Raw genomic sequence first — 141986 nt, 5'->3', positions numbered from 1 at the left:
AGAAAACTTCCTCCAAATAAATCAAATAGACAAACCAAAAGGAAATATAGGTGAGGATTAATAAGAAAATTAGACTGTTAGTTTAGGAGATCTAACATCCAAATAACTAGAGTCCCAGAAAAAGAATAGAGAAGATGGAGAGAAAGAAATAGTCAAAGAAATAATGTACTAAAAATTTCCAGAACTGAAGAATATCCTTTTGCTGAGCTTTCCATGTGCTCAGCCCAAGAAAAATCAAGATCCTGGTAAAAAGGCACATAATACGAAATTTCAGAACAGAGGGAAGAGGAGATCCTGTGAATTTCCAGAAAGGACAAAAATACAGCAGGTTTCCTTAAAAAATCAAGAGCAAGAGTGGATTCAGACCTTTTAATAGTGACACTGAAAGTTAAAAAACAAGAGAAAAACACTTTTAAATGTATCAGGGAATTCTGTATTCAGCCAAACTGGTAAGGACGGGTGTAGAATGAAGACATTGGATGCCTTTGCTGGATTGCATTGGGCAGTAGTTTCCCTGGGATGTTGGTGGCTGTTTACCTGTGAGTTTATGTCTTTCCTTTTAGGCATTGCCCTTGTCTGGTTATGGCGTTGAGGTTATGTCAACCTCCTAAAATAAGAGTGTATTTTCCTATTTTCAAAGACAATGTATATAAGATTGAGTTTATCTACTCATTTAACTTTTCCATCTGTTTGAAAATGTTCACTATAAGGTGAGAGGAGAATAACTAGAGCAAAGGGGAACATCTGAGTCCTCACTCAACCCAAAGGAATCTGTGGTTTCAGGTTTGCAACCAGTCAAGGCCATTATTACTATTTCATGACGCAAAACTTTGGACCTGGCGTCCATGTGGAAAAGGGGTCAAAGTTCACATTTTAATTCAGACATCATTTATACACACAGGAAAATTGCCAAAAGAAACTTGATCAAAAGGAACTTGCCTAACTTAAAAACACACAGTACAGCTTTCTCAGTCCTGAGCTGCTCTAACTACTCCACTCCCCACCCCCATGGCCCTCGGAGGGGACTACATTTTCAGTAAAGGGGTTATCAGCTATTCTTACAGTGTCTAAAATACACCTTGAGCCTCGCCTAAGCTTTTCAAGCATTAAATGAATGCAGGCCCTTTAGAATACTATAAACATTTATTTTGCAATATTTAAAATGTTTTTAAAAGTATAAAGAATAATATGAGAAACGTCTCTGTATCCATACCCAGTTAAAATAATAAAACTTCAGATATCATTAGAACCTGTTTCACATCACAGGCCTCCCCGCCAGGCTAAAATTAGACTAAAATTCAGTTTACTTACACTGATACTCTGTATGGTTCTACTATTTCTGTCTGTATTCCTAAGCAAAATGTAGTATTACATTGTATATTTTAAATTTTAGAAACATTATCATGCTCTAAGTATTCTTCTGTAACTTATTTTTTCACTAAATATTATAATCTTGCATCAAAATCCTTCATTTTTTTCCAGATATATAAGTATTTGGCATGAAAATATCCCAATTTATTTATTTGTTCTCCTGTTATTAGATGTTTCCTTTTTATTTATTTTTTTGCTCTTGCAAACACTATTACCATAACTTTCTGTTATGTCTCCTGTACATATGTGCAGAAGGAGTTTTTCTGGGGAACGCACTGGTCTTTGAACTTTTTGGCTTATATGCTTCTTAAGATAATGTTGGAAAAATTATGTATCTCTTTCTACATTTTTAAGCTGACATCTACAATTTTTATAATTTTAAATATTAATTTGAACCATGTGAATTTGCTTATTTGTTGGTTAAAAATGGTTGCATACCAATGATTCATATGGTTCAAACCAATAGCTGCAAAGAATGTCATTATTGTAAATATCATTTAAAAATAAAACTGTTATTTTGCTTTTCAAGATGTATCCAAGAGAATCTAAATAGCATGGTAACTTCATACTTGATATTATCCACTTTAAAAATATTCAAATAAACTCTTCCTTGATAGACCAAAATTTTAAATTGTTATTTTTTCCCATGTATCTTATATTTCCATTCCTTTTAGTTCATAAAACCTCTTTTAACACTTTTTTATTTGAAGTCTTCTCTTGTTTTTTCAATCCTATTTTTCTTTAGTAAAAACATTGTATATTTATAAATTGAAATACTCATGTTTTAAAGTTTCTTACGATAGTAAGACTCTTAAAATTTTCTTCTGCTTTGAGTTATGACAACAATTATTAGTATACATTTGAACAAAGCAACACAAATGTAACTTACATTTTGATAATTAGCATATATAAAAAGTGAGATTTGATTGGAAAGGCAGCAGAGTAGGCTTGATGGGGCTCTTTTGTTATCACTTACCAACAGATGAATGGTACTTATTTACTTGGATAAAGCAGGACTCTATTCTTATTTTCTATTATAGGTGTGAACTTTGAGCAACTTGCTCTTGTGACTGAATAGATGGGAAGAGGAGCTTTTTAAAGACTAGAATTTCTAGTCTATGAACCTTCCCCAAGTTAGATCAAATTCATCAAAACTCATGTAATGATCTATCACAGAAAATTGTTTTTAATGTTGCATCAGTTGACAGTTTGATTTGATTCCCACCCAATTTTGTTGACAACAAAAATTTGGAAATTACTTGACTTAGAAAAGCATTTGTTGCTGAAACATTTGGGCTATTTTCTTGTTCATCTTTCAAGAAGTATATCAAAAAGTCTTTATTAAGATTTTCAAATTATAATGAAATATCTCTTTCATGCAGAGATATCATTTAAAACTCAATATATTCAGAAAGATTCTGGGAAATGAAAATATTGTTAATTTCATTACATCTTACAACTTGAATACATCCTATAGAATAGAAAATTATTTTCTGTTATCATATACTTCAATTATATTTGTGTCAAAATGTTGGATGTACTAATTTAGCTCAGTTGGCTTATGGAAAACATCCTCTATATAACCTAATTGGCAAATTGGTCTTTAAAATTATTTTAAATTAAGTTTATTGGGGTAATATTGGTATATGTACCCCATGTTCATTGCACTGTAACCAAAGCAGGTCCAGCTGTCTGCCACTATGAAAGCCAATAATAAAGAGGCAGGTGCTGATGTAAAGGAAAGTGGTTTATTTTCAGGTGACAGCCACCTGGAAGATGGAGGACTTATATGGGATACAAAGCCCATCTTCTGGGAAGATTGAAGATGCACATTTCAAAGCCCATCTCCCCATCTCAGTGGAGGCAGAGGTGTTAATAAGGAGGGAGAGGAGAACAGGACAAAGAGATCAAGGGAGGAGGTTGAAAAGTTCTCTGCGTGCAGACGAGCACAGTCCATTGTGATAAGGCAAGTGATGGTCCAGTCTGTGTCAGCCTAGTTTAGTCGTCCTGGCTTTACATCACCCTGGTTCCACCGTTGAAGGTCAGCAAATCTCCTGAAGATGGGAAACCTGAAGATCAGAGTTTGTATCTTTTGAAGTTAGTTCCTAGGATCCTTATACAAACATGGTATTCACCTACAAGCTGCATATTAGTCAGATTCAGCACTTTCAGAAACAATGTCAAAGGAATGGTGGGGTGGGTTACAATTTCCCACTGTTATAATTTTCCACTGTTACAAATCCCCACTGTCAATTTTCCTTTCATTTCTATGGAAGTTAAATGGCTATAGCGAAAACATTTCAGAAAACTAGAAAAATATCAGGATACAGTCTAGTTCATAGGTGAAAAATAAAATTGTACAGACAATTAATTGAATTAGAGCTTGATTTCTGTAACTGTGTATAATAGATTCTATTAAAACACAAATTTCTCCCCCGAAGATTATCCTCATTTTATCAAAGAGCCAAATCAAGACCCATTCATTTATTGCATTAAGTCCAGTTTTAATTTGGTCTAATTATTTGCATAAACACAACAGGAATAACGATTGCTCATAAAAGTTTTCTTACATATGCTTTACTGGAATGTTACAAGTAATTTTCAGATTTAACTTTAATTAGTGCTGCAGGGCAAAGAATCCAAGCCGCACAGTTACCATCAGGATTTGCCTGCAATACCTACAGGTTTGGGCATACCTCAAGTTCTCAAGGTTCCCAAAACATCTTGAGGTTCTTCCTTGCTATCTCCCAGGAAGAAAACCTTCTCTTCTTACCTGGAAAGGCTTCTATGAACCATGTATATAAGCAAGGTACCAGGCCATTTTTCTAAGGGGCTTCTATTGTCTCCAAAGTCAGTCTTTATTCCTTAAAGCTTTTGGCTGACATCCAAAGTCCAGGCATGTCTCTTTCGGACATGACATTCCAGTCAAAGCCTTGGTTAATAAAACCACAATTGGAAATTGGAAGAAATCGGATTCCTATTGGATTCATGCAAACAAACATATTGCCATGAAAATAATAATACTTACTCATTAAGAGTTTTTAAATTCTGGAGAGATCAAGTGGGGAGAAAAATATAAATGCTCCAGTATTGTTACAATTTACCAAATTGCTCTAAGAAAATAAACGTTTTTAAAATTCGGCAATATTTTGAACAAAGTCATAAGAATAATAATCTTCAGTTCATTCAGCCCCATAAGCAATTCTTGTTTATCCTAATTATTTGCCAGTATTTCTAGGAACCCAGTCATTCCCCAGAATCCCACAAAATCCACATCAATTTCAAAGGTATGACCTGAAAATTTATTCTCAGAAACTCGTATTTTAGATTGTCAGAATATGCAACATTTTTTGCAATGCATTGAAGTACAACAATGACTGCCTCTAAATGACAAAAATAATTCTTAAAATGATGTGGTTATAGATCTCATTACAACACAATTGACAAAGGAATTTGCTTTTTTCTAACAACATTTTTAAAATAACAATCAGAATTACAAATAAAAGCATATCAGGCTGAGAAATCAATTAATTTGTTCCCCACTGCCGACTGTGCCTGGGGTTTCTGTTGGGAAATTACCGTTGGTTTTGGAAAATCAAAGGGTGCTTTCAGCATTTTCATTTATCATTCACTCTGCTTCACTATCTACATGCTTTTCTTTTTCTTTCTTATTTTTTTCCCATTTCCATTTCCCTTTTTGAGACTTTCTCCTCCAAAGTCTTTTCTTCCCTGTAATATGTATGTCTCTTTCCTTTCTCCTTTCTCACCTTCTTTCACGTCCTCAGTTCCTTCTCTTTTTGCCTCTTCTCTCTACACAATCGTTCTCAGCCTGCACAGGCCTCTTTGACTTACACAGACCCTCTGCAGCCTACACAGGCCCGCTTAGTTTGCCCTTGTAACTCATCCAGAAATAAGCAGCTTTAGAACAACCCGCTTTCAAATCAATTTTCTTCAAAATATATTGCCATAATTTACACTTTTTATGACCAAAACCATATAGCTTCCCCAACTTAATTAGAATTTTCAATTTTTAGTGATAACGAAAAGTAAGTAATTAACATTTTTTAGATTGACAAATTTATAAATACATTTTATAACTTTCAGAAAGTTTCCCCCACCCTCATTGGTAAATACATTTACATTTTTAAGAGACATAATAGAGATAACATGATCTTTTTCGTAAACCCAGGCAAAAACAAACATTTTATGTTAATAGCTTTAAAAGACATCAGTTTAACTTAAATCATTTATTTACCTAGGATGCCTGAGGGCTGGAATCTGCATCTTTTGAAGCTAGTTCCTAGGACTCTTATACAAACACGTGGTTCATCTGCAAGCTACATATTAGTCAGAGTCAGCACTTACAGAAACAGTGGTTCATCTGCAAGCTACATATTAGTCAGAGTCAGCACTTACAGAAACAGTGTCAAAGGAAGGGTGGGCTGGGTTACAATTTCCCACTGATACAATTCTCCGCAGTCACAGCATCATTATTGAAAATAGCCAAGACATGGAAATGAATGAAGTGTCCTTTGGTGGATGATTGGATAAAGAAGATGTGGTGGAATACAACTCAGACATAAAAACATGAAGTATTACCATTTGCGACAACATAGATGAACCTTGAAGGTATCATGCAAAGTGAAGTAAGTCAGGTGTACGATTTCACTCGTATGTGGGATATAAAACAAGAAGCAACAAGCAAACAAACAAATGAAGTTAGTCTTTATTGTCAAACTAATCATCCAAATCAAATTTAATTTTGTTTAAAAAACAGTCTGATTTCAATTTTCCAGTTTGAATGGCTATGTTGGTTTGCAATCCCTGTAACAACCATCTCACTTCTAAATTTGTGTAATTGAAGTACCAGAGCTCATGTAACTCACATAAGTTGATCCTGTGTCAGCACACACGACTTTTAAAAGATATTAAGTATAATTCCCTTGACTTCATAATATTTTTCATGTGTGGTAATGTTAGATAGGTCAAGGGTCTCAAGGTCTGGGAAGTTCTAAATGTTATTTCTTGCTAAATATCAATATGTAGCATAGTATTTTGTAGACACAGCTGTAAACTGGATGAGCTGAGGGGAACTCAGTGGGGAGAAAGTAGCCAACTGCAAAGAAGAAATCAACATGAAATTGACCAAATAGTGTATATAAGCAATAGCTAAGCCTCCCTTTGGGGAGACAGAACTCTGGATGTGAATCTCCAGTGTTCTTTCCTCGCTGGGTAAGTAAGTAACTAAGTAGATAAAACTACTTTGGGACAAACGTGTTTCATTTTTTGAGTAGAGCACCCCCAGCGGCAAACCCCTTGGGTTCGGTAACAATAGGTCATATTGTTTACGTACAATTATTAATTCCCGCCCCACGTTTGCAATCCTTCCGGTAGACAAGAGTACATTTCCCCATCCTATTGACTTTGGACTTGGCCATGGGGCTTGCTTTGGCTAGTAGAAGGTGAGAGATGTAAAGAAGGCTGTATCTGAGCAGAAGCTTTCGAGGTCCTGCGAGGTCCCACCAGCCCTCTTGGTGCAGCTCTACAGCGGGGAACAGCGGTGACCGAGGGCGTTCACTTCCCCAGTCTGGGTCTGGGAATGAGAGAGCACAGTGAAGCAGACCCACAGTCCTGAAGGAGGAGAGTGTGAGCTGCCCACAGGCTACCCAGGGCCAGGAGCAGAGTTGCAAAACCACAGACTCCCGGTGGACTTGCGGCTGGGAATAAATATTTGTTGTAACAAGCCTAACCTAGTGAACGCTGACCAATACTCTCTTTGAATAGCAACACCCAATACTCTGAGCAAATCAAGCACTGATTCTGTAGCAGCCAAAGCTTGTTTACAAATAAAATAGTGTTCCCAGGTTAAAGTGTGGAAACAAGTGTCAACAGTCTTGTGACCAGTTGTTGGAGCAGATCGCTCTGTAGAAATACTCACACATCCTGTCTAAATACACACAGAGACTCAAAGTCTAAGAAGTTCATTCTCAGCTGCATTCCTATGACTGTCAAAATTTCAGCAATAATACCATTTTCTTTGCTATAATATCAGCCATAAAATATGAACTGGGAGGGACTGGGTTCATCAGTCTAAAGTATATTTTTATTTATGTCCACTTTAAAATGATTTTTAAATTTTAGCATAGTCTGATTTATAATGAGTGGCAAAAATAGTAGAGAGAATTCCCATATACCAGGTCTCCAGATTGCTCAGAAGCAGCATTCCACATAACCACGGAGCATTATTAAAAACTGGAAATTGACATCAGTACAATACTACCAGATCAACTACAGACTTTATCTGGATTTAATGATTTTACATGCACAGCTTGTGTATGTGTGTCTGTAATTCTATGAAATGTTATCACATGTATGTATTAGTGTATCCATCACCACAATTAGGGTAGAAAACTGCTCATTCACAGTTTTATAATCACATCCTCTCCCAACTCCAACTCCTGGCAACCATTGGTCTGTTCTGTCTCTCTCTTGATTTTTTCACTTGCAAATGTTATAGAAATGGAATAAAACCAAAAATAACTGCTGAGTAGTATTCTGCTGTTTGTTTATTTCCTTACCTGTTGAAGGACGTGAATTGTCTCTACCATGGGGCTATTATAAGTAAAATTGCTATGAACATTGACATAAAGGTTTTAGGGAACATAAGTTTTCATTTCTCTAGGATAGGATAAAAGCCCAGGAGTATGATGATGTGTTTATATGGTAAATGTTAAGTTTATCTTTATAAGAGACTGTGAAACTGGTTTTCAGAGTGCCTGGACTATTTTCAGTTCTTACCAGCAATGTATGAGAGATCCAATAGCAACTCATCAGTACTTTGTCAGTATTTTTTATTTTGACCATTCTAGTAGATCTGCATACATACTGCAATTTATGATAAAAGCTGCTAATCAATGTCTTCCCCCCTCTTCATTCCCTCTATGGAGTGCCATGGTGTTTGCTATGAAATAGATTTAATTGAAAAAATGTACTTGGCATTCTACATCCATTCAGCATCAACAATGTATCAGCTGTGAATATTTTTAAGAGTAATCCATGATTTTTTTTTAGTCTTCGCATTATTGGGGATAAGGTTTCCAAAGCTGACTTTGATGACCTTGTGAAATGTTAAGCTTACTTAAAATTTTTTTTAATATTCTTAGTCATTTTCATAAAAAAATTAATGGGTGTAAGCCATCCTGAAAGAGAAGAACAAAGCTGGAGTCATCATGTTCCCTGATTTCAAATTTATTACAAATCTATGGTAACCAAAAACATCATGGTACTGGCATAAAAACAGACACATAGATCAATGTAACAGAATAGAGAACCCAGAAATAAACCCATGTATATGTGGCCAATTACTATATGACAAAAGAGGTAAGAATATACAGTAGGGGAAAGGACAGTCTCTTCAATAAGTTGTGTTGGGGAAACTAGACAGCCACATGAAAAAAAAATGAAACTGGGCCACTTCTTACATCATACACATAAATTAACTCAAAATGGATTAAAGCACCAGCGTGTTGCAAGATTTTTAAAATAAGCAATATCTGACTTTTTAGTCAGGGATACTGACCTCTTTTCCCTTAGACTGTCAAATTAAAAAATGACAACAGCCAACACAACAATAGCTGTCTGGTGTGAGTGAATCAAAATGACCTTATTTTTTCTGTCAGATCAGCAAACAATGTAATACATTTTTTGGTGTGCTGCAGAATTTTAGTAATTATTTTCTGTGTTCCATGAGGTAAAAATGGTTGAAAATCCTGGATTAAAGACTTGAAAGTCAGGCCTGAAATCATAAAGCTCCAGAGTAAAATAAAGATGAGAAGCTCCATGATATTGATCTTGGTAATGATATTTTTGGACTTGGCAATGATATTTTTGGACTTGATTTTTGTTGCAAGGGCAACAAAAGCAAAAATAAACAAATGGGACTACATCAAACTACATCAAAGCTTCTACACAGCAAAGGAAAACATCAAGCGAACAGGCAACCAAACTGAAGGAGAGAAGATATTTGCAAATCACGTTTCTGATACAGGGTTAATATCCAAAATAAAGAACTCATACAACTCAACAACCACAACAACAACCCCCTCCCCAAACAATCCAGTTTAAAAGATGGGCAGAAGATTTGAATAGACATTTTCCAAAAGAGACATATAGGTGGCCCACAGGCATATGAAAAGATGTTCAGTGTCATTAATCATCAGGCAAATGCTAATCAAAACCACAATGAGATAACGCTGCACACCTGTCAGAGTGGCTATTATCACAAAAACAGGAAAAAACAAGTATGAGAGAGGATGTAGAGAAAAAGGTACCCTTATGTACTGTTGGTAGGAACACTGGGTGAAGCAAAAGTAGGTTTAGAGTTGTTCATATGGAAAATAATACAATGATTTAGAAATAGTAATACACGAATGAATTCTGTGTTTCACGTACTCACAACTGGAAACTTACTTTTTTTTTTTTTAATCCTTACCTGAGAATATGTTTAGAGAGGAAGGGGGAGAGAGAGGGACATCCATATGAGAGAAGAACATTGATCAGCTGCCTCCCATATGTGCCCACCTGGGGACCAAATCTGCAACCTAAGCATGAGCCACAGCAGGGAATCAAACCCACAACCCCCTGGTGCACAAGACAGTGTTCCAAACAACTGAGCCATTCTGTGAGGGCTGTAAACTTACTTTTGCCCCACCTTGTATAAATTGATGTAGCCACTACAGAGATTTCTCAAAAAATTAAAAATAGAACTATCATATGATCTGGTAATTTCACCTCTGGGTACTTATCTGAAGAAACTGAACACTAATTTAAAAAGATATATGCACCCTTAGGTTCACTGCGGCATTATTTACAATGCCAGGATATGGAAACAACGTAAGTGTTCATCAAAGGTAAGTAGATAAAGAACAAAATCTTGCCATCTGTGATGGATGGACCTTGGGGGTATTATGCTAAGTAAAATAGTCAGGCAGAAGAAGACGAGTACCACGTGATCTTGTAACCAAAAGCAGGTCCAGCTGCCTGCTCCTGGGTAAGTCAATGCTTGGGAGGCAGGTGCCGAGGTAAAGGAAAGTGGTTTATTTTCAGGTGGCAGCCACCTGGAAGATGGGGGACGCCCATCTTCCTGGGAAAATGGGGAACTCATGTCTCTAAACCTATCCCCACCTTTCAGTGGAGGCAGATGCTTTTATAAAGAGGGAGGGGGAACAGAACAGAGATCAAGGGAGGGGGTTGAAAAGTTCTCCACATGCAGACGAGCACAGTCCAATGTGATAAGGCAAGTGATGGTCCGGTGTGCGTCATCCTGGTTTAGTCACCTGGCTTTGCATCACCCTGACTCCACGGCTAAGGTCAGCAAATCTCCTGGAGCTGGGATGCCTGGAAGTCAGAGTCTGTCTCTTTTGAAGTTAGTTCCTAGGATTCTTATACAAACATGCTGCTCATCTACAGGCTACATATTAGGCAAAGTCACCATTTACAGAAACAATGTCAAAAGAATCCTGGGGTGGGTTACAATTCCCCACTATTACAATTACCTAGTGTTATAATCTCACTTAAATGTGAAATTAAAAAAAGAGAGAACTCATAGAATAGATTAATGTTAGCTAGAGGCAGGGGTGGGAGGGTGGGTGAAATGTGTGACGGAGGTCAAAAGTCACACACTTCCAATCATAACGTGAATAAGTCAAGGGAATGTAATATGCAGCATGGTGATTATTGTAAATAATACTGAGTCGTGTATTTGAAAGTTGCTAAGATCTTGTAAGTTCTCATCACAAGAAAAAAATGTTTGTAACTATAGTTAGTGATAGATGATAATGAGACTTATTGTGCCATTTTGCAATGTACACAAATATAGAATCATTATACTGTACACCTGAAACTAATATGTTATATGCAATTATATTTCAGTAAAAAATAATTTTTAGACGCTATTTTGTAAATTAATGTTTTCGCTTAATAGATGATTTCATAAATCAATGACTTTGCTGGAGAGATGGCATATCAAACTCAGCACAGCATCAAAATATAAAGTTTTGCTTTAAACTCTGATTTGGTTGTATTTGAATTTTGTGGGGTTAAAAACCTTTTCTATATTTGCATCATGTCTGGAGTCTATTTTGTTGAAAAATGGCATCTGCCACCTTACCGTATCCAAGAGAATTCTCATTTCTATTTTCTTCAATGCCTCCATTTTCTATTTATTAGAAATGCATGGGTAGGCTGGTAAATTTTCAAAAACGTAAATTGTACACAATGACAATAATTTGGGCCAGGAAGCAACACCTGCATATTGAAAGATCAAATTGATAAAACATACCTAATGCAAGTATATCAGACCAAAAGTAGACTCTTACTACTTCGGTTTTAAGATGAAAATTCTATACATTATTCACATGGAGATGAGAATTGCATCACACGATTACATACTATGCATCATTATAACTAATTATTCTAAAATAATTATGTTATGTCCCTATTTTTACTTAGGGAATTATTTATTTTTAGGTTCAAGAACTACATTCTAGTGTGTGGGTTCATATTTTGAGAAATGTTATTTTTAAAACCTGAGAAATAAAAAAAATAGAATACATCCTGATGACAGGTTACTAAAAGCAGCCAGATCGAGATAAAATGGTTGGCACCTTATTAATCCACTTTATGATACACTAATCAGTACAAGACACAAATGGACACGCTCTTTTTCATTTCTTCATTGTTATTAGGCCATGTAATAGGAGGCTAAAATGACAAGTTATTTGTGATGTGGGAGTAGGATAAAAGCAGAGCATTTCTTTGGTAAACAAATTTGCATGCATAAATTAAACTCTCATTTCAGCTTCTGGGAATAATGAAATGATTCATGATAAAAAAGCAGAAATAACTTTATTACTTATTGTGATCAAACTTTTCTTATGTGTTTAACATATTTAGTGAAAGAAAAATATTTCTACTGCTAAAAACTAATTCGTCCATCAACTAGTCCATGCAATCTCTTTTGTATTTCAAGTTCCCATGTAAGCATAGGTCTATTTTTAGGCTAGTTATTACAACTTTGTGTATCTTGTATTCTGTGTATCTTGTATTCTGACAGACAATTTCTTTCCACTTTTCCAGAAATGTCTTAACTATTTCTGGCTCCTTGCAAATGCTCGAATTTTAGATTTAGCTTGTTAAATAAAAATTCTTTGGGAACTTTAATTGGGATTGAAAACAACTTGTGATTTGAGGGGAATGAAAATCATTACAATGTGTAGTCTTCTTATCCATGAACTTGGTATAATCTCTCCATTTATTCAGCTTTTGTTGTCCTTGTACTTTAGTTTCTGGTATTCTTGGATTGTCTTAGGATTTTTCCTCAACGATGTTAATATTTTGTTATTCATTGGTGATTTTAACTAGCTTACACTGCCTGGCAAATTTTTACTTAGCCTTGGAGTTTCAGTTTAAAGCCACCTCCTGGCTGAAGGCTTTCCCCGTGGCTCCTGCCACTCAGAATATTTTGCATATATTTGCAAAAGGAAATATTTACTGATAGCTTACTATATGCCAGAGTGTTGTGTTAAGCACTCTCTGAGCATTAACTCATATAATCTACAAAGCAATTTTTTGAAATCAAATTTGGTGTTATTATCTCCACTTTATGAAAAATAAGCCCAGAGAACAGAACTTGGCTAAGGCACACAGTCAGGATGGGGCAGGGCCAGGGCGCAGGCCCAGGCAGTGTGGCTCCAGAGCCCGTGCTCTGACGGCACGACGCTGCCTTTCAAGCAGCTGTATGATTGTACTGAAATGGTTTACATGCATTCATTCACACATCCCAGAGAAACTGTTTTGAATGCACACACTGGATCAGGTACTGTAAAAGGTGCTGGTTAAACATAAGGTGTTAAAGAAAACAGACATTAAATAAAAATTGCCCCAATAAATATATAGGTACAAATAGTGCTAAGTTCCCTGCAATGGGAGTGGGGGAGGGAAACCTAGGGTTAGATGAGAGAATTACAAAGGGGGAAGGGCATCAGGCAGGCAGGTACAGGGAGAGTCTGGGGGAAAATGTGTTCTTAGGTGGAGGTTTCAGGAAAAGAGAGTCATGAACTTGATTTAGGTAAGATGTGTTGAGTTTTAGGGCCTGAAGCCCCATCAGGTTAAAAAAAATGATGCAGGACAAAAATAACATAATCATACCAATAGACGCTGAAAAAGCATTTGATAAAATTCAACATCCGTTTATGATAAAAATACTCAGCAAAGTGGGAATAGAGGAAGCATACCTCAACATAATAAAGGTCATATTTGAGAAACCAACAGCCACCATCATACTCAACGGGCACAAACTAAAAGCTTTCCCCTTTAGATCAGGAACAAGACAACGGTGTCCATTTTTACCACTCTTATTCAACTTAGCACTGGAAGTCCTAGCCACAGCAATCAGACAAGATAAAGAAATAAAAGGCATCCAGACTGAAAAGGAGGAGGTAAAACTGTCATTGTTTGCAGACAACATGAGAGTGTGCATGGAAAACCCTATGTCTCCACCAAAAACCTACTCAACCGAATAAGTGAATTCGGCAAAAGAGCAGGATACAAAGTCAATATTCAGAAATCAATCACATTTTTGCACACCAAAATGTAATATCAGAAAGAGAAACCAGGAAAAAATCCCATTTACTATAGCAACAGAAAAATAAAATACCTAGGAATAAACTCAACCGAGGAGGTAAAAGACCTGTACTTGGAAAACTATAGAATAGTGAAGAAAGAAATTAAGAAAGGTATAAATAAATGGAAGCATATACTGTGTTCATGGATTGGAAGAATTAACATCATTAAAGTGTCCATACTACCCAAAGCAATCTAAAGATTCAATGCAATTCTTATTAAATACTAATGGCATATTTCACAGATCTAGAACAAATATTTCAAAAAATTATATGGAACCAAAAAAGACCCTGAAGAGCCTCAGCGGAACCAAAAAAGACCCCAAATAGCCTCAGCAATCATGAGAAAGAAGAACAATGTAGGAGGGATCACAGTACCTGATATCAAACTATATTACAAGGCCACTGTAATCAAACCAGTCTGGTAATGGCATCAACAGATGCGTAGACCAATGGAACAGAATAGAGAACCCACAAATAAACTTATGTCTCTATGGTCAATTAATATTTGACAAAGAGGGCATAAGTATATAATGGAGTAAAAAGAGCTTCTTCAATAAATGGTGTTGGGAGAACTAGTCTGGCACATGCAAAAAAATGAAACCAGGCCACCAACTTACACCACACACAAAAATAAACTCAAGATGGATAAAAGATTTAAATATAAACCATGACACAATGAAAGTCCTAGAGGAAAACATAGGCAGTAAAATTTCAGATATCCTACATAGCAGTATTTTTGCCAATATATCTTTTAGGGCAAGGGAAATAAAGAAAAAAAATAAACAAATGGGACTACATCAAATTAAACAGCTAAACATTCTGCAAGGCTAAAGAAACCATCATCAAAGTGAGAAGGGAACCCCGATCATATAGGAGAACATATTTGCCAATGATACATCAGACAACGGTTTAATCTCCAATACATATAAAGAGCTCATCTGACTCAACACCAGGAAACAAACAATCCAAATTTAAAAAATGGGCAGAGGACCTGAATAGACACTTCTCCAAGGAGGACATACAGATGGCCAACAGACATATGAAAAGATGCTCAACATCACTAGCCATCAGAGAGATGCAAATCAAAATCACAAGGAGATATCACCTCACACCCGTCAGAATGGCCATCATTAATAAACCAACAAACAACAAGTGCTAGTGCAGATGTGGAGAAAAGGGAACCCTAGTGCATTGCTGGTGGGAATGCAGACTGGTGCAGCCACTGTGTAAAATAGTATGGAATTTCCTCAAAAAACAAAATGAAACTGACTGCCTTTTGACCCAGAGATTGCACTGCTGGGAATATACCCTAAGAACACTGCAACACCAACTCAGAAGAACTTATGCAACCCAATGTTCATAGCAGCGTTATTTACAATAGCCAAGTGCTGGAAACAGTCTAAGTGCCCATCAGTAAATGAGTGGATCAAAAAGCTATGGTACATCTATACAATGGAATACTATACAGCAGAAAGAAGGAAGGAACTTCTACCTTCCACAACAGCATGGATGGAATTGGAGAATATTATGCTAAGTGAAATAAGCCAGTCAGAGAAAGACAAATATGCTATGATCTCACCTGTAAGAGAAACCTAATGAATAAAAATAAACTAACAAACAAAACAGAATCAGAGGCATGGAAACATGGGACAGACTGACAGTGACCAGAGGGGAGGAGAGAGGCATAATAGGGGAAAGAAGGGGAAGGGACTAGTCAAAGAATATGCATAAATGACCCATAGACATGGACAACAGGGTGGGGACTGACTGTGGGAGCGGGGGTGGGGGGAATAGCCTGGGCAGAGGAGGGCAAAGGGGGAAAAATGGGACAACTGCAACAGAATAGTAATACATTTTTTTTTTTAAGAATGGAAATATGGAGATCTGGGGCTCCAGCATCATGGCTGGATTGAAGTTAGGGTGGTAATTATTAAGGCGTCAACTGTGGTTAAACCTCTGGCAGGCTTAAGACTCCCCAAAAGGAAGCTGCAGAATGAGAAGACAGGCAGGCAGAGAAGGAGAAAGAAGGAAAGGAGAAAGCGATAGACAGGTGGCGGTGTCTGCATCCCTGTATTTCCAGCACCCAAAGCAGGGCTTAGCACAGAATAGGTGCTCAGTACTTGTTGGCAGGTGGCCAAATGAATGAATGGCCCTTTAGTGCAGCCTTGGTGAAGTCCGTTCCTTGCTGGACCTGTTTTCCTCAGTAGAATGGCAGTGGCAGCCTTGGTCAGGAGGGCAGAGGCTGTTGTTGGGGATCCGTCCGCCCCCCAAGGGGAGCACCCATCATTCTGATGTCCACCAAAGTCCTTGCGCACGTCGGCGGGCGGGCTGCGCGGGTGTTCTCGGAGTGCTGAAAGCGCTCAGCCCGCGGAGGGCCGGAGCTTTGCCTCCTCCGCGAGCGCGGTGGAGCGAGCGCCCGGACTCGCTGAGTAGAGGGCGCGCGCTGGAAGAGGTCCAGTTGCCCAGAGAAACGCGGACGCTTCGGGGAGGCCAGGGAGACGCGGAAAAGGGAGGCCTGTTGTGTGGAGGCGAGGGGCAGGGTCATCACTTCTGCTAGAGACCCCTTCCGAGGGGTGGGTGCGAAGGACGGAAAGAATGACGTGAAAAGGAGCGAGAGACCGAGAAGATTTAGCGAGACCCCAAGAGATACGGGGACATTCATCTGGGACGCCTGCAGGGCGCAGAAAGGGCAGGTGAGGACGGACAAGGGGGGCCACACGGCAAAGCTGGCGGAATGAATGGCCGATCACATCCCGCTTGGCAGCCCTGGGGAGCGTCTCTGTCCAGGGCAGCACTGGAAAGACTTGGAGAGTTGCCGGGGCCCGGGCCGCTCCTGGAGGGCGGGTCCGAAGCGCTGGAGTCCGCAGGAGCCTCCATCCGCCGCCGGGTGGCAGAGTTGGGGGCAGGCGGGCCCCAACGACCCCGCGGGGTGGCCACGCCCCCGGGCCTGGCGGAGGCCCCACCGTGGGGGGCGGAGTTGCCGCCACCCCCCCAACCCCCGGGGACTGTGGCCCCTTCTTAAGCCCGCGGAGCCTCTGGCTGCCCCACACACGCCTCTCCCGCCCATCTCCCTCCAGCACGATGGCTTCGGCACTGAGCTATGTCAGCAAGTTCAAGTCCTTCGTGATCTTGTTCATCACCCCGATACTGCTGCTGCCACTCATCATTCTGGTGCCCGCCAAGGTCAGTTGCATCTCCCGACTGTCCCGCGGTCTCCAAGCGCCCGGGCCCCTGCAATGGGCTCTGAACCCGGGGCACAGTTGGAGTGCGTGGATTTCTGGGTGGGCACAGCTTCCCTAGGGGTTGCAACTCGGGGGCTACTGGTATCAGATGGGAGGTGTCCTGTAAAGAATTCCGAGGAGCATGGAAGCACCGGGCACACCAGCCTAGGGGTTCACAGATCCCGTGACACAAGAACAGTGTCAACAAGCACAAAAACCTAGACGTTAGCACAGATCCTAGCCACATAGCCCACCCATAGGTTCACCCCGGGACGCAGAAGCAGAATCTCCCGAGGGCATAACCTCATTCCCTCCCCACCCCCACCCCGCCATTCCAACTGTAGCCTGGCCGCTGACAGGGAGCCTGGGAGCTTGTCCTTCCTTCTCTCTCCTTCTCTCCCTTTAGTGAATGAGGACTTCCCAGCTGTAGGTGGCTTCCCGGGTCAGTCAGGGACCGAAGTGGACCCTGAGTGCTGTCTTCTCCATTCTCTGGCCCTCTTTGAGCCTCCGTTTCCCTGTTTATGATCCACATTTCTTTCCAACTCTGAATCCCTGGAGGTCACAGCTGAGTCAAAATCCTTCCCCCACCTGAAAGGAAGGTCAGGGTTGGTCCGCTTTGCTCGCTGCCCACTGTGGCTGTGGTAGGAGGCGGACATGTTCCCAGAGCTCACGCCTTGGGTGGCACAACCCAGGGCTGCAGGGAAGCTGCGTCCCATGCCCTGGCCTCCTTGCGCTCCTGGGAGGGAGGCAGAGAATGAATGGCCTTGGTCGCAGGGCGAGGGTGGTGCTGGGAGCCCTGGCCCAGACTGCGCTGGGCTGTGCGAAGCCTGTTTGGCAGAGGCCCGAGCCCTTTGAAGCCTTTTGTGGCTGCTGGCTGCTCCTTCCTCATTCCCTCTTTCAGCCCTTTCACTCTCAGCCCAGACAGGAAACCCCCAGCTGCCCGTCCCTCCCAGGCAGGTTTGGGAAACAGAGGAGTTCTTTAGGGATATTCTGGGGGCAATACCGGAGGGCTGGGGGTGTAGTGGGGTATCTATCAGGAAGCTGACTCTGCAAGGGAACTGACTTCCTCCACTCACAGCTCCTTGCGATTTTAGAGAAAACCCCTTCGTTTTCTGGGCCATGGTGTTCTTGTCTGTAGAGTGGAGCAAGGTGGCTTGGTTCTGACACTTCAGGGCTTTGGGTGCTCAAAGGGATTATGCTGGTTCCTAGGATGGGGGAGGAGAGGCTGAGAGGAGCCCATGAGCTGGCTGAGCACAGGCCCAGGATGGGCCTGGACAGCAGATCCAACTGCCATGGCCTTTCAGTTGCCATACCAACTGCGAGCAGCCACATTTCCTCTGTAGAAAGAGATTTGGGGCTGTTACCATCTGTGGGAGGCAGCCAGGCAGGAGAGCTGTGATTTCAGTTCTGCTGGCAGGGACTGACGTTTCCTGGAATAATTATACAGCTTGGGTGAGTGTGACTGAGACCCCTCTCCCAGCCTGCTATACACACACACACACACACACACACACACACACACACACAGCCCTGAACTGGGACCACCTCCCCCCATCCCCCCACTCAGTGTGTACAGTATCATTAACCGGCCTTGGGAGCGAGGATCAGGGAGGGAAGAGGAGACATCTGTGAAAGTCCTTCCCAAGTCTGCCTCCATGTGCTTCCCCTCCCAGCGGGACAGGTGACCGGGAGCCTGGACTTCTCCCCTGGTGTTTTCTCCCTTTGTGCCCCTGTTTAATCACCACCGAAGAGCTCCCGGCCCCTACCCCCCATGGCCACCCCATTGTGCAAGGGAACCCCAAGGTACTGGCATGGAACAGAGCGGCTGGGGAGCCGGCGAGATCTTGGCAGCTCAGTGGGCACTGGCCAAGCGGGGAGGCGACTCCAACGGCTCGCCGCCCTCTGGCCGAGACGGCCGGTCCACTGCAGCCTGCCTTCCTGTCTGCCTCGCCTCCACCTCGCCTCCTGCCTGGCTTCATCTCTGCTCCACTTTTTCTGCCCTCTCTCTAGGTCCTTTAAAAAATTTTTTTTTAATAAAATAGCTTTTTCATAAAATCAATGATGTTTATTGTAAACACTGATTTTATTAAAACTAAAAAATATTCTTTTTTTTAAAGTCTGTAAGGTAGAAAGTAAAAATGAAAATACCCTCAAATCCCATAACTTAACTAATATTTTGATGGCCATCCTTCCAGAAATCAATCACTTCATCTCTTCTTTTTCTTTCCCTCTCTGTACACATACGCACGCGCGCGCAGCATGTTCTCTTACCTACCTTTTTTTTCTATTAAGCAACACGTCATGGACAGCCTTATTTGTTAATAATTATACATGGTTTTATTTATTTGTGCTCTTTTTAAAAAATAAGATGCATGTATTTATTTTTAGAAAGGGGAAAGGAGGGAGAAAGAGAGGCTGAGAGACATCAATGTGTGGTTGCCTCTCATACGCCCACTACTGGGGACCTGGCCCACAACCCAGGCGTGTGCCCTGACTGGAAATCAAACCGGCGACCCTTCAGTCAGCACACAATCCCGGAGCCACACCAGCCAGGGCTATTTGTGCTCTTAACATGTATTTATTGAGCCCTAATATGTTCTGGGTGCTGACTTTTCAATCCACTTTTTAGGACTTTTAAGTGCTTTAAGCACTTTTCCAGCCACATTCCAGCTGCAGGGAAGTGCTCTGAGCTGACCCACAGGGAGCTGGGCTCCTCTCTGCAGGGAGGGGCCATCTCATTCTGTGCAGTAACCACCCCCTCCTCAGACTGGTCTGGCATCGCCCTTCCTGGGCTGTGCCCCCCCCCCCCCCCCGCCCCTCGCCCCACACTGAGGGAGCGCTCTAGATGAGGAGGATCAACTCTGCCTCCGGGATGGGGCATCTCTTGGGCCTCTTGATAGTGGCATGGAGGTGAGGAGCCAGTTAGTTTTGTGTCTTTTTTGTTGGTTATATTTGGTGCCTCCAGGAGCTGTGCTGTGACAATGGGTTAAAGGTGCTGATAACTTTAGATAATAAAAATCCGCCGAGCACTGTGTGCCATACGTTAAAAATGGCTACTCTTAACTCCTCAATGTACAGGTGAGGACACGAAACAGGCCGGGAGAGGGGCCGAGGTTGGGAGGGAGATGAGTATTTTATTGATGACATTGCTGAGGCACTGCTGAGAGCCAGACACGGGCAGACAGTGGATCCTGATCACGTCTGCCTGGGGTCTCCCAGGGCTGCTAACCGCACCGCTGTCCTGCCTTGAGTCCGGTGGCTTCGATCGGCGCTGCTACCTGCTACCTCTGGAGCAGTGGATCTGGCAAAGCCTGGAGACATTTTTGTTTACAACCAGAGAGAGTGTTACTGGCATCTAGCGGGGTGGAGGCCAAGGACATTGCCAAACACCTAAAAACACACAGGATGCCCCACCCCTCAACAAAGGATCGTCCCGCCCAAAGCATCCCTGGTGGAAAGGCGGAGAAACCCTGCATTAGACAGGAGGGAGGTGTCCTGAGGGTCTCATGGGATGCCGAGGGAAGATTAATTTTTCAAGACTGATAACACAATCCAGACAAAGAATTTCTCAGTCTTCATGCACTGTCTCATGGGACTGCCTGCTCTTTGGGGGGTGATAACCAGTGAGCGTGTACAGACACCTTTCGAGTCATGTTGTCGTAGCTTGTGCAGTGCCGGTCCCTTCAGTTGCTGAGCGTCTCCTGGGTGTCAGCCCTGAGCTGGTGCTGAGGCCAGAGTGAATCCATAAATGTGGGCTCTGCCCTCAAGGTGCCCACTGTTTGGTGGCGGTGCTGGAGGTGGGGAGGGCAGGCAGGGAGTTAAGGAAACCAGCAGTGGCAACTCCGTGAATTGCTGGGGCTGCGGGGGGCAGCGGGGGAGACACAGAGCCTGGGGCTCAGACCCAGACAGTTGGGAGGGGATGGGGAAGATGCACCTAAGGAGAAATGCTAAAGCGAGTGAGCACTTGCTCTGCCAAGAAGCTAGGGTGTGTGAGAGAAAGGGGCTCAGGTACCTCGTGTGCGCTGGGGCAGCTGGAACTCAGGGTGCAAGTGGCAGGGAGGTGGTGCTGGGGGGGTCTGCAGGCCCTGCTCCATCGCAGAGGCTCTCCTAAGTCCTGCGGAGGCATTCGCATTTTGCCCTGAAGGCAAAAGAAGGCCTTTAAACGCGGTGATGTGATCTGATTTACGAAAGAGAAAGAGGAAGCTGCGGTGTGGAGGAATGTGCTTGGAAAGGTCCAGGGGAAGATAGTTGCAGCCCCCCAGGCAGGGGGCGATGTGGCCAGAAGAAGGCAGCGACTGCGTGGTTAAGGCGCGAGGAGGAATAAGCCAGAAAATAAAGGGCTAAAAGCTACGGGTCTTGGTGGCTGATACGATCGGCGGGGCTGGAATGAGAGAGGGAGCGGAGTCTGGGTGGTTAATGATGGCTACCAGAAAGGTGCTGATGCAACGTTCAACTGCGAGGGCGGCGGGTATTGCTCCCCACGCTTTGCGAGGGGCTGAGACTGAGGGGCAGCAGCCGCATGCCGAGGCCTCAGGGCTGTCTCTTCAGTTTGCCAGGTGTGCCTACGTCATCATCCTCATGGCCGTTTACTGGTGCACAGAAGTCATCCCTCTGGCCGTCACCTCCCTCATGCCCGCCTTGCTCTTCCCGCTCTTGAGGATTTTGGACTCCAAGCAGGTGAGCAGACCCAGGGAGCCCTGGTGGCCTTCTGCTTCTCCCACGGGCTCCTTCTCGAAGCCCCTCTCTGAGCTACCTGGGCCCCGGGGAACCAGAGAAGCCCACTGTGGGATTTTCTTTTGGCATGGAGACATACCCTTTGACCCTTTACCCCACTCCACACCGTCCCTGGAGTCAACATCCAGTCTGCTCGCCTGTCTCTGGGGGCTTGGGTGGCCCTGGGCCCAAGCAGTATGTGGCCGGGAAGCCACCCTGATGGGGCCTCCCTGCCACCACCTTCCAGGTGTGTGTCCAGTACATGAAGGACACTAATATGCTGTTCCTGGGTGGCCTCATTGTGGCTGTGGCCGTGGAACGCTGGAACCTGCACAAGCGGATCGCCCTGCGCACACTCCTCTGGGTCGGGGCCAAGCCTGCACAGTAATTACACCTTCTCTCCTTTGCCACGGGGCTCCCTGTGGGCGCAGGGTGGGGGAGGAGCTGCAGCACCGACCACATCACCCACACGAAGGGCTGCCCATGGGCTTGGCAGGCAGGTGGACTCCCGGGCGGGGCATGTGACAAGTGTGACCGTCTTAGCTGGGGACACCAGATGCATGGGCAATAGTTGGGGGCCGGTGGTGAGCAGCAGTGGGTAAGGGTTCTCCGGAGCCAGAGGAGACTGGCCAGCAAGGGTCCCTGCACGTTCAGAGGACTTTCTGGAGGAGAGCCTGCAGGTTCCACAGGGAACAAGGGAGCGGAGACTGGATCAAGCCATGCCTGATAGGGCATTTGTGGGGAAAGCAGGCCAGCCAGGGGTGGCTCGGCCGCCCCTCTCAGGAAGCAGGAAGGTCATCCTTCCATAGCTGGCACATCTCTTTGCTCTGTGAAGAAGCTTCTTACCTCATCTTCCCCCACATTACTTAGAACGTCAGCTTCTCCCCCTCTCCAAGATCTCCCCCTACCAGTCACAGGCAGTTTCTGACCATCCCATGGAGCTGATGTAATCAGAATCAGCTGGGTATATGGAGCATCTGCAATGCCTTCGGCATGGCACTAGGAGCTTATTTGTCACCTCATTTAACTCTCGCCGCAACTCAGAGAGTTGGGTATCATTCCCACCACCCACGTCCTATAGATGAGGACTTTGAGAAGGAGAGGGGATAAATGATTGGCTGTGTGATGAAGCCTTGCCTGCCCCCCCTCCAGCCAGTAGGGAACTCAGGATGCACCGTTCTTTTGAGGCACTGTGCTCCCTGAATGATGGCGTGGCCCAGCCCAGCCCTGGGAAGGCAGCGGTTCGTTAGTTCACAGCCAGTCCCTCCTGAGGCGTCCACGTGTCAGGGACTGTGCTGGGCCCTAAGCACACGGAGCCCGGTCCGCCCTCCAGGAGATGATGCCCAGCTCCCTGGGCACCTCAGGCTCCCCTGAGCAGAAAGCTTTGTGATTCTCTGATCTCTGTTACCCTTCCTGGTCTCAGTCCCCTCCAGTGATTGGTTTACAGGATCAAATCAAAAGCCCTTGCATTTTCTAGCAATGCGAGGCCTAGCATTCTTGCTCTCAGGATCCTGTAAGCGGCCAGCTTTTCTCCATCAGCTGGTAGACCTCGTTCTGAGAGTGCCAAAGACCTCTTGTTCCCAAATCTAGGAATTTCTCACATCCTTCCTGTCACCTGGCTTCTCCTCTGAGCTGTCCACGGCACTGCCTGCCCTGGGGGTGACCTTTATGTTGAGGCGCACTTGGTGCCTTGAAGCGTCATGGCGTGGTCTCAGTCAGGAAAACTCGGATCCTCCTTCCAGCCTGGGTCCCAGCCTTGGTTCTCATGGGTCCGCAAAGTCCACCTGCACAGACACCAGCTTGGACCTTGGTGCAGTGCAGCGCCTAGATCCCTGCTTCAGGCGAATGAGTGGCCCTAGGGAGAAGCCTGGCCACCGAGGGGCGTGGCGACCGGGAGCAGCTTTGTCCTACTGAGCTGGCGCTCCCTGAGCATTGTCCATTCCTGGCCCTTGCCAGGGTGCGTGGAAGCCTTGGGGAAGAATCAGACCCTCCCCCGTTCACCCTCCAAGGACAGAGCAGGCAGGGAAACGGGCCCTGCGATTCCAGCCAGTGAGGAGTGTTGGGGGTGGGGAGCAGCTGGAGGAGGGTGTGTTCCCCTGGCCCGGTGTGCACTGGGAGCGAGGCTGCAGGGGAGGGATGTTATTTGACAGGTTTTGAAGGATCATAAGGAATGTTCGAGGCAGGCAGAGGTGGGACAGAAGAGGAAGATGGGTGTTATAAGTGAAGGGAACATGTTTTCTGAATACTATTCAAACTGGTCTATTGCCGGGTGGAGGGGATACAAAGTGTCTGTAGAGAGAAGCAGTGGGGGTGGGGTCAGCCACGAGCGAGGCTCTGCTGTCCCCGGCTCACCCCACCCCTGACGGCTGTGCACAGGAGCAGGGTCTGGGGTGGGTGGGAATCTTCTAGATAGAAGTGGGATGTTGGGGCTTCTTGCACGTAGGTCTGTTCCAGCACACCCTTAGGACATACTAGGGCCAACTCTTCCCACTGGGTTGGCACCACCTGGATGCCTGCGCTGCCTCAGCTGGACAGGAGCTCCTTAGACACGACTGGGCCTGAGAAGGGCCTCCTGGTGCCCTTGCAGCCAGCAGAGAGGGAATCAGTACTGTTTGTGGGAGAGAGGGAGGAGGGAGGAAAGAAGGAAGGAATGGAGGGGGAGAGAGAGGGAGGCACTAAAACTACAGTCCTCTCCTGGGCTCCCCTCCCCCAATCTTGAACTGGCCTCAGCACCTTGGCCTGGACCCCTGGCGTCTCGGCAGGAGGGCCGAACCCCTGTTGCTCCCTAAAGGCTGGGGGCCATGGTGGCGGGGCGATTCTCTGTCTTCCCTCCCTGCCGTTCCTTTGCAGGCTGATGCTGGGCTTCATGGGCATCACGGCCTTTCTCTCCATGTGGATCAGCAACACGGCCACCACAGCCATGATGGTGCCCATCGTGGAGGCCGTGCTGCAGCAGATGGAAGCCACAAGCAGCTCCACCGAGACCAGCCTGGGCGCCCTGGAGCTGGTGGACAAGGGCAAGACCGGCAAGCTCCCAGGTGAGTCCCTGGCCGGGGGCCCTTTTAAACAGGCCTCCGGGGAAATGCTCAGAAAACGCTGTTTTCCTGTTTTAGGGATGTAATTAGCGCATGAAAGTTAAGTCCTTTAGTGTTGCTCATAGGAAGTTCCGACCCCCAGTTCCCGCCAATCACGGAAATCAGTAGGTGTTCATGTGATTCCTCATTTGGGCATCTTTTGAGCACCTACGGGTTACTCCTTACCCTCTGCTCTTCTCACGTATCCTCCGGGAGGCTTCCCCTAAGCCGGTCAGACCTCCCATCCGCTCTCCGCTCCCACAGGTATCGGGGAGGTTGTCCCATGTTGCTGCCCTGCGGCACACTGAGCTCAGGGGAGTCCGATGGTGCCTGTTTCATCCTCCACCTTGTCCGTCCCCCGTCCCCAGGGCTCAGCTCAGGGGAACTCGGGGCCCATTCTCATGGCCCCATTGCCAGGTCCTGGAGCTGCTGAGAAGCAGACACGCCCATACTGCAGACTGAAGGAGCCCAGTGGGGTGGGGTAATGAGGCCACTTGCCCAGTTCCTTAGACCTGGGGGAAGCCACTGGGTGCCATAAGCCAGACCCCAAAGGAGCCCAGACAAGGAAGAGGCGTTACTAGGAGGAAAGGACAGCTACGATGGATTTGGACACCCCCTAGATGGAGGGACCAGCTGGAGCAACAGCAAGGAGGCAGGAAAGAGGGGCTTGTATCTGAAGTTGCTGAATGTGCACTGGGAGTCGAGGAGCCTGAGGGAAGCAGTGGGCAGTGACTGCGGGAGGCAGAGAGGGCCGGACTCCACGCTGGGCCGGAGGCTGAGGAAAACCTGAGGAGGGAGCCAGCAGGGCCAGCCTGTCCCCACCCTCAGGTCAGCGGCTGAGTCAGGAGCAGGGCCTGAGCAGGCGGCCCCCGGGCCCGGCCCTGCTTATGGAAACGTGTTGCTGCAGGGAGACAAGTGCTGTCTGAAGGCTCCAGTCTGGGGCAGCCAGAGAAGTGTAGCAGGAAGAACGTGTGCAAGGCCATGAACCTGTGCGTGTGCTACGCGGCCAGCATCGGAGGCACTGCCACCCTGACCGGGACCGGACCCAACGTGGTGCTCCTGGGCCAGATGCACGAGTGAGTCCCTGGCCATGCCTTCGGGGGACAATAACAGGGTTGGGGCGACTCCCCTCGCTCCTCCCCAGCGGGGCCCTGGAGCGGGGCCCTGGCAGGGGTGGGAGGATGTGCCCCCCGCCATCTGCTGCACCTGCTCGGGACCCCTCGGGGTAGGAGCTGATGCCAGTCCCCAGGCCTGGTTGCCTTCTGTCCTGGGGTGAGTCCTGCTTTTCTTTCTGGGGCTCAGTATTTCCACTCACCCAGGTCATGTGATTGAACTCTGAACTAAAGTCATGGGGAGTGACAGCATAGTCCTAGATGCTGGGTCCTGGTTTAAAACTTGCAGAACATAGACACCCCCATCGATGCTGTCCTTGAAACTGGCCCGCCGACCTGGGTTGCGAATGGTGATGGTCCTATGATACTGGAGATCTGGTGATGGCATAAAGGGTCAGAGGTTAGGTCACTCCCCGCCCCACCAGCTCATTCACTATAGTTCCTCTAATTGCTCTTGAGGCAGCCGGTGTCCCTGTGAGGCCCCAGGTGGACTGCCATGGTGGCCTGGAACTTTCCTTTGCCACAGATGGATGTGGGCCTTGAGGCCCCAGTTCTGTGCAAGGGGTGGGGCTGGACTCACAGAAATGAGAAACCTGGGCCCTGTCTGTGGGATGCTCATGGCCTGCGGAGGGTAGCGGATGCCAGGAGAGTTCTAGGTGGGTCGTGTAAATGCACTCAAGAAGCAAAGTACCAACTGCACTGAGCACAGGGGGAAGGAGCAATGGCGCCGTCCTCTGCAGACAAGAGCCCTAGATGGGAGCTAGGAGGTGGGAAGGACGGGCCTGGAGCCTGGCCGAGCAGATGCTTGAGAGCCAACAAGCAGACTATTCTGGTCCTATGAGTGTTTTCTGTAATGATAGCTTTCAGGTCTCCTTGGAGATCCTGGCTGAGTACAGAAAGCTCTGTCTACTTTCACACCCTTGGGCTAAAGCGAGCCATGCCTGGGGGTGGGAGGCGGAGCCTGGAGTAAAAGTGACCCTTCTCCAGCCCCCGGACCTGTCATCTGGTCCTACCCTGGGAAGCGTTTGAGACCTGTTTTCCTAAGGGGGGCGGGGGCTCACCTTGCAGAAGCCCTCAGGGTGAGGGTTCGGAGGCGTTTGTGGGAGGCCTAATGCTGTTGGCCAAGTTGTGTGTGTACAAAGGTGTATTTTTCTAGAGGGAAGAGACCTATCTATCATGAGATTCTCAGCAGCGTGGGGACTCCCAGGAGGGTCAGCTGGTTACTCTTCAGGCTCGTACTGTGCCAGGCTGTGTTCTGAGGCCCCCACCTGACTGGGGTAACGCCGGGCGGCGGGCTTGGATGGCTGGGCCTCAGTAGGATGAGGCCTCCGCTCCAGGCCACCTCTCAGCGTCCAGCTGCTGCCCGCTCTGCACCCACAGGGCCTGACCTGCTTGCTCTCTGCGGCTCAGCATCTGGTAGAGATGTGGTGTTTCTCCCTTCAGATTGTTTCCTGGCAGCAAAGACACCGTGAACTTCGCCTCTTGGTTTGGATTTGCCTTCCCCAACATGCTGATAATGCTGATGTTCACCTGGTTGTGGCTTCATTATGTTTATGTGGGATTCAAGTAAGTGTGAGCTGCTTCTGGAATAGAGTCTAGTCCGCCATGCCCCTGCAGAGGCGCCGGTGGGCGAGTCCGCAGCGTTCTTCCCGTCTGGCCCTTTTCTCTGGCCCCTCGCCTGCTAGTCTGCCCTCCCATTTTGGCCACTCCAGGCCGCTCACCGTGCCTTTGCACATGCTGTTCCCTCTTCCTGGAATGCCACTCCCTGTCTCCCTACCTTTCAACCTCCTCAGCCTTCTAGGCCAGTTAAAATGCTTCCTCCTTAGGGACACCTTTTCTAAATCCCCCCATCCCCACTCCATCAGAGAAGAACCCCTTGCTTCCTCCTCTGGGCTTCCCTGGGCGCTGCGTAGCCCTGTCTCTCAGTACCTGTAGTCGTGTTCCAGCGCTGCCCTTGACCCCTGACCTGAGCTCCTCTGAGGCCCGCGGTAAGTGCTCTCTGTCCCTGGCACCCATTCCGGCTCCCGGCCCAGGGAGAAAGACCAGCGGGCCGTCAACATGAGTCAAAGCAAGAGAAGGGTATCTTGTCCCTGTGAGCAAATCGATACTGCTGGCGGACTCCCACTTGGCTGCGTGTCTCCATTAGGTGAGGTCACAGCGCACCACCTGACAATGTCCAAGTGACTACTGAATGCCTGCCACGGTCCCAGCGGCGTGCAGAGAGTTCTGCCAAGTTTACCCTCCTCTTCCCAGTACACGGCAAGTTCACCAAGAGCCAGCCTTGAGAGCAGTCGGACTTTGGACACAAACCATGTGTGTGGCTGACAAATACTTTGAAAAAGCTGTTGTGATTTTAACCAGACACAAATTTATCTGTGGAGCGAAGGTGACCCTCTCACACTGGTATGGAAGGTACTTAGCTGTGAGCCAGGTGCTCTGTGCCTTTAAAGCACAGGCAGCTAGAGGCAGAAACGGGGGCCTGTGTAGTCTGAGGGAGGAGCTCTCAGAACCAAGAGGCAAAAGTGCCCACAAAGACCTGTGAGTTATCCAGGGAAAGGAGGCAGTTTTGTAAGTTTTCTCCTAAAGGAGGCACTGTTTTGAAACTTGCTATTAAAAAAATAACTACACGAAGTCACAGCAACAGCATAATAGTATGGCAGGCGCCCCTCCTCCGCCACCCCACGTGCAGGTCTCGCGTGAGGAGGAAGCTGCTCCCACGGGCGCTTGAGGCACAGCCTGGTTTTGAGTGAAACCCTTTGCCCTGCTTTTCACACCTGCTTCAGGACCAAAGTCCTCATGCCCATCCAGCGGGCCTCCAGGGACCTACCCCAAAACTGTTGCAGGCTGCAGGTGGCAATAGTAATAACGACCGACACCTGTCAAGAGCTTTTTATGTGCCAGACACAGTTTTGATCACTCTGCATGGATTAACTGGTCTTCACCTGACAACCTGGGAGGTACGTCCTCTTATTATTCTCAATTTACAGATAAGGCAACCGAGGCACGGAGAGGACAAATGGCCTATGCAGGGCTGCATAACCGGGAAATTGTGGGACTGAGATTTGAACCCAGGGGCTTTGGCTCTGGAGCCTGTGCCCACTGCCCTACATCCGTGTCTCAGTCAGCTCAGCTGCCATCACCAAATGCCACAGGCTGGGCGGCTCCAACAACCGATGTTCATTTCTCCCAGTTCTGGAGGCTGCAAGTTTAAGGTTAAGGTGCCAGCCACTTGGTTCCTGGTGAGAACCCTCATCCTGGCTTGCAGAAGGCCACCACCTCAGTGTGTCCTCACTGGGGGTGTCCTCACATGGAGAGAGAGAGCAAGCGCTGGTTCTTTCCTCTTCTGATAAAGGCACTGCATGACCTCATCTAAACCTAATACCGTCACATTGCGGGGCAGGGTTTCGACATATGAATTGAGGGGAACACAATTCAGACCCTAAGAATCCCCTCTTGGGGAGGCGGAGGGTTGCTGCCTAGGTACAGCCAGGTGTCGGGGGTACCAGTTTCGGCCTCCCCTCAGCCTGCGGTGGGGGCGGGGCCCGGAGCCCTGAGGCCTACCAAGTTCCCCCAGCAGAGCAAACAGAGGGAGCTGGCCTGGCCCCATGACCACAAGGCCACTGCCAGCCTCTAGAGGTGGACACCAGGCTCCTGGGAGCTCACAGCCTGGCGTGGCCTCCGTCAGCGCTTCTGGACCGGCAGGGAGCCTGGAGACGCCTGCAGTCTGCCTGCGGCCGAGCGCGGGGCTGCCCGCATCCACTCGCCCCAGCGTGCGGCTCCAGCCCAGAGGCCTCAGCTCCCAGGCTTGGAGTGTGGTGGGTCAGGGAGGGGGGGCCGCTCACAGGAAACCCTGTTTGGACAGCTTTTAATACTCAGCTTGAGCGACAGGACAGCGGGACACATCTTCCAGGCCAGGCCATGTCCTGCCGTGCACCAGGGCCTGTCTCCATGCCTCTGGGACCACCTCGCCAGAGGCAGAGCAGCACCTGTCTCAGCTGCGGGAAGCATCTCTATAGCGCCTTCCTGTGAATCTCCCATCTGGATGGTCATGGAGAGCAAGGTCAGGGCCACTGCCTTTGGCCTAATCCAGAAGAACTATGTTTTTGGATTTATGGGTGACCTCCTTGGCCACCGACAGCCAAGTGGACCACAGATCCCGCCCCCCCGCCCAGGGCAACCCAGGACTACTGTGGTTCCACTGCTGGCCTGCGCCCCGCTTTCCTATCCAGGCTGACCCCTGGACGAGGAGTGAGGGCTTGTCCGGACCCCTGCCGTGCAGAGGCACTCAGGGACTCAGGTGTCCCTCCGCCTCTCCCCTTGGCTCCATGCCAGCTCCTCCTCATTGTTCCGAAGGCCATTCTACTGTAGAAGGACACCATGTACCCACCCAGCCCCGGGCTCCACAGGCAGACCAGACCCACTTGCCTGTGCCTCATGCCAGTCCAGCGGTCACCGGACAGGACACGATTAACCAGAGATGAGGGTGAAACTGCTTAGCCTAAGAGGCTCCTGAAGAGTTGGCAGCACAAAGGTGGGGGACCAGCATTGGACACCTGCAGCCCCCAGAGGCTACAGTCACGTGATGTCGGGGCAAGTCACCAGCGGCTGGGAGTACCCGAGTTGCCCTTTCTCCTGGAAACCTGAAGCCTCTGGCCTAGCCCTTGAGTCTCGAGAATGACAGTTCTTGGTCAAAACAGACTCCCACACCAGAGGGCCGAGAGGCTACCTCCCACACCAGAAGAGTCATCGCCGTGCTGGATGGCCTAAAGGGCGCCCCTGGCAGGTGACGCTTGGGACACCCAGCCTTGCCCCCTTGTCCAGTGCAGAGATCGCGGCAGGCTGTGCAGATAGGAGACCCCATCACTGCCTCTGGCTTTCCCAGCCCCTGAGCTCCTGACCGCCCTGCGTTCCGTGCTCCAGGCTGTGGCCCCTCACCAGCATGGCCCTTGCAGGCGGTTCACATCCGGCCTTGGCTGCAGAAATTGGTGTCTCGACCCTGGTCCCATCACCTTCTGCCCTCCTCCGAAGCCTGTCTTAGGGCCACGGGGAAGACTCTCCAGGGACATTCCTCTTGGCCGAGCCTGCCTCCTTCAGGCTGACAGGCCGGAACATGTGCATGGACCCCTCAGAGGATTCCTCAAGGCCTGGATCCTGGGCCCCAGGGGCCCCGTTAACCCCACCCCATGGCTGAGGCACCCTCCACGCCTCTTCTAAGAATTCCTCCTCCTTCCTGCCTCCTTATGCCAGCACCCTGCTAGTGGAGGTCCTGCAGGGCACCCTGGGCAGGCCATGTTGGCCAGTGGGCACTGGTCCCTAAGGAACCCCCCCAAGACCAGGGCCTGGGCTGGCTTCTTTCCTGCCATAGTCATGTCTGCTGCTGGCCCCAGGCTCCTGGATCCTGCATCCTACACGTCCAGCTCCTTGGAAGACAAGCACCCACCCTCCTCCTGCCTGACCCAGTCTGCTTGTTCTTTGTGTCTCTTGAGCCACCCTGACGACGATGGGGGCTGACGTCCTGGAACCACTGAAGGTGGCACCAGGCCACCGTGGGAGGAGAAAGACTGGGGGAGCACGTGAGGGAGTCCTGGATCCACCTCAAGCCGGCCCCAGAACCTCTCATGGCCCTTCCCCAGATGGCAGATGACAGGAGCAGCTGGCCTCCAGGCGGCTGGGCACTTGCCAGGTCCCCCAGCCAGTGGCAGCCTCAGTTCTGCTTATTTCCGCCTCCCGTGCTCCTGCCCACCCGTACCCCCTATCCTGCTCTGCCTCCGACCCTCTTGACCATCCCCTCTGTTGTTGCCTCTGTTGCCCCAAGACCTGGTCCAGATGGGCCGCCCACCTGGGCCACCTCAGGCCTCCTCTGGGAGCATCCTTCAGCTCCGGGCTGCTCTGGGGCATGTGCTCAGCGCCCATAACAGACTTCCCCCACCAGGGCCTTGAGGTGCGGTAGGCAGATGACAGTGACGCAGCGGGGAAGGGGCTTGTTCAAGCACGGCCCCTGCCCCGGGCGATGGGCAGCACCATAGGCCTTCCTGCCAGGGTTTGCTGCCCGACACTCAGCTTCCTTCTGACCAGACCCAGAGCCAACCAACCTGCCCTGCGCCCTCTTGTCTTTGCATCCTCTAGTTTAAAAAAGGCCTGGGGCTGCGGGCTGGAGAGAAGTAAAAGCGACAAGGCTGCCTACAAGACCCTGCGTGAGGAGTACAGGAAGCTGGGGCCCTTCTCCTTCGCTGAGGTCAGCGTTCTGCTCTGCTTCATCCTGCTGGTCAGCCTGTGGTTCTTCCGGGAACCTGGCTTCATGCCTGGCTGGTCGTCAATCGCCTGGGTGGAGGAAAAGACAAAGTAAGTCGTTTGCTCTGCGGTACCCTCTTGGGCACTCCTTCTTTCTGTAGGTGAGTTCTGGAATTCTCTGTTGGTTTCCGGACTCATTGTTTTCCTCACCAATCTTCAGGACAAGCCCACAGATACATTCCTGTGGCCCCTACTTCCCCAACAGGCTGAGCAGAAAGTCCTTGGCCAGGCCCAGGCTGTGACTGAGAGAGATTTGTTGGGCTACAGTGGGGGCTCTGGAGCTCTGGTTTCCAATCTCTGTCTGTCATCTTTTTTTCCCTCATCTTTCTTCAGATCCAGGCAAGTCCCTTTGGAGACACAGACCCAGAATCTTCTTTAGGCACAGACTTGGCAGAAGGGGGTGTATGTACTTTCCTGCATAAGATGATATGGTGTCGGCTGGGAGAAAGGCTGAGAAACATGCATATCCGAGAAAAGGCAGGAGGTGTGGGTAGGGAGCTGGCCTCCTATTACTGCTTACTCCACTGAGGACCTCTGTTTGTGGTCCCCTGGTGAACCCGCAATTCTAGGGATTCTGACCGAGAAGGGGTCACGAGGTCCCCCCCGCCCCGGGGAGCAACACAGGATGAGAGGGCAGAGAGCTGCCTGAGGGTTGCCCAGTGCTGGTGGCAGAGCCAGGCCAGGGGTGAGGGAGTCTTGGTTTCCAGCCAGGATTCACTTCTGCTGACCTTGGCCTTCGGGGTTCTAGTTTCCACACCCGGCGGGGCCTGTTTCTTCCTGCAGGGACGTGTAGGGGCGGTCCAGGTTTCTTGTGACTTCCGTTGCGGCTGAATTGGCTCATCCTGTGCACTCTCGCCCCCCTAGGTATGTCTCCGACGCCACCGTGGCCATCTTGGTGGCCGTGTTGCTCTTCATTCTGCCTTCACAGAAGCCCAAGTTCAACTTCTGCAGCCAGACTGAGGAAGGTAAGGCTCCTGTCCTGGCCTCCCATTCATCAGGGTTGGGGCCCTGGGCTTAGGAGGGAGAAAAGCCTACTCTATCGAAGGGGACAGGCGAGATTATAAAATCTGGACAGAGGGCACTTTTCGAGCCTTCCCTGGGTATTCTTTAGTGCAACTTCTCTTTTGCTTTTTAAACATTTGAAATCTTATTACTACTGGGTCTGGCAAAAGGCAGGCCTGCTTGAGTGTAGTTGGTAGGGTGATAATACAGGTGTAATAATTTATAGTTTTAATTTGAACATTTCACCTAAAATGTCATATGGTGTGCTTGAGGGTGATTTTGTTATAAAAGAGTGTGTAATAAAAAAGGGGCGTTACTTGCGCCAGTCTCTGTATTTCAACAGGAACAGAAAAATGTTTCAAATTTCTCATCATGCCATCAGTATTTTTGGGTTTCTCTCTTCCTCCCAGTCTTTACTAATAAGCACATAGATGATATGACTATAATCAAAACATACAATTTGAGTCCTGTTGTTTTATTTCTGTTTTCATGTTTTTGCTTGGGATTACTCTATTAACATTTCCTGCTATTGCTACAGTCTTCAAATTTATCTTCTCTAATAATAGCATTGTATTGCATCAAGAGGCTGTAACCATCCTCTTGTTATGGAACGTTCTGGCTGTTTTGATTTTTCATTATTATAAATTAATGTGTTCATGTATATCGCTTTTTCTCCAACAGCATTTCTTCTTCAGGAGTAATTTCTAGGAACCATCGTTGCTGGGGTATATATATCTTAATGGCTCTTAAATGTGTTGCCACATTACTTTTCAAAAAGACGATACCAATTTATAATGCTACCAGGAGTGCAAAATAGTTTTGCCATATTCTCACCAGCAATGGGTGTAGTAATTATTGTAAATTTTAGCTAATATATAAATATGAGACGGTAGTCATTGTCCTTACAGGCGTTTATTCCCCTTGATTAGATATTTTTTTTGCTTCATAAGGCTGCTCTGGGTTCTTTATGGGTGTGTTTTATTGTTTCTTCTCAGAAAGGAAAACTCCATTCTGTCCCCCTGCGCTGCTGGACTGGAAGGTGACCCAGGAGAAAGTGCCCTGGGGCATCGTGCTGCTTCTGGGGGGCGGATTTGCTCTGGCGAAAGGATGCGAGGTAACTTGTCCCGCTGTGGGCGGCTGCCCAGGGTGCCCCCCGCCCCTCCCCCCTGCACCCCCAGGCTGTTTCTGTGTCGGTGCCCCCCACTAACTGCGCACTTCTTGAGGACAGGGTCTGTCCCTGTACATTGCAGGAAGCCTGCACCGTGAACGGTGCTGGAATAGAGCAAGTGCTCTTTGAGTGACTGCAGAAATGAGTGAATATGACTGACCTCAGGAGAGGCGGAGGATGCTGTGAGGTCTCCTCTGGGATTTGGTAATAAGGATCTGTACCCTGATTCATTCTAGGGAAATCTGCAAGTCCTCATGGAGATTTCCCCCATGACCTTGGGTTCTTCTCCTTGTTGATGTGGTTACTATTTAAAAATTTTTCTCTAGCTGAGTATGTAGCAGTATAAAAGGAGAGGAACAGCTTTTGGGAGAAAAAAAATACCCCTAAAGAGTAACTTTCTTACTTCTCCCCCTTCCCTGATAGGGAAGAAATGAGCCAGAGGGAGGGGTGAGCCAGCTTGGGGCTGCTCTCCTCCGTGCATCCATCCATCTGTCCGTCCATCCAGGAAGAGAATGTAATAGGTAGACTGGGTCTGTTTTGTGATTTTCTTTTCCTGTTTGTGCAGCATCTAGAACAGAGCCTGTTGCATGGCGGGTGCACAAATAGTTTTCAGATGAACAAATCCATCCACCTTGTCACTTCTCTATCCAGTCATCCACCCCCCTATGGTTCATTCATTCACCAGACATCTCTTATATCCTTGTTAGCCCAGACATGGGAACTACAGAGGAGACTGAAATATGGTCCTTATTCTTGAGGACTTCACAGACTAGAGAGCGGGACATATCTGGAAGAGCATTGTGGGAAGAAGTGGCACGTCGGTAAAGGAATAAGTGTGTGGTACCGAGCTGAGGAACAGGAGGTGAGGCTGGCGAGCCTAGCAGGGGCCACTCCACGACGGTCTTGAATTCAAGACAGGGAGTGTGGACTTTATTCTGCAGGCAGTGGACAGCCATTGAACGGTTGAGGCCAGAGAGTGACTCGGTCAGACGTGCACTTGGAGAAAATGACTCTGGTGTCTCGGTGGAAGCCTGGGCAGCGCTGGGGGTGAGGGGGACCCGGTAGACGCTCTGTAGCTTTCATCGACCTCAGCCTCAGAGCGCTGGGCCCCCAACGACCGTTGTCTCCTCCTTGAGACTCCCCCCTCCTCTGGCCCCCAAGGAGCCGTTCTCTCCTGGTTCCCTTCTAACTCTGACTATTCTTGCTCAGCCTCTCTGCTGACTTTTCTTCTATTCTCCCTCAGATATGAGTGTTCCTCCAGGCTCTGTTCTTGGCCTCTTCTCTGTTCACTTTCCTTTTCTCCCCGGAACGATCTCTTCTCAGCCCAAAGCACCAAATCCAGATCCCCCGTTTCTGGCTCAAACTTCTCTCCTCAGTTTCAAGAACTGCGGGAGACTGAGAGGAGACAATGGACATGAGATATTTCGGGTGACTTGGTGACTGATTGGGTGGGAGGAGTGAGGGGGACAGAGGTTCCCCAGGATGACTTCGGTCATCTAGGTTGGCCAGCTGGTAGACGGTGAATCCGTTCCCCGAGCTGGGGAGCCCAGGGGGAGCCGTAGGCTCTGGGCTGGAGAGGACGAATGCCAGTTGGGACATGTTGAGTCTGACATGCTCATGGGACATCCGGGTGGAAGTTTCTAGGAGTATAGATGTTTAAATGTGGATAGTAGACCAGCTGGGCTAGAAGCCCAGATTTTGGAGACAGCAGGATGAGGATGGAGGTTGGAATTATGGGCATGGATGAGATCACCCATGACATATAAGCAGAGAGAGTAAGAAGTAGGGGATGGGCTGAACTCCCTGGAGAAAGATGAGGGTCCCTCCTGGCCCCAGAGGGGCTGTAAGCCTGGAGCCCTTCGGTGACTGCCCTCCTGGTACTTTCCAGGCCTCGGGGCTGTCCAGCTGGATGGGGAAGCAGATGGAGCCCTTAAATGCCGTGCCCCCGGCAGCCATCAGCCTGATCTTGTCCTCGATCGTTGCCACATTCACTGAGTGCACAAGCAACGTGGCCACCACCACCCTCTTCCTGCCCATCCTTGCCTCCATGGTGAGTAACTCTCTGGGTTTTGGGGAGGGGGGGACGCTTAACCATTATTTCATAAGAAGCGCTCAACCCAGGACTGTGTCCGAAGTCCCTAGAGAGGCAGTGAAATCAGGGCCCAGAGCCTGCCCAGGCTTTGGAGACCTGGATCTGGCGCTGGCTCTGACAGGACTCGGGCACCTTGGATGAGCCTGGGCCTGCCCTTGATGCTGTGCTGGTTCTTTTTTTGCATCCCCCCTGGCTGGTCGAAGTGCTAAGCATAAACCAGGTGCTCAAAATTTATTTGTAAATGTAACTGACTGTTTCTCAAGATGGGGACACAGGACCTGCGCCAAGGAGGAGGGGACCAGTGCCAAGGAGGAGGGGACCAGTGCTGGGAGGGAATGACAGAGGGTCTCTGAGAAGGTAGCACAGGTGTGAGGATGTGAAGCAGGGGGACTCCGCTGGCTGGGACCCACCAGGAAGAGGTCTTGGGGAAGGTGGGGCTTGGGAATGGCTGGGGGGAGAGGACGTCCTTGCAGGATGGAGAGCCCAGGTAAAGGAAAGGGGGAACATGGCTGAAGACTCCCAGAAGCCTTGTGCGGTGTGCCCAGGGGCCAGGGATCAGTGTGCTGTGAGGGAGCATGTTGTTGAGCTGGGACTTAAAGTAGAGCTTACAGGAAAATCGGCTATGATCTTGTTGTGCATTTTCTCCTGTCAATCAACACATGGCAGCGCTGATCTCCAAGTGGTACAGGAAGAGCCTGGGGCTTGGAGTCAGAAGACCTGAGTTCAAGTCATGGGATCCTTGAACATGTCACTTGAGTTCTTCCCTCTTACACTTGTGCCCAGGGTCAAGTAGGACGAGGGCTATGAAACCCTCTGTAGACCGCCAAGCGAGCCTGGGAGAGGCTGTGGTGGCCATTCTGGAATCAGAAGACAGATTTACAAAAACCCAAATACAGGATTGCAGTTGGTAAATTTCCATTTGGCTGCCAAGGTGTCCATGTGTATAAAAAGCAAACCCAAGTGGTTTTCTCCTTTCAATCCTAGTGAAGATGACAGTGTTAGGAATAGCAGGGTGGCCCGCCCCAGCTCCCCCTCCCCAGCTCTCCTTCCCCTAAGCAGGCTGCCCGGACATAAGCCAAGGAGCGTCTTTTCATGCTGGGCATGGGGTGGTAAGGCCTTCCCTCCTCCTGCAGAGGTTTGGCTTTGTCACCTCCAGCCCCAGCAGGGAGCCAGCCCCGAAGGCCCCAAGCCAGAAAAACCAAGGCCCTAACCCGAGGGGGTGGCCATGCCTTTCCAAGCCAGCTTTTCTAGAACCAGAAGCCCCAGTAATATTCCTCTCAGTGACCTCCAAGCCCACTCACACTCCTGCCCCAGGACCCCAGCTGTGCCACAGAGCCACATCCACCATGTGTAGTCAAGGCCGGGACAAACGGAGAAATCAGGCAGTAGATGGGTCCCTGATTGGGTCCCCTCTGGTCCTCCCAGGGGCAGTGTGACTTGGAGCAGCCTTTTCAGAGACCCGCTCACTCACAGGAACCCTAACCTGAAACCCGCTCATATGCTCTGACTCAGCTGTTTGTGGCTGGGAATGGGACTTAGGGAGTCCTCAGAGGTGCTGACAAGCATATACAGTTGCCTTGAACACTGCGGGGGTCCGGGGCACAGACTCCCTGCACAGTTGAAAATCCACATGTAACGTGTGGCTCCCGCAGACCTTAAGTGCAGTCCCTCAGCAGCCACGGGGGCTGGTTCCAGGACCGCCCTCAGGTACCAAAGTTGGCGGTTGCTCAAGTCCCTTATATAGAATGGTGTAGAGCCGTGTATACAGCTGACACTCCACATCGTGGGTTCCTGTCTGATCTGTAATTGGTTGACTCTGCAGAAGGGAAACCTGGGGATATGGAGGGCTGACTATACATTTATTTTAAAAAATCCACGTGTAAGCAGACCTGCATAGTTCAAACCCATGTTCAAAGGTTACCTATTATAAAGATGCACTTCACAGAATTATTAATTACAAAATATTTCCATAATAGTAGGGGATTGATGAAATAAGATATATTCATGCAATGTAATATCATCAGGTCAATTTTTAAAAATCAAGAGTCTTGAAGGACATTTAATAAAATGGGAGCATGCATAATTTTTTTAAGTTGAAAATGTAACACATATACCTGGTTTACAAATGTCAAATAATACCATGGAGTATAGACCCTAACCCTCTAGCTTCCTCCTAGAGGTAACTTCTGTTATTAATTTCTTAGGTATCTTTCTGGATGTATTACACACACACACACACACACTTTTTAAACAAATGGTATCATTCTGTGCTCTTGTTCTGCACTTCAGATTTTTAAAAATTTAACTATAGATCTTGGAGATCTTTCCATGTTAGCACTTAAAACCTACTCAGTTCTTCTTTACAGCTGCAAACTAGTCATTGTCTGTATATGCATCTTTTATTTACCCATCCTACTATTGATGGTCATTGAGTCCCTTTCCTGTATGTTTTGCTGTAATAATGTTGCCATGAACATCTTTGCATATGTGTCTGCTCTAATGTGCATGTAAATCAGCATGCTGGATTATTAATTTTTTTAGATCGTTAATTTTGATAGACACTGACAGATATTATGAATTATATTACGGTGTCATTCATTCATTCAACAAATATTTAATGGGTGTCTACTCTGTGCGAGGTACTGTTATATGTGGCTGAATTTTAAGCTGTAGAGTAAAAAAGATGGATATCAAATTCCATATTCAAACTGATCCAAAATGTGTGCCAAACGCATGTGTATATAGATGTGCCTATAGGTGAGAAGATGTGGTCCCTGCCCGCTGGGCCGCCTCGGTGCGCGGCAGGACAGGCAGGTGCGTGCACACATGGGCTGCAGGAGCCCTTCAAGGTTCCGTGCAGTCTAAGTGGCCAGGATGGCCTTTGGCACATGGTAGGTGCCCAGGAATATATGCTGAATGAATTGAGGGGGTTCAGAAAGGGCCCCCCAGGGAGATGGCTCTGAGCTCAGCCTTTGGGATCCGGCAGAGTTATTGCCCAGAGACCTGGCAAAGGGGGAAGGACCCAGAAGGACAAAGGCACAGAGGTGGGAATGCGCACGCCAGCAGGGGGATGCTTTCAGATTGGTGGTCCCCAGGAGCTCTCGTTTTCTGTGTCTGTGACACTGCAGTGCTGTGTTTCCCCCCAGTCACGTTCCATTGGCCTCAACCCGCTGTACGTCATGCTGCCCTGTACCCTGAGTGCGTCCTTTGCCTTCATGTTGCCCGTGGCCACCCCGCCTAACGCCATCGTGTTTGCCTACGGACACCTCAAGGTTTCTGACATGGTAACGCAGCTGCTTTTATTTACTCCTATTGGCCCTGATGCTTTTGTCACCAGGGATGCCCTCTTTACTAATGATGTGTGACGTCCTGTGATTTCAGAATAGCACCCAAAGTCTCGATCGATCCTCGTTATTTGCATTCCTATGCAGCTTTTCTTCTTTTTTGAAATGACCTCACATTTCATACTGTTCTGTCTCCCAAAGCGGAGAGGCGGGTTATAGAGTCTCCCACTTGGAGGTGCCCAAGCAGCCACCAGGGGAGCCCCCGCCGCCGAACCCTGGGAGCGGCAGAGGATGGGGTCCCACGTGGCTGAGATGCACTTCGCAAACTAGCTAGAAGCTGTGAGGACAGTCAAGAGGGACAAGACTGAGGTGGGGGGCGGGGGCGGGTGGGTACTCAGACAGCCAAAGAGATTCACAGAGGTGTCTGCAGACATGAAGCAGGGACAGGGGACGAGACACCGCTGCCTGGGAGCAGAGGATACCTTGGGGACAGATGCAGCGGAGAAGAGACTCTCTTCAGTGCTGCTTTGGCTTTATTGACACTGACAGGAGGAGGAGGGCGGTTCTGAGAGGGGACAGGCCAGGAATGAAGGTCCCTATCTCAGCGCAGCCAGGTGGGAGTTGTCACAGAGCCTCCGCTGGGTATCTTCAGGGATCCCATGGGGCATTCTTGAAAAGAGGGGCTAGTCCGGAAACCGTGGACCACAAACTCAACTCCAGTCCCCAGTAAAAAGCCTACAACTGGGCTTGAAAGCAGTGGTTAGTGAGCTTGAAGAAAGAACTGGCATCAGAAAGAGCCACAGGAGGCTCTCGGGAAGCCAGCAGGTGCTGGTGTGACGGCGAAGGTGCTGGGGGGAGCACGGGACCTAGAGTCAGACCTGGGCTCCCCTGGTAATTGCCTGAGTGGCCTGGGGTGTTGCCTCCTGTCACCTCCCTGAGGCCCAGTTTTCCAAATATTCAAGTAGGCAGAGAACCCGCCACCATGTCTGTTTCCGGGGGATTCTTTGAGCACCGATGTTACTTGCTGGGCGTGAAATTGCTTAGTCTGAGGGTGGGGTGAGCACAGAGCAAGGCCCAGGGACGGGAGGCCCAGCAAACCAGTCCGTGTCCCCTTCTCTAAGAGCACTAGCTCCCAGTGTCCCATTTGCCTCTGTTCTGACACCTCGGCTGACCCCAGGATGCTGACTCTGGCCCTGTTTTTTCCAGGTGAAAACAGGACTAATGGTGAATGTAATTGGAATCTTCTGTGTATTTCTGGCAGTCAACACCTGGGGACGGGTCATATTTGCCCTGGATCATTTCCCTGACTGGGCTAATGTGACACTTATTGAGACTTAGGAAGAACCACGAGACCACGACGCAGGCCCCGCCCACCTGAGGACTCCTGAAACGCCCAGCACACCTTACAGCTGAGCTTTGGGGTTCACACCCGGAAGGGACCCAGTGATGCCCACACCCCGCCGGGTGAAGGCTAGGTAGGCTGGAGGGCAGGTTCGGACGTGAAGGGAGCCTCTCAAGAGGCAGCTGGCACCCTTCTTTCCCGGGGGCCTGCCATCATCTCTGGGACAGGCAGGCTGCACAGGGACCAGGGCTCTGGCTCCTGCCCCAACTCGGCCTTGTGCTGGCCTCACGCTGGGCTCTGATGTCCACTTGCTTGGTCCCAGGGTCCTCTAAATGGGAATCAGATCCCAGCTTAGGAGGTGAAAACACTACCTTCCAGAGCCCACGCCTCTTGCTGCCGGCTGTGGGCCGCCTCAGATCACTCCTGTCACTTGGAAGGGGCAACCCAGCCCAGGGACAGAATGTCTGGTCCTGGGAAGCTTCCCACTGCTGGAGTGAGAGTGGGAGTCAGAGCTTCCTGGAACCACCAGGAGGATAGTGCCACCGCCAAAGGAGGAGGAATTTGAGCGGACGCTTCTGGACAATATCACCCGCGCTACGCCATTGACGAACCAGCTCCCCTCCGTGCCTCACTCCATTCGAACTGAGCATTTAGACCCCTTCGCCAGCTTTCCATCACATCTCCTTCACCTCCTGGGTCCCTTTGTTTTCTGGGCCAATATTCACTGGGGTCCCCTGGCTGGGGCCCTCCTGCACCCCCTTTTCTTACAGGCAGGTCGCCTTGGCTCTTCTGGGAGATGCCCTTCCTGTCACCCCACACAGCTGAGATCACACTCCAAGTACGGGCAGCGATGGCCCCTTTGGGTCACAGTTGGGTATCTAGGCCCTCCCTCACCCGCAGGCCAGAGTGGATGCAGCTGTTAACTTCCAAGAGCAGGGTCCCTGCAGCGTTTCTGCCCGGCCAGGGTTCGCGTGACCCTGGGGAAAGCCTCCCCTTTGCTGACTGGCCTTCGCAGCCGTGCCCTGTACAGTCCCTCAGCATCCACGGGGGCTGGTGACAGAGTGTCACAGAGAATGAGCAGTGCTTGGTGGTCCCTGAGCAGACAGACCCTGCCCATAAGTGAATCTACCTGCAGTTGCTGGAGCAAAGACCCTGAATGGCCATGGGGACCCTCAGAACTCCTGTGAGGGAGACATGAGAGACACTCACCCTCTTTCCCAGCAACCCCATTTTCTTCCCTCCTGCTGCTGCTCTGGAAGGGAGGCAGTATCAGATATACGAGGTCCAGGGATGGCATTTTTCAGGGCCGGAGAAATTAGGGGAACCCAAGGAAACCCCCTCAAGGACTGAGCATGTACCTGGTTCCTTGGGTAGGAAGATTCTTGATCCCCCCCACCCCGCCATCCGCCTCCCATGGGAAGGTGCGCTGAGCTGACTGTCTCTGGCCCTCTGCTGTGTGGGTGGGGTCGGGGGGCAGGCGGATGAACCAACACTCACTGTCCCCCTTCCCGTGGGCCAGGACCCCTGCAGCTGGGGCATCCACTGCTTAGGCTCGTTTGACATTCGCAGCAGCCCTGTGACACAGCCAGGTGTTATCCTTGTTTGTCGTTCAAGAATAACGAGGCTCAGAGAAACCAAGCAAGCCATGCGTCCCATCACACAAGAAGTTGGCGCTGAGATCTTCAGCTTCCATGTCCATTGCTCCTTCCTCTAGTCATTAAGGGCCTTGGCCTTACAAGGCCTGTGGGGGAAAGTGGGCAGCCAAGAACAAGTCCGCCCCAAGGCCCTGCCTGCTCAGGGAAGATCATCAAACCAGAGCCCCTTTCTGCCGCTTCCTCCAAGACGGGCTCAGGACAGTGCTGGAACAGACAGGGCTCATCTTTGCCTGAAGAAGCAAAGTATTTGTTTGGACAGAACCGCATGAAAGTGCCTACCTGCTCTCCCACTGAGGTGAAACTGATCCACCCCCTGTTACTGCTCTCTACACCCCTGAGGACTTGTCTGGCAGCCAGTCTGCGGGCTCCCTGAGGACCTGCCCTGCCCGCTGGGTCCAGTGCCAGCACTGTGACTGACCCAGAGCATGCCACCCTAAGTGTGATCAGTAAATAAACAAGTGATCAATGTGGTCAATGAGATGCACGCCTTGCGGTAGTGGGCAACATCAGTGAAGGCCATCCGAGGCGGGCACTGGAAGATGAGTAGGACTGGCCAGGCCGATGAGGGGGGATGTGGTGAGGTGGGTGGAGGCCTCTACCAGACTCCCCCTGCTTGAGGGTTGACAAGAGAGCTGGATGGGGGCTTGAGGAGGGCGGATCCCACGGCTGAGGAGGCTGATCGAAGGCTGTTTCTATTCAACGCTGCTTGAAGTTGGCTCGAGTTACAGTAAGAGTTATGGCCAGTGCCAAACAGGATTGCTTTTGGCTACAAGTATGAGAAAAACTCAGCCAACGGTGGCTTATACCCTAAGGGCACTTAATGTCTGCTTAACAAGGAGTCTGGAGGTAGAGAGCTGCTGATACTGGCCCAGCATCTCACTTGGGCCACCAAGGACTTGGGCTCCAGCATCCACTCTGCCATCCTAAGGGTACCTTGCCTTTCTTTACTCTCATGCTTGACCCTCATGCTACATACACATCTGTATTGAAGGCAGAAAGAAAGAGGTATGGGGTGGGGGCCTGACCGTGCCTGCTTCATCTTTCCATTTTCTTAGGAAAGCAAAAACTTTCTCAGAAGCCCCCACCGACTTCCCTTTATGTCTTATTGGCCAGAACAAGGTCACGTGCCCATCCTTCAGTCAGTCATTGACAGCTGGTACTTGGAATACCCTGAGACCAATTAGAACCCATCACTTGGGCTTGGGGAACTGGCCTATGTGTCCCGAAATGACAAGATTTCCACCCACTTCAAAATCTGGGTCCTGGCAGGAAAAAAAGGGGGAGCTATTGGAGAGGTGATGAGTAGGATCTGGCGTTGGGACCCTTTCAGAGGGCTGCCCTCACTCCAGCCTGCTTGAGTGACTACCTTTCCATGGAATTTGGTAGAAACATATTCCCAGGGAGGAAGAGAGTACATGGTTGTGTGGTCAAGGGCTTCAGCTCTGCTTCCAGTTCCCAAAGGAGAGGATTCCAGGAGGCCCCCTGGATGGGGAGGCTAGAGTGAGAGTCATGGTTGAGATTGGTCCCGACACCTGACACAAGTCAGTCCTCTCTGGGCCTCAGCTTCTCTCAGGGAGGGGCTGGACTAGAGGACCTGGAAGGGCCTGTCTCCCCTACCCCATCTGATCCTTTATCCGCTTGGGCCAAGTGCAGTCCTGTCCCTGGTCCCCATGCTGTCTCAGCTTGGGGTCTGTTACACGCCTACTCCCTGTCCCCCTCTGGATCTTTTTGCAGAAGAAAGGGACGTTGCTGAAAGCCCTTTCAGACCTTTTCCCCATCCATATTTTGCTTACATCTCGTAAAGGGGTTCTAACCCAAGACCCTTTAGTTCTGGGTCTTGGGTGTAAGGCATCTGGATCAGACATTTGGACTGCTCGCAGCAGTTTTGCCAGGAATCTATGAGGATCCTATGTATTTGAAAGGTCAGGACCCTGGGTTCCTCACCCTGATACCACAGTTGGAATCCTCTCTTGTCCCTCTGAGCTGAGAACTTCCTTTGGAAAAGACCCGGGCCACCTCCCCCGGCAGGACCAGTGAGCAGGGCCTCCCCTGGGACGCGTGGAGTTCTTGCTCCTCCATGTGACTTCTCGAACACTCACAGAAAGAGTGGACAGCGAGGCTCTGGCTCTGGACCCCGAGCAGGGAATCGCGTCAGTAGCACAGAGCGCAGTTCTCAAAGTCAACACGGACATTCTTGTGTCAGGCCCTTGATGGCATATTCCTGTTTGTGGAAAAAGCACCAGCTGCAGCTGCTTGATTAAAAACTATACCATGCGGTCCTGTTCTCAGCTCAGAGCTCTTTCCTCCAGGACTCTCTCCCCCTGGTCCCACAGCCTCTGGCAGGCTTTGTGTCCCACCCCACCACAGAAGCTCTTTTTCACATTAAAAAAAAAATTGCGTCAAGATGGATCTTTCATGGGGTGAGTTTTTGTATTCCTTAAATAAAGCTTACCACTTCAGGCTGAAATCCTTGCCATCAGACATTCAGTTTATTTCCCTCCGTGTCCTAAGCCAGGGCTCACGTTCTGCATTCCCACTTCCCTGCCCCAGGGAATGTCTTCCAGGTGCTTCCTGGATCTGCTTGTCCACACGCCCACCCCCGCCTGAGAGACGGCAGCTGCCTCAGAGACGCAGCCGCCTGTGGCCAGCAGTTCTAGGGCAATGCTGATGTCCTTGCTTCCAGACACCAAGGATAAAGAAATACTAAAATTCAATCTCAGTCAAGAAATTTAAACTAATTTTTATATTTAAAAACCTATGAACACAGTGGAAGAAATTTCAATGTATAAAAACGGTTGAGACATGTCTGCCCACTTCAGAGGCCTCCACCCCTTCCAGAAAGACAGGCACCATCATCCATCCCTCACACGTTCTCCTGGAAATGTAACATACGTGTGAACTTATGTGATGGGTACAGGGCCTCCGTGTTACATATGGGAGCGTATGAGCGCGTCTTCTGTCTTTGTTGCCACTCCCCACTCCTCAATGCTGATAAATTTATTTGGAGATCATTCCATTTCGGGGCACATTAAGTTCGACTAGGGTGTTTTCTTTTTAATTCAATAAGTTTTGTTTTTAAATTGGGGCAAAATGAAATTCAGTGGATCGCACAAATCTTAAGCGTTCAATTCCGTGATGCAGACACGCCATGTCAGTTACACTCCGTTTCCATCTCCTTCCCTCTGAAAGTGCTCCTGCCCCCTCCCGTAATCTGGGGCTTCCCTGGGCAGGCGCTGTTCTTATTTGTTACCATGGGTCTGCTTCCCCCATTAAACTTCATATAAAGGGAATCCTACAGCACATACTCTTTTGTGTCTGATTTATTTTGTTGAGCAAAATGTTTTTGAAATTCATTCCTGTTGTTTTGTGTACCCAGTCATTCCTTTTGTTATTGTTGCTAAGGAGTGTCCCATTGTATGACTATGCCGCAATTTGTTTATTCTGCTTTAATGGATGTTTGGATGGTTCCAGTTTGGGGCTATTATCAATAAAGCTATTATTAAATTCTCTGAACAAGTCTCTTTGTGGTCATATGTTTTCACTGCTCTTGGATTTATGCCTATGAGTAAACCTCAGTCTTTTTAATAGTTGCATAGAATTCCCTCGTACAAAAAGTATATTCTATATAATAAACAAGTTCCCTACTAATGGGCATTTGGGCCATTTACAGTCTTTTGCAAAGACTGTAATAAACATATCTGTGCTTGCATCTTTGTGTACCTATGTGAGGAGAATACTGTCCTAGAACCAAGGCTGGATCAAGGAGTATGTGTATTTAAGTATGGGATACATGTTGCCAAATTGCTTCCCAAAGAGGTAGTGCCAATATAGTCTCGAGAACTGTTCATGAGACCTGACTATCACACACCCTTAGCAACTCTGCAAGAACTTCTCAATTTTTGCTAATCTGCTCATTGAAAAATGCCATCTCATGATTTTCATTTTCTTTAAATTGCAAGTAACATTGAACATTTTTCACATGTTTATAAACCATTTGTGTATCTTTTTTGTAAACTCCCTGTTTGTCTTCTCATTTTTTGAGTTTTTAAAAAGTCTCTTCTTATTCATTTGTAAGAACTCTTTATATATTGAGGAATTAGTCATTTATCTAATTAGGACTCTACCATGCATATTAAGAGCTGGTGAAGCTCATTACTCTTTATTCTTTTTAATTTATTCCCCCTAGCTATTCTCACATATTTTTCCATAAGTATTTCTGAATCAGCCTCTCTAGTTCCAAAGAAAACCTGCTTGGCATTTACCCCTCTGGCTCTCTCTCCTACTACTGTTTCTTTCCCTCTCCAGGGTTCCTTGACCTCATCTCTACTGGCATTTGGACCAAATAATTCTTTTGTGTAGGGAGCAGTTCTGTGCACTGTGGGATATTCAGCAGCATCTTGGCTTCTGTTCACCAGATGCCAATAGCAACCGTGCACCCTCCCAGCCTAGCTGTGACAATGAAAAATGTCGGCAGGCCCTGCCAAGTGTTTGAGACCGACTCACTCTGATCTAGCCACGCTGCCCTCCTTCATGTTCCTGGGGCGGCGGTTTTCAATTGGTGTGCCACGGCACCCAGGTGCGCCGCTCGAATTTTTGAAACACGCAATCTCTGACTATGTAGTCAGGCGCACGGACCTCTTTTCCCTTAGATTGTCAAATAAAAAAGTGACAAGAGCCAACACAAAATGGTACCTAATTTTTCATCAGATTGGCAAAAAATATACTTTTGAGCATGGTGCAGAATTTTCGTAATTAGTTTATGCGCGCCACGAGATGAAAACGGTTCGGAGTCACTGTCCTGGAGCATGCAAAGGATGCGCCTGCCCCCTCCCTCCTTTGGATCTCTGCTCAAATGTTACTTCTCAGCCTATTTTAAACTGTGGTTCCCCCACCGGTCCCACACCCTCTGTAGTGTTCCTGATTTTTCTTTTTTGCACCTTTCATCTTCTAAAAGACTATACACTTTACTCCTTTAGTTCTTTATTTCATTTGTCAGGGATATTTATTTGTTTTGTTATCGCCTGTATCCCCGTGCTTAGAACACACTTGGTACACAGTAGGTGCTCAGTAAATATCGAATGCATGACTGAATAGGAATAGATCTGTGGATTGGTTTAGGTGCGAGATGACAATACTGAATCATCCTACACAATGTGGTGTTTTTCCACATAGTAAAGCTTTCTTTTATGTCCTCCTATATAGTCTTAAAAGTGTCTTACAAATAAGAAATTCTAAATGTTTTTGTAGTGAACGTTTGCTGAGCCTGTTTTTTATTTTTCCCATTAGTGCACTTGGGAAACGAGACTGCCTGCCTCGGGCGGGGGCCGGGCCCCAGCGCCGTCCCTGGCAGGGGGACCCTGGGGCCTGCAGTGGTGCCTGGAGGCCCCCTGCTCCCCATCGCCCGCCCGGGGCTCTTCCTCACAGTCTCCGGGGAGGGCTTTGGCCTTGGCGGACGGTGCCAGCTGGACATCCAGCCCCATCCTTCTCCCTGAGGGGGCTCTGGCCCGGAGAGATGGAAGAGACATTGCTCACTGTGTGGGGCCTCTGTAGAGACCCAAGGGCTCATCTGTGAGCTTTCCTGCAGCGCAGGTGGCGCAAGCCAAGGGTGGCCTTACCTCTCCTGGGCAGCGCCTGTCGGATGGGAGGGACCTGTGATGGGGGCAGTCTGTTCAGAGGAGCAGGGGTCGGAGGAGAGACCTTTCCTTGGCAGGCTCTGAGAGGACAAGGGTAAGAGGTCTCCCTTCCGTGCCTCTGCTTCCTCAGACCCTTGCCGAGGGCCCCCGCTCCCTGCTTTGCACTGCCCTCTGGCCAGGCCCGAACCGTGGGGGAGGTGGGGAGGCCCAGGCATGGGCCTTTGCCTGTGAAATGGGCACAATGACCCTTCCGAGGTTCTGAGCGCTGTGAGCTGGCCCTACCTCAGGCACTTTGTGAAGGGGGCTGTTCTCATTTCGTCAGCTGTGGGTGCTACTCCCCGGGGTCTCCTTTTTGGCAGCACCTATGAGGATGCCTGTCAGAACCACATGAGCCCCAGGCCCATGCCAAGATCACCCTGACTGTGGCCGAGGAAGCCTCCAGAAGGGTCTGAAACTGTGATTTAGTGCACCCCGACCAGGAATGAGACCTCTAGAAGCACTAAGCTCCAAAAAGATTGTGCCGTCCCCTCTTGGATAACATAAAACAAGATATGCCCAGGAAGTGAGACCAGAGACCCCGACTCTTGGTGCAGAAAGTGCTGTAGAGCGTCCTGCCCTACTCTCTGCCCGGGACCTCCGTCAGGAGGCCCCCAGTGGCTCTGCTCAGAGCCCAGAGCTGGGAGACCCGGCAGGCAGGTCGGGGTTTTTGGGAGGCTTGGCCAGGGCCCTGCAGCATGCAGGGAGGCTGAGAGGCAGGCCCCCGGGGGGCTGTGGCAGTGTCCCGTGGTTCGCCACTTCACATTTATAGTTACAGTGCTTCTCAGTTTACTGTCCCTGCGGTGGGAGGCCTGGCTCTCTGGAAACCGCAGCTGTGGCTAGTGGGGTGCCTGCCTGAATGCTGAGCTGGGAGGGAGGCTCCGAAGTCTCCCGGGACACTGCGGCCCAGCCCCCACCTTGGGCGGTCCTGGTCTCTTCCCAGAGCCAGGTTTCAGGCTGGAGGGAGCTGGCAGATATGCAGGGCCCCCTGGTACCCTCACCCCAACTGGCGTCCGTGAGGAGCAAGAGCCTTGCCAGGGCTGCTCCTTCAGCCCCAAGGGGCTCTGGGAAAAGGGAGGGACAGTTGGTGAGAGTGAGTCATGAGTCTAGTGAAGGGGCTTCCAGGCCGGGGCTGGGCCACCTGGAGCTTGATACTCGATCAGCACATGGGAGCTGCTCTCTCCAGTGTGCGTTCCTTACCCCGCAGGGCTGCGCACGCAGTCCCACCGCTGGAGTGGCTGGCCCTGTGCCTTCCCCGCCTCACGGCCTGACTCTCAGCAGACAGCACAGCAGATGTTGTCTCTGCTCGCCCAGGGAGGTGTCTGAGGCTGGGAGAGGTTAGGGAGGTAGGTGAGCTGTCTGAACGCTGGCAGCCTTGGCGGAGCCAGAACCAGAACCGTGAGCTGGACTCCAAAGCCCCGTTCTTGTCACTGTGCCAGGTGGACCCCAATGTTCGTCTCAGCTAGGGAGTGGGGTCCTGCTGGTTTGTCGGAGCCCTGGGCGGAGCAGGGCCTGGCTCCTGGGCACCCAGCATGAATCTGCCCTGCTCTGGCTCAGCTAAGGGACGGCCCAGTCGCAGACCGACTCCCTGCGCTCCCCCACCGGGGCCCCGGGGCCCTGGCTCCGGCCTGCTCTTTTGAAACTCTGGGATTAGAACGGCAGGTCTGGGAGGGAGGGCGGGAGTCTGGGGCCAGGAATGAGACAGGCCTCTGGGGCGTCTGGAAGCTCACACCCTGCAATCGAGGGAAACCCCAGAGAGCAAACAGGGGAGGGGAGGGGATGGGGCAGGTAGGGCCATGATTACTGGGTGGGGTGTGGAGGGGACCCATGGGACCGCGGGCCCACCTTGGGGAGGTGAGGCAGGAGGGCAGATACCTAAAAACGGAGCTGATTCTCACATAAATAGAATACCTATTGGGTGTGTTTCCTTTTTAAAGTTAGGGGTTATTTCAGTTCCCTTCCTCAGCAAACACCCTTGGCATGCCAGTCCGCAGTGGTTTCTGCCTGGTGACACGGGCAGCTGCCTGGCAAACTGGTCATGGTGCCCTTATTCTGGGTCCCTGCAGCAAAGAGCAACTCAGTTCTACATTCACCCACTGCTGCTGGATGCTTGGTCTGTGCCGGGGCGGGGTGGTGGGGGCAGGGATGGGGTCCCAGGGGAGAAGCAGGTCCTGTCCCTGCCCTGCGGGGCATGAAAGGTCCTCCTACACATTGTACAGCACGGGGCAGGGTTCACTCAGCCTGTGCCAGTTGGAAAGGCTTCCCAGGATCTATTCTAAGCGGAGTTTTGAAGGATGCATGTGAGTTTTCCAGACTCTCCTTTTTTCTTGCAACAAACAATAAGCACCTACTATGTGCTGGGCATCAAACTAGTAACAGAGAGACAGGACAGAGGCCTTGCCCTGAGAAGCCTAGGAGAAGAGTCTTGTGAGTGGTGACAACAATGTCTTAAGTGTTAGAAGTGTGTGTAAGATGCATCGAAGGCCAGAAGAAGGGACCGTCCATTCCCTTTGGGGACACAGGAGCCAGGGTCTGCACCGGGCGCTGGCTGGCTTGTCCTGGGATTTGGCTGAGGCAGGGGAGCCCCATTCTGCAGGAGAGTAGTGCTAAGAATAGGTATTGGGATCGGGCTTCCTTAAGCCCAAGTGCTTAGCGTGTTGCCCAGGCCCACAGGACCACCAAGCAGCAGCCAGGAGCAGAGCCGGTGGTTTCAGGCCTGCTGTCTATGTGCTTTGGGGACTTCGGACGACTGGGTTGCAGCTCCCGCTCCACGTACGAGCTGGGTGGCCTTGAGCCCCACACTTCACCTCTCTGAGCTCCATTTGCTTGCGCCTACAGTGGAAACCGTGGTAACAGTAGTCACACATACTTGGCAGGGGAGATGGGAGTAAATGAGATGGCGTACGCACGAGGTCTGCTGCAGCTTATTGGTAAACAGGAGCTGTTCTTTCTCCTCCACAGGCTATCGGGAGGCAGGGCTGGTCGTGGGAGGGCCACGCGGAGCAAGGGGCAGTGGTGCCCAGGTCTGTGAGCAGGGGCCCAACCCCACTCTTGCTCTGTCAGGGTTGTGTTCATGGGGCTGAGAGGTGGTGTCCCCGGTGGGCCCCAGTACTGGGCGGGGCGCCGGCACCGGGCCAGGCCTGCAGGCTCCTTTGTCTTGTTCTCTTTTGAACAAGGCCCCTTGGGGCAATGCCAGCCCATCTGTGGACACTGTGCCCAATAGCCAGGGCTTGGCTCATCAGACCCCGAGACCCCGGCTAGCTGGGGAGAACAGCATTCATGCCTCGTCTAGAGCGCAGAGGCTCTGAGACCAGCTGACTGAGGGAGGCTGGCCCGCTCCAAAGCTGTGGCTTCTCTCAGCTCTCCAGACCCTTGGCTCAGGAGCGCGAAGCTGAAGCATCCCAATTGTTCACAGTGTCAGTGGTCTTATCAAAAGCCCAGTGCTGGCTGGCTTGGCCTTTATGCAGGCTGCCCCGGGAGGGGCTCGGCAAGATGGGCCTTGCGAAAGGCCCGTTACCTGCCAGTGCTCGGCATCCAAAATAGAATCTGGAGCAGCAAAGCCTTTAATTCCATGTGTCCCAACAGCAGGTCGATGTGGGGATAACTATGATCTGACTGGTCTCGAGCTATAATTACGGAGTCAGAATAAAAAATTACAGGCATTGTGTGGGCTTGTTTTAAATATAACGTAATCCATACCGTCCTCTCTCTCATTTGCTAGATTTGAGGTGGAGTCTTTGGCGGTTGGCACAGGTTTTGCCTGACGCGTAGCAGATAAAAATGGCCCTGGCTAAGTGACACAGCAGGAGGCCTCCCTAGCCCCCTCATGCTCCCGACGGCCCGTGGCTCGCGGCCCACAGGCGTCTGGGCAGCCTCTGTGTTGCTCACGTTATCTGCACGTCGCATCTCCCCAGCTGGCCTCCCTGCCTCCACTCCCCCGCCAGTCTGCCAGGAACATCTTTGTAGAACAGTCTTGATGCTGAAGAACCCATAAACGGGGCCCCTCTGTTTACGGGTAAATCCAGACTCCAAGTTCCTTCATCTCTTGGCCCCAAACCACCTCTCGGCATCTATCTGGGGTCAGCGGCTGTAGAACAGAGGTGAGGTGCCGGGGCTCTGGGGTCGGACTGCGCGGGGTCACACTCGGGCTCCCCATGTCAGGAGCTGAGCGTGAGTCTGGGCAGCTCCTCCTCCACGCGCTCTGGCCCCTCCACCACTATGGGGGGCAGTTGGGGGGGTTATGAGGACGGAAGGAGGTAACAGGCCCAGAGCGACCCTGGCTATGTCCCTTTTCCTCACCAAGTGCCAGTTTACCTGTTTAAAAGCATCAATAGTCTCTGTCCTCTCCAGTCAGCAATGCTTTTAAAACGGTACTTGATGTCGTTCGTGTGGGAAGGGGGGCATGCATTCGTTCAACCTTCTGGAAAGCAAAATAGAAATACATATGCAAAGTCTTAAAACATGTTTACACTCTAGGAGTGGGAGTCCACACTGAGGGGAAAATCAAACTGTGCACAAAGATTTATATTTTAAAGGTGTTTACTTCACTGTGTTTTTATGCTCTTGAGAAACTGAAAAAATAAAATGCCCAACATTTAGGTAACAGTAAATATTTATGGTGTGTCCACTCAAAACACTCTTACGCAGTCACTAGAAATGTTTATGAAGAACATTTTATTATGTTGAAAATGCTTGCGATTTAAAGTGAATAAAGCAGATACAAATTACATATACTATATGATATCAATGATTTTTTTTTCTTCTTAATATTTTATGTATTTTCCAAATATTTTAGAATAGGCATGCACTACTTTTTAATAATTTTTAAAAGAGCTGAGTGTTAAAAATGGTATAAATAAAATGAGAGGCCAGAACTTGACCTCTGAGTTTTCCCTTTGGCTTTTAACAACCGGGGCCGGGGTTGGAGAGGTGACAGCAGAGACCCCCTGCCTCAGTGATGGCTGGGTCAGGCCCAGCACCTGGAGGCAGCGATTTGCCAACCACAGGGCACCCCCAGTGCATCTGCAAAGACTTCCCTTGAGCTGGGCTGCCTTTCGGAAGTCTTTCTGAAACCTCCCCAAGTGCCTAGGAACTGTCAATGCCGTTGGAGGTGGGGCAGCTGCCAGCCCTGCGCTGTCCTGGCCACACCACGGATGCTGGCGGCTCTAGCCACCGGGGTCGAGTGGGTGTTCTGCCTGAGAGGTGAGCTCTCCCTGCCACCTCAGGCAGGGGGCAGGAAGAGGGGCCGAGCTGCTGTCATAGCTGTGTGCTCCTCTGCTGTTCGCACGCCTAGACTCTGGGAAGCCCCGCATCCCCAACTGCCAGGAAATGCAGGTCCATGTGGCAGGTCCATTTGTTCTGAGGTTGGAGAGGCTAGAACGCGTCATTGGAGGGGTCACGGAGGGACAGCTTGGTCACTCCCAGCCATTTCTCAGGACGCCAGCCCAGATGAGGCCACCTGGAGAAATAAAAAGTTCTGAAAGAGCCCCTGGGGGAAGGGAGGGCCCCCCATGAGTTCAGTAGGGGAGAGAGGCCTTAAGGCCAGTGGCTGGAGTGCCCGGGTCTATCCAGCCTTTGCCAGGGCCTGCCCATGACATCTATGGACCAGCCACGAGCTGCCCAGCGAGAAACCAGAGGGAGCCAGGGATCAGAGGTAGAAAGGCCGCCACAGAGGACACACAGCGAGGCAGACAGGTGGAGAGCGGCAGCCTGAGGTCCAGGGCTGCTGGCAGGGAGGCCGTCACGGGAGGGCCCCCAATGGGGAGATCAGCATAGAGGACGCGCTCCTCCTGGCTGTCACCGGGGATGCGCACACTGCAGGAGCCTGACGTGCCCCTGTGCGCCCGCTAAATTAGCGCACATTAACGAAATGATAACATCTCATGCTGCCGAGGTTGTGGGAACACCAGCTTAAACACACCGCCCGTGGCCCTGTGAATTAGCACAGCCTTTTAGGGAGGAAATTGGGCAATGCGGCTCCAGTGCTATTAAAACGTCCATCTCTTTTTACGTGCTAATTCCTCTCCTGGGAACATGCTGCAAGGAAATAATTGCCTGGAAAAATGGCAGGTTCGCACATAAAACATGACGTGTGCAGTGCTATCCGTATGTCCAAAGCGCTACAGTATGGTACTGTATTTTTAAAATAGGAAATATGAAGACTAAACAATATCATTCATGAATCCTTATGACATATGCAAGCGAAGAGAAAATAAAACTATCTGTATGAAAATTAATAATTACGTAAGTCAGCCGCCTGGATGCCGGACAGCCCACCCTTGTGGGTCCTTGGTTCCCGGCTGGCCACACAGGCACTGCTGTCCTCCTAAGGGACCTGCCCGGCCACTCCCGTCTGAAGCTCTCTGACCACGAAGCCCAATCCACAGACCTCAGACCGGTGGGGAGACAGTCCCAGCTGAGCCTGCCCACCTCGGCAGCTCACGCTGGTGGCCCGGGGACTCTGGGTGATGTCTGCTGGGTCACTTCAATGTCACACCTCAGGGGGCCAGACCAGAACAGATATGGGGGATTGGGTCCTCACTTAAGAAAGGGGATAAAGTGATTTTCCAGGCTTTGAAATCTCTTGCTATTTGCAAGCACAGAAATCTGTTTAAGCCAGACGAAGTCTGGACTCCCAGCTGGAGCATCACGGGATGGGGGAACGCGGTTTAGAAGAGACTGGAGGCGAGGCGGGCAGAGCTGTGGGCTCTCCGTACCCACCCCCCCGCGCCCCCCGCCTGCTCCGACAGGTGCGGGTCTGATTCTGAGCCCGAATCGTGCAGCTCTCTTCTCGCCTCGCCCCTAGCGGCCGTCACAGAGGCCAGCAGTGAGTGAGAACTCAGTAAATCGAGGGTGACTGAAAAGAAAGCGAAAAGACCACGGAGCCCATGAATGAGCATGTGTCACCAAACAATTCTGTCTTTATTCACAGCCTTTCTGGTTTTCCAAATGTGCCCTTAATATGCTCCAGAGAAACTACGGCCCTTGTGCCTGGCCTGCTTACCGCCAGGGGATGCCCTGCCTTCCAGGGGCCGAGGACGTTCAGTGACCACGCCTGTGTCCAGACAGGCGTGACCTTGTTCATTCAGTCCATGCATCATTACTGAACACAAAGAGGCTTTATCATAGTCCCTGCCCTTGATGTGCTTTCCGTCTCGTGGGAAAGACAGCAGTAAACAAGGAGGAATAATTCGAGGAGCAGTCACGTGGGTGCCGTGAAGAGGTTGCAGCCGTGGGGAGCGAGAACACCCAGGAAGTGGGCTCAAGACGGGGCGGAGGGCCCGGCAAGCCTCCTTGGGGAGGTAGACATGGAGCAAGGCCTTGAAGACAGGAAGGATTTTGCCTGGCGGGAGAATGTCAGAGGGCGGGGCAAGAGCAAGAGTCCACCTCAGCCTCCCCAGCCTCCCACCTGGGAGCCTGCCGACTGTGTTGGCTCAGCACCCCTGGTCCCACCCAGACTGAGGCAGACAGTGCTGTGGCAGTCTCAGTCTGAGTCCAAACTGCTGAGGGTCCCGAAATTCACCTTCACCGCTCATTTGTTCCTTAGTTTGCTCGTATCATAAACACTTATTGCGCACCTGCCCTGGGCTGGGTACTATTACAGGTTTTGGGGGGCAAACAAGTCAAGATCTGTGCCCTTCCCCTGGAGAAAATAGACAACAAACAAGTGACAAACAAATTTACACTGGAGAGATGTAAAATAAGGGTTAGGGGATAAGATTAATGAAGGTGGGGGAGAAGGGGGAGGCATTTACTCATTAAAATGAATACCTCATTTACCATATTTTGTTGCATATAATGTGCACATCTTTGCTCAAATTTTTGAGGGAAAAATAAGGATGCATGTTACACATGGCTATAATGGTTGCATAAGCCTGTGTATAACGTGCACAAAAACGTGGGTGTGCATTTTACACAGCAAAATGCAGTAACACCTAAATGATGTGGAGAGACAAACCATTCAGAAAAGATCTGGGGAAGAGCATTCTAGTCGGCAGGCCTAGTGCAAAGGCCAGAAGGCAGAGAGAGACTTGGCCTATTGAAGGATTAGTATGAAGGCCAGCAGCTGGAAAAGAAATCGGGGTGGGGCGGGGGAGTGGTAGGACAGGAGCCCAGAGAGGCAGCTCAAGCTCGGGAGATCACAGCAGGTCTTGCCCCACAGTCTGGCTCCTGCCTTGAACGTCAGGCCCGGATCCAGGCACTGAACGCTGGGTGCTTGACTGGGTGCTGGCACGTGCCACACCTTCATCCAGAGGCGCCTGTGGGTCAGACGCGAACAGTGGACAAGCCATGGCTAGTGTGCCATCCTCACGGACCACGAGCTCCTGTGCTTCTTTGGCTTCGCCCACCCCCGCTGCCATGCTCCCCTGTTCCCGCTCCCCCGCGCAGCGGCGTTGCAGAGCCGGTAAACCTTGAAACCAGGTCACAGAGCATGTGCTGTTCCCGAGCGAGCCCAGCAGGATGTGGCTGAACGCTGAGTGCCTAGATGGACGGGGTAGCAGAGGATGCGAGAGAATGGAAAGCCTACATGCGAGCAGTACAGGAGGCACAGGAGCACTGCAAGTGCTTGAGAAAGGGGGTGCGGGGGACGAGTGAAATGTCTGCGAAGCAGAGTTTTGGTGGCATTTTGGAGATGGATCAGAAGAGAGGAAAGGAGACCAGGCAGGGAGATGGCACGACTCTGAACTAGGACACTGCCTGTGGGCTGGTTTCAGGAGACAAAGCAGGGAGACCCACTGGACTGACTTGTATGGGGGGCGGGGGTGGGGACTGTGAGGAAGAAGCCTAGGGTAATGGCGGTTTCTCCCAGGCGACTGGGCAGACGGCATTACTCACTGAGGAAAAGCAGGCAGAAGTGTGTAGGAATGTGGCCAAAGTCACGGTGGGGAGTCGAGGGCAGGAGGCAGATGGCCCGGTTTAGGATGCTGAATAGAAGGCGGACCGAGGCCATGGAGGAGAAGGTGTGCGGGCTGTGAGGTCTGGTGCTCAGGAGAGGCCTGGGTGGGAGGGGCATCGGCATTCAGGTGGCAGCTGGCACTGTGAGTGCCGGGGCCCGTGTCCAAAGTGAGGAGAGAAGGCTGGGAAGGAATTCTGGGGCCGCTGACATTGTGGGGTTTGGGGTAGGGCGACAGGACACAAGGGAAGGAGGCTGGGCCACAGCGTGCAGGCTCATGGAGACCAGTGGATGCGAAGACTTCGAGGAGCGGGTGGTTCCCAGGTTCAGATGCTGCAGAAGGGTCCGGGGGGACGGGGACTGAGAAGAGGCCACGGGGTTTAATACCGGGACCAGCAGGAAGAGCCCCGGAAGGACAGATGTGGTGCAGCTAGGCTGCAGGGGCAGGGAAAGTCTATCAGGGAGGGGCAGTTTAAGCAGTGAGTGCAGACAGCTCTTTGAGGAAACCTGGGAGAGAATAAAATAAGATGAACCGAGGCTCAGGGGTAGGGTGGGGTAGGATGGGGAAGAGGGAGTCGGGTCTGGGAATAGGGAGCTGGAACATTTCTGTTGACTCAGGCAGGGGAGCAGGAGAGGGAGAAGTACCCCATGGATTTCCAACTTCTTTCTCCCCTGGCCCCACTCAAACCTCGGGCTTCCTGGGACCTTGGGCCCTCTCTAGCCCAATAGGCAGCTCCTCCGAAGTGGTTTTCTGGCCTCCCTCTGTCCTTGCTCCGTGGTGGGGGTGGGGATGGGGGCCGGAGACAGAGCTCGCTACTGTGTGGCAGGCAGGCAGACAGCCTGCTCCATCAAGGGACCGGCTCAGCTGTTGGAAAAGCTTTTCTTGGAGACCCGACACACATGTGGGATAGTGTTGGGCCTTTAATCGGGCCGAGCTTTCCGTGTTTGTCTATAGATCTTATAATACATTTTAAAAATTCCTTCTGTTGAACCCAAATGCATCTCCTTGTAGCTTTTTACCCTCTGATTCTTATTCTGGTCTTGAGGCCTCTGACAAAGACAGCCCTTCGGGCAGCAGAAGGGAGCGGTGCCCCCTCGTTTTCCTTTCCTGGGCCTGAACACCCCCTGCTCTTCTGATGGCCTCCAGGATTTCTCCTGAGCACACTGCAGCCTCACTCTCCTTTGAAACAGACACATCGCTAGAGGAATAGAAACCTATTCCTCTCCCACCAGCAGAAGCTAGTGGTGAAGACCACAGGTAGTTAAGGGCCAGCCTGGGTTTGAATTCTGTCTCTGCTTCTTCCTAGCGGGCAAGTTGCTTCCTGGGTAAGTCACTTAACTTCTTTCTGCCCCAAGGTCCTGCCCTCACTCACCAAGCTGCGGGGAATGCATGAATTAGGGTATACAGAGTGCGTCGAACAGTGTCACGGGGAAGGTTGGTGCTCAATGTGTGTTTACCGCTCTCAGACATCAACTCTCCGTTTGGAAGGGGATATAAGACACAAGAATCCTCCCTGGATCAACGTGGTCATGATTTTCTGAGATGAAAATCATCCAGGGCCCATTGTTGAATCCCAGGGCCTTGGTCCGAAAAAAACAAGACCCCGGCAGCATCCCCGGGGCGCCTGACAGTCCGGGCACGGGAATGCAGCCTGGGGGTGGAGGCCGGGACGCGGCTGCAGCAAAGCCGTGCAGAGGGTGAGCTGCTTCTGTTAACAACTGTCACCTCGGGCCTCCGTCCGCTTGGCTCTTGGACTAGGCTTCTGCCCCCGCAGGCATCGGCCTCCGCTGCTGTGCGAGGACTGTCTGACCCCTGCTGTCCGCTGTCTGTCATGGCACAGGCTCAGAGAGGGCCACTGACTCGTGGGCGCTAGGGAGGGAGGAGACCCCAGGGGGGCACTTTTGTCCAACTTTTTTAAACAGTGACTCCCGATATTAATATAGTTTACATTGTGACTGTACAAAAAGGCCTCACAATTTTCTTTCCCTTTCACACATGTTCTTTCCTTTAATATGTAGGAGCACTCTGATATATCCTGTACTTTTCAATTTTATTCCAATAATAAGAAAAATGCTAATTGCAATCCACTGGATTGATGCCATAGCCCCAGGTTTTCTCCTGAAGTTCACAAGACGTTAATTTACTTCACTCAATTAGTGTTCTAGTTTCCCCAACTTCAGCCAGTGTGCACCATATAACTTTTAATCCTTTGGCCACATTAAAGGCTCATTGTTTATTTTTATTTTAAATCAATTCACTTAAACATTTTTAAATACCCACCAAAGCTTATGTAAAATATAGAGAAATTACAAGTTTAATGGATAGCTGCATTGTTTTCCTGATACACACGAAATAAATACTGAACCATCAACATAAGATATGTTTCCACACCCTCTGAAACCATCTTGCACACCAGCAGAGCCTGCGCTCCTCCCTTTGGGGATCGCAGATCTGGAGACTGATTCAAACATCTCATTCTATAATGGGGCCAGTGAGGCCCAGAGAGTTGAATTCACTTATCTGAGGTCTTATTGTTCAGTCAATGGGAAGAAATATGTTGTTTGTCGTAGGAGTAAAAATAGAAAATTTATCTCTAAGCCAGCCTTGGCCAAATGCTGCACTGAGTCTATAGTCCACCTGTCTCACCACTTTGGGAGGGAAGCCTCCCCAAATCTCACCAGATCCAGGCTGTCAGTTCATAGGTACCCTGGCAGAGTCATCGAAAGACCTTCATAGGTCTCAGACATCCTTATTTTTTGAGGGCCTGATCCATATCATGTCATAAAAATGACAATTTGTTCACATTGGCGCTTACCAATTTCAGTTCGGTTTTTATTTTTGTGTTTTGAAGCAGATGGATTTTCTAAGCTTCAGTCATTGTTGTAGGTCCTTATGAAGCTCATAGGCCCGCGGGGATGGCCTGCTGTCCCTGGTGGACGAATGGTGTGGATCTAGTGACAGAATCGGATCTATGAAGAGCTGAAGCAAGTCCATGTGCAAACCCTCTCTGCTGGTCCCTCCTGGGGTGTGTGTTCAGGCCCCGGACAACTGGATGCATGACTTTCCAGTGGTGAAATCCGTGCTGCTCTGCAGATGCGGGGAGGCAGGGCCGTGTCCGGTGTCCTGGTGGGATGCTCACGTAAGCCACGAGGCAGGAAGCCCAGAGAGAGCAGACAGGAAGAAGTCCCATCCTCTCCTCCAGCAGGGAGGCCGCCCTTCAGGGCCCCCTCCTGGCAGGGTGCCCCGCAGGGGTCCAGGTGGCAATGAGGAAATGTGGTTTGTGGAGTCACAGCCTCCGCCACAAAGGGGAATATACAAGAAGGATTTAGAGTCAAGGGACAAAAGCATAACTGCCACAGCGTACCAGATTGGCTGCTTAAATTCTGTACCAAAAGAAGAACAAAGTTGTTTCTAACACAGTGCAAATATTCTACACAGAAAGGTGCTATTACTATCTCACCAAAAAAGGGACACAACGTCCCAGTAGTCACTGTATGCCTCTCTGAGAGAGAGTCACACTATCCATCTCTGGGCTATAACATAATTCATCTCCATATTCTGTTATCTAAAGCCTGAATTGTGAAGTTAATATCCAATGAAACATATTAATTAATGAGGCAGCTTCCTGCCACAGGAGAGTCACAGGGATGGAACTTACCCTCTTGTCTGAGCTGACAGACAAGGTGAGCCCCACAACTGCCCTGGCTTCCTGCCTGGGCGGAGCTTCGAGGTTACAGGGTAGGAAGGGGGGGACTCTGGCAGAGCTCAGAGTCTCCCTGAGTTCAGAGGACAGTGCTAGGAGTCCAGAGAGTTCAAGGCAGCTGGAGCTGGCGGGGGAGTGTGCCCAACCCAGAAGGCTGCAAGAGGGAGCCCTGGAGATGAGCAGAGGCTGCCCTTGAGTACTGAGCTGAGTGCTGACTGTCACCTGCACGTGAGCGCAGGAAAGGAGGAGGAACAACCTCCAAAGTTCACACAATGCTGAGGATTGTGCCTATTCCCACCAGTCAGGGTACGAGAAACATGAAGAAAACTACACAAAGGCTCTTCGTGACCCAATTGCTTAAAACTAATGATAAATAGATACATTAAACATAGAGAAGCCTTTGTACGAGGAACAAAGGTTAGGATAGAGCACGATCTCTTGTTGGAAATAATGCAAGTCAGAAAGCAGTGAAAAGAACACTTTTAAAGTACTGGAAGAAAAATAATATGAGAATTCTTTATCCAGAAAAAAATGTATATCAAAAATGAGAGCAAAATCACGACTTTATTGAACACACAAAAACTGAAAGAATTCATCGCCAGCAAACCTTCACTAGAAGAAATGATTAGAAAGTGTTCAGCAGAAGGAAAATGCTACCAGATAAAAATCTGGATCTACACAAAGAAATGAAGAGCACAAAATTGTTAGCTATGTGAATAAATATAGAGCTTTTAAAAAGTTAATTTATTTAAGAGCTAATTAACTGTTTAAAGCAAATATGCTAACAGTGTACTGTGGGGTTTATAACATATGGATAAATAAAATGTGTGATGACAATAGAAAAAGTTCAGGAAAAATGGAAGTATACTCTTGTAATGTTCTTATACTATATGTCAAGTAGTATAACATCATGTGAAGGTAGGATATGATAAGTTTAAAGTGTATAATATAAACCCTAATGAAATTACTAAAAAAACACAAAAAGAGTAAAGAGGCCAACAAAGAAGATGAAATAGATAATTAAAAATACTAAATACAAAAGAGAAAAGGGAAACAAGGAACCATGGCCAGAGAGAACAAATAGAAAATGAATAGCTAGATTGTAGGTTTAAGCACAACCATCTCAATAATTACAGAAAATATAAATTTGTAAATATTCCCATATTAGAAAAAATTATTAGGTTGAATTTAAAAAACATCAAGATCCAACTATATAGTACAACCAATCTATTTTATACTTTATAAATACTTTATATATAATATAAAGATACAAATAGGTTAAAAGTAAAAGGTAGGAAAAGATGTACTATCCTAACAATAATAAAAAGCTGTAGAAGCTATATTAATATCAAATAAAAAATATTTCAGAGCAAAGAATATTACCAGGGATAAAGAAAGTCATTTCATGGTAAAGTGGCCAATTTATCAAGTAGACATGATGACGCTAAATGTTTATGTAGCTAATAACAGAGTTTCAAAATAGTACTGAGATGTTTGGAGCCTCACAGGAATGAGATAGAATGCCACATACCATATTTTGCCATATGTCATGTGCACCCACGGTTTTGTGAGCATTATACACGGGATTATTATACCCATGGTATGTAATCATAATGACCATTTAAAATGTGCATCCTTATTTCTCCCTCAAAAATTTGGGCAAAAAAGTGTACATTATGCATGGCAAAAAATGGTAAATGTTACTTCTTCATTTCTCCCTTTTCTATTTTTAGTATTGTCTATCATGCTCATTAAAAATTACACTTAAGGACACTATACCTACCTTTAGTTGGTTATCAAAAGAAATCATCCTGGGAGGAAGTAAATAGTGGTGGCAAGTTATTTTGGCTTCTATGGACTTCAGTTTTCCCATCTGTACCACGGTCAACTGTTTTGGGGGAAAAAAAAAGTTTTAAACAGTGACTTCTTTCTCTGGTCTAATGGCATGTGGAACCCATATAAGCATGTTGAGCCATAGAGGTTGCATCAAGTGTCCAGGGCTTGGGGACTTGCACCCACCATACTGGGTGGGAGCACAGCAAGGACAGAGGACCTGGAATCCTGGGAGATCTAAATGAAAGCTTGAGCCAAATACCTCACTGGCTGGGCTCTTGATTTTCCCCCTGGCTTGTGTGATCTGGGGAAAGAGTATTCTATTAAAGGAATTCTTTCATTTTAAGTGTTTTCAACAACTGACAACAAATATATATGGATTTTGCAAGCTGCCCTCAGCTTATACATAAGTGAGTGGATTATGAGAATGACAAGAAGTGAAGGTAAGTCACTGCTATTTCCTAGATGAACAAATCAAAGGGGCTGGTAGATGGAGCTATTAGAGGCTTTCCTGGCTGGCAGCGGAGGGGACAGCATTGCTCTCTGCTCCTCATTGTACACGTGTGCTCGGCGTTATAGGCCATGTCACAGGTAAGACAACACCGTGCTCCTTTGAAGCTTCCGAGTGTAGACAACGTGGGGAGGGTGCTGACACGCAGTATTGGTAATACTATGCAGCAGGTACATTAAAAATTATGACAGCTATAAGCTTCTTTACTACACAGGATCCTTTTAAGGCTGTGGGATCTGATGTGTAAAACAATATGTATGGAAAATATCTTGTCAAAACCCTTTTCTTCATATCTCTTGTCTTTTTGACACTTCATTCCCCTGTGTATACCCCTTTGGATTTCGGCTTTGAAATATGGATAAATGAAATTAGGAGGAAGAAACCCCAGTAAAACGCTTCTTATGAAAAAAAAAAAACTAACAAAAAGAAAGAAGGACGGCAATTCTGTATCCTTCCAAGGGAATCAGTCATCTCGAAACCAAGGGTCTGGCTTTTTCACAGTAACCTTCCAACCAGCCTTACAGGTACTACCAAGGAGGGGGCCAAAGCAGTTACTATGCAAAAGTCTAGAAGAATATACTCCCAGTTGCTGACATTATTTCCAGAGGATGAGAATGGAGAGGAATGATAATAAATTTTTACATTTTTCTTTACACATCTTTGAATCATTTCATTTGTTACATTAAGCACATATCCCTTTTGTACTAGACATTAATAAAGAACACTGATAAGAAAAGCAGCTACCTTATTCATTTAAAAAACACTGATTAAGACATTAATAAAGAACACTGATAAGAAAAGCAGCTACCTTATTCATTTAAAAAACACTGATTAAGAGTGTTTGTATGTAATGCACATGGTCTCTCATGTTAAAAACAATCAGTAAGCTCACCAAAGATTAAAATTCCCAAGTTTAATGATTAGTTTACAGCAGAAGTTTTGAGGAGGACGAAGCATGAGGGTAACCTCCGGGGTTCATAACATTCCTCTGGCTCGAGCCCCTATTCCCTAGGGCAGCCCAGTGCCCTGCCCTGGAATTAAATGAAGCAACGTGGGTAATGACTTAGCACAGTGTCTGGAAACAGCAAGCACTCCACTCAAAAGAAGGTCCCACAGAATCAAGGTCATTTACACCCTGTGAGATGGGACTGGCTTTCCTTCTGGGGTAAATACCACATAAATTACTGAAAGCAGAGATGTAAGGTCCCCTGCAAAAGCAGCATGTCCCTCTCCTCCGAAAGCCCCTACCCCGACATTTGACGTAGGTCACTACCACTAAGCCTCTCCCACAGCATAATCCTATGAGTAGTGGGCACTTCCTCCAACGGAGCATGCTTCAGCTTTCTAAGCTGCTAGCATCTTCAGGGTTTTCCAACCTCAGGACTGTTGGCATTTCAGGCCCAGTGATTCTTTGTTGTCAGAGGCTGGATGGGGGATAACCTGTGCATGGCAGGATGTTTAGTGACAGACGCCATACACCAAATGGCTCAAGCCAAAACTTTACCCACGATATGCCAGTAGCATCCAACCCCCACAGTTGTGACAAAAATATCTCCAGACATTGCCAAATGTCTCCTGTGGGGCAAAACTTCCCCCAGTTTAGAACCACTGTTATGGATCAGTTCAGTTGTTCTTCAGCCATCCCATAAGAACCTGGGGCTAGGACCACACATTAATATCCATGCATCCCACCCGCCACAAAAACCCAAAACTTGAACTTTTCAACTTTAAGACCTTCTTCCCAGGAGCAATGTAATGCTACCTGTGGAAGTTGAATTTTCTGAAACATTTGTCTAACAGTTTAGTGCAAACTCTCACTTACTTACTTACTTACTTACTCACTTACTTACTGGTGGCTGCCAAAGGACGATAGGCAAGGAAAAACTAGGTAGGTCAAGTGAAGCCCTGTGGGGATGAGAGGGAGTGAGGAGGGGTTCAGCCAGCGGGTGCTCCCTGAAGAACAAGACCTCAAATTCATTTGTGCAGCATAAAGTGAGTGAGATAGACTGGCAGGTAATACTCGCTTAGTCATGTGGCTTTAAATACGACTTAAAAATGACCCCATATTTTATATTCCTAACCCTCCCTGTCTCCCTTTGGGTGTTGTACAGGAACGGCAAGCTCGGCATGGCCAAAACTGAACTGTTTTGTCCTCCTTAACCTCATCTTTCCCAAATTGCTCACGCCAAAGGAGAAGTCATCCTTGATTCTTCTCTCCTTCACCGCATCCACCAGCCCTGTCAGCTCTGCCTCAAACCCATCACTAATCTGCCTTCTTTTTTCTAGCTCCACTTCTGCCACCCTAGTATGAGCCACTATCATTTCTTACTGGACCATGGCATTGGCTTCCTAACTAGTTGTTTCCTCTCTTGTCACCTATATCAGGTTTTCCCAATATCACACTATTGACATTTTGGGATAAGTAATTCTTTGGTGTGTGTGGTGGGGAGGGGCTGTCCGTGAACTGTACGATGTTCAGCAGCATCCCTCGTCTCCAATACCAGTAGCAAAACTACTCCCCCATCAAATCCTGACAAACAAAAATGGCTCTAGGTATTGCCAGGGGACAGAACCACCCAGAGCTGAGAACCACCTTCCTACATCCTATACACAGAAGCCAGGACATGTTAAAAATATAAATTGCATCATTTCCTCCCTTGCTGAAAACCCTCCATTGTCTCTCCGCTGACATTAGAATAAAACCCAAGCTCCTTGCCTCGGCTTACAAGGCCCCATGAACGGGTTCCTGCCTACTTCTCCAACGTCCTCTCTCCCATACACGGGCTCTCCCCTACTAAGCCCCAGCCACACCAGTCTTCTTTCTGTTCTTTAAACATTCCAAGCTGGCTCCCAGCCACTCTCTGCACTTGCTGCTCCCTCTGCCTAGCATGCACTCTTTCCAGATCTTTGCATGGCTCACTGTTCACCCTCACACACCTCAGCTCAAACGATGCTTAGTAAGGCTACCCCTGACCATTCTGTCTGAAGAAACCCCTTACCTCCATTCTCTATCACATTGTCCATTTATTTCCTTCATAGTGCTAATCACAATAGAAAACTTTCTTGTCATTTGTTGTCTGCCTCTTCACCAGAGGGTAGACTCCTCAAGGGCCAGGCCTTGTCTCCCTTGTTCACTGCTGTAGCCCAAGTGCTAGAATCCCACCTGGAATAGACTAGGTGCTCCAAAATTCCTCCCCTCCACTTCCTCGAATCTCAGGTCACGTTTCCCTTCTAAGGTTACTCTTGATTGTTGATGTTGACCTTCATTTTTAACTGCAATGACCTATGTTAAAAAGTGTGTGGCTGGAGGTACCATGGACAGGGCTTAGTATAAAGAAAACAACTGCTTATTTTGAAACATAAACAAAGGCCAATTAATTGATGAAAGTCTGTTCCTGGCCCCTCAGGATTTTAGCAGGCATATAATCATTCCACCGGTCATCATTTCAGTTTGCTAACTGCCCCTAAGCAGTGAAGGGATTGTGAATCTCAAACTCACCTGGCTCAGAGGTTCAAATAGCCTATTTGTCCATCAACTTAATTTATACAGTATCATGGACCTGAAAACCTTTTGTGGTTGCGCTGGCTTCAAGTTAAAATAGTTGCCGGTCAAAGGCAGGATGGTCCAAGGTGCAGCATGGTCAATAAATGTTGCCTGAGTCCCAAAACCGTAGCTTGGCTGTTTCTTACATTGATTTATGGTTGTTTCCATGAAATCAAAGATGATTGGTCCACCTGGCAGCTTGGTGGCTGCCAATTGGAAGCAATATTGTCCTGGCTGAGGGCCATGGCCCTTTTGTGGCCTTTGGGAAGCATTTCATCGGGTCATTTTTACATTCTGGCCAGTTGCCGGCTTGGCCCTCCGGGGAGGGCTCTCTACGCGGTGCACAGATGTCTCCACCCGCTGGGACGAGGCCCTCACGTGGCGGGAGGACGTTTCTGTGCGCTGCGAAGAGGTTTCCACGTGCTGGGAGGACACCTCGAGGACGCGAGGGAGCCGCTTCCCAGAGGGGGATTGGGAGAGCCCCTCACTGCGGCGCTGGGAGGTCTCCACCTGCCGGGAAGTCGTGCGCACCAGCCGGGAGGAGGTCTCCACTCGGTGGGACGATGTCTCCACGTGAACTGTCGACGTCTCCTTGCAGCGAATGGTCTCCACCCGGGGCGAAGCGGGCTTTCCCCGAAGGGGTGAAGCCATTCTACGGGTGTAACGGGGCCAAAGAGGCCTCGGGAGGGCACCCAGTCCAACACTCCCCGATAGTCTCGTCTCTGGGTTACATCACAGGGGAAGGAATGATGTCACAATGGCGTGTTACGTCACCGCAAGCGCAAGGGTGGACGAGTGTGCCCCGACACGAAGACGTGCCGGCACCGAGGTCCCGTGAGGGCATTTCTTTCCCTTGCAAATACGCGGCCCTGTCAACTGACGCTCCTTGGGCTCTGCTCCACGCCCTCGCCTTTTGGAAGCCAGGGAAGGCGGAGAGGGGGCTGAGCCCGGGCAGGCCTGGGATGGGCGGAGCCTCCCGCCGCCACGCCTGGCTCGGCCCACCCCGGCTTCCCACACTGCCTCGCTACAGGAAGGCGGAGCCGCGGCTTCCGGAACCTCCTCCGCCACTCTCGGTAGTTACTCTCTGGGGCTGCTGGCGACTTGGATTATTCGCTGGTGATGGCTACGGCTGTCGCTATGGAGACAGGTCAGTAACGCTCGGAGCCTTGAGTCTTGGCAGGCAGACCTGTCCCGGGGCCCAGACACCTCCTCCTGCTCCCCCCAGGACTCACTGCATACGTAACTCTCGGTGCTGTTAGAGTTTAGACCTGGAGGCACGAGGGCTCTTGTAACGACTGAAAAGGCGAAGGTAGTTTGGCCTTTTCAGAGTCTCATTTGTCCGGAGATCGTTTTTCTTCACTTGCTAGTCAAACACTGACCCCGTGGGTTTCCTGGCGTGGGCGAGAGTGGCCGAGAGGAGTTCGATTTGTTTTTTGCGTCTCAAATGAACTTGAATAAGTTTGAAATATCGTCGACATTGTGTATTTTCCTGCGACTGACACTTTCCACAGTCACACTCCCTGATCTTGCACATACTCCGTCTCTTTTTGAGTTTGAATTCTAATCTTTTTTTTCTCCCTCGTTGATTTAGTATTCGCTTAGTTTTTGCTTAATCACATTAACATTTTAACACATTATTAAAATAGGGGGAGACACGGCTATTGCCACTTGCCACAGTCATCACTGTTAAAATTCCTACATGGTGGCTCTCCAGTGATAAATATCCTCTGTGTTCTTCCTTTTACTTTGGTGACTTCTCTTTAACTTGAGAGAAAATTCTAACTTAATCATTATAATCAGGGCTTTGCTTTTCTTACCCTTGTAAGGAAAGTTTATCTCCTCTCCCACTTAGTTTAGAAAATCCATCACCTGCCCTTTATGTAGAAATGTATCTCAGCATCAGTCAGTCAGGTTTCTTTACTGCTGTTTCCTTTCTACAAAATAATATTTTATAAGTGACCTCTGTTTCGGATGGTTTTTGCTATCTCCTTTTCTAGATGATGCTGGAAATCGACTTCGGTTTCAGTTGGAGTTGGAATTTGTGCAGTGTTTAGCTAACCCAAATTACCTTAATTGTAAGTTGTTGAGCACCTTATTGAATTAATGATTTCTGACAGACGGGTGGCAATTCATAATAGTATCTGCTTTTATATCTTCTCAATTAAACAGAATTACTGTTATACCTAATAATGGAATATAAATGCACATATATTTTTGAGCAAACTGGGACTTGTTTTTTTGGTTCAATGTGTGTTGGTGGTGGGGATGTTATGTAAGTAAATTCTTTGTTAGGAGTCACAAATCAGTAGTTAAAGGATTGGCTTGCTCTACAGACTTCTTCTTTTTTTTTTTTTTTTATGCCTTTCAGTTCTTGCCCAGAGAGGTTACTTCAAAGACAAAGCTTTCGTTAATTATCTTAAGTACTTGCTTTACTGGAAAGAACCAGAATATGCCAAGTATCTAAAGTAAGTTTAATTTTTATAATCCTAAATGTCTATGTATTTTATTATACTCCAAAAACACTGGTATTTAACAGACTTAACTAGTTTCACGTTGAAAAAAATATATTTTGAATCTCTCCACTTGTAGTTGCCACCACCTTACAAGACACACTCACCTCTAACTTGGATTATTGCAGTAATCTCCTCACCGGTTGTCTCTGCTTCCACTCTTACCTTTCTTCCCCTCCCCAGCCAAACAAAGCAAAACAGTTCTTTACTTAGAAGTGAAATTGATCTCTTAAAAGTGTAAATAACAACATGTCACTTTCTTGCTTAGAACCTTTCAATGGCTTCTCATTGCATGCAGAATAAAATTGTCTTCGTCTCTTGAGCAAAAATTCTATATGATGTGGTTCTATCTTGTCTGTCTTTATCGGTACCACTTACCCCATTTCACTGGTTTTCTGACCCCGAAGAACCCACAACCTATAAATGCAGGGCCATAGCCATAGGCTAAAAATTTAGGAGCATAGAAAGGGGTATTTTAAGGAAGGTTTTCTGGAGGAGGTAACCTTTCCTAAGTCTTAATAGTTACTGTCTTTTTTGGGGCCTCCTATGTGTTGAGTACTGTGCTAATTTAAAAAAAAAAATCTGTATCTATAGATATAGATGTAAAATTTAGGTTGTGCAAAAGATGCTGTCCTTTTAAGGGCTACTAAATTGCAAGAAGTGTATTATAATCACAAACCTTTTTATTTTTTAATTGTAAAAAATAAACTTTGAATTCACACCTCTGCTTTCTCTTCACTAGGTAGTCAAAAAGCAATGAAACGTTTTGTCTTTTTTTTTTTCCTAAACACAAGTGTGAGAGGAAAATGTTTCAGAGTTGTACTTTATCCAAGTCACTTTTCTGATCTATGTCTAACAGCTGATTCACGAAGCCACTGTTTGTACCCTTACTGGCCTTTTATAAACAATTGCTTATTCGTTTCATAGTCCAGAGAAAATATTTTTTATTAGATTGCAACATGTATGCACTTAGAGACTCAATAACAGACACTTAGTCTTAAACACCCTCACGGTCAGTTTCAGTTTCACCTACAGCAGTGCTGCGGTGGTCATATACACTGTGGCTAGAGGGTTCCATTGAGCAATTACCGCTCGGTTCAGGGACAGCCGATTCCATTGTTAACTAGATGCTACACAGCTCTTTGTGTTGTGATTACATACCTCCATGTAACTTCAATCCATGTTTCCAGTTTTATCCCTGAATTAATCTAGAACCAGTCTATGCCCTATTGAGGCGAGAGCCCTTCAGATATTTAAATTCAAGAGAGGTTGCAGATTAATCCCTTGTGGGCATATCATCCCTGGGCCTATCGTCCATTTTGCGCAAGGTTTGTGTTATTTTAATAGTGGCCAACATATAAAAGTTGGAAAGTTTCATATAATCAGAGTTCTAACTACTCTTTGAAATCGGGAAGACTGGTAACTCCAGGTCTTCATTCTCCCGCATCGGTGGTTGGGTAGAGCTGAGGGAGCAGCTCCCTCTTCTAGACACTTTCTACCATTTGACTTGCTTCACTAACAGCCAGTACCTGCAACTATAATGTCCCTTTTACATTTTTTCCTCAGCTACTTTCAGCCATTTCTCATATGTCCTCCTTTGGATATTTTGCAATTGTGCCTTACCTTATTCAGCCAAGAACTAAACACAGGCCTTCAGATGTAAGGGTACAGTGGACCAAATAACACTTTTCTTCATATGGACATTATACTTTTCTTAGTTCAACTTGAGTTTACATTACCTTGGGGGGATGAGGGGGCGGGGGCAAGAATGCACATTGTTGACGGCCTGGGAGCTTTATGTCAACTAAAATCCTTTAGCTCTTATTTTCATTAATGCTGTTGAGTGTGTCACTTGTGTCGTGTTTACTTTTTCAAAACCTAAATGCATAACTTTTCTTTTGTACCTCTTCTATTTCATCTTGTTGATTAATGCTATAATTTCTTACTGTGTCATTGATTGTATTCTGAGCATTGTCTTCTCCAACTTGGATAAATGATCATTCTGTGTCTAAATTCCAGCTATTTACTTTTAAATGCTGCTTGAAACCATTCTCTTGGTTGTCATATTATTTTACAGATGAAGAAACTAAACCTTAGAGAGGTTAAGTACTTTGTTCACGGCCACCCAGCTGGTGAATTGCAGAGCTGGCATATGGGACCTAGGTCTTTTAAACTACCAATGCCCTGTTGATAAATAACCAGCGTAGGTGTGAGTAGGGCATTCTAGGCTCAACTATGAGCAATTGCAAGCAACTGTGTGTCTCTGGAGTGTAGATTGCAAACCATAATATCTTGGAAGGACAGCATGGTATTGGGCCCTGCTACTCAATGTGGTCCTCAGACCAGCAGTGTTCCCATCACTTGGGAGCTTGTTAGGAATGCAGAGCTTAGGCCCCTTCCCAGAGCTACTAAATCAGAATCTGCATTTCAAGAAGTGGCTCGTGTGCATATTAGAATTTGAGAAGCCTGCTGTAGTATACTGTTTTCCAAACTTCAGGAGCCATATTTGTACCTCTTGTACAATTTTGGCTCTGTGGACTCGCTATATGACTTAATGTTTATTTAATTTACTCATTTAAATTTTATGTCTTTTCTCTTTGAAGTAATTTCATTTTTGAAACAGCTTGGGAAAATAGTAAGGAGAATACCTATAAATTCTTTACCCATATATTCTAAATGTCAACATCTTAAATAAAACTACAGTACAATGATCAAAATCAGAACATTAACAGTAATATACTATCCAGCCTACAGACCTCAGATTTTGTAGGCTGTTGTACTAATAGTCTGTCTGGTAGGGTATCCAGTCCAGGCTCACACACTGCATTTTGTCATCATGTCTTCTTAGTCTTCTTTGATCCAAGTTCTTTGGTCTTTTTTTCCATTGTGACTGTGACTCAGAAGTGACATTCTATCCTTCTAGGTATCAGGGGTCACAGAAAGTCTATTTGTCCACTGCTGGTGCTGTTAATTCTGATCACTTGGTTGAGGTGGGGGCTGCCAGTTTTCCCCCATATTGTTACTATTTTTTCTTTTATATTTAATAAATATTTTGTGAGGAGATACTTTGAAACTATGTAGATGATCTTGTTTCATATCATACTTTTACCCACTAATGTTAGTATCTATTGAAGATACTTGCCTCAAATTTTTACTGTGATTTTCTAATTCCAAAATTCTTTCTTCATTAGTTGAAATTCAGTTGTAAGGAAGGAACATTCTCTTGTTCCCTATTTATTCATTTAAAAACATCAGTGTGGACTCTTGGAATCTTACTTTTATTCTGTGGATTATAATTCCGTATTTTCTTGCTCTAGTGATTCCAGATTATGGCCTTTAGGAGCTCCTTCACATTGTCTCCTGAGTACTTTTGACATATCTCCATAATTTTTGGAGCACTTTTCTTTGGCACTACATGATATTCCTGGCTGATCTTGTATTTTTCCCTGCCTGAGCCCTGGAATCGGCCATTTCTCCAAGGAACCCGGGAAAATGATATTTAAAACCCATGAATTGAACACTAAGTGTGCCTGTTGGCACCACAGTGTCATTGCTCCTAGGCCTCCCAGCACACACACGAAGAACATGTTTGTTTACTTCTATATGTCTATGTAAAAAGTTGTGAGTTTACACTGGTGTTTTCAGTTCCAGCTCAGTAGTGGGGTTTATTCTAGCCTCTCCTCTTCCTCCATCTATCGCTTTTTGATAGCCAAGCTGGCTCTTTATCCACAGTATATTTACTTTCGTGTTTGCTCAGTCTTAGGAGTATGCAGAACTTTAGAATTCCATAGCCCCATGGAATACTAGAATGTATTTGTGCAAGTACTTGCTGAAATTGACTCGGTTTAAAAAATTGTCTTTTAATCATTATTGATAGAAAAACCAATAGTTATTAAATACCTGATTATCAAAATTAAAAGTGTTCCTGTTCTGCACCTTCAGAATCATCAGAACATTGCCCCAAAACATTGACTCCACTTACCAGGTATTGTGTGGTCTTGGGCAAGTAACTTAACCTTTCTGAACTTGTTTTCTCGCTTTTGAAAATTTTGCTTAATGCTGACTTTTGATCAGTAGCTTCTTTACCTAAGCAGGAAAAGAACTCTATGCTACCAAAGTGTACTAAGTTAATGTTACAGAAATTGTAGGCTACAAGATCATTTTTAAGTGAGTAACTGAATTAGAGCTTGGCGTTATTGACTTAAATTATGCCGATCATTAATTTATAAACTTAAACCCAGGTACCCTCAATGTTTACACATGTTAGAGCTACTCCAATACGAACACTTCCGCAAGGAGCTGGTGAATGCTCAGTGCGCGAAATTTATTGATGAGCAGCAAATTCTGCACTGGCAGCACTATTCCCGGAAGCGGATGCGCCTTCAGCAAGCTCTGGCAGAGCAGCAACAGCAAAATAACACATCAGGAAAATGAAAAGCTGGATCCAGACCAGGCTCCTAAGACTGTATATATTGCTTTTGTACAGTGAAGACAAAGACTCATCCTACCTTTTATTGTGGTAGCACCTAGTACCTTTAGTGTACTATTTAATCCATCTACCTTTTTATTGTTAATAGATTATTTCTGTTAAACCAAAACTGTTCTTTGATTTCCCTCTGGATTTGTACGTTTTTACTAGTATTTAACACAATCAGTTGAGTAAGAACAGAAATATTGGGTGCTTTAGACCAGTTTAGGGAGGCAGTGGGGATGGGGCAAGGGGAGAGCCACCAGGTACCCCAAACTCAGCATAGCCCTGTTCCTCACATACAGTGCAGCCTGGGACAGGTTCATCTCCTGGAACCATACTGTCCCTCAGATCAGAGACCCTACCTTTCTTATCTACAGAATGAGGACGAGTCAATCACCTCTTCAAGTCACAGAGCAGAAATGGCATAAAGTTTACTAAATTCAGCAGGACAGGAGGACATACCTGTATCACTACTTGCTTTGCAAAAGCTCTTATGGAAGAATCATTGGTATGCCACTGACCTAGAGATGGCAGGGAGATTGGTAGTTAACTAATTGGACCTTGACTTTGGACTAGAACAAAGATGAGGAACCTCAAATACTTGTGCTCAATTGGTAAAGCTAACATTTATTTGGCAGATAGCACAGACCAGGCCCTGTGTTAAATGCTTAGGTACACTTTCATTTTATTCTCAGAACAATCTTTGTTCAAAAGGAGGAGACTGAGGTTTAGACGGGTTAAGTAACTTGCCTCTGGTTACACAGCTAGGAAGTGGCAATCAGTGTGACTGACTTGACAGTTTGGAGCCCTTTCTACTGCTAGGTTACATGGGCTCTGACCTCTGCCACCCGCCTCATCCGAAGTAGTGAACCCTATTCAGACAGTTGTAAAACAAAACTGCCTGCCTGGCATAGGGGCTGGATCAGATGTGCTGTGTTTCCCTTCAGTGGTTAGGTGAAGTTCTAAATTCTAAAGCCAAAGAAGATGTTTGAGGAATAACAGTTCTTTGTAACTTCATGGAATTTAAGGTAAAAGATTCTAACTCTCAGAGATTTGGAAACTGTCTACTCATTATTAGGGGCTTTCACGTATGTCTATTACTGCCAATGAAATATTCCTGTATACTACCACTCTTGAAGATTTATTTTACTTATATTAAAGATACCCATGTATTACAAACAAACTGAGCGTTCAGAAACATTGTATGGCACTCCATTGTTTAGACATAACAATTTTTATGCCATTATTATGTATTTATTTATGGTAACGTGATTTCAAAGCAAGTATGCAAATCAGGACATCAAAAGACAACTATCTCATCAAATATTAATCGTCAGAGAACATCATCTCCACGAGGTTGGGCTGAAGACATTCAGATTCTACCAGTTTTTGAGGCTGTAAGAGAAGAACAGTCAAATTGTAACCCACAGCTACAAAAAAAGTTGTTAGGAAGGGATAAAGTTGTTCAGTCTTGAATGACATAAATCTTGGAACAGAGAAAGTATGCCATTCAGAAACTATTGACTAGTGGTAACAAGTTTTATGAAACAGTCAAACACTTGCTTTTAAGATGAATCATTAAAAGAGTTGGGTCTAAACTTGACTGGAACAGGAGACAGGAAGCCCAGTGCCATCCCCTTCCCCTCAACTCTTTAATTTAGAATCCCAGGGCCATGACCAAACTAGAGGAGGTGCCCGTTCTTCTCAACCAGAATTATGGATTAAATGGAAAACAATCACTGGTAGCAGTATTTAAAAATTCACATATAAACCAACTTTCTTGAGCACTGTGTATAGAATTTTAAATTAGTAGCTTTTAAAAAGCATGAAAAAGCCCTGATGGGTGTAGCTCAGTTGGTTGGGTGTCATCTCGAAAAGTGAAAGGTCACTGGTTCAATTCCCCATCAGGGCACACGCCTAAGTTTGGGTTCAGTCCCTGGTTAGGGTGCCCCCCTCCCCTTTTCTATAAATAAATAATAAAAGCATGAAAAAGGTATAATATTTAGATATTTACATTATTAATAGTTTATTGGGATTGGCCACAGGGAATGGACTGAGCAATGTGATGTTTGGGATGAAATGTCAAGACCTTTCCTTATCTGAATCCAGAACAAGTTAAAAGAGTTCTGACAGGGTCAATCTGTAGCCCCAACATAGTGGAAGAGAGTTACTTACTGTTCCATATTTAAGTAGTGTAGGCACTGCAGTTATTTTCAATTTTTTTCTGAAGTCATTATTTGGATCTTTCCAACTTTTTGAAAAGAAAAAGTTATCATGAAAAACATCTACTTGGTTTCTTACATTTTGTTTAAAATATATATTCCTACATTTAGTTCTTTAGTAATCATTGTTTTCGTTGTAAACATTTAAAAAAACCCTGAGGACTGTGACTGACTTATTCCCCCATGTAAAAGTTTTCATTTAAAGTGTGACAAAGATATAAAATAAATGTAGACAATTAAGTTCTGAACTAACACCAGGCCAAATTCACTTAATTATCCTTATCTCTAATATTAGTACAAGCCACTGAACATTCAAATTTCTAGTTTGTATTTAATATCTTGTAATTACTTGACTTATCCGACTGTATCTCAGACACAGAAGCTGAGTCCCGAGGCCCTTCCGCCTGTCTGCGAGAGAGTAGTGCATGTCTGGGAAATAGAGTATATATTGCCACTTACTAAGGTTTTTCTCCTACTTGGCAGAAGATGAACACACATCCTTCACAAATATTCTTCAGCCCCTCTCGTACGACTGGTTCAGCTTAAAAAAAAAAAAAGTTGATATAAAATAATCACATCAATTCTACAATCAGGCACCGAAAAAATGTCCTTCCGTCCCCTCAGTGTTAGGTTAAGAACTCAGACTTTAACCTGCAGTTAACTGGAGGTGTTCGCTGATTTGAGAGCCACTTTTAATGAAGGGTAACTCAGCCACAGCCCTGATTTGTCGCCACGTCCCAGGGCCCAGAATGAAACGCATAAATGCTGACGTACCCAAAAAGATCAATAAAGTCTCCAGGAAGACATTAATCACGCTGGGGAAGCGAAAAGCTTGAAAGGACTAGATTTCAAGATTACATGGGTCGACTGGTGTCAAGAGCACTCTTGGGGTAGGGAAGGACTTGAGAGAAGGGAACAGGGAGGAAAAGAAGGCTAGACGGCAGCTCAGACAGCCCTACGGATCTCCCGGAGTAAGACATCTTTCTCTGCCCCTTCTCAATACAGCCTAGGCCTTCTTGCCACTTCCTTTAGGAAGCAGCCCCGAATCCCGGCCTCACCCTGCACGCAGTCGGGGCACCAGCTTTTCCCTCCGGCGTCCTTAGAACCGGTAAAGTAGGCGAAAATGGTCTTGCCTTTGTGCTGCTCCACAGCCCGGCTGAAGTCCTCGAAGCCGGACACACTCACCTCCTCGTAGGGCGCCATCGGAAAAGCACACCGCGCTTTGCAATGGGAATCCTTGGGCCGCTCCGCCTAGAGGCGGGGCCCCCCGTGGGGCGGGGCGAACCTGTTTCCGGGTGGGCTGGGAGTACCGCGGTGCCTGAAACAGCCCGCAAGGCTTGGGGATGCTACGGAGACCTCTGAGGGCCAAAACGCATCTGTACCGCCTTTCTGCTCTCGCTTCTCCGATTTTTCGGTTCTGGTTCCATCCCGAAACCCAGACTCTGCCCTAATCTGGTGTCGTGCTCGAACTCCAAGCACAAGGACTGTCAAACGTGCCGCCACGCAGCAGTTGGGGCTTTAGGTGGCTCGGGAGCCCTAACGGCTCCCAAGCCGCCCTGCGCGTGTTGCTATGGCGACCGGGCGAGCGGCCGGAAACGAGGCCTAATTGCCGTTCTCCCCGCCTGCTTCCCAGTACCCGCGCCTCGCCATCCCAGGCAGGGTGGGCTCTGGCGGAGTTGGGGGGTTGTGGGAAGCTGCGTTAGGAGTCATGGACCTGGGGGAGAGGAGACTTTGGCCCGGGGCAGATCCTGCCGCTCGCCGCCCCTAATTACCTATTCTGCTGCCTAGGCTTTAGGGTGGGGCCGGGACTGGGGAAAGGGGGTGCGGGACTGGGCGGGGGCGGGTAGGGGGCTGGGAGGAAGTAAGGCTGCGAGCTTGGAGCTGTGTGTGTGTGTGTGTGTGTATGTGCGCGCGCGCGTGTGGAGCAGCCTTGGGAGCAAGGTGCCCAGGTTCTGCGTTGGGGAAGGCGGGAGTAGCCCTCGAGCTATGAGCTGGGCGACTGGCCGTGGGCTCTTCTTGCTCAGGCTGCGCAGGGGTGAGCGCGCTGCAGAGATGCCAGGCCGCTGTGTGCGGCCCAGCAGGTCCCGGCATGGAGTTCGCTGGCCAAGGGGGAAGAGATGGGTTGCAAGGACCACCCGAGGCCGAAGAGTCAGGCGCCGGGTGAGGTCCTTGGTGTGGGAGACGCGCTGTGTCAGTGCAGAAAGGCTGCAGCCGAAAGGTCGGCAGCCACGAGGGAGAAGACCAGCGGCGGATACGGCAGGGGCCAAGGAGGCTTCGAGGTCGCCTGGCACTGCAGGCTCAATGGAGGCTGCAGGGGACCCTGGGGCTGTGTGGGTGAACGGAGCTGTGGGGGAACCCCAGGTGGTGGGGCCTGCCGGATCTGTGTGGGTGACGGACACTGGGGAGGAGGAGCAGACAGTTTATAGGAGCCCCCGGGGCTGTGAGAGGAAAGGTCGTCCTGGATCCATGGGGCATGAGAGCATTCTGGAGCTGTGGCTGAAGGTGCAGGCTATGAGAGCCGCTTCAGGGTGTGGGGAAGGAAGCAGAGTCGAGCTCCATCCTGTACCTCCAGGAGAGGGACCAGTTGAAAGGGGTGTACCTGGCCGAGCTTCGTGGGTAGAGACCAGCCGTGGGGGTCTTACAGGGCCGTGGGTGGAAGGACAGGTCAGGGCAGCCCCACAGGCCTCAGGAATATCTACAGTGACTGGCCTACGGGCAGGTTGTGAGAGGCCCTCAGGCTTGAGTGGGCCTGGGCAGGCTGTGGGGGTGCCTCCTGTGGGTGTGCCTGGAGCTGTGGAGATAGGCTCTGCGGTGGTCCCACCCCTGCTGGAGGCAGGACAAGCCGTGGGGGTGCCTGGAGCAGTGGAGGAGATAGGCCAGGACGTTGCCCCAGGCCATTGGGGAAAAGGACCGACTGTGAGGGTACGAGGGGCTGTGGCGTGGCCTGAGGCTGTGGAGGTCCCCAGAGCTGCAGAGGGAGAGGTAGGCTGCGGGGGAGCTCCAGGGCTGTGGGGGAGAGGGCAGTCAATGCAGGTGCCTGGGGCTTCAGTACAAGATGCTGTCTGTGGAGGTACCCTGGGCTTATGGGGAAGGGGACAGGCTATGGGGGTGCCCAGAGCTGTAGAGGAGGAAACTGCCTCTGTGGGTGCTCCAGGCATATGGCGAAGGAGACCAGCTCTGGAGGAGATAGGCCCTGGGGGCATCCCTGACCTGTGGGGCACCAGAGAGCCTGTAGGGGTACCTTGTGCTACTGAAGAGGAAACTAGATGTGGTGGTGACCCAGGGTTCAGGGACAGGGGACAGGCTGTGTGGGCGGAGACAGGCTCTGCAGGTGACCCGGGATCATGGGAAGCTGCCCAGACGGCCGGGGTATCTGGTCCTGATGAGCAGGAGGCAGGTCCTGAGGGTGCTCCAGGCCTTTGGAGTGTAGGGCAGGTTATGGGAGTACCTAGGGCTTTGGGGAAGGAGGTAGGCTGTGGGGGTGTCCCAGGTCTGTGGGGAATAGACCAGCCTGTGGGTGTGTCCCAGGCTGGGGCAGTGCCAGAAGTCATAGGAGGGCAGGCACGCTTTGGTGATGTCCCAGGCCTGTGGGACAGGCAGCAGGCTCTGGGGCAGCCTCTGGCGGATTCAGTGCCAGGGGAGGTTGGGGAGGAGACATGCTGCGAGAATGTCCTGAGTCTGTGGGAGAGGAGGCCGGCTATCAGGGAGCAAGAGGCGCTGGTGCCTACAGCTTTAGGGCTACCTGGATGTGTGGGTCCGGAGACCGGCTATAGGGATGATTCGTGTCCGTGCAGGAGGAGAGAGCAAAGGAGAGAACAGGCTGTGGGCTTGTCTGAGACAATAGGGATGTCCGAGTCATCAAGCATACCCAAGCACAGGTGTGCCCCGGCGGGGGTACCCACAGCCACAGGCGTACCTGGATCTGGGAGGGTGCCTGCTGCTGTGTGGGCATCTGGCCCTGTGTGCCCAGAAATCGGCTCTAGAGATGTCTTGAACCTGTGGGAAAGAGGTCACACTAGTAGAATACCCATGGCTTCAGGGGTACCTGCGGCTTCTGAGGAACTGTTTCCTGTGAGAGAGAACGCTGGTTCTGCGGTGCTCCCAGGATTATGGGGAGGGAGACAGGTTATCGGGGTTCCGGAGACCGACAGGGTTTCTGTGGCTCCCGACGTACCTGGCCTTTTGGCGGGGGAGACCAGCTCTGGGGGTGTCCCAAGATCTTGGGGAAGGAGACCGAGTGCCAGGGTTCCTGTGGCTGCTGTTGAGGTGCCCAACGCTCCCGGGGTGCCCTGCCCTCTGGGAGTGGAGACTGGTCCTGGGGGTTTCTCACACTTGCCTGGAAGGAGGGGGACTTCAGGCGCAGCTCTGACTGCAGGGGTGTCCACAGCGGGTGGGGTGCCTCCTGCTCCCAGGGCCTCTAGGCCTATGCAGGTGGAGTCTGGTTCTGGAGGTGTCTCAGGCTCATGGGGAGAGAGGGAGACAGCGCAAGGACCAGCAGATGCCAGGGGTCCCACAAGGATGCTGATGCCCGCCACTGCCAGGATGCCCGGGAGCATCTCAGGCTTGTTGGCAGGGAGACAGACTGCAGGGGTGTCCATGGCTGTGGGGCTGTGCAAAGACCCAGCGGTGCCTGGGCCTGTAGGAGAGGAGACACTCTCTAGGAGTCTCCTGGGCTTATCGGGAAGACGACAGACTGCAGAGAAGCCTGTGGCTGCTGGAGTTTCCATGGCTGTGGGAGTCCCCACAGCTGCTGGGGTTCCTGGGCCGATGGTGGGCGACACTAGCTCTGAGGACGTCTCAGGTGTGTGGGGAAGGAGACGGGCGACTGAGAGGCCCTCTGCTGCCAGGGCTCCAGGACCTGTGGACGGGGAGACTGGCTCTGAAGGTGTCTCAGGTCTGTGGAGACGGAGACCCAATGGACTAGTGCCTGAGGCTGTGAGGGCACCTCTGTCTTTGGGGGTGCTTGCGGCCGTAGGGGTTCCCATGGCGGGGCGCGTGCCTGCTGCGGTGTGGGTAGCTGGGTCTGCAGGAGAAGAAACAAGTGCTGCTGTCTCAGGCCTCACAGTGTCAAGGAAACAGTCTACAGAGGGACCTGGGGCGTCCGGGGAGGAGACTGGAGGTAGGAGTATCCTGGGGCTGGCGGAGAGGAGCCAGGCAACGGGGGTGTCTTACACCCCTGGGCGTGGGACCAGGTTATGCAGCTGCCCAGGGTCTGTGGGGGGAGAAAGAGGCTGTGAGAATGTGCCACCAGTGTCTGGGACTAGAATGACTGCAGGGGTGAGTGAGGCTGGGACGGTGTCCCCAGTTTCGAGGGAGGAAACGGGCACTGGCCGTTTCAGAGGTGACCGGCCGCGGAAAGGGAGGGGACAGGCCGAGCGAGTGTCTGGCATCAGAGTGAGGGGGGACGGTTTGGGAGAAAATTGTGTGGGGGAGGACAGGCTGAGGGGGCCATTCCAGTAGTATGTGTAGGGAACAAACGGGGGGGTCCTGGGACTCTGGGAGGGAACAGTTTGGGGGGAGACTTGTCCTGGGTTGTGGGTGAAGGCACAGGCTGCAGGGGTGTCTCAGGATGGGGGAGAGAGAGACTTTGTGGAGAAGATCCCCAGCATGTGGGGTAACACTGGGAGGTTTCCTGGAGCCATTGGAAAGGGTCGCATTGCAAAGAGAGAGATGTCCCAGGACTTTGTACAGGGGAACAGTTTGGGGGTGGGTGTCCCCAGACTCTGCATGTGTGTGTGTGGTTGTGTGTGGTGTCACTGCAGCTGTCCTGGCACTGTGGGGATCACTTCGTTTTTTTCCTGGTAGAGAGTGGATTATTAGGCCCTTGGTGTCCCAGGGGAAAGTGTTGGGCACATAGAAGTTGCAGTCGCCCGGCCCCAGTTCTGCAGACGCTGTTCTGCGGCCCCAGCCCCTGAGCTAGGGGGCTGGCAAGCCACTTGGGATCGCCTTGCTCACGTGCCTCCTCCCATCTTCGTTTTTGGTCAAGTCTCTACAGCCTCAGAAATAAGAAATCTTGGGCAGCTGCCTTATATTCCTTCAGATGTGTCTGTCTTTAAGCAAATCCAGTCTACAAATGTTGGGTTTATTTAGAAGATTAAATTAGGGATTTTTTTTTTTAACCCAATTTTCTCAATTGATTTTCTTTGGGATTCTTTGAGAAAACAAATTCCCCAGTACATCTAATACTAGTGAGTTTATGGAAAATCAACTTAATTCAACAAATGTTGAGTTAAATTGTCTACTATACTCAAAGCACTGTGTTGTGGGAAATATCAGAGAAGAGCAAGACAAGGCCCTTACCCTCAAGGAACCTTGTCTAGCTGGGAAGATGAGACATATACCTGTGAAATAGGTAAATAACAACCGGAGACGAATGTGTGATAAACACGTGATGAGTGCAGGAATGAGAAAGTGTCCGTAAGGAGGCAGGCAGAATGGAGAGGCGATGATAATGAGTAGCCCATGATGGCTCACAGAACGCCTTCGTATCTTTGATCCCTGCTGTGTGTGTATAGGGTGGGGGGAGAACGGGGGAAATGGAATACTTGAGAGGTCATTCAGTTAGTGGCAGGTCCTGGCCTAAATCTAGATATTCTGATACTGCGGGTTTACTTAGAATCATTCAGTTCTGTCCTTTTCGACATCCTAGCAAAGCATAACTACATTTTTACTAGCGGTTAGGACTTATTAATGTAACATGTGTGTCCATAAAATGCCCTGCTGGGAAGTGCTTGTTGACCATAGCAAGAGCTCTGTTTTTGGAATAATGTTTTACTGAAGGCCCTTGAGATTTGAAATTTGGAATGAAAAGGGTTTAAGAGATTGCCATTAAAATAGCGTCCCCTTACTCTCTCGGAGAGTAAGAGTTTCAGAAGTGTACTTGCTTTTGTAAATGGAAGGGCCAATCATAATCCCATCTTTAAGCATCCGTTCTTTAGTATGAGGTTGCTATGGACTGCTCCTAGAATGTTATTAGATGAACATGGTACTGTCTTTCACTTATTCTTTTCCTTTGTTTAAATGCTCTTGGTCTGAAAGTAACTTTCTTTCATTTCAGGCGATGTTTTTAGGAAGAATTGTTGGCCAGTAACTAAGCTTTCACTATTCTGCACTATCTGACATGATGGGACCAGGCAGACCAGCTTCAGCCTGTGTTAATCTAGCATCTAGTTTTCAGCTTGATGGGAGGAGCGATCCCTGGAAACTTCAGGCCCAGGTAGGTTTTTTTTTCCCTTAATATTTTCGTATGAAACATTCCAAGCATAACAGTTGAAAGGAAAGGATAAGAACACCTTTTTGAATCTCCTTCTACAGAGTCTGGCCCAAATAACTCCCCTTTTTTATTGCAAAATCATAAGAATGTAATTCTGTAACGTAACAATGTCACACTCAAGCATACCTTAGAACATTTTAGGTGAAATGTTCAAAATTAAAACTCTAAATTATTACACCCGTATTATTACCTTACCAATCATACTCAAGCAGGTATTAACTTCTGCTGGACCCTGTATTTCAGCAATTGTACCAGTTTGTCCTGTTTTTCTACCTACCCTTTTTCCTAAAATTGTTGCAGAACCATTTCAAAGTTAAGTTGCAGATATCGTGACGCTTCTAAATATTTCAGAATACTGATCCTAAAAGTAAACTTGTCTACTTAACTGTAATGCCATTCACTAAGAAAGGGACAAGAAGATTTTCTTAATATTATCTAATAACCAGTCTTTATTGTATGGAACTTCACCCAGTTGTACCCAAAATATCTTTACCTTCAACATTGTATTATGAAAACTTTCAAACATACAGCAAAGTAGAATTTCACAGTGAACACCTAGATTCCATTACTATTTCACTATATTTGTTTAATTGCATATCTGTCTTTCAGTCCATCTCTAGAATCCATCAATCCATCTTATTTTTTGACATATATCAAAGTAAATTTCAGACGCAAGTACTCTTACTACATCAGAATGCATATTATGAACTAGAATTCATTTTTTACCATTTTTTTCCTTTTGACGTAAATTTTACACCTGAAGTGAATACACTGAAATGTGTATGTCTTATCACATTTGCTGAGTATTGACAAATGTATACTCTTTTGGAACCCATACCTCTTTCAAGATAGAGATCATTTCCATTATCCCAGAAAATTCTCTTATGCCACTTCCTAGACAGTCCCCACCCTACCCTCCAGAAGCACCCACTATTCTGACATTTTTTCCACCACAGATTAGTTTTGCCTGTTCTAGAACTTCGTATAAATATTATCATATGCTATGTACTCTTCTGTGGAAGGCTTTTTTCACTGGGCATAATGATTTTAAGATTCATCCATGTGTTGGATATATCAGTTCCTTTTCAATACTGAGGAGTGCCCCACAGCGGGAATGCACCATAGTTTGTTTTTCCGCTCTGCAGAGGATGGACAGGCGGGCTACTACAGATGAAGGTGTTAGGAACACTCTTGTACAGATCTCTTCGTAAGCATGTTTTATTTCTCTTGGGTAAATACCTGGCAGTGAAATCTCTGGGTCATAGGGTAGGTGTATATTTAATTTTTAACAAACCAACAGAGCTTTGTCCAAAGTGGTTTTACCATTTTACAGTCCTATGAATAACGAATTAGATAGAGCTCCTCAGTTACCCTACATCTGTGCGAACACTTGGGGGCGTGAGAGTGTTTAATTATAGCCATTCTGGTGGGTGCGTATTAATATCTCATCATGGTTTACAAAGAAAAATTTTTTTAAATTTTGACATAATTTCAGACTGTCAGAAGAGTTGTAAGAATAGTGCACAGAATTCCTGGATACTCTTCTCCCAGATTCCCCAAATGTTAACATTTTATTACATTCCCCCTCCCTCTCTTCCTCCCTTTTTCTCCCCCGACATTATTTCTAAACTAAGTAAGTAAGTTGTAGGAATGATGCCCTTTTACTCCTGAGGACTTGCGTGTGCATTTTCTAAAAGCAAGGTCTTCTCTTAAATAATCAGTACAGCAGTAAAATTCAGGAATTTAACATTGAAATAATACTGACCTTCCTGAAATTTTGTTAGTTGTCATAATAATGTCCTCTATAGCAAAAGAAAATCCAAGATCATCATTTGCATTAGTTGTCATGTTTCTTTAATTTCATCTGAACAATTTCTGAGTCTGTCCGTGTACTTTGTGACATTTACATTTTTGAAAAATACAGGCCAGTTGTTTGAGGATTTTCTCTCAATTTGGGTTTGTCTAGCATTTTCTCCTAATTCAATTCAGGTCTCACACTGACGGCAGGAACATCGCTGAAGTGGCGCTGAGTTCTCAGCGCGCAGTACCGGGAGGTGCGCGCTGCGGATTTAGTGCCGTTGATGGCACTGCCACCTTGAACCGTTCGGTCCAGGTGGTGTCCGACAAATTTCCAGTGTGAGGTTCCTCATTTACTTTTCGCAGTTGGAAGTATCTGTCTTTGAGGCTTTGTTAACATCCTTTTACCGCACCCCCTGCCTCAAACTTCCATCCATTAGTTTTACCATTCATTGGTGACTTTCGCTTGAATCAATTTTTTATTATGATTGTTGGCAAATGTTCACCGATTCCCCCCCTTCCTTTCATCCCTTCCTCCATTCTTCCTTTCCTCCCTCCCTCCTTCCCGCCCTCCCTTCCTTCCTTCCTTCTTTCCTCTTTTCCTTCTTTCCTTCCTACTGGAGCAGACTCAGTCTTTATTCAATAGTTCATAATCTTTTACTATTATGATGAATTTTTAGGTTCACATATATGTTTTGATGTTCAGATGGTCTCCGATTAGGCCTATGAGAGCCACTTCAAGCTGACTCTAGTGTCCCTTTCACATGTTTTCATCAATCTTTCTCCACTTTTTGGTATGAAAAGATGATAGTTCAGGCTTAGCATATTTTTTCACTCTTCCAGCCCTGGAATCAGCCATTTATTTAAAGTGCATTTGTCCCATTGATGGAGAATGGAATTTAGAAATCAGTATCTGAGCAGTAGATACGCTCACTGATGCTCAGGTGTCATTGTTTCTAGGCCCTCTCAGGAGCCATAACTGAGAAATAGATGTATATATACTTGTGTGTCCGTGCATGCATGCATTCATGTCTACACTCACATCCGTAGCCCTCCCTCTCCTTTCCCTTCTCTCTCTCTTTCTCCATTCCCCCCCTTTCTATGTATCTACCTGCTTGTCTATCTGCATTAAAACCTATGAGTTCACACAGATATCTCCAATTCCAGTTCAACACTCTCCATATTTGTAACTGCCTTACTCAACAACATGAACCCTCATTCCAGTTATCCACAATATATTTACTTATTTGCTTAATCCTAGAATGTACAAAAATATTTCAGAAGTGTAATCCATGCCTCTGCAAAAAGAGAAACCTACAAATTGAAAGTTTTGGTATTTTTAGAGTACTTTTTATTTTAGTCTGAGGTCATATAGTCCAAATGCTATATTCAAAAATTAATTGGGGTATTTTTTTTATCCCTCATTTTTTAGTGCGGTTATGTCATTCATTGGAAACTCATTTTGTCTCATTGGTTAGTATTCATTTTTAGGGCTTTCCTTCATCCTTATTAGTTTTATTTATTCCCTCCCACCTTCCCTCCTTTCTTCTCTCCCTTCCTTCCTACCTCTCTAATATATGCGAAACCTTAACATGAGTCCATTTTACCTGTACAAAAAATTATACTCAGAGACGCGTAGTTTCCCCTGCATCCCCTCTTTCCTTGCTGTGACTGGAAAGGGGCCTGGCCCTGAGCGGGTCTGCCCGAGGCCAGCTGCAGTGTGTGGGTTCCTGACTCCATGGAGGAAGGATTTCACAGCATGCGTCTGGGTGACGGTGAGAGTACATGATGAACCCTGGGGACAGTGAAGCAAGGGAGGGCTCAGCATAGAAGCAGCAGCAGGAGAGCCTGGGCTGGGCGGCCTTAGCGCACCGGGAAGTGGAGGACGGGGCCTTGGGGACGGGGTCGGGGTCAGCCTGGATTGAGCTGCCGCTGCCTATTGCTCGCTTGATTTCGAGACTTGTGGGGACCCTTAGAGTTGAGGAGGTGCGTGCCTGTGGGGGACGAAGAGAGGGAAAGAGGGAGGACGGGAATGGGGCCAGCTGCTCCCCAGAGGGAGAGTGCTCACACACCTGGGTCTTTGTCCTGGGGGTTTATCTCTCTTGCAGGTAGGAGCTGGAGGGGAGGTTCCAGGGGAGGCTTTCAGCAGAACATGCGTCAGTTTTCCAGGTGTGCTCTTTTAATGTGGTGGTCTCCACTGACTGGGCAGCGACAGGGCTGGGGATCTTTAGTCGCTGCAATTGGTCATGGTGTCATGCACTTGGTTTTGCTGCTTTTCTGGGCCTGGAGCTAAAATACAGCTGAGGCCTAGATGTTACCTCCAGGGAGGTGACCTTCTGTATCTGGCTGTAAATTGCCAGTTTGTTCAGCTCTCTGTCTCAGTTTCCCTGTTCCACTTGTCCTGGCTTCCTGGCCTGTCTCATTTCCACCCGGTTCCTACCCATATTCTAATCTTAATAGTCTCTGATTTTTCTTTGCCTTTTTTCTTTTTGTACAAATGATCAGATGCGTGTATATTTTCTCATGAAATATTTCCTCCCTTTTTTGAAGATATCACAGGTGCTCTTTTACACTTTGCTCTTTTCACTGAACTATGTGAGACGTCCCTCCACATCAGTTCATAGAGATCTTCCTCATTCTTTATCACCTTTCTATAGTACTCTTTTGTGTGGGTATAGCATAATTATTTCAGCCATTCTCCTACATGGGCATTTAGGTTGATTCCAATACATTGCAGTTTACAGACAATACAGTAGTGAGAAATCCTTTGCACATATGTGTTGGGGGTGTCTCTTCAGGGTAAATTGCTGTAAGTGACACTGCTAGGTCAAAAAGTAAACACACGTGCAATTTTGTCAGATATTGCCAAACCCCCCCGCAAGGAGCGTACCAATTTGCATCCCTCCTTGCAGTCTGTGAGAGTGTCTGGTTTTTCATGGCCTTGCCAATAGTATGTGTTGTCATACCTTTTAAATTTTTTACTAATCTGTTGCTATTTCAGTATTTTCTTAATTTGTATTATGAGATTGACCAATTTTTATATGTTTAAGGGCCATTTTTATTGTAATTTTAGTAAGTTGTCTGTTCAAAAGTTTTTCCCATTTTCAGTTGCATTTTGATTTTTTTTTTTTTTAGACCTTAGTATTTAAGATTTCCTTATATTTAGGGAGCCCTCTGTATTTACAAATATTAGTTCTTTGACTTTGTTTATGGTATTTTTTAACCATAAAAAACAGGTAGAAGTTGTTTTTAAAATTTTTATTTTCATGTAATAAAATTTTGTCACTCTTTTATTGCATACGGATTTTGAGTTAGAAAGTCCTTCCCTACAGCCAGGTCAAAGAGGAATTCACCTGTATTTTTTTCCTAGTACTTACATTAAATTTTCCAGGTACATTGGGTTGTTTTTACTTTGGGGGAAAGACTTTCTCCATATTAAGGCTACAGGTTTCAAGCACTGTTTATCAATACGTGTACTCTCCATTCAGATGGTAACCAATTTATTTTTCTCTCTCATAACTTTTAATAAGGTTTATAACTGCTTTTTTAAAAAAAATACTGTCTTGAATTTATTTTTAAACTGACTCCTCACATACATGATTATGTAAACACACTTAATTGTGAAAGTTGGGGAGGCCACCCCCAAGAGACAAGGCACCACAGCACAAGCTTTATTGAATTTGTTGTTGACAGGTCCAGAACTATAGAGTCATATAGAGTTGCCTTTGACCTCGTAATCCCAGAATAGATCATTTATCCTAAGGAAATAGTCAGAAAAGAGAAAAAAAAATCAAATGCATGGAAAAGCTGAAATAATCTAAATGTTTAATAATGAAGTTATAGTTAAGTTAATTGGGTTTTGGCAATGCAACCATGAAAAATAATGAAAACTGTGGGAATATGGAAACATGACTATGTTAACTGAAAAACCAGAACAAAACTTGTATTTATTATCATTAAAACTGGCAAAAACTTCCGCCTCCACAAGAAGGTGTAAGAGGACTGTTGAGAGCAAGATGAACTTAGGTGTGGAATAAAAGATGTGGTTCAGCTACCAGATGACAGTCTGAGGAGGGAGGGCCTGGAGAGGCGCCATCAAAGGGCTTCGGTCCTACGTGGCTATGCGGCGTGTCGGGGAGCTGTCTCGGGGCACGCCGGTAATGGATTGTATGGGTCCCTTGCCAGGACCTGGTATTTTGAAACAGGACAGAAGCCCATAACTGGAGAGTTGAGAAACTTACTGGTTGTCACTTGAAGCTTGTCGGGTTGATGTTTAGAGGAGGATCCCAGTACGCTGTTATTAAGCAGCAGGCTTATACCACAGGTCTGCGCGGCTATAGGATAGAGCCAGAGCTCTGGGTGATGAGTTCAGGGTGTATGACAGCGGCTGATTCTGTCAGTACAAAACAAAGATACCTTTTAGCACTAATAACCGTGTGGGTAAATTTTTAGAAACTTGATTATAGACATATACCAACTATATAAAATGTTATTTCTCTAATGAGTGCTTACTTTTATTTATTTATTTTTTGAAAGAACCAGCTGCAGTTTAATAAGAATGTTCCTACACATTCAAGCAACTTGGCAATCCGGTTTTCTTCTCCACATGCAATTAAAATTGAAAAACTGAAGCACTTGCACGGTGAGTCAGGCCATTGGAAAGACTTGGATTTCAGAGATGGTCCTGACCAATGCAGTTCTGTTTCATTTTCTGTCATATCAGAAGAGAGACTTAGCCACGCTGTCCACCTGGCCAAAAGAGACATGAAACGAAGACAATTTGAAGAACATGTAAAACAACATCACCTCAGAAATCAGCCCCAGGTCTCTCAGAAACATGGATACACCAAGCATACAATATCTGATCTTAGGGTGGAAAGGAAGGAATTGAAGAATCAAGAAGTTTTTCATTCCAGCCATCAGCCCCCCAAAGCAGACACTTCCAGCTTAGGAGCCAAGGTGTACATATACACGTCCCATCCAGGACAGTCAGAGCTGACCGTGCCAAATTCGCCACCCACCCATGATCCAGGCCCTCAGCCACATGCCAGGACAGGTGACCGCAAAAGCCTGCTAGAAGTTCAGCGACTCCAGAAAATATTGAGCAGTTGTATCCATAAAATTGAAGAAGTAACTAAAGAAGGTGAGAAAACTTGGTGAGAGTGGGAGAGTTCACGTACACTCATTCCTTCGGGGCCCCCGCCCCCATCACAGTCCACTCCCTCCTTCTGTCGCTAGAGCGGGCACTCACGACCAGACAGGTGGGCTTGGAGTTTGCCCAGTGTCTTTTTTTCTGAAGAGTTTTCCTGCCCTGGCCCCTCCTTCCGGGGAGCCACAATGGTGTTCCACATTTTCAAAATGTTAGTTCAAAGAAACTGTGTCTGGAACATGGCATGAGGCTGTGCGACCCATCCATTCTGTCCAGTTGGCGGTTTGCAAGCGCGCTTATGCAGCACCAGTTCAACGCCTGCTTGTGCTTCCCACGGCACAGCTCCTTTCCTGCAAGCTGTGCTTGGTGATCGACTGACCAAGGGCCCAGCCTAGGGCTTGGGGTCCCTGCTCTCTGAACCTTAGGTCTTCTGGCACCGGAGTGAAAATTATCCCACAAAGTTTTGCTTCTTTACCCAGGAGTTCTTCAGACAAAATTATTTTTAATTTGTTCAAAAAAGAGCATTGTATATGTACATTGTAGATTAAACCAGTTTTAATTTAGGCAGTGTTTAGATGGGTACATAGCAGTGACAAGGAAAGTGGTGAGTATATATGTAAAATATCTGACCACAGGGTAGAGAGCAGGTTGTATAATCACCATGTACTGTTTTCTGCAGATCTTCAGTATTCTCCAAGCCTTGTGTTTTGCTGGGGAGTAGAGCATTGATCCCACATGGACGATTTAGGGTAACCATAGCTAATGGGTAGGGGATTTGAGCCCAGATCAGACTGCAGGGAGCATGGAGTTGATCACACATATTGTGCTAGGATAGTGCATGGTCTATGATGATCTTTGGCATTTAAAAATTAGTTTACATATGCATATATTCTTTATATAAAGAATTTAAGGTGCCTTACAAAAATACCAGTGGCTGAATAAGATAGAACAAACACACAAATGAGGATATTAGGGCACAGGAAAAAATAAGGAAAGGAAAAATAAGATATATTAGGGATGGGTTACAAATTGGCTTCTGAGCTTCCTAGCAGCCAGCCAACGAGGAAAGTATGGTAGTTGCAAAATTTACACAGTCCAAAACAGAAAAAACAATTGTGTAAGGAAAATAATTATTGCACATATTGAGGCTAGAGAAAAATTTCTCATGTGTGTCTTCCTAAAGAGTATGTTGTATCATATGATGAACTAAAAACATCTGTATGTCAAGATAATGGGAGTGTTAAGGTTTGTTTCTTCTACCATTGCTCAGTGTCTGTCTGTGGCATGTCCCCATGGCATACTTTGGTAGAAGCCGTGCTCCCAGGGGAAAGAAGCCCAGCGGCCCACAGCTCTGATGATGTGGCTTAATGCGGGGACCCTTGGGGCAGAGCTTTTCAAACTCTGGGGAAGGACTGGATCCCGCCCCCGCCCCCCGCCGCTGTTAAAAATGTCAATCACAAATCAAAACTATAATAAAAATGTCACGACAGTGGCACTTTGCTATAAAAACTTGTAAATGCACACTTTTGACTTCTGCACTTAGCTTGTTGTGGACTGGTAGCAGTCTGCGATGGCCCCTACCTGCAGCTCACCCTTGCAGTAGTCCTAAAACGCCTGCTTGTGCTTCCCAAGTGCTGCTCTGCACACTGATCACATCAGAATCATCTGCAGGGGAAGTAAATGGTGACGGAAGGAGACTTGACTTGGGGTGGTGAACACACAATGTAACCTACAGATGATGTACTATAGAATTGTACACCTGAAACCTGTATAATTTTATTAACCAATGTTACCCCAATAAATTCAGTAAAAAAGACAAAAGAATCATCTCTAACATGAGCAGCTAAAAACCCCACCCGAGCCAGTTACCACCGATATATAAGGACATGAGTCCAGAGCCTCCCCACGCTGTGCAGGCCAACAAGGAAAGAAACAGTTTGACTTGTAGGCTCCTCTGAGACTGTCCACACCGCCTTGATTTTAAGTCATTAGTTGACTTTTTAGTGAGCAAATACTAAAAAATTTGAATTTATAAACTGCACTGCTTTTAACTGACTGGCTTAATGGAGGTTTGCATAAGCGTGCTTGCAAACCACCAGCTCGACAGAATGGATGGGTTGCACAGTCTCAGGCCGTGTTCTAGACACAGTTTCTTTGAACTAACCTTTTGCAAATGGGGAACACCATTGTGTACGAGGGTGTCCTTCCTGACAAACACATGAAGCCTTTAGGCATTCATTCATGTACTCTTCATGTGTTGGAGAAAGGATTTCTCTCTTGTATTCCAGAAAAGAAAGTGTGAAAAAAATCTTGTTAAAGATGAAAGTTGGCCAATAAAGAGTTTTTGAAAAAAATGGAAAGCATTTCAGCTTTTGATTCAATATAAAGAATCTTAGAATAGTAAGGGGTGCTTCACAGCGGAGTACATGTCCAGTGGCGTTTGGATCAGGAAACTCCCACGCAGAGGGGAGCCTGGCCTAGTGAATGTCCTCATGGACCTGCTGAGTCCGTCCACGGGCCCCTTATTTCTGATTTCTTGGCTAATGAAAAATGACATCTGTTGTTAGGACAGCCTCATTTTTCTTCCTGAAATAGAGCTCTTCAACTTGATTATCTCTTTGAGTAATTGTAATTTTTGTAAGTTTTTATATTTGGTTTATAATCCACTTGGGGGAAAACAATTTCAGATAAAACAGAAGAAGCCTTGGACCCAGATGAAGAACGGCGGATCCGGGTCAGGAGGCAGGAGCAAGCTGTTCGTTCTGCCCGAATGCTCTACGTCCTCCAGCAGCAGGTGCACAAGCGGGGAGGAGTGGGTGCTCAGCCTTGTGTGTGACCTTCTAAGGGAATGCATTTTCCTTTTGTTTCAGAAATATTAGCACCACGGCATCCTCTGTGAACTCTCACGTACTTGTGAAGCTAAATTTCCTGAACACATGGGCAAATCTTTTCGTTTTTGTCATTTGCCTTTATGTGTGTTTGTGTATTATGTACATAAAGCCAAACTCCTTAAATAGTGGTATTTGACTGTTTGGTGTCATAGCCTCTTAAGAATCTACTAAAAACCATGTGTCCTTTCCCCAAGGAAAAAAATGCTGATACAGCACATATTTTTGTAGACAAAGTCAAGGGGGTTAGTCCCCAAAACCCTTTGTCCCCAGTTCTGAATCACATCTTAGAAGAAAGGGGCCATTTTTAGTTTCCCATCTGTCTCATGTTTATAATGTACTCGAAACTTAGTAATAATAAGTAATTTGATCACCTTTATTGAATAGTAAAGAACGAAGACCATCTTCAGGGTCTTTGAGGACACATGTAGTGGCTGATAAATGGGCATTTACATTGTTCATGGGAGGATTTTTAAAAAATGTTTTACCTTTAAGGCCTTACTCATTAATGCATCTTTAATTCATTTCTGGTCTTTTTGATTGTAAAGAAAATGTCTGAGATTTTGTTCCGTATTGTTTTTGGGTTCTATTTCGGTCCTTACTCTATATTGCTGCTATAGAGATTATTTTAAAACACAAATCTTACCCCGACGGACCTCTGCTTAAAAGACTTCAGTGGCACTCTGTCACACAGAGGGTGGAAGCTAAATCTTTCAGTATGGTACTGAAGACTTTATGGTCTGGCCCTCCTGACTTTCTAATCCCCTCCCCCCTCATTCCTTCGTGTTTAGTTCCCATTACACTGGGGACCTTGGGATGGAGGGTAAACCCTGTGCTCTAGTCACCACCTTGAACCGGAAACCAGTAACTATTTTGAAGGCGCAGGACTGAAGAGCCTTGTCTCATTTTCAAGTTGCTTGAATTAATAATGGTTAAATTTGGATAAGACAAGCTGTGTCCTCTTCTATGAAAAAGATCAGTAGTTTTCATTTTTTCCTCTATAAAACAGGTTAAAGAAATCCAGGAAGAATTGGATAAATTGAGTCCACATAAAATTAAACATACTAAGAAGGTATGATGCAACTTAGTTATGATTAATACTTATTATTTATAAGTTAGATTTCCAGTGTTAGTATCATGTGTGTTCTTTGCACTAGTACTATTTTCAGTGCTTGTAGAAACCTATTAGCAAGGGCATGAGCACCTTAAATACTCTGAATTGGGGGTTGTCTTTGAAATTCTGAAAATAGGTTTTTGTTGTTGCTGCTGCTAGTGTAAGAAAATGAAAATAGGAAGGAAAAGACTTTACCATTAGAAAATCTTTACACTGTATAATTCCCTTAACTGCAAAAGTTTTCACAATGGAAATAGTTCAGTGTAGACAGAAGAGAGACTGTCAGCATTCTGAAGGATGGGGTTAATGTCAGGAAGTACTGAATATTGAAATAACTCGCCACATTTCGTTTATTGTCAGTCATGGGCAATGTCCAGGCTGGCAGCTGCCCATCGAGGAGCCATCCGGGCCCTACAGATGTTTGTCTCTCTGTTTACTGACCGAGGGGAGCACCCTGTTCCTGCTCAGTACAAGGAACTGGGCAGTCTTATTCGCCAACTTTCACTCTGTTCCGCCAAGCTGGATGCCGACTCTTCTGTCGCTGATGTGGTTATAAATATCCTGCATCAAATTGAGGTATGAAGTTGACTCTTATTTTTGTCAGAAGTGCGTTGTTCCTAAACAGGGAGGTAATGTTTACCACCTCCAAGTCTCATTGAAATTTATGGAAAATCAAGACAAAGCTGCTACATCTAGTAAATTAAAGCTTTGCCAAAGGCAGAAAAGGGACTTCATTTTTACTTTATTGTTTTTATAATGTAGTCTATAAAACTGTATTTCACTTCTTTGAGAATTGTAGGCTTGAGTCTAGAACATATAACAACTCTTAACCAGGTCCATTAATTAAAAAGAATTTTCCATTTCCTGACCATGCCAGTTAATAGGGAATTTATGAACATAGAAAAAGAAAACAGTAAAGCACTCTTATATTAGTGCCTTCATTAGAATATCAGTGTGTAATCTAGAGAGAGGTTTGGAAAGGAGACATTTTAATATCTAGGGAAGCAGAGCCTGAAGTCTTGTGATATGGCTAGAGACTTCTGGGAATCACAACTGGCATGTACTCGTCAGGAATAAATAGTGTCCTTTGTTTCATCGGTGACAAAGACAACAGGGACAATATGGCTTTAAAGCTTAATAGTTCTCCGGAGTTCGCAGAGTACTACCACGTAATTTTGCCATTTTATCTACTACAGTGCTGTGATTTGCAGTCGGTTTATTACTACTGTTTTACAGATAAAATTTTTAAAAAGCAAAGGTCAGAGACCTGACACAATTACTTCTCTTGAGAGCTGGGACTCAAATTCCTGTCTTCTGACTCCCGTGCCGCTGTTGGTGAGACGCGGTGAGCTGCTGGCTGCAGAGGAGAGGCGCTGTAGTGGGGGCAATCAGGAACTAATTGGCGTACCAGTTTTACCATTAACTAGCCTTCGGTGGTCTGTACGGCCCCTTCTACCTGTACAGTTCCATTTGGCAGCAAATACATTTGTGAATGCTGTGGTTACATTCACGTGTATAGAACTCTCTATCAGGAATGTTACTGTCAAATGCAGACCTTTACACAGCACGTGAAGTCATGATGCTTTTTAAATGTATCCATAAGAAACATTCATTGGTCAAAATGACTTCATTTAGAGGGTATATCTTTCTAATCCTAGAAAGCATCTTAAGAGGTTATCGAGTCCCCAAATTTTGAGCAGGAGTAAGCACCTTAACATAATGTTTCTTAAACATAATGTTTATCTCTCCTGCCTTTGAAAGTATTCAATAGTGCAGCCAACTTATTCTTTTCTTGTTGAGGTACTGCACCATCCCCCAGCTTATTTTTTCTTGCTGTCATCTGAACTAAATCTCCCTGGCTATGTTCAGATTTCCTCAGTTTGTACTGAGTGGATGGAGGCCAGGCCCTTACTGCCTGGTAGCGAGTGAGTGGATGCACCACTAGAGGCTGTGCCTCTCGTAGAAAAGGGGGAGCCCAGATCTCCCTCCGCGGCGGGGCATGGGTGACAAACGCCACTGGACACACAGGGTTTCCTTTAGTTTATGAAAATGTATATTACATACAGTCTGTTTGTCCACTTAAAATATTATTTGAGTTTATGAGGTTTTTATCGAGAATTAAAATGCCTTTAAAGCATATAGGATTATATTCTGAAAACTATGGTTAGTTTCTAAAATGATAATCCTTAATTTTAGAATTTGGATGCCTTTAAGTACTCATGTTCTTTATCTTTTTGCTATTGGGCTTAGCAAGCTTAACATGTGAAAGAACGTGCAGAATTTGATGTCCTAAGTAATAAAGTTTTAAAATTAAGTTAAACAACATTTCTTTAATCTTTAGAGACAGCCCTTTAATAACACATTTCTCTGGAGTCCTCATTTTATGATTAAAAGTCAGACTTTTTAAATCACTGAGAGATAAACTAAGAGAATAATTGACTGTTTTATGGCAGGCTTTGGAGTCCCTACTGGAAAAGAAATTGTCACCAAAAAAGGTGAAGAAAAGTTTCACTGAAATTAGGAGCAGATTTCCAATTGGCAGCCAACGGTCTTTAGAGAGATGGCAAAGTACATTTCCAAAGGGCGAGAGGATACCCTTCGTAACAAAGAAGATATTTCCACAGGAAACAAGACAACCTTCAGTGGCAAAGAAGGTTCTTGCTGGTATGTGTCTTAAAATGTTCATTGCAAGGTGTTCTATTCTTTGGAATTGTCTGGAGTATAACAGGGGCAAATTAGGATTTAAAACCTAGTCCACAATAGGTGTACTTGAACTAGGACAAGTGAATCGCAACCAAGATGCTTCCTTAGCTTGGAGGCTCAAGTATTCTTCCTTAGAGGAGGGTGGAAAAGTGAAATTTCCTTTTCCCACATCATGGCATTGGGGCTACCCACAGTAAATTCCTGCAGAGCTAGAAGTTAGAGCCCTACTTCTAATTTTCATTTTAATATTAGGGAGGGAGGGAGGGACGTAGATGCATATGCACATGCGCATTAGATATATATGTATCTTTTTACATAGGTAATGAATTCTTGTTATTCCAACAAGTGGAATTGCTAGCTTATGTGGTGTGCGCATTTACACTGCCCTCTTGCCCTTGACAATGGGCATACAATTACGTTTGGACTAGCAGTGATCATCAATTTACAGTTCCCTATATCCTTGCGAAATACTTTATATAATGAAATTTAAAATTTTTTCCGGTCTCTCAGGGGAAATACGGTAATTTACTGTTTTATATTGCATCTCCCTGATTCCTAGAGTGTTCCTTAGCCATGTTTATTTCCTCTTCTGTGATATATCTATCCTTTGCCGTCTCCCTGCGGGAGTCTGTGTCTTTTGTTTATGGATGCATAGAAGTTCGTTATATATTCTGGATCTTAATCGTTTTTTGGTGTACATATACTACAGGTATTTTTCCTTAGTCATCTTCTTTGTGAAATTTGCTTGTGATGTCTTTTCTGATACAAAATTTTAATTTTGTAGTCAAATCAACATTTTTTCTTACATATTTTAATATTTCATTAGGTAACTCCTCTTTGTTCTTCTTTTTCAAAATTTTGCTGATGGCGATTGCTTATTTTCAGAGGAATTTAAAATGAGCTCGTCAACTTCCATGAAAAGTGATGTCCGGATTTGACTGGTATTACGTTGAGTTCATAGATCACTTAGGGGAGAAATGACATCTTCCCAGTGTGCAGTCGGCCTGCCAATGTAGTCGTGTCCTTTTTCCGTCACTTCAGTTGAATTTTATAATTTTCTGCATGTAAGGATTCCTGACATAGGAATACTTACAAATGCCTACATTCCTTGTTAGGTTTATTTCCACTTATTGTTATAGTGAATGGGATCTTTTTTTATCACATTTTAAAATTGGTTATTGCTACTTACAGGGTAGCTGTTGGATTTGTACATTGCTCTTATAGCTGGCAGACTGCAGACTGCACCAGGCTGAAATCTTTGATTTGCTCTGATAAGATATACATCAGAACATTTCTGAAATTGGTATACATTCTTAAATTGATGCTATCTTATAATTAATTGGCAATATTTTAAAATTTGTTATTGGTGCATAAAATAATGATGTCTTATACTCATGTTTTAGACTTGATAAAATATGAGATTTTGTTCTTTTATATTTTTCAGAAAGATGAGATCACCTGCAAATAAGTAAAGTTTTACCTTTCTCTTTGCAATTTTTATACCTTTTCTTTTTTCTCTTTCTGCTCTATTGAGTGGATTTTAATTCAGAATAATACCGAATAATAGTTATAATGGTGGATATCATTTTCCTCCCAGATGTAAGGGAATGCTTCTCCTGTCTTTTACTTTGTAAGCTATGTTTGGTTTCAGCATATATCTGTTTGTATATGTCCTGTTGAATATTATTGCCCATTTGATTGATTATATAAAAGTATAATCATCAATACACAAATTTTAAAAATCAAAATTGCATATACAATACTTGCACAATTGATTAACATTTATATTGTCTTAGAGATTAATGGATAAAAACCATTTTAGCACTTAAATGAACATGATTGTACTCTGAATCTTTTTCTTAAGATTCTATTTTGGTGCTTCTTAAATTTCATTTTTCAGTTACAGTTTACATTCAGTGTTATTCTGTATTAGTTTCAGAGGGGTACAGCATAATGGTTAGATGGTTGTGTACTTTTTGAGAGTGTTCTCCTGAATACCTGGCACTGTACATAGTTTCTAAAATACTGACTGTAAGCCCTGGCTGGTGTGGCTCTGTGGATTGAGCGCCATCCTGAGAACCAAAAATATGGACCGTATTCCCTGCGCCATACTTTATATCCACTTAACTGTTTTGTCTTTACTCCTTTTTCACGCAGGTCCCCAACCCCTGCTCCTCTGGCAACAATCAGTCTGTTCTCTGTATCTATGAGTTTGTTTCACTTTAGTTTGTTCCCTTATTTTGTTCTTTAGATTCCACTTATAAGTTAAATCCTATGCTATTTGCGTTTCTCTGACTGACCTATCTCACTTAGCATAATACCCTTCAGGTCCACCCGTACTGTTGGCAAAGGGTATAAGATTTCATTCTTTTTTATGGCTGAGTAATACTCCATTGTATATATGTGCCGCCCCTTTTCATCCACTCTTCTATTGCAGGGCACTTGGGTTGCCTTCATATCTTGGTTGTTTTAAGTAACGCTGCAGTGAACGTTGGGGTGCTTGTGTTCTTTTGAATTAGTGTTTTGGGTTTCTTCAAATAATATACCCAGAAGTGGAATCACTGGGTAATAAGACAGTTTAATTTTTAACTTTTTGAGGAATCTCCACACTGTTTTCTGTAGTGGTTGCACCAGTTTGCATTCCCACCAACAGTGCACAAGGGTTCCCTTTTCTCCACATCCTCCCCGATGCTTGTTGTTTGCTGATGCATTGACGATAGCTATTCTGACAAATGTGAGGTGGTATCTTGTGGGTTTAATTGGCACTTCTCTGATGATTAGTGACATTGGGCATCTTTTCATATGTCTATTGGCCATCTGTATGTCCTCTTTGGAGAAGCGTCTGTTCAAATCCTCTGACCATTTTTTAACTGGACTGTTTGTTTTTTTGATGTCGAGTTTGTTAGTTCTTTACAAATTTTGGATGTAACTCCTTATCGGATATATCATTGGTGAATATCTTCATCCTTTCAGTGGGTTGTTTTTTTAAAATATTTTATTGATGGTTTCCCTTGCTATGCAAAAACTTTTTAGTTTGCTATAGTTCTGTTTTGTTAGTTTGCTAAAGTTCTTTTGTTTCCCTCACTTGAGATATAAAAAATATTGCGAAGAGAAATGTTAGAGATTTCACTGCCTATGTGTTCTAAAAGTTTTATGGTTTCGAGTCTTAGGTTTAAGTATTTAATTAATATTGAGTTTATTTCTGTAGATGGTGTAAAAAGTTGGTTTAGTTTCATTTTTTTGCATGTATTTATCCAATTTTTCCAGCATCATTTATTTAATAGACTGTCTTGCCTTCTTTATCAAATGTCAATTGACCATATAGGTGTGGGTTTATTACTGGGCCCTCTGTTCTGTCCCATTGATCTACACATCTGTTTTTATGCCAGTACCATGCGGTTTTGATTACTGTGGCCTTATAGTATAGTTTGGTATCAAATAGCCTGACACATCCAACTTTGTTCTTTTTTTTCTCGAGGTAGCTATGGTTATTTGGGGGGTCTTTTGTGGTTCCATACACATTTTTAGATTATTTGTTTTAATTATGTGAAATAAGCTATTGGTATTTTGATAGGAATGGCATTGAAACTGCGGATTGCTTTGGGTAGTGTGCACATGTTAATGATGTTAATTCGTGCATCCAAGTACTAATGGCCCGGCCCTGCTTAGCTTCCGAGATCAGACAAGATGGGGAGTGTTCAGGGTGGTATGGCCGTAGGCTAATGATGTTAATTCTTCCTATCCAAGAGCATGGTGTATGCTTCCCTTATTTTGTATCTTCTTCATTTTCTTTCTTTAGTGTCTTCCAGTTTTTTGAATACAGGTCTTTTACCTCCTTGGTTAAATTTATTCTTATGATTTTTTTTTTAATGCAGTTGTAAATGGAATTGTTTTCTTAGCCTCCCTTTCTGATAGTTCATTATTGGAGTACAAAATACAACTGGTTTCTGAATATTTATTTTGTACCCTGCTACTTTACGGAATTCATTTATCATTTCTAGTTGTTTTTTGGTGGAATCCTTGGGGTTCTCCATATACAGTACCATGCCATCTGCAAATAATGACGGTTTCACTTCTTCCTTTCCAATTTAGATGCCTTTTATTTCTTCTTGTCTGACTGCCATAGCTAGGACTTCAGTACTGTGTTAAATAAGAGTGAGGAAAGTGGACATCCCTGTCTTGTTCCTGGTCTTAAGGGGAACACTCTTAGTTTTTCCTGGTTGAGTATGATACTCACTCTGTGTTTGTCATATACGGCCTTAATTATGTTGAGGTATGCTCACAGTATTCCCACTTTGCTGGGAGATTTATCATAAATGTTGCTGGATTTTGTCAAGTGCTTTTTCTGCATCTGTTGATATTATCCTGTGATTATTATCCTTCATTTTGTTTATGTGATATGTCTCGTTACTTGATCTGTGGATATTATACCAACCTTTCATTTCAGGAATAAATTCCACTTGATCATGGTGTATGATCTTTTCAAGGTGTTGCTAAATTTGGTTTGCTAATACTTTGTTGATTTTTGTGTATGTACATCAGGGATTTTGGCCTATAATTTTCTTTGTGGTATAAAATGAGCTTGGGATTCTTTTCTCCTCTTGAATTTCTTGGAATTGTTTGAGCAGCGTAGATGTTAGTTCTTCTTTGAATATTTGGTAAAATTCACCTGTGAAGCCATCCGGTCCAGGATTTTTGTTCGTTGGCAGTTTTTTGATTCCTGCTTCAATTTTATTGGTTGCAATTTGTCTGTTCATATCTTCTGTTACTTCTTAATTCAGTTTTGGAAGATTTTATGTTTAGAGGACTTTATCCATTTGTTCCTGATTATCTAATTTGTTGGCATATAATTCATAATGTTTTCTTATAATCCTTTCTATTTTTGTGGTATCAGTTCTTCTCTTTCATTTCTGATTTTATTTATTTGGGTCCTCTTAATTTCTTGATGAGACTAGTTAAAGGTTTATCAATCTTTTATCTTTGCAGTGAACTAGCTCTTGATTTTATTGATCTTTAATATTTTTTTTAGACTGTATTTTGTTTATTTTTGCTCTGATATTTAGTCCTTCCTTCTACTCACTTTGGGCTTTGATTGTTATTCTTTTTCTAGTTCCTTTAGATGTAAAGTTAGATTGTTTATTCTAGGTTTTTCTTGTTTCTTGAAGTGTGCCTGCATCGCTAGGAATTTCCCTTTTAGGACTACTTTCATTGTGTCCCATAGATTTTGGGTCGTTGTGTTTTCATTTTCGTTTGTCTCAAAGTTTCTTTGAATCCTACTTGATTTCATTGTTAAACCATTCATTGTTTAGTAAGATATTATTTAGTTTCCGTGTGTTTGTGTGTTTTTAAAGTTTTTTTTTTCCCTTTGTAATTGGTTTGTGGTCTGATACCATTGTGGTCAGAGAAGATGCTTGATATGATTTCAGTCTTCTTCAATTTATTGACTTGTTTTTTGTCCTAACATATCTATCCTGGAAAATGTTCCACGTGCTCTTGAAAAGAATGTATATTCTGCTGTTTTAGGTTGAAATGCTATGAAAATACCAGTCCATCTGGTCTAGTGAGTCATTTAAGGCCGCTCTTTCTTTGTTGATTTTCTGCCTGGAAGATCTACCCACTGATCTCAGTGGGGTGTAAGCATCCCCTCCTGCGGCTGTATCACTGTCAGTCTCTCCCTTTATGTCCGTCAGTGTTGGCTTTATATGTTTAGGTGCTCCTATGTTGGGTGCATACATGTTTACAAGGGTTATGTCCTCTTGTTGGATGATTCCCCTTATAGTTATATAATGTCCTTCTTTGTCTCTAATTATACCCTTTGTTTTAAAGTCTATTTTGTCCGATGTAAGTATTGCTGCCCCAGCTTTTTTTGTTTCCATTTGCATGAAGTATCTTTTTCCATCCTTTACTTTCAGTCTGTGTATGTCTTTTGTTCTGAGGTGAGTCTCTTATAGACAACATATATATGGGTCTTTTTGTGTTATTTTCAGCTACACTATGTCTTTTGAATGGAATGTGTATTCCATTTACATTTAAAGTGATTATCGATAGGTATGTATTTATCACCATTTTATTCTTCGTAAGTGTGTTCTTCTTTCTAAGGAAGTTCCTGTAACATTTCTTGTAGTACTGGATTGGTGGTAATAAACCCCTTATAGCTTTTTCTTGTCTGGGAAGCACCTTACCTGCTCTTCCATTCTAAATGATAACTTAGCTGGGTAGAATTGTCTTGGGTGTAAGTCCCTACTTTACATCACTTTGAATATTTTGTGCCAGTCCTTTCTGGCATGAAATGTTTCTGTTGAGAAATCGACTGACAGTCTTACAGGAGCTCCCTTGTAGGTAACTTACTGTCTTTCTCTTGCTACTTTTAAGATTCTTTGTCTTTAACCTTTGGTGTTTTGGTGTGGGCTTCTTCGGGTTTATCTTGTTTGCAACTCTCTGTGCATTCTGGACTTGTGTATCTATTTCCTTTATCAGGTTAGTGAAGTTTTCAGTCATTATTTCTCCAAATGAGTTCTCAATCTCTCTCTCTCTCTCCACTCCCCCAACACCCCCCCCCGCCCCCGGTAACCTTATGATGTGGATGTTGTTATACTTGATGTTGTCTTAGAGGTACCTTAGACTATCATTTTTTTAAATTCTTTTTTCTTTTTGTTGCTCTGATTAGATATTTTCTGTTACCATGTCTTCCAAATCGTTGATTTGATCCTCTGCTTTATCTAGCCTACTGTTTATTCCTTCCAGTGTTTTCTTCATTTCAGATATTGTATTCTTCATTTCTGACTGGTTCTTTTTTATAGTTTCTATGTCCTTTTTTATGCTTACTGTTTATTTGTTGAGGTTCTCACTGAGTTCACTCATTCTTCCTCTAAGTTCCTTGAGCATCCCTATAACTATTTTTTACTCTGTATCTGGTAGAGTGCTTGCCTCCATTTTATTTAGCTTTTCTTTATTTTTCTTGGGGATTTTTCTTTTCTTTTCTTTGGGGCATGTTTCGTTGTCTCCCAATTTTGGCTGCCTTTCTGTATTTGTTTCTGTATATAAGGTAGATTTACTATGTCTCCCCATCTTGATATGGTGGCCTTATGTAGTAGGTGTTCTGTGGGGCTCAGTGGTGTAGCACAGTCTCCCTGATCACCTGAGCTGGGTGGTCCAGGAATATCCTTTGTGTGGGTTATATGAACACTCCTATTATAATTGAGCCTTGATTGCTGTTGGGTTGTCTGTGGGTGGGGCTGACCCACCCTCAGGCTGGCTGACTATGAGGATTGACCCCAAAGACAGTATACAAACTGCTCTGTGCAGGGGCTGACTCCCCCAGCAGGGTCTGGCGCCTGCCAAAGTCTGCCTTCGGGTGTGCCACCTGTGGAGCTATCTGGGCCATGATCTGATATGGTCTGAAGCCTGGCACCAGGTATGTTGGTTAGGGTCCCTTGGGAGGGACTCTGCTGCAGGTCAACGTCAGATGCTGACTGTGACTAGCCTTGGGCAACCTGTTTAGGGCCACAAAGTGATCCACAGTTGTGGCTGCCTCTACTGGGGGCCTGCGTATGTGTGAGAGGCGCCAAGTCGTGCCCCGTGGCCGGCTTCTACCAGCACCAAGCCCGCAGGCAGGCCAGCAGAAGGCCCAAGGCACCCTAAGAGCCTCTTCTGCCTGCAGACTGCCTCTTAGGCTCAGTCACTGAAAGAGCCTCTAGCGGTATACATGGTGCATGAGGTAGGTTCTCAGTCACCAAGTAGGGGTGTATGGTGTTCACCAGGTTGATACAGAATCAAACTCAATGCCATTGCTGGGTTTGAGGCCACTTATCAAGAGTAAGCTGATGACTGACTGGTGCCTATGGACCTTTGTGGTGTGGCAGAGTCTCAGGGAGTCATCAGGGTGAGGTCAGCAGAGTTCATCAGGCTAAAACAGATCAAGATTTGGCTGAGCCGAGGGAGGGCTGTGCACGGGAAAGGGGTGCTGGTCAGGTGTGTGAGGGAAAAGGGGCCCTCGCCCTAGAGCCACGCAACTCAGTCTGTCTCTGTGTGTCTCTTCCACCCGTGGGTCTGCTTGGACCTCCTTATGAGCCCCTCAAGAAAGTCGCACCGTTGGCCAGGCCGCCTGCCTGCAGCCAGCTGCCCGCTCCACAAGGTGTGAGCTCAGCAGGTGGGGCCACAGGGAGGGTGGGGCTAATGCATTCCCCCAGGACGAAGCCACAGGGAGGGGAGTGGAGACTCAGGAAAGATGGCATCTGTGGGCAGTGTGGGAGAGGGACTCAGCCGAGGGACTTTGGAAGCTACCCCTTCACCCATCTCACGGAAGCCACACAACTCTGTGTGTCTTTGCACAACTTCAGTTCATTCTCATCTGCCCTCGCTTCACCAGAGCCCAGGGTGAGGGGCCATGGACAAAAGTTTGTCTGCTGGCCCTTTAAGAGGGTGCCTGGATTTCCTCTCCCTGGCTGATGGAATCCCCGCTGATTTTCACAGCCAGATGGAATGTGGGGTCATCTTCCCTACTGGTGCTCTGGGCTGGGGGGCCCAATATGGGGTTAAGACCCCTCACTCTTCATGGGAGACTTTAGCAGCTGAGATACCCCTCCAGATTCTCAACTGCTGCGCTAGCGTGCCAGGCCAGTCCTTTTTGCAGTTCCACCCTTCCTACCAGTCTCAATGTGGCCTCTTCTGTAAATCCTTGGTTATAGGACTTTCTGTTCAGCCAGTCTTCAGTTGGTTATTCAGTTGATTGTTCTATAAGTTAGTTGTTATTCCGGTTTGGTCCTCGGGAAGGTGAGTGTAGGTTCCCCCTACCTGCTGCCATCTTGGATGCTCTTGGAATTCTTCTTTATATTTGAGCTTACTTTGGGGTTTTGGCAAATCTGTGCATGAAGTTAAGGAAATTTTTGTCTGTCCCTGTTCTGCTAAGAGAGTTTCTTTTCCTCGTCTTTTCTTAAACTGATAGGTTTTAGAATAGTTGATAGTGTTTTAAAATAGTTTAAAGTTTTTAATACTGAATTTTTTTAATGTGCTGTTTATATAAGAATATGGACAAATCCAGTAAACTAGTTTTCCTTTTTTATTTAAAGTAGAATATACACATAGAAGAGTACACACAAAGTAAATTCAAACTAAATTGATTATCAGAAAACAAATGTCAGTAATCACTACACAAGTCAAAAACAGAACATCACCAGCACTGAGAAATTCCCCTGCGCCCTCTTCTTCCAGTCTCTGTCCCCTGCCTCCTCCCCCGAATTAACTTTTATTCTGATTGTTAATGCCTTGCTTCGGTTCTGCCTGGTTCAGAACTTTGTAAGAAATAGAATTGTAGAGTAGGTATTCTCTAGGGACCGGCTTCTTTCACAAGCACTTGGTGAGACCCATCCCTGCAGTCTGTGTGGCTCTTACTTGTTTATGTTCATTGCTGTATTCTGTTGTATGAATATATCGCAATTTTAAAATGTATTCTATTGTTTTAATTATTGAGTTTTTTCAGATTTGGATGATTATAAAGAAAACTGCTGTGATTGTACTTTTATGTCTCTTAGTACCTGTGTGCATGTATTTCTCTTGTATTTCAGGAGATGATTGTTGTTACATCATAGGTTATATACTTATTCATACTAGCAGATGAAAATTTTTTTCAAAGTAGTTTTATCATTTTCCATTCCAACTGACTGTGTATGAGAACAGTTACTACACATCCTTGTCTGCATTTGTTGTTACTAGTTTTTTTAAATTTTAGCTTCCTGGTTGATGTGTAAGGCTATCATTGTGGTTTTAATTCACATTTTCAGGATGAGTAATGGTCTGAGTACTTCATCATATAGTTATAGGCCATGTATGTGTCTTCTGTGAAATTCGAGTTCAAGTCTCTTGCCCACTCTCCCCTCCCTGTCCTTCTCACTCTTTGTCTTTCGCTTTCTATTTTTCTCTTCCTTCTTTCCTTTCTCTGCTTCCTTGTTTACTGATTTATAAGAGTTCTTTGTAGGACTGTTCTGCATATGCAGCCTTTCTCAGTTATCTGTATTGTAAATATCTTCATAGAAATAAGACGTGGCTTGCCTTTAAATGTTGCGGTGTCATTTGGTGAACAGAATTCTTAATTTCACTTCTGTCTAATGTTACCATCTTTTCCTGTATTTTTGTTTCTGTATCTTTTTTTGTATCCTGTTTAAGAAGCTTTTCCCTATGCCAAAATTAAGAAGGCATTTTCTACATTAATTCTTAGAAAAAAGTTTCATTTTCTTCCCACTGGATATGCAGTTGAGGTAGCATTATTTGTTGAAAGGATTGATCTTTTCCCCCCACAAAGTTGCATGTAGTGACATGTAGTGGCATAAAGTAACTGCCTACTCATATATGGGCCGATGTCTTGGCCCCCTGTTCTCTTCCACTGATCTAATAATGGTTCTTAGGCTGGTGTACGCCACTTTAGTTATTCTAAGTCTTGATAGCCAGTAGAATAGCTTTGCTACCTACTCTTCTTCCAGAATGTCTTGGCTAATCTTGACCTTTAGTATTTCCGTGTAATTTTATTTTATTTTTTAAAATATGTTTATTGATTTGAGAGAGAGAGAGAGACATGGATGTGAGACAGAAACATCCCATTCATGCCAAATTGGTGGTGGAACCTGCAACCTAGCTATGTGCCCTGACTGGGAATTGAACCCCTAACGTTTTGATGTATGGGATGATGCTCCAACCAACTGAGCCACAATGGCTACAGCCACAGAAATTTTAGAATCAGAATTTGTCAATTTCTACCAAACCACCCTCCCACATTCCCTGGAAAACAACTATAAAGACCAACCCATGGGATTTTGATGAGAAATTGATATCTTTATAATATTGAATTTCCCAGTCCACAAACAGGATACATCTCTATACTTATTTAGATTGTCTTTAAATATTCCCAGTAATTTATTGTGCATGTGTGTATGATTTTGTTCATCTTTTATTAGATTTCTTCCCTGGTATTGCTATTTTCAATTCTCTTGTAAATGATATCTCTTTAAAATTTTAATGTCTAATGTATATTGCTGATACATAGATACACAATTAATTTTCTCCATTGCTCTTGTATCCAGCAACGTTGCTAAGCTGATTTATTTCTAATAACTTATCTGTAGATTATTTGTATTTTGCTATGTATATAATCATATCATCTATAAATAACTATTGGTTTATTTCCTCCTTTTCAATTTTTATTTCTTTTTCTTCTTTACTTTTCCGGTTTTATTTACTATCTGTAGATGACTGATATGAAGGTACATTAAAGTCTCTTCTGATACATGAAACTTCCTTAGTTTCTTATTGTATTTTTATTCATTTTTGTTTTGTGTATTTTGAAATTGTGCAGTTAGATGCATAAGAATTCCTAGCTGTTAAATCTTTTAGGTTGATTTCATATGTTGTCATTATTAAATATTTCTCTTTGTCTTTTTTAATGTCATTCGTTCACTTTGGATTCTGTTTTATTTGGTATTAATATTGTTTCATGTACCTCACTTGCTTGGCATTTACTTAGAATAACATTTTCCATTCCTTTATATTCTGTCTTCCTTTGATGTTTTATTTTAAGAAAGTTCCTTGTAAATAGTTTATTGTTGGTGTTTTTAACTCTGTTGTGTAGTTCTATATTTAACCGACTTACATTTACTGAGACTAATACATTTGAACTTTTTTCTATCTTATTTTATGTTTTTCATTTGCTAGTGTTTTCATTTTCCTTTGTTGTAATTTATTGTATTAATAAAGTTTTTCTTGTTCCATTTTTTCCCTACTGATTTGGAAGTTATGTAAAAGTTTGGTTTTCATTTGATTTATTTCTCAATCTGCCACTAATTGTGTGGAATTCTAGTAACCTAATACATCATCTCTAACATGAATGTAACAAAAACTAATTTACTGGATTATTATTAGATATGTATTCACATAATGTGATATTCTCTTCATTGTAGGCAGTTAGAGCTAATAGAGCATCTGCCTTTTCCAGCCTTTTCCCTTCAGGACAAGTGTCAAGTCTGTTTGCCATGATATCCTTTCTGACCAGCTCAGTGTCTAACACATAGTTAGGCACTTAAGTGAGAGATTGAGGGAAGTGTAATTGAATAAGAAAATGCTTCTGAGCAGCAAATCCCAGTAGCTTGAGTTCTGGGTGTTGGGGGCTCATTTACGATACTCTGGAGGAAATGGAGAGAGCTTTCCAGACCTGCACACAGAAATGTATTTCCTAAATGAGCTAAAAGATTAAAGGTTCCCATAACTGATTAGTGAAAAATTAGGACCAGCTTCAGAAAGAGAGGATGGAAAACCTGCTAATCTAAAACTCTCCATGGGAACAAAGGTGGGAAAGCCGGGAGACAGCCGACCATGGGAGAAATGTTGACAAAAAAGACCTCTCTTCTAGTCCCGGGTCTGCCACTTTGGGACCCCAGGCTGATGGCTTAATCTCTCAGAACCTCAGTATTTTCATCTGTAGAATGGGGATAATAGTCCTTCCCTTATGTGACTTAGTTGTTCTAAGTAGCAAATTAATTACTCATTGCTATAAAAATGTAAGGTGTTGATTTTAGTTCATAATAATAATCTCAAAAGGTTAGATTTTGTTAGGCATATTCTAACAGAAAGCAAATCTTTGCTAGCCATTTAAAAATGAGCTTGTCAGTTTTTAAAATGATGAAGCTTTGTGGTCATGGAGAAGCAGGCAGTTTTCAGTAACCTGGAGAATGTATTTATATGGAACAGTTCTGCACTCCCTGACCAGGCAGAATGAATGACCCTCGCCCTGGACTGCAGACTTCGTGACCTTGAGTAAAAACACTTAACTGTTACTTCTTCACCTGAAAATTACAGTAGCCGTTGTCCTGCCTGCCCTGGGGCATGGTGAGGCTCAATGTGAATTATGTTACACATGAAAAGGTGTTGTGCAGAGGTAAGAGGTAATAATAACCATTGTTATCATCCATAATACAAATCGTCGTGCTGTTAAAGTTAGCCACTTTGCAAATGTAATACATTTACTCATGGGGAGGATGTGGCAACGCTCTTATTTTTATTTATTTTATTTGTGTTTTTCTTCTTGCCCTTATGATCTGGATTTCAGAAGGTTCCATTTTCTGTTTGTTTTAGATGTCACTAAATTCCTTCATTCTGACTTCCTAAGATCTTCTCTTCCCCTCCCCTCCCCCTCAGAAAGTAAGTTGTAGGGAGCGACTTGGGTGGAAGACCTCCCCCTGTCCTTTGCGGCTGGGATATACTCCTATGTGTGAGCCGGATTAGACCTTGTGATGTAGGTAATTGTTGCCTGGTGCAGTTCTTTAGTGGCTTCTGAAATGTTATTGCAACAGCTGATTGCATTGGTATAACTTACCAGATGCAAGGATGACGGCTCCCTCCCCACTACCAGCCAAGCCCTTCCTCAAACTCAGCTGCCCCTGCAACTGTTCCTGCATTTACATGTTGATTTATGCAAATCATAATTGAAAAGGCCTCAGGACCTAGGGATCTGACTTGCCTTGCAGTATGTAAACTCTGAGGGTTAATTATAAATTACAGACCAAGGATTTAATCATAGCAGCCTTTCCTTCCAATGTTTATTTCCTTGCTGGGCAACTTCCATGGCCTTAGAAACTGTCAGATTAACAAAGTGATGCAGGGGGTATCTGAATCTGGCTCCTGGCCTACTGCTGTTAAAGTAGTTCGAATATAGTTTTCCTTTTATTAGGATCTATTTAAAACATACAGAAAAAGAGTGAAAATAGTAACCACCTGTGTATCCACTACCTAGATTTTACCAAATTTGAACAGTTTTGCTTTATTTGCTTCTGAATTATTTTAAAAAGAAAATATGTCAGGTACAGCTGTTTCTTTTATATTCCTCTCCCCATACTATAGCCCTCTGTCCTTCCCTCCCTCACCAGAGGTTACTTGTATTATTCTTATTATAATACGGACCTGTTCTGTTTTTATACTTGTTCTGCTATGTATCAACAATACCAAGTACTTCATATGATATACATTTCATGTAAGTGATATCTTATAGTAAGTATCACTCTGCAGTTTGCTTTTCCCCCATCTGTGTGTGTACGACTTTTTCATATCAATACATGAATTCTATTTCATTAATCTAGCAGTTGTATAGGTTTCCCGTGTATGAATAAACCATAGTTTATTTTCAGCTCTTACTGATGGATATTTGGGTTGTTTCCAATCTTTTGCTTTTCTAAACAATAACAAAGCGTGTATCCTTGCTCCTGTCTTCCTGTGCACACACGTGCGAGTTCCTCTAGGCTGAGTGTGTACCTAGAGGTGAAACTGCTGGTTTGCCGTGTAGGCGAATCTTCGAATTCACTAGAGCAGTCAAGTTGCTCCCCCAAGCAGTGGGGCCGGTGTGCTCCTGCACTAGTAGCTTGTTGAGAGTCCTTGCTTTTCTACATCCTTGTTTATATTTGGCATTTAACATTAAAACTTTCCCCACAATCTGGTGAGTGGGAAATGGATGGTGTCTCTGTTTTAATTTGGATTTCTCTGATTACTGGTGATCATCTTTTCATATTTTTATTGACAGTTCAGCTTTTCTCTCTAAATTGCTAGTTTCTATCCTTTGTCTATTTGTCTACTGGATTATTTATTTTTCTTATAGATTTGTGGATATTCTTTATATAGTCTGCATATTAATCCTATGTTAATTATTTGTATTACAGATCTCTACTGCCAGACTGTGGCTTGTCTGTTGACTTTATGGTGGTTTGTTTTTTTTTTGTTTCCCCAAAAGAAAATTGCAGCGTAGTATAATTAAATTTAAATATGTTAACATTACATTTGAGTTTAAGAAAGCCTTTTCTGTCCTGATATCATAATCATATTCTTCCTATATTTTCTTCTAGAAGCTTTCAAGTTTTCCTTTCACATTTAGGTCTTTGTTCCATTTAGAATTTTAAGAGCTGTCCGGTGTGAGTCAGGACACCATTTTATTTTGTTGCTTATGGGTATGAATAGTCTCGGCACTAAAGAACACAGTTCATACTTAACTCATTTTTATGCTCCCTTTGTCCTACCCCTTTTGCTCTACTGGTTTCTGCCTGTTCCTGCTTCCCTCCCACACTGCCTTGATTATTTCAGCTTCATTATGAACACTGATAGAATAAGACTCCCACTCCTGTCCCCTCCACACTGGGTTATTGTTCTTCACAATTATTTGGGCTATCTTAGGGTTTTACTCTTCGTAGGAATATTGGGGTCAGCCTGTTTAGATCCACACACACACATACACAAAATCTGTTGGGATTTTAATTGAATTTGCATTGAAAATTATGGATTACTTTAGGGAGAATCGACATCTTGACAGTATTCTTTTCATTCATGAAAGTAATTTATCCATATGTTCTTTCTTTCATGTCCTTTAAAAATACCTTTGAATTTTTTCTGTAAAAGTCTTGTATATCTTTCATTAGATTTCTTCCTAAGTGCCATACAGTTTGTGTTGCCACTGTTAATAGGATTTTTTCTATTTTCTCTAGTTATTTTGATGTGTGGGAATGACATTGGGTTTTTTTGCTAAGTTTTTCTTTTTTTTAATCCAGAAACCTTGCTAAACTCTCTTCTTAATTGTAATTGCTTGTCTGTAGAGTCTCTTGATTTTCTGTATAGAAAGCATATCATCTTCAAAAAGAGCAGTTTGATTTCCTTTCCCGTTGCAGGTTGAATGTCATGTATGGAGTTCAGACTCTATTCTCTATCAAATTAGGAGCTACCAAAGGTTTCGAGAAGTGGCATTTAAATACTTGCATTGTAGGAGAACCCATTTCGGTAGCCAAGTGCAGGTGCGATTGAAGGTAAAGCAGGGGCCAGTTAGGAGATGCTGCGGTTAGTCACAGGGTTTGCAAGCCTGACCTTGGGTGGTCATGGAAGGGAAGGAAGGGCAGAGATAACTGCGAGAGATTTTAGAGTTCGGGTCAGAGGGACCAGGTGAGGAGGAAGCGTGGGAGGGGAGGTCCAGGGAGTCAGCCATGACACTGGGGCTCCTTCCTGCAGCAGTGCAGTGTGGGTGACAGGATGAGGAGTAACGCCGGCGGCAAAACACCTCGTCTGTGACAGGGCCAGGGCGGGTCCTTGGAGCGTCTCTGTCTGTAGATGATCATTCTCTCCCACTTGGCCTGAATAACATTTTTCTCTTTGTCCTTTTGAAATCTTCCATATAGATAAGTACGAACCTGATAAAGAGCTTCCAGTGACCCAGAGGTTGGAGACTGAGCTTGATGCAGCAGATGCAGATATCCTTCCCGAAGAAGCTCCATCTCTTCCAGGCCAAAGTGCAAGCCTCAGAGAAGAGGCCTTAGCCCTGGCCAAAACCAAAGCACCGGGGAAAAGGCCTGTGACTGAACATGGGCCACTTAGGAAGAAAGATGCTCCGGCACCGGCAAGACTACAGCAAGTATGAAATGTACAGCAAGTACAGCATGTAGGCGGATCTGAGAGCTCAAATCCAGGCTCTACCTCTTAGTAGCTTGAGTTCTCAGACATTTGATGCCAGAGCACTTGAGTCCAACTGTTTAAATTACGCTGATTTAGCTTAGCTCTAGGTTGTTTCGATTTTTCAACAAAAATAGCAATTTTTAATATCGTTGCTAGGACAGGCCATTCTTGTCCTGGTTTGCTAAAATCCTAACTTATTTGATACCATGGTCCTAATCAGGCAGGCCATTTTAAAATTCCATGTTTTTTCTACTTCTGATTTTAAAGTGTAAAATTGAGGGGATTAAGATTTGATGATATATCATAACTACTCAGTAATAAAAATCATCCTAGGGTGAGTACTTTCTAATACGGCTTCGGAAGCCACCTGGCTTGGAACTATGTTACATTTTAAGCTTCTGCTTAAAATTTAACTTAAGGCCCTATCAGGGGAGAGCTGGCCAGAAGACCACCTCCTAGTCTGAATTCCCTTGCTGTGGGTACTGCCATTTGATGGTGCTGTCCAGAGGCTTGTCACAAACCTGTGTGCTACCAGGTGACCCAGGAAAGGGAGTTAGGCCGGTTAGTGATAGATCATGGATTTGGGTCACATCTTTATTCCCTGCCAAACAGATGCTTATGGGGTATCATCGGGAAGTCAGAGTTGAGCCTGTGTGGATTCAGCTCGGTGCTCTTCTCCAGAGGCAGCCTCATGTTCTACAATGTTTTGCTATAGCCCGAATCTTTCTATTGAGATGGCGTATTCCTTCGTCATGATACTCTTCCTGTATTAGCCCATTTAATCTTCTGGAAACTTGTGAATAAATTATCTCCTGTTTTACAGGAGGAAGATGAGAGTCAGAGAAATTGACTCTTTTCACCAAGAATGTTTTAAAGATTAACCTCCCTTTTTTTTGTTTGTTTAATTAGGAAAACATATAAACATATTTTATGTATAATATATACGAGATTGCACAGCAAGGGATTCTGATTTTCCCTCCCCCCGCTTCGCCCACCAGCATTGTTTCAGCGTAGCTTCCACCCTCCTCCAATTCCCACCGCAGTGCCTCTTGGGTAGGTTTGTGCAGGAGGGGCACGGAGGCCCTTGAAGCGTCAGTGAGACAGAGTTTCTCTGGCATCCACTTGGCTTTATAATTCATATTTCTCTCTCGCAGGGACTTCACAAAGCTGAGAAAAGTAGACCAACCCAATCTCACAGCAAAAGCAGGTTGCAACAGACAACGGTTTCATCCAGATTAAAAATAAACCAACAGCCTGTGAAAGACAGTAGGGCTCCCTGGATACCTCCAAATCCCACGTCCCCACCAGCATCTCCTAAATGGTATGTAAAAATTCAAGGGACTGTTTAGGTATGTCATTTTATTTTTCCTCTACAGGCCAAAAGTGACTTGTTGTTTAGAGCAAATAAAGCAGCAGCCTTAATTCCCACTAAGGAGAGAAGCTTATTAGGATGAGTAATACATAAGAAATTTTTGTCGAAAAGCCTGTTGGTTCCTTTTTCTTACCTGCTTATGGGTAATGTAACTTCCATGGGCCACCCAACACCTTACGGACATGTGTCCTTGTATGGAGGGTCATAGGCTTTCCTCTCTCAACCCTTCACCAGTAGATACCAGTTATTTGAGGTCAGGAGCTATGCCTTCCCTGAATCTGAGCGTCAGTGTCTAGCACAGCGCCTGACACTTAGTAAACCCTAGTAGGCACTCAATAAATCTTTACTGAAAGAATGACTATATTGAAGTAATTCTCATTCAATTTAATGACTTATAATGACTTATAAAACCATACAAATCTCACAGACACTGTTCTGATTGCAGGGGACAGTCAGGGTAGTGCTGACATTATTGCTCTGTCACCCCCGCCCACAGTACACGAAGAGTGAGAAGCCACCGTAGCACAGAGCCAGAGAGAAGGCCTTGTCCTCCGGGGGCACCAGGTCTGGTCAGGCGGAGTGGTCTTTGGGGCATTGAATGGGAAGGACCAGGAGGCAGGGCAGTAAAGAGAAGGCAGCAAAACGCAGTTACATGGGGAGCAGAGGAGGGAGAAGTTAGGGGACCTTCGGCGCCTGCCTTCCGGGAGGCTGGCAGGCATGGGGAAGAAGCCTGGTGGAATGGATTCCCTTTAAGACTGAGTGATTCTGAATGAACGATTTTGCTTTATCCATCAACCCTTAATTTAAAGTTGAAGAAACAATGTCTAGAGAATCTAATGCCTGCTTATGTAGCAGAGCAGGGACTGATAACAGGTCTCCTGCTTTCATAATGGGCTTTTTTATTTTTATTTCCTCTGAATTCTCTATTTTTATATATGTTAGTATAGGGATGTGGATTCAGTTCGTAAACATCAATTAGTTGAAGTTTACATTGCAACCGAATATACAGGGGACTGCCTTCTAGGATCTGTGTGTGGTGGGCGAGGGAGGGGAGGGAGGGGGTGAGGCTCCCGGGCTCAGGGAGCTGTATTAGGCCTTAGAAAGGCGCGGAGGCACTTGGTAATATGGAATGTCATTAGTGACCCAAATCCATATATTATAACAGGGTTGTTTTGAAGTTTATCCATTATTCTGTAATTGACTTTTTTTTTTTCATTTGAATTAGTGATTGCTTCTATGAAGCAAAAGGAGAACTTTCCTCCTTTAGTACTGAGCCTGAATCCTGAAGGATCTCACTCTTCTTCACATTCAGCTTCCATTTTAGGGCGGGTGTGCTGGAGATGACCATGCATTTAATGCTTTCATCTTCCCCGAGCTGGCACCTTTCAGTGACTCATTGGATGCGCAGTGAATGATTGCAGAGATACACTTTCCTGTGTCTTGCAGTGCTGCGTGGCTCAAGGTGAAATCCAGCCCCAGAGATGCCGCCAAAGAGCAGTCTGTCCAGCAGGAGGGTACTGAAGAGGACAGTCAAGTGACAGGTGCCATTGAGCGTGAGGCAGCTAGGTTTGTGCTGGTGTTTTTCAGATCTTTGAGTATATAAGGGCCCCTTTCACATAGATTCTAAATTGAACTTTCTTCTCTTTCCTTTGTATAAAGTTAGTTATTTAAAACGTAAATTATTAACATTTTCTGTCACACTCTGCAGCTTAGACAGTGAACCTCTTTTTTATTCCTTCTCATTTTATTCATTCAAAAATTATATGTGTGTGTCAAGTGCTTTACATGTGTTAACTCTCTTAATCATTATAACGCGGTAGATACTGTTGTCATCACCCCCATATTTCAAGCAACTGAAGCAAGAGGTGTTAAATAATTTACCCATGACCACACTATTAGTCTGTGACCAAAGCTGGGATTTGAACCCATGGAGTCTGCCCCTGATGGCATGCTATTCTGGTTGCTAAGCAGCAGGTAGTTTAAGATGTAGGATTGAAGTTGGAGGAAAAAAGATTAGGAGAGGCATATTTGAGAGTCATCACTGAGGCAGTGTTTGAATGAGTCATGAAGGTAGGTGAGATTTATTAAGGGAGCAAGTATGAAACAGGATCTAGTTGTGCATGAAGGACTGAGCTTTGGGCTAGACCCTGGGGAGCAGGAATAGGAAGTGGACCCAACGGAAGAAAATCAAACAAGAAGAAAAAGCAGGACAGCAAAATATGAGGAAGCTGTAAGAGAGGGCTCCGGAGAGGACTTCAGGCTTGTGAATGAGTTTTAAAGCTTGTTCGTGCCGTGGACTTCTTTGGCAGTTTGGTAGTACGTTTGGATTTTGTCCAACAGTATTTGTAAATGCTTAAATAACATATACAATTATCAAACTATTTTTTAAAAACTGTAAGTGTGTATATTATCTACCAGTTGCATGCTCTGTATGTGGTACAGTTGGGAGCACTATGGAGACTGTTAAAAAAGGGCAAAAAAGAATACCGACCCCAGCTTCTTTATGGTCGGTAGGAAGGACTTGACGTCAGCTGTAATTTAAGATAGAACATGATGTGCCCCTAAGAACCAAAGGGTTAAGAGCAGAGACTTCAGAAGGGGGACAGAGTACTTCTTGCTGCAAAAACAGGCTTCTTGGAGAGAGATGAAAAATAAATTAGGACCTAAAGAATAGACTGTAAATAGAGGGTGATAAGGTGAGAACATTCCATGAGAGGACAAAAGCGAAAACAGGTCTATTTGCACTTATTAGGCTGAGATTGTTCCTGAAATTATGGGGAAGTAAAAATGAATATGGGCCATTAAATAATTTGATAATATTTACATATCCTGAACTGAAAGAATCAAAGCCCATCCACACGCAGTGAAAGTGTTCAGGGTTAACTTTGCCTTTCTCTTTTTATGTGCCTTTCGGGCTCTCCTGGGAGTCCATTTCTTTGTCTAAACTTGTAGCCACAGCAACAGCTTTATTTTATAGTGGAACAAGAAATCCTAAGTCCAGTGGTGGCTAGTTTTCCTAAGAATAGTCGTGGACAGCTTTTTGCTGCTCTGCATACCAGCTGGGAGCTTCTGCCCAGAAGGACCTGTTTACTTGGAACCCCTCAGGGAGGGCCTTGCTGGGGTCGGGGGCGGGGGGGTGGTGAGTCGCCTCCTGAACCCCTGCGGAGCCAGGCCTGGCACACTGGAGGATCCTGGTGCCCGTCCGGCTCTGTGGTGTGGACACCTTGCAGGTTGAGATGGAACTGGTCTAACTCCTTCTGTACTGTCTGCTAGACTCGCTTGGCTCGACGCAGAAACTTCCAAAAGACTGAAGGAACTTGAGGAATTAAAAGCTGAGGAAGTGGACAAAACACAAAAACAGAGGTAAATGTATGTTTCTGAGGTAGAGAGCGACAAAGTGGGCCTGTTCCCCATCATCTAGCTATTTTAACAACTCGATGAAATTGTTTAAAGGTGTAGTCACACTTTTCGTGTTTATTGGCTGGCTGCCCGCTTAAAAGATTTTGAAATCACCTAAGAGGCCTACCCTGGAGCCAAGACAGGCGGCCAGGGGCGGCCTGGCTGCTGTGAGGAGAGCTGCGGTGGCTGTTTCGTACTGTCCTCTGGACTCTGTTGGCTCGGTGCTGAAAGGGTTCTTGCACTTGAGCTTCACTCTAGTGTCATCTGGGTGGATTGTTTGCTAAGGACCCTCACGCTCGTCTTTAGGCCTCTCCTTTGGTGGGTGGGGAGGTCAGCTCTCCAGATGAGTCTTCTGATTTTCTGGCTGGAGAGTAAGGATCTAGATGCCAGAGTCCTAAGAGTCAGGGAGGAGGGTTGCAAGTCAGCCCTTGGCATGCAGCATGCGTCCGCGGTCCCTCTTTTTGGTAGGGCTCCTGCAGCCACAGCTGTGATTGGCATCCCTTAGTCAAGAGACCCTTCCAGGGGCTGGGCAGCCAGACTTCTCACGGAGGCGGAGAGGTCTAACTTCCCAAGCATCCTTTGATTCTTGTCTCCCCGCTCCCAGTGCACCTTCAGGCCTGGACGTCCCTGGTGCGACCAGTCCTGTGCCAGCGCAAGTCAGGGTGCAGACGGGCTGGGTTTTCAGCTTTTCCCGTTCCTGCCTAAGAACCCAGCTCGTTCGGGTCAGCTCAGCTCGTTACTGCCTTTGGCCCTCGGCCCCCCAGCACCACTTTTCTCCTTCTCCTTGTGGGTCGGTGCTTAACTCTATTATTTTGGGGTTTGGGGAGGGAACACAGTTAGTTTCATCTCTTCGGTTTTCTACCCTCTTTGATTGTTTAAAGGCAGTCGTTATTTTAAAATGGACTGAGAGCCTAACATACTTCTTCAGGTGTTTTGATCTAGGACCTACAGTGTGGCATCTACCTGGGAGCTTGTTGGAAGTGCAGAATCTCAAGCCTCAGGCAGACCAACCGAATGAGAATTTGCATTTTAACAAGATATCTCGGGGACTCATGTGGCCATTAAAATTAGGGAAGCACTCTGGGTTTATAAGTATTTGAGTTTTCCTTCACCTGGAGGGAGTGGTAAATAAAAATTCAAAATAGGATATTTTCTTGCTTTTGATTTTATTTTCTTTTTTATTTCTAAATAGTGTTTCTGCCACCCAGTTAGCAGACAAGGTAGAGAAGGAAGTTCTGGAGCGTTTGAAGCCTCTCCTGGTCAAGGCTCAGGTGATCCAGTTCATCTCATTTGCTTGCCTTTTGAAAATTCTAGAATAAAAAGAACTGCTGCAGAGGTCACACTGACCCTCGGCAGGGCCAAGGGCTCGGCAGCTAAGCCTTCGGGGCTGCGCAGGCCGCGGGGTGGGGGCCCTGCTGCGAGGGCCCCCGTGGGCGCCCGCGGGGAGAATGATGAGGGGAGAGAGACGAAATCCCACTTGTTAGAAACGTGAGATTTTAGTTGGGGGGATGACTTCAGATTGCAATTTCCACTCTCAATCAGAGAGACCTGGTGGTGGTGATGTGTTTAATTAACTGCTTCCCCTCTAATCCTGTGCTCTTTCACTTCAGTGGTTTGAAATGACTAGCTCTGTTTTTCCAAAGGAGAGAGTACATCTCTCTTCTTCGGACTTTTTTGAAGATGAAATTGAATACAGCATCACCAACAGGTTGTGCCATCCTCCTCTAGGCAGTGAGCGGAATGTTATGGCCAGACCCTGTGGGTGCCCCTATAAATGGCAACAGTCTGTTTGCATGAAGAGATGGGGCCACAGAAGAATATTATGCTCTTATAGAGAAAAAATGGCATTCTGGGTCCCTGAAAAGGTCATTGAATTTCTGTCGCTCCAGTTGAAGAAATGTTGAATTATTATTAGAGTCCATGGACATCTCAGGAATATAGAGCTGGGAGGGCTCTTTGAGACCAAATCATCCAACCTCTTCATTGCAGAACAGGGAAGGGGAGTAACTGCATAAGAACACACGGCTACTCCAGCACTGTTTACAAAGCTGAGGGAGGAAGGGAGGCCGAAAGCCAGGATGGACACCTGGCATTCATTTTCAGGAAGACAGTGCTTTGAATCACTGCGAAAAGCCTAATGCAGCTAAAGCTGATGAACAGCTCCTCACAGAAGTTATCCTGTTACAGAATTCATTTGTATGAATATGGGCTTAAATTTTTATAATTCTTGAATGCGCCTGTCTGTTTTAACAGAGAGTCAATTCTTCCCTGGAAGCAGATGCTCACCTGCAGGACCGGCCATCAGCAAGCACAGCGACAGCCCGGCCTGCAGAAGGGGTATGTGTGGTGTTGCTGTGCGGTGGTGTCACTGGTTTTAAGGAAAAGGATGCGCATGTTACTTTGCAAACACTAGATTTCCCCACTCAAGAAGTGGAAGTTCTCTTTCATGTTTGGCATGTTAATTCTGACAGTGTTTATTTAGCCCTGTGAGTTAGATGAGCCTTGCAGGCAGCTCACAGAAGTCTTTAGAGCCACAGGTTTTTGTCCACGGCTGCTTTCTTCTCCTCCTGATGACGGGGTGTGGGTGCGCTGCATGACCCTGGCTGTTGGTGGCTTTCAGCAGGAGAATGCCTGTCCTCGTTTCCTTTCATTCAGCCTAGTTTTGCTCATTACTGGCCTAATTTCCTTTATACTTAGTGTCTAATAGTTACTGTTAGGCCAGTGTGTTTTGAGTGCCCAGTAATTATCCGTATTGGCCTGGCAGAGACCGAAGGTAGCCCAAGAAAAAATGATAACATGTGAGGGGAAAAAACAATATATTTTGTGGTTGTCCATCCTCTGGGGGACTTGTTCCTGCCTGCCTAGGGCTGTGAGTGGAAGGTGCTGATGCGCCCATGGAATCTTTGTGCAGGTTGGAAAGAAGTTCCTGCTTTATGTGCTCCGAGCAAGTTGGGAAGGTCTCGGACTGAGAAGGAAGTTGGAACAAAGCTCTGCCAGTCCAATGACCTCAGGAACAAGAAGGAAGAAAGTAGATTTTGAGAATGTATCTTTATTATAATTATTAATCAGTGTTTTAGCTTCAGCATATTTTCATGCCCTTAGTGATTATATATTTACTGTACCAATATTGCGTGAGAGAATCTCATGCGAGGTGAGGCTTCTGAGGCCGGAGACGGAAGGCCCGCATGTCGCTCCTACGCACCGGGTGTGCTGTGCCGCAGGGCTTTGTGCAGCCCGGCGCCAGGCGCGCTTTTCTCTCCAAGTAAATAATGAGGCTGACGGCTGATCCAGGGTGGCAGCCCATGTGGTATTTTAATAAGAAAGAAAAAGGAAGTGATTATAAATGCCGTCTGTAAGGTGAACATGCTTGACTGTTACTAAAAATAATCAGCCCTCTGTATAAGAATTATACTGGAGGCATTAAATGGCCTTTAATATAATTTAGTGAAAAAGAAAAGTAACTCTATCAGTATTTATTATTCTGGGCTGCTGTTAAACATCAGGACTATTGCAAACAGTTTCCCAGGTATCACCATAAGAATCAATGTTTGTAAACAACTGAATAAAAACAAACAGAAGAACCTCACTGAAGTTGGCGTGATGACGCAAAAAGAATTATTTCGCTGTATTAACTTATAAGAGGGCTGTGGGACCTTGGACACATCCTGAGAAGCCTCATTTCTGAAATGGAGAAGATATTCGCTGCACTTTACAAGTAAAACAAACTTTCAGTAGATTTACTTACAGACAAGGTGATCTCTGATATCAAGACAAGGCTCCAGGAAGGGCACCATTATAACATGTTTGTCTGTTGCTGCTGCTTTTGCCATTAATTGAACTTGCACATGAAATATATTTTCCCAAAATGTATGAGTTTTTTACAAAATTAAAGTTACGTATGCACATGGCTACACATCAAACAATTTAAAAAGTTATACCTCCCCACAAAGTGCTAGCATGTGCTGGTTCTGTATCCAGCTCCTTTCTTATTTTGGTGGTCTTTCCATATCAGCACACTGAGACCTTATCTTTTTTAACAGCCAATAAAGATATGAAGAGACAGCCCATCTTAATCAAAGTTAAAATAAAAATTAGTTGAATAACCAATACAAAAAAATTTATAGACAACTAAACCAATAATACAGGTCTAGTTCATTAACATATGTATATTTGTATGTGTAATATATTTCATCTATATAGAGTGGAATGTCAAGAATACTACCATTTCTTCTGTGCCATTTCTTCTGTGAACTGTTAAAAGTTTTTTAGACTTGGCTCTGGCAGTAGCCATTCATTGAGTGTCTTATCTTGTCTGCCACTGTGCTGTGTCCTGAGACACACGTGCTTGTATAATCCTTACTAGTCTGACATGTAAAATTATTGTTTCTGTATTAGAGATGAGAGGATTCAGGCCCGGAGAGGTTAAGGAAACCTGCCCATAGTTGCTGTCATATCAGTGAGCAGAGCCAGGACTTAGTCCCAGAAACATCTCATTCCAAAGCCTGATACGGTCATTTCCCCAGGAGACATTCTTTGCAAACTCTCCTTCAGAGCAGATTATAGACAGACAAGGCACTACAATCATATATTAGAATCATATAGACATATATTAGAATAAAAAAATACAGCACATATAAAAATGCCTTGCAAATCGTAAAGTGCTATAAAAATGTCAAGAATAGAAGCTCAAGAAAGGCTGGTCAGGCTCTCCTGCATTGTAGGTAGAAAGTCTCAAGCAAAGAAAAGAATCATGAACTTTCTGATGTCATGAACCAAAAGAGAATAGATGCATCCTCTGGCGTATGTGACGTGTAAAATATTGGATATTCCTTCGAGTATGGCACGAGGAAGATACTTGCTTTACCAACTGGCAAAACAGGTAGTGATAATTTACACAGACAGTAAAAGTATTACTTTGTTAATGCTACTGTTTAAATGGCTGTGGTAAAAATTGTACTGATGTTACTGATTTTGATATTTACCAACTTAAGGAGAGGTTTAATTTAGCATAGAAACTATACCGGTTGGATCACCATATGGTTGGTTTCTTGGGATCAGTACTTACTTTTAAGTTCCTCTGCTGTCTTTGTATCACTTCTCCATCCCCCTCCCTCGTTTCGTAGGCTACTGCTGTTGACTGTACACCCAACAACAGTCGTCAGCTGGGTGATGTATTGGAAGACACTACTCATGAGCTCTGGGCTATGACTCATCCTAAGATCTTGGAGCCTGACCCCTCAGCCACCTTGGAGGACAGCGCATATCTGGAGACCATGTTGCTCCGAATGGAGGAGATGGAAGTAAGGTCCGGGGCCGCGGCTCTGGTTGGCCGCCGGGGGCTGGCCTCTGCTGAGGGCGGGTCCTCGCGTTTCTCTAGCTTAGAACTTCAGAATCATACCACTGGTTTTATGAGGGGGAAACCCCTAAAAAACTGGAATTATCTTCTTGATCCCTTAGAGCACAGTCTCCACCAGGTAGGTGAGTGTTCCAGGAAGCCGTCTGTGTCAGTGTACCAGCTGGCATCCTTGTGAGAGGCTGCCTTCAGCTTCCATGAATTTTTTTTGAAGACTCTTTTCAACGTGTTTGCTTGCCCATTTCATGATGGGGGATTTACGAGCGCACCTGCCCACACCCTGCTGAGTGTTCAGCAGTTTTTGACCAAAAACAGCATGACCCCCGTGCCCCACCCTCCTGTTCACCCAACTCCTGAGCAACTTTTTTGGTTGTTTGTTTCCCTGGATGAAAAAAGTCCTCAAAGGGAAATGTTTTGCTGCTGTGGAAGAAGTAAAACAAAAAACGGCAGAAGCTCTAAACACCTTCAAAATCGACAAGTTTAAAAGCTATGTTGAACAGGGGAAAAAACGCCTTAATAGGTGCATGGCATCAAAAGGAGAGCACTGTGAAGGCGACTGAAGTTTAAACATGTAACAATAAATACACGATTTTTTATAAATAAATTCTGGGGTGTTTTTTTTTTTTTAGGTACCCCTCATAAATCCTAGCTCAACTGCCACCCAAGTGTGTGGCCTTGATAAACTCACTCATCCTCTCCAGTAGGTCGGGTGTTTTTAAAGATAACATGAGGCTCCAAGTATCGTCATGCCTCAAGCAGCTCGCTGCCTGACACAGAGCTCAGGGAGAGGGCGTTACCAGCTGCCCCTGCTGTCCCTGGTGCGTGTGCCATTCAAAAAGACACCAGCACCGTGGACTTCCTCATCCCCCAGCTTGTAAATGCTGATCATTGGCCCCTCTACCCTGCTAGCATGTGACCCTGACATATCACAGATAAATTTACCTTCTTTAATTTCCACGATACTACTTTAGAATGCTTTTCTCAGAATTTTCAATCTCAGACATTACCCCACCCAACTTGAGGATTGTTCAGAGCAGGAAATTGAGACACAATAAGGAAGTAAGTGATGTGGCTAAGGTCACAGAAGAATTCCCACCAGAGCTAGGATGAGAATCCTCCCAGATCCCCAAACAGCCATTCACTGGTTTCTTCACAACTGCACCATGATGAAATCTCATTTTAGCTTTGCTGCTAAATGGAAACATTATGAGAAGGACAAAATTTTTTTTGCCTTTTTTTTTTTTTTTTTTTTTTTTAATTTAAAGATGTGTAGTTTATCCTAGCCTTATAACCGATTTCCTGGTTTTCGGGGGTAACTGTCTAGACCTGAAGTGCCCGCTATGGTAGTCTGTAGCTAAGTGTGGCTAGTTAAGTGTAACTTGATTAAGATGGAACACACTACTCATATTTTAAGTGGCCACAGTGGTCAATAGTTTGTGGGTACTACATTGGACATATTTCCATCATCACAGCAAGCTCTGGTCTAGATTAGATTGATTGTTTCATTTTATTTCAGACCTCACCTCATAAACGAATCACTTCCCAGCCTGACAGATGCTCATTTCTGGCAATGTGGCAGTATCAAATATATCTGCTGAACTATGGCATTCTTACTAGCTCTGGTTTGTAATGAAACTAACTTATTCTCATAAATTAAACTTTTTTTTTTTAATTTTTTTAAAGAAATACCAGGAGATAGTTCGCCAAAGATATAATAAAATTGTATATACTGATCCTCATCTTTGGATGCAGGCGGAAAAAAATGGTGAGTGTTCCCCTCAATTTTTTTCCCCAATATTATATCCTGAAAATTTTCAAGTATACAGAAAAGTTGAAAGAATTCTACAGTGAGCAACCATATAGATTCCACAATTAACATGTTGCTGTATTTGCTTTATTTATCCTTTATCCATCCATCCATCAGTTGGTCTTATTTCTGCATGCATTTCAAAGTAAATTGCGAACATCAGTACATGTCGTCCAAAACGTTTCAACATACGTATCACCAACTAGAGTTTAGTATATATTTTCCTTTTGATATAAAATTTACATATAATAAAGTTAACTGTGTCATTTCATGGGTTTTGATAAATGAATGATTGTGGGGGGGTTTTTCACTATAGTTTTGCCTGTTCTAGGATCTTGTATATATGGAATCATACATGCATATATCCTCTGTCTAAAACGTCTTTCATTCAACATGATGTTTTACAGATTTATCTATGTTACTTGTTTCCTGTTGCCACTGTAACAAATTCAAGCTTGCAACAAGTTAAAGCACAGATTCCATGATTTAAAACACAGATTTACTCTCTTACACTTCTGGAGGTCAGAAGTCAGAATTGAGTCTTAATAAAGGGCTAAAATCAAGGCGCTGGCACCTTCCTAGGCTGCCTGCATTCCTTGACTTACAACCATACTTCTCCAGGCTGTTTCTGTTGTCACAGCGCTTTCTCCTCTGTGGTCAGCTCTTCCTATGACTGCCTATTATAAGGACACTTTGGTTACATTTAGGGTGGACCCAGATAATCGGGAATACTCTCCCCATCTCAATTTAAATCCTTAATTTAAAGTTCCTCTTGCTGTAGAGGAGAATGTTCACAGGTTCCAGAGACTGGAATGTGGACACCTGGCAAAGCCATTATTCAGCCTGCCACACTTACATGAGGAGTTCACTCCTTTTCGTAGCTGAGTAGTGTTCCATGCATGCATGTACCCATCTAGTTTATCACCTTGCTTAGGGATCTACATGTGGTTGTTTCTAGTTTTGAGTAATTAGAAATAGATCTGCTATGAATATATTCATGTATAGTCTGTATGAACATACGTTTTTATTTTTCTTGGATAAACAGCCAAGGGTAGGCTTACCAGGTCATGGGGCTGGGTGTGTGCCAAACTTTTCCCCAAGGTGGCTGTACCATTTTACACTCCCACCTACAGTGAGTTCCTGTTGCTCAGTATCTTGACTAATGTTTGATGTTGTCAGTCTTTAATTATAACCATGCTGGTGGGCATGTAGTGATATCTCACTGTGGTTTGAATTTCATTTCTATGATCAATAATGAGGTTTCGAACATTTTCTAGTGATTATTAGCCATTCGTGTATCCTCCCTTGTGAAGTATTCAGAGCTGTTGTACATTTTTCTAATGAGTTGTCTGCCTACTTAATTATTTATTTATTATAATCCACTTTTAGAGCAGGATATTTATTATAAACTTGCTCAGTAAAAGAGTAAGAGACCAGCATTTTGTTAATAAAAGATTACAAAACACTCAAGAAGCTTAACCAAACATACACTGAACCCTGAGCCCACCCAGCACCAAAGAAATGTGCAGTATTTTGAAACACACAAGAAGCAATTTTTTTAAAAGCTGGCCGGCCATACACTACATTGATTGTATTATTTAGCATTTCACTGATTTATAAAAAAAACTACCCTAAAATGCTTTTTAATCCAACTAGGAATTTGCTTCATTAATAAGTCTAAAAATACAGACTGTGGCAGCCAGGGACACCCACAAATACACCATTGGGGAATGAAGAATCTTGCATTTTGAGTTTGTGTTATTGGGACTATGACCTTCCTGCTGACGATTCTGAAGTTGCTGGTGCTGAGGAATTGTCCAGTTTGCAGAGAGCAACAGGGAGCGAGAGCAAAGGGAACGTGTTTAAGAGAAACTGAGCGATGAACACCCCTGGCAGCTGGCTAGGAATCCGCGCCAGGAATTCGGTCCTCCCTGGTCAGGGCTGTCCCTGTCCCACCCTCAGTGAGGAGGAAAACTGAGAAATGCATTTAAAAAGGTTAAGCGGGGCCACCTGCAAAAATAGATCTGTGTAACCTTAGTAAAGAAGATTAGAAGAATGGCTACGACTGGGCAATGGACAGGATCAGGCACATGAGACCAAAATGAAAGTCGGAAGTAGCCCCTGTCAGCATCATAAAGACCACACACTCGGACCATAGTGTAGTCAAATCATAACCGGTGACAATAGCAGAAAGAAAAACCTGTCAAAAATGGCAGTATAGAGCACAGTCAACCCACATCTAAGTTCAATATGGCTCCAGCAGGGCTTTGTGTGAACAAGACCATGTGCACGTAAGTGAATTGTGATGAAGCTACTACCTCCCCATATCAAAAGCCATACGGTGGAGCTGAGTGGTACATAGAGGGGTATTTGTCATTTTATAGGATCTTACTAGAACCGAAAAACTAGAAAATAATGAATTTGGGTTGCAGCTGAAGGGCGAGGCAGGAACGGCCGCGATCATGGCGTCTCCTGTGCTTGTGCCCTGCCGTGCACCCCTGTGAGCCCGGAAGGGGTGAGCCCGGCTGGAGGCCTCCTCGCATCTGCTGGAGTGTCTCCCGGTGTGGTCTTGTGTGTAACTCAAGATTCAAGTGTTCAAAGAGGTCTTCCCCACGTTCCTTACCCTTCTACGGTGTCTCTGCAGTGTCAGGTCTTAGAGGGACTCTCGTTTGAGACAACACTGAAGACTTCCCATAGTCCTTGGATTCATAAGATGGCTCTCCAGTGTAAGAATAAATGTCTACTAAAGATGAATGAAGGTTAAAAGCTTTCCACAGGCCTTATCCTCACAGGCTTTCTTTCCAGTGTGACTTTTCCCATTTCCTTTAGAGGCAAGAGTTCAAGGAAGACTTTTTCCCTGTATGTCAACCTACTGACATACAGGCTCCCTCCCATTATGGCCTCTTCATGCATTCAGTGTTTTGAGAAAAAGCTTTCCTCACATCCTTTCATTCTGAGGGCCTCTCAACGGTGCTTAGATGGCTTGGAAGCGCTGAATTATGAAGGTAGCCTCTTCTGCATTCCTGTTGTTTATAGGGCTTCCCTACAGGATGACTTCTTGTGTGTGCGGTGCATTTCGAGGACTTAGGGAAGGCCTTCCCGCGTTCCTTACATTGACAGACTTCTCTACAATGTGCCTTAATAAAGCTTTATTAAGGTGCAGGGAACATTGAAAGGCTTTCCCAATTTCTTATATTCACAGGGTTTCTTCTCTCCAGTGTGAATTTTCATGTGTTTCATAAGGATTGAATAAGCATTGGGTTTCCTGCAATCTTGACATTTTCAGTTTTCTCTGCAGGCCTAGTACTTCTGTGTGACCCTTTAAAATTTTTGAGTTGTAGGAATTCTGTATGCATTTTGGGCACACAATTCTTTGCTACACACACACACACACACACACACACACACACACACAACAGCTTTATTAAGGTATAATTCACATACCATAAAATTCTCCCTTCTACACTGTATTATGGTATGTGAATTTTTAGTGTATTTATGGGGTTGTGTGAACATCAGTGCTATCTTATTCTAGAACATTTTCATCATCTAAAAAGAAGCCCTGCGACCATTGGCAGGCAGGCCCCCAGCCACCGCTGAGCTACTAAATGTCTGCAAATATTTTTTCCCCTCACCTAATTATTTTATCAAATGTGTTGTATTACGCAGACACTTAATTTTTATAAAGTCAAACTTTGAATTTTTCTTCTGTCATTTTTGCTTTCTTTGATCTAAGAAACCTTTGCCTACTCCCAATTTGAGATGAGAGTTTCTTGTTTTCTCCTAGGAACTTTTACGGTTTTGGCTTTTATGTGTAGGTCTGTGATTCATCATGAATAAAAGTTTGCCTGTGGTTTGAAGTAGAGGTTGCAGCTCATTTTTCCCCCTTAATGGATATCCATTTGGTCTCATACCATTTGTTGAAAAGACTTTCACTTTTCTCCTCCACTTGTAAAAATTCATACATACGCATTTTGGCTGCAGTTGCTAGGCTACAATCACAATTTTGGCTGGGAAGTGTTACTCAAATTCTGTTTGACTCAGGCTTATCAGTTATTCCCTTCCTTGATGAAAGAGGTGAGTAAAATGTGGTTAAACATTACCTCTGCAGAAATCTCAGCACGAGGAACACTAAGGGGGTAAAGGAAGTTGTGGGTATAGGCAGGCTACCACAGTCGCCTATGTCCCAGATAATTTTTTAAAAATACATGTGTGGGGTGTTGTCTCAGAAAAAGTGTTCTCCATGTCAGGTTTTCCCAGAAGAATGAGCCATCTAAACACAATACTGATTTGTTCCTTTTATCTTTTCTGTGATTTTCAAGCACTGCATTCTTTGCTCTTATTGTTCGCTCTTTCCCCAACCCTAATCCCACTCCCATTTGCATCCTCGGAAAACAGTTGAAACCATTCTTCAGGGCCCAGCTCACGTGATCCTGTATGTTCCGTGCCTGCAGTGCTTTTCCTGGCTTTCCTGTCCCGGAACTTGGCTCCCTTCCGTGCCCGTGAGCTCCCACAGACTTCGGGCACGTTCTGTATGTGCAGAGCTAGGCCGCAGGTTCTCTGAGGCCAGAGAATTTGTCGTAGTCGCTTGTGTTTCCCACTGCACCCGGCACAGGCTGGCCCTGCGCGCGGTGAATCAGTGGACATCTCAGCATCACTTTGTATGGGAGCAGAGCAAAGGGACACGTTGTAAGGCAGTTTGCCTCGCTGGTGGTGTGGCCATTGGCCACAAAGTTAGGTTGCATCATGCAAAAGACAGTCTTACCTAGGACTCAGTGTTCTCTTTTTTCAAGGGCAAGTTGAATGATTAGTCACTATCTGTGACTGTACATAAAGTCTAGGTATACATTGAAAACAGCTCTTTAGAACATTAAGAACTGAAATGAATTTTTGGACACTTTAACTCCAGAGTCATGAAATCATAGGGTAAGAACCCTGTGTCTCTAGTTGTTCACATGGTATGTTCAGTTTCATCACAAAACCATATTTACAGTGATTTTTGAATTATGCAGGGTCCAATCTGTATATCCTCTCTGTGAAGTTGAAAATCAGTTGCACTCAGCAGTATTTTTACAAAAACTGACTCAGGCCATGTTTCTGACAGTAAGAAATCACAAGCATATAAATGAGTTAGAGAAAGTTATTTGACTTAGAGATTCTCCTTGCCTAAGAGAAGGACAAATCTTCCCACACTTGAAATGCACTTAAAATTATAAATAACCTAGAACTCAAAAAGAGCGATCAAGCCGACAAGGTGTAGTTAGGAAGTTAATGTTTTGACTGTCATCCTGCAGATCTTCCAGCAATGCCCATGGACAAATTACATCAGCTAATTAAGTGTTTGGGTGTGAGTGGTTTTTTTCTTTCTCCCTAATCAAACCATTTAAAGGTTAAAAAACAAACCCAACTGCTTAAAACTCCTCGAATGGATGGCTGGACCCTAATGGAACCCGTGCAGCCTGGGGCTTTGCACAGGCTTCTCCAAGGTCTCCTTGAGAGCCAAGCAGAGGCTCAAAAGGAGTTTATTTCTCACAAGTGACATGTCCTTGGCTTGTGTCTTTGTAACTTTTAAATTCACCTTTTCATGTAAAACAAAAACATTGTTTCATTGCCCTGCTGGCCCAACCCATCATGCTTAAGAGGTGTGCATGTGACTTCTCGCAGGCGGTTGGCCCCTGGACAGCTCTGATATGTATGTTGACTTTTCTTCATATACAATCATTTTATGCCTCTCTTTTTCTAGACCAAAAACTCCCAGCAGTAAGTGAAAGGCCCCTTTCTCCTCATCCAATCAAGATCACAAAGACAGTAGCTAGCAAAGGCTCAGACGTGAACATCCTGTTAGAAAGGCCCTGGAATGGCAAGTAAGTAGGAACGAGACTCTGATTTCACTGTAGTTGTTTCCTTTGATATTGTTGAGTTTCATATTCTTTCAGTTGGCACAAGACAAAAATTCTTTTGAGCAAGATCTTGCCAAACTCCAAGATGGTTCCTTAAAATAGCGTGGTTGTAAGATGGGCGTAGAGTATAGAGCATCTAAAGGAGCCTGGTTTTTGTTGTTGAAAGGATCTCATGGGCACATGTGGTTATACTGATAATTACTGCAAGATTTGCGTTCAGACTCTTCTATGGGACAGGGACTCCTACCACGTGGAGGGTTAGGCCAGTGAACGGGGGAAACAGTGAGTGGTGATGACCTGAGTTTTGTAAGCCTTTGGCCGGCAAACCGTCAGGGTGAATGAACAGTTTCCCCTGCTTGCAGGTGATTTTGAATATTGTCATTTTTATTTGCTCTCAGTTCCCTGGATGAAAGTGTGGGAACCCAGGAGAAATCAGAGAAAAGAGAGGCTCCCCTTGCCTCCCTGTCAGAAGATTCTGAACCGAGAAAGGGTCGAGCTGCCCTCTTTGTCCCAGCTGGCATGCGGCGCAGCCTTGGTGACTACTGCAGCCGTTACGAGCGGTACCTCCGGATGATAGCCCACGAGGCCGTGGGCTCCTTCAATCCATGGCTGATTGCTGAAAGGTCAGTAAAATGTTATGTGCCTCTGTTTAGGAACAAGTGCCAAATGTTAACTGACAGAAAGACTAGAGAAAGGCCTGGCCAAGGTCTCACGCTTGTCCTTTCGGGCCTTGGAGTTTCCGTGCTTGCTTTTGGGCTAGGGGCCAGGTTTCTTTGCTAACTCCCTTTTTTTCAGGTAGAAGAGACCGTAAAACAGCCTGGGTGCTGTCACCCAGAGGGACGTTCAGCAGTACCCCCTTAGCACAGGCGCGCTATTCAAGTCAGGGAGGATGTCCTGACGCTGTTAGTGAGGGCTGCGTCCATCAAAGAACACAGACTAGTCCTGGATCAGAAGAGGTTATGATCTTCACAGTCAGGACAGACTTGCACATAGAGCAGGCCTTTGGACTTTGCCACATTTTCTTCTTCCCTTCTCCTCCCGAGGGTCACCTCCCCTGACAAAGGTCGTTTGTGCCGTCCTAAAACACGGTGCTACTGCTACTAAATTTATGAGCAATGGGTAACCTTTTTTATGTAAGTAGTTCATTGAAAGGTATGTATAGCCCTGACCGTTGTGGCTCAGTGGATTGAGCAGAGGGGGTCCCTGCAAAGCAGAACATTGCCAGTTCGATTCCTGGTCAGGACACATGCTTGGGTTGTGGGTTCGGTTTCTGCCTGGTTGGGTAGGATAGTCAACTCATCGATGTCTCGCTCCTACTTTTTCTCCCTCCCTTGCCCTCTCTCTTAAAAAATAAAAGTATAAATTCTTTTTATATTGGGCCCAAGTTTAAGTTCCTCATGGGTATCACTTTATTATAAACATGCAAATACTTTTTCATCCTTGAGCCAAATTGTATACTATGATTCCATTTCTTTCTTAAACAAGTTTTAAATGTATTCCAGGAGTTAATAATTGCCTCTTTTTATTTGCTTATTCTATCGTATATTTGTTAACTTTCCCTACACACTAGCCAGCATCTCAGGGCGGTTTTGTCCCTGTTCCCCCCTCCACCCCCCGCTCTTCCCCGGAGAGCCCCTTCCCCCACGGGCTGGGCCGGGCTGCCCACTGAGAGGGCCATCCGGCTCTGGGCTTCCTTCTTCATCGCCCTGGGTGTCAGATGACCTCCCTCCCATGTTCAGGTCTTTGTTTTCTGCTGCTCTCACCTTCCTCTTTCTTGGTTTACTCTCTTATTTTGATGGAGCATATCCTGCTTTGTGTATTGGAGGAAATTTTTTGAGATTTACGTATTTGAAAGTGTCTTTATTCTGTCTTCATACTTGATGGATGATTTGGCTGAGTTTAAAATTACGGGTTTATTTTTTACAAAGAATATACACCTTCCTGTCATTTGCGGGGGTGAAGGAGCGATTGTCACTTAGCTGCCAGGAGCAGGGGTGGAGACCTATCCATCTAGCTGCTCATTCTGCAGATGTTCAACCCGTGGCCTCATTTTCTACCCCAAACCTCCCCCCACCTTCCTGATGCTCAGCACGCTTGCTTCCCAAGTCTCTGTTTTGTGAGACGCATCAGCTTGCCTTCCTCGGCCCCTCCCTCGACAGACCCTTGGGTTCCAGCTTCCCCTGGGCCTCTCTGTGCTGCCGAAGCAGCTGTGGTTCTTCTGTGTGTTCTTTACTTTCTGAGAATCCTGGATGTTTCATACCTACTGTTGTCTTACGTTTCTCCTTGTACATTCATGTATTTGTTGGTCTGTTTCCTTTTATTTTAGTGGCGTTCTGGGCGGGATTGGAGATCATCACTTGTGTTCAATCCCTCAGGCTTAACCTGAAGTCCTAAAACTTTTCATTAATATACAATATCTTTCAAAGCATATGAGACCTTTTGTTCTGGTAGACGTGCACCTTTCTTTGTAGGGGAGGAGCATAGGGGAACGGGACTGGCTCCTGTGTGTGAACACATGCTCCTGCAGGGGGCCCGCTTGCTTTCCCAGACCCCGTCTGGGTGGTAGGCTAACTGGTACATGGGAACATCTGGCAACAAGTCAAGGAGGAGAGTGTGTTTGTTCCTTGGATGTTGTTACCACTTGATAAATGGTACACTTTGTTCATAGTTGTTTTGCTGATGGAGGGAAAGCTCTCTCGGCCTGTGAAGAATTACAGGTTGAAGTGTAGAGGACAGAGCTATTAAAAAGGGCCTGGATTTTTGCAGACGTGCTCTCCTTTGCTATATTTTGGCCCTCGCGTGACAGTGCATCAGAATTTTCTTGCTGTTTTTGATCTCTCTCGTTTTTGTTTCTGATTAGAGTGTTACAGAATGAGAGTTGTATTGATCGGATCTTGAAAAACTATCCAAAGACAGCTGACTTCACTTGATAGCGTTTCGTGTCAGGGCGAACTTAGATGATTTTTTTCTTCAATGCCTCCGTTTCTCTTTACGCCTTAAGAAAAGCACTGTTTCAGTGATTAAAGGGAGGAAATGATATAAATTGGATGTAAATAAAAGAGTGATTGTGAAAGGAAAGACTTAAGGTGATGCTTTTGATAAAAGCAAACTTAAGGATTCCTGGCTTGAAAAACAAATCAGGAGACTTCTGGTTGAAAAAGACAGATTGAACATATATATTTATCTTTCCCCAACTTTGTCACTAAAAGAATAAATGAAAGGCATGAACCTATAAATAACAGCAAACAAGAAATAGCTATGAAATTTTGGAAGCCATAAAGCAGTTTGGCAAATAGCGAATGACTTAGCAGGCCAGAGAGACAAGTGCCTGGTGAGGGTGAAACCGAGAGGGAAGCTGATTTATGCAAAACCTTGTAAACCTCAGGAATGAGAAGCGCCAGCTGCTTGTAGGACGTAGGAGCAATTCAGTCAGAAAACAGGGGGCTTGGCTGAAACACTCATTCTTGAGTAGAGCAGCCAGGTCAGGTGCTCGATGAAATCTGTGGGAGCCTCTTACACGGATACAGAGATCTCAGAGGAAGCCAAGACAGTGCAGGAAGGAGAATAAACATTAGGAACAAATTACAATTAATCTTCTCAGAGAAATAAGTGAAGCTATTACATCAGGAAACAGCAACAGGATATTATAAAAATACACTTGCAAAGAATAAAACAAGAGTTCTTAGAAATTAAAATATGGCTGAAATAAACTCACCAAAAGGGTTTAGAGAGAAAGGTTTCTCAGAAAGTAGAATTTAAAAAAAACAAACAATGATAGATAATAGTGAAGAAAAGATTTTAAAAATTAGAGGATTATTCTAAGAGATCCAGTGTCTTAGCTCAGGCCACCATAACAAATGCCATAGGCTGAGTGGCTTAGCCAACAAAAACACCTTACAGTTGTGGAGGCTGGGAAGGCCAAGGGCCTGCTTCACATTCGCAGACAGCAGCTTTCTAGCTGTCCTTTCACATGGCAAAGAGAGATCCTCTCTCCTCCGTCTCTTACCCATCCCACTCATGAGGACTCCACCCTCCTGCCCTAGTTACCTCCCAAAGGCTCCGCCCCCGGACACCTTCACCTTTGTGGTTGGGCTTTAGGCTCACAGATTTTGCATTTATAGCATCCAACATCCAAGTCACAGGAGTTCCAGAATGTGAGCAGGGAAAGTGGAGGAGCGGGAGCAGGAAATTCTCAGAGAAATACTGTGAGAAGTTCTTCCAGAAGACTGGTAGTCTCTAGATGGGAAGAGTTCATCATCTGTCCACTGCAAGTCAGTGAGTGAATAAATAAATGAAGAAGCAAGCAGAACAGAGAACATGACACAGTATTTTGAAAAGGAAATTTGAACATTCCAATGTAAGGAAAACATGATAAAAAGTCCCAGAGAGTTAAAACTGGGCATATTCACATCAGAAATGGGAATGGCATATTGCTTTCAGTAGCAACACGGCTAGCAGAGATTAGAGCATACTTCCAAAATTTAACCTAGAATTCTGTGCCCAGCTAAATTATTAATTAAATATAAGGGTAAAATAAAGACGTCTTTAGCTGTGCAAAGTGTCCAAAAAGCTAGCCCCTGTGGACTTTCTCAGCACGCTCCCGGAGGGTGCACGCCACCAGCTCAGGGCGTGCCCTGGGGACGAGAAAGACATCACTTAGGAGACTTAGGCTCCAAGAGGAGAACTTTCCTGTGACCATAGAAAGCAGCTAGCGCAGACTGGAGTAGGAGGACAGAGAACTGCAGGAGGGATGGCTTCAGGAGAGGGAAGGCAGGGTGAGGAAGGTTAAAAGGAAGAAGAAAACAGATACGCCACTTAATGTTCTTAACTGTATTAGGGGGAGTACTTCGGCATTTCATAGTATGATGATTTCATAATGTAGAGGAATTAGTGATAGAAACATGGAGAGCAAAGCAAATACAAAAACAAGGTAATCACTTAATGACGCACGTGGTAATTGGGACCACTTCTCCCACTGAGGATAACTCTTAATAGAAAAGCTAGGTCCAAAATAAAACACACGCTGGAAGTCGTCGGGAAGCGAACTAGGTAACGGAGGCTAACTGGGGCAGCGTCCTGCAGAAGACGGCCCCGGGAGGTTGGCTCGGCCCCGGGAGGTTGGCTCCGCGCCGGTCGGGATGTCCGCTTGGAGGACAGAGGCGGGGCCCAGGCCCGTGTGGCGGGAGCTGCCCTGGCGAACTTGCGTCGCTTTTGAGGGGGGTCCCTGCAGTAAGGGCGGCCTGGATGCCAGCAGGCCCCCCAGGGACCCCACTCAGCTGCAGGTCATCCTGCCCTCCGACTGGATTGAGGCGATTCTAGATTATTGCCCCCCCCACGCACCAGGGAGAGGCTGACGCAGATTTTCTCTGAAGGACAGAACATGGTTTTAGGACTAAATTATTTTTAGAATTTTTAAATACAATGTCTGGTATATGGTGAAAAATAACCAGGCAACAGAGAGACATGACAATAACAAGAACAGACCTGCAGTGGCTGCAAATGCCAGACCGAGCAGACACAGGCCTTAGAATCATCAAACCATGAATTCAGGAAGTCCTAAAATTAGGCCCCAAGCAAGAAAAGTAAAAATGAATCCATACATAGCATAGCATAGTAATGTTGAAAAATCAAAGATAAAGAGAAAAAGCTTACACAATTAGCTGGAGGAAGGAAAAAAGAGAGAGAGAGAAACAGACAGTGGAAGCTGAAAGATCTAGCCTATCTTCTGAAGTTCTAAAAGGAAAGAACTCCAAGCCGGAGTTCTAAGCCCAGCGAAACAGATTTCAAGAAGATAAGAGGGACTCCAGGAAAGCTGAGGAAACTTATCACTAGCAGACCTGTGTGACGCGAAATAGTAAAAAGATACATTTTAGCCAAGGCAAAAACAGTCACAGATGAAAGGGCAAAAATACTGGATGGTGTGAGTTTTTAAGAAGGTCAGTATGTAGGTAAATGAATATGGACTGTATAAGACAATAAATTGATGTCTTATGGGGGTGTGTGTACATTTAAAATAGACAAGAACAATAAGCCAGGGAGATGATAAATATAGTTAGAAGTGTTCTAAGGTTCTTGCATTTTCTGGAAAAGTGGCAAGAATATCAATTAATATTAGACTTTAAGTTAGGGATTCCCAGTGTAATCTAGGGTGACCCACTTAGAGAATAGTAAAAGGGTATAACATCCAAGTTAATAGAAAAGAATATCATGAAAAATTACAAAATCTAAAAACAAGAAAGAAGAGGGAACAAATGGACAAATAGAAAATATTTAGTGTTTAGTAATAGAAGCTCAAATATATCAGAATTGCATTAAATGAAGAGAACTAAACATGTCAATTAAAAGACAAAAGATTGCCAGGAAAACCAAGCAGCTGGGCTGAGGCCGGAGTAAGAGGGCAGGAGGAGAGGGTGAGTGACTCTTCGCTGCGTTTACCTTCTTTGCGTGCATCTGACTTTGGAGCTGCATTAGTGTTTCCCGCCAAATCAGCAGCGATGGCAGAGCCCGGACCTGGAATACAGATGGACACAGAATCTAACGGTTTGTCCTGTACGTCACGAAATCATGGCCAAGGGAGCAGGGACGGATAAGAACTAGGCTAAGTAACTTTTGAACATGGTATTTTGATTCCATGCCCTCTGGCTAAAGACAAAAAGTCTTTAAACAAATACTAGATTCTAGGGAGCAGATTTCTTTTGCACGGTGGCATGGGTTCTAAAACTGCTTTCTCTGTATTTTCGGACTGATCAAATAAGTGAGTATATTGTGAATAACAAGAACCAGGTTTCTGGGGGAAGGCTAGAATGAATCATCTCTTGAATTGGGATCGGAGGTATTATGAATTTTGAGTCTTTGACAAATACAGAAATATCCCATGGCATCTGCGAGATGTGTGTCTGATTCTGCCTGACAGCAGCGCCCGGGGCAGTGAGTGCACTCATACCCAGGTCTTCGCTTCTAAATACCCTTTTCCCCGAAAAGGTACCAGGCTCCCTGAGAAACGGCTGATTCCAGGCTGAGGCTGGGGGAACGGAAGATGAGCCTGAAACATTATGTTGTGTCAGAAAGGCAGCGTGCAGGGGATGATGGGGACCCGTCAAGAGGACCCAGGAGCCAGCTTGAGGGGCTCCTCTTGGTCAATCTGGGACATTTTGAGTATCAGAATAAGTAATAATAGTAATGAATTACAAACTACTGAATAAAGTAAGAATCCACAAAGCAAAGCCTGTATGAATGAACGAGTGAGTGAATGAATACGTTAATAATGAAGGGAAAGCTCTTCATGGGGTAGAATGCCAGCTATTAAATGCAGAAGGAATGATGGAGTTAGGAAATCAGTGTTGACACAGACAGTGGTGTGGGGATTGCCGGGGGCGGGCTGGGTGGAGGGGGGCAAAGGGGGAAACAGCAAGGACAACTGTAATAGCGTAACACTGAAGTACAATAAAAAAATCAGTGTCGGCAACCCTGTAACAATTGATTCAGGTAAGCTTGGTGAGAAACAAGATACTGGCATAGCCGTCCAGTGCCTCGCCACAACACACTTGTTAAGTACGGAGGGGAAGTAGTAACTGCACAGGGAGAGGCCCGGCGGGCGTTGCCGTGCGCCAGGGAGGGGTGAAAGCGAACACCGCTCAGCGGGAAGGCAGATAGAGGCACCGAGGGGCACAATGTCCCTTCCATGGCGTTTGTTCCAAAAGTGTGTAACCTGAGTCCGACCACGAGGAAACATCAGACAAACCCAAATCGAGGGACATTCTGCAAAAAAAGGCCTTTATTCTTTAAAAAGTAAGATCCTAGAAGACAAAAACTGAAGAGCAATTTCAGATTAAAGGACACTAAAGAGGTATGACAACTCCATTCAACCTGCGATCCGGGACTGAATCCTGGACGAGCAGAAGTTTCCTTTACAGGACATTATTTGCACAGTTGGCAGGCTTTGCAAAAGGTCTGTGGATAAGATTAGATAATAGTATTGCATCGATGTTAACGTGGTGGTTTTTATAATTATGGTTATCTAAGAGAATGTCCTTGTCTTTAGGAAATGGAGGGATATCAAGTCTGCAACTTACTCTCAAACAGTTTGGGGAAAGAAGTTGGCGTGCATGCATGTGTGCATGTGTGCAAAGAGAAAGAGAGAACACAAATTTGGGGTCTCCTGTCCCCTGCCCCATGGAGAGGGCACGCGCCCATCTCCAGCTGTCAGCGGTGGCTCTAGATGGGGGCTGGATTGCAGCTGGTCGCCTCTGGTTGTCAGCCGTCTCAAGGGGGAGGTCCGTCTGGGAAACAGTGCAGCCCCTCCCTCTCGCCTGACCTTGGGATCTAAGTGTCACCCTCTTAACAGCCAGCAAAGCGAGGCCTCTCACCTTGTTTTGCTTCTTCAAAAGTACATTGGCTATTCCTGGCCTTTTGAATTTCCGGGGAGATCTTAGAATTAACGTGGTAAGGTCCCCAGGCTCCCGTGCTTGGCTGCCTTTGCCTTTAGCTGTGTGGTTTTCTTGCAGCTTTTCAGAAGAGCTGCTCGATGAAGCTCTGGGGTCCGTGACTGCTGAACTTCAGGATGTATGTGAGGACTACGCAGAAGCTGTGTTCACCTCCGAATTCCTAGAGGCCGCTGCATGAAGGCTCCCTGGCATGGGGGCCCTCGCTCAACCTGGAGAAGCGACGGCACCACCCCTGGTTTTAGGCCACAGCAGATCGTCACCCTCAGCTGTGCATCCAGGCCCAGGAGGTGCTGCCCGCGGGAAGGAAGGACGCGCCAGCGAGGCCGCCCTCGCGCCGTCCCCTTGTCACAGCTGTGGCCCTGGCGGTTTTTGTTGGAATGCGGTCTATTTATTTGTACCCAGGAAACATGAATTGATTATGACAATATAATATTTTCTGAATGTATAATTTTCCTGTTGATATGTTATGTTCACCCACTGGCTCAGTTTGGTGATCAGGATGTTTTGAAAAGTAACTGATAGGCACGTTTCACACAGGGATTCAAGTTGCTCTTGGACCCATGGGTGGCGTCAGTGCCAGCAAAAGTGCAGTTACTGTCTGGTCCCGTCTCCTGGCTCATGTTTCCATCGTTGGCAGTTTCCCAGCAGGACACCTGTCCCCACTGGGTTATGGGCGCGTGGCGAGCCCAGGGTCAGGCCATACTGCCGGACCTCGGCTCCGTTGCAGCTCATCAGGAATAGGAACCCACAGTTATCAGTACACAACAATAAACCCACATTCTCTAATGTTCTGTTCCTAGGTGGTTTTTCACATTTTGAGTTTCTCCAAGTCTTCTACTGTTACCGGTTGACATACTCTGATAGACAAAACTTTCTCTGAATTCAGGGTGGGCCTCCCCTTGTGCCCGGTCAAAGGCACAGGGTTCACTTCCTCCTCTGTGTGGTGAGGGCAGGCGTTTCTGGGTTCCTGGAGCGCAGGGGGCCCCGTGTGGGAGGAGGGAGCAGACTCGAGTGGCACCAAGGCCTCTGGGTCTCCAGAGAAAGGAAGAAACTGCAGAACCACAACAGCTTGGTCCTTGAGCATCTTCTAAGTTACATTTTACCAAGAGAAAAGCCTCTGTATTTTCAGAAACTGTGAATTCAGAAAAAGGAATGTGTAAAAATATAATGCCACCGCCTGGAAAAAGGTTCCCTCTTTTTTTTTTTTTTTTTTTTTTTTTTTTTTTTTTGCCTCAGGCATGGAGAGAGAAATGTGAGGCAGGAGTGATGTGAGCGGTGCCCGCCAGTGGTGTGGGTCCCTTTTGTACCATATATAGCGTTGTCATCTGGGATTTTCCTCTGAAGTACAAGTTCCAGGTGATAGTTTAAGCTGCTTGATCCCACTTATTTGTACAAAATTGATTTTTGTTTAATGTTAATGTTTTCTTGATTAATCTTATAAATAACCTCAGAATTAAAAAGGCTTCAAGGGAAATGAAAGGTTTTTAATATGAGGAGTTACATGTGTACACTTGAATCAATAGCTTAAAGTTATTTGTGTGGCATTTTTTACTGTGCTGATTTTTTAAATAAACTCAATTATTTTAAAGTATGTGGGTATCTGTTTGAAATAATTTACATCTTTTTTCCACAGGCAAAGTGAAATGTGATACACAAAAACCACTGAGAATACTTCTCCATTTGATAGGAACATGTGAATTATTTGCCACCCCTTACCCACCGGAAGGAAATAAGATAACAAAAGCTAACAGTGAGCACATGCCGTGTGCCAGGCGTTGCTCTGAGTGCTTCCCATGTGCGATTTAACCCTCCTACCTGTGAGGTGGGTACCATTCTTATTCTTATTTTGCAGATGAATCAAGTGAGGCACAGGAAGGGCAAATAATGGGATCAAACAAGCCCGCTGTCGGCGATGCCTTGATCGTGTATTCACTCACTCCCATAAAGATACTTGTCACAGC

The 141986-nt window shown here is 45.8% G+C and overlaps 6 protein-coding genes across 6 annotated transcripts; 4 read left to right on the top strand and 2 right to left on the bottom strand.

Moving 5' to 3' along the window:
* Positions 1 to 17085: 17085 nt before the first annotated feature.
* On the top strand, positions 17086 to 46453 carry SLC13A5 (solute carrier family 13 member 5). Its single transcript, XM_054575857.1, has 12 exons — positions 17086 to 17237; positions 21824 to 21952; positions 22236 to 22372; positions 24839 to 25026; positions 25970 to 26138; positions 27618 to 27740; positions 32301 to 32516; positions 33330 to 33430; positions 34463 to 34581; positions 36524 to 36685; positions 39874 to 40011; positions 41218 to 46453. The coding sequence occupies exons 1-12, from the start codon at positions 17136 to 17138 to the stop codon at positions 41347 to 41349; spliced, it is 1716 nt and encodes a 571-aa protein (XP_054431832.1). The 5' UTR covers positions 17086 to 17135; the 3' UTR covers positions 41350 to 46453.
* Positions 46454 to 67435: 20982 nt separating this feature from the next.
* Positions 67436 to 67813, bottom strand: CUNH17orf100 (chromosome unknown C17orf100 homolog). The gene has a single exon (XM_054575637.1). It carries the CDS (start codon positions 67811 to 67813, stop codon positions 67436 to 67438), a length of 378 nt encoding a protein of 125 aa, XP_054431612.1.
* Positions 67814 to 68204: 391 nt separating this feature from the next.
* Positions 68205 to 75378, top strand: MED31 (mediator complex subunit 31). Its single transcript, XM_054575855.1, has 4 exons — positions 68205 to 68309; positions 69160 to 69237; positions 69531 to 69627; positions 73914 to 75378. The coding sequence occupies exons 1-4, from the start codon at positions 68282 to 68284 to the stop codon at positions 74104 to 74106; spliced, it is 396 nt and encodes a 131-aa protein (XP_054431830.1). The 5' UTR covers positions 68205 to 68281; the 3' UTR covers positions 74107 to 75378.
* Positions 75376 to 77618, bottom strand: TXNDC17 (thioredoxin domain containing 17). The gene is made up of 4 exons (XM_054575856.1): positions 77424 to 77618; positions 76825 to 76906; positions 76319 to 76394; positions 75376 to 75538 (listed from the first exon to the last, which is right to left on the bottom strand). The coding sequence occupies exons 1-4, from the start codon at positions 77566 to 77568 to the stop codon at positions 75470 to 75472; spliced, it is 372 nt and encodes a 123-aa protein (XP_054431831.1). The 5' UTR covers positions 77569 to 77618; the 3' UTR covers positions 75376 to 75469.
* A 644-nt stretch (positions 77619 to 78262) lies between these two features.
* Positions 78263 to 81825, top strand: LOC129072363 (collagen alpha-2(I) chain). The gene has a single exon (XM_054575852.1). The coding sequence runs from the start codon at positions 78352 to 78354 to the stop codon at positions 81823 to 81825; it is 3474 nt and encodes a 1157-aa protein (XP_054431827.1). The 5' UTR covers positions 78263 to 78351.
* Positions 81826 to 82557: 732 nt separating this feature from the next.
* On the top strand, positions 82558 to 141172 carry KIAA0753 (KIAA0753 ortholog). The gene is made up of 18 exons (XM_054575853.1): positions 82558 to 82717; positions 83423 to 83581; positions 89972 to 90578; positions 93272 to 93378; positions 94482 to 94544; positions 94947 to 95162; positions 97040 to 97250; positions 113477 to 113709; positions 114905 to 115071; positions 116569 to 116688; positions 118396 to 118485; positions 119714 to 119792; positions 120775 to 120858; positions 123645 to 123821; positions 125558 to 125639; positions 131425 to 131545; positions 131980 to 132204; positions 140086 to 141172. Exons 2-18 carry the CDS (start codon positions 83486 to 83488, stop codon positions 140201 to 140203), a joined length of 2796 nt encoding a protein of 931 aa, XP_054431828.1. The 5' UTR covers positions 82558 to 82717; positions 83423 to 83485; the 3' UTR covers positions 140204 to 141172.
* The last annotated feature ends 814 nt before the right edge of the window (positions 141173 to 141986 follow it).

The sequence above is a fragment of the Pteronotus mesoamericanus genome, unplaced genomic scaffold, assembly GCF_021234165.1.
Source record: "Pteronotus mesoamericanus isolate MK-2021 breed Mesoamerican mustached bat unplaced genomic scaffold, CSHL_Meso_final contig_317, whole genome shotgun sequence".
Lineage (NCBI taxonomy): Eukaryota > Metazoa > Chordata > Mammalia > Chiroptera > Mormoopidae > Pteronotus > Pteronotus mesoamericanus.
The sequence above is the reverse complement of the archived record's forward strand: the minus strand, read 5'-3'. Positions and strand labels throughout refer to the sequence as shown.

Excerpts from the sequence above, each read along its gene's own strand:
- SLC13A5 (XM_054575857.1), top strand. The coding sequence starts at position 17,136 with ATGGCTTCGGCACTGAGCTATGTCAGCAAGTTCAAGTCCTTCGTGATC. Across the intron at positions 26,139-27,617 it reads CTCCTGGGCCAGATGCACGA|ATTGTTTCCTGGCAGCAAAG; the intron begins GTGAGTCCCTGG and ends TTCTCCCTTCAG. Across the intron at positions 32,517-33,329 it reads TGGGTGGAGGAAAAGACAAA|GTATGTCTCCGACGCCACCG; the intron begins GTAAGTCGTTTG and ends TCGCCCCCCTAG.
- CUNH17orf100 (XM_054575637.1), bottom strand. The coding sequence starts at position 67,813 with ATGGCTTCACCCCTTCGGGGAAAGCCCGCTTCGCCCCGGGTGGAGACC.
- MED31 (XM_054575855.1), top strand. The coding sequence starts at position 68,282 with ATGGCTACGGCTGTCGCTATGGAGACAG. Across the intron at positions 69,238-69,530 it reads TAACCCAAATTACCTTAATT|TTCTTGCCCAGAGAGGTTAC; the intron begins GTAAGTTGTTGA and ends TATGCCTTTCAG. Across the intron at positions 69,628-73,913 it reads GAATATGCCAAGTATCTAAA|GTACCCTCAATGTTTACACA; the intron begins GTAAGTTTAATT and ends ACTTAAACCCAG.
- TXNDC17 (XM_054575856.1), bottom strand. The coding sequence starts at position 77,568 with ATGGCGCCCTACGAGGAGGTGAGTGTGTCCGGCTTCGAGGACTTCAGC. Across the intron at positions 76,907-77,423 it reads GTGCCCCGACTGCGTGCAGG|CTGAACCAGTCGTACGAGAG; the intron begins GTGAGGCCGGGA and ends TTTTTTTTTAAG. Across the intron at positions 76,395-76,824 it reads CAAGTAGGAGAAAAACCTTA|TTGGAAAGATCCAAATAATG; the intron begins GTAAGTGGCAAT and ends CTTTTCAAAAAG.
- LOC129072363 (XM_054575852.1), top strand. The coding sequence starts at position 78,352 with ATGAGCTGGGCGACTGGCCGTGGGCTCTTCTTGCTCAGGCTGCGCAGG.
- KIAA0753 (XM_054575853.1), top strand. The coding sequence starts at position 83,486 with ATGATGGGACCAGGCAGACCAGCTTCAGCCTGTGTTAATCTAGCATCT. Across the intron at positions 97,251-113,476 it reads GGCAAAGAAGGTTCTTGCTG|ATAAGTACGAACCTGATAAA; the intron begins GTATGTGTCTTA and ends TCTTCCATATAG. Across the intron at positions 116,689-118,395 it reads ATTGAGCGTGAGGCAGCTAG|ACTCGCTTGGCTCGACGCAG; the intron begins GTTTGTGCTGGT and ends ACTGTCTGCTAG.